The 144,135-nt window shown below is 42.9% G+C and overlaps 1 protein-coding gene, 1 non-coding gene and 1 pseudogene across 6 annotated transcripts; 1 reads left to right on the top strand and 2 right to left on the bottom strand.

Moving 5' to 3' along the window:
* Nucleotides 1-11,208: 11,208 nt before the first annotated feature.
* Nucleotides 11,209-11,881, bottom strand: LOC136125807 (transgelin-2 pseudogene; annotated as a pseudogene). The gene has a single exon (XR_010656042.1). The product of XR_010656042.1 is annotated as a transgelin-2 pseudogene (transcript).
* A 7,281-nt stretch (nt 11,882-19,162) lies between these two features.
* Nucleotides 19,163-93,363, top strand: SAP130 (Sin3A associated protein 130). 4 transcript variants are annotated; one of them, XM_065880575.1, is made up of 21 exons: nt 19,163-19,210; nt 20,157-20,274; nt 27,621-27,856; nt 28,571-28,729; nt 29,938-30,049; nt 31,067-31,191; nt 32,843-32,967; nt 38,558-38,705; nt 38,879-38,969; nt 39,176-39,280; nt 42,868-43,009; nt 44,972-45,093; nt 49,415-49,717; nt 50,541-50,715; nt 57,090-57,194; nt 68,417-68,775; nt 72,856-73,104; nt 73,286-73,411; nt 91,002-91,105; nt 92,869-92,982; nt 93,205-93,363. In XM_065880575.1, the coding sequence occupies exons 2-21, from the start codon at nt 20,163-20,165 to the stop codon at nt 93,361-93,363; spliced, it is 3,171 nt and encodes a 1,056-aa protein (XP_065736647.1). In that variant the 5' UTR covers nt 19,163-19,210; nt 20,157-20,162. The 4 variants fall into 4 exon arrangements, with proteins under 4 accessions (XP_065736647.1, XP_065736644.1, XP_065736645.1 ...); XM_065880572.1 differs by lacking the exon at nt 19,163-19,210 and adding an exon at nt 19,306-19,374 and having other exon boundaries at nt 50,538-50,715; XM_065880573.1 differs by lacking the exons at nt 19,163-19,210; nt 57,090-57,194 and adding an exon at nt 19,306-19,374 and having other exon boundaries at nt 50,538-50,715.
* A 37,473-nt stretch (nt 93,364-130,836) lies between these two features.
* Nucleotides 130,837-130,909, bottom strand: TRNAG-CCC (transfer RNA glycine (anticodon CCC)). Its single transcript has one exon. It is a non-coding gene; the product is annotated as a tRNA-Gly (tRNA).
* Nucleotides 130,910-144,135: the final 13,226 nt, after the last annotated feature.

The raw sequence follows: 144,135 nt of genomic DNA on the forward strand, positions 1-144,135 counted from the left end.
ATTTTGATAATCATACACTTATATGATCCTACAAGTTGTTAATACTAGGGGAAGTTGAGTGAGGAACATGTGAACTCTTTATACTATTTTCACAAATTTCTGAGTCTACATTTTTTCAAAACAAAAAACTTGGCATGCAAACATAATCTCCTACTCATATGTAAAATGCCAACAAATGACAATAATTCCATCATCCCGGTTCTGCCTAGCATCCTGATACTGGCCCTCACATCATCAAAAATGCTCTTGTGCTCTCCCCAAGAAGGTGAGACCCTGAGACCTAAAAGTCTCTCTCTAGTAGATGTTCATTCCTTTTCTAGATCAATTACAGTCCAGTTTTGATACATTGTAATCTGAAGTCTAAATTATAAGGTTAATATAAACAAATAAGGTCAGTACTAGCATATCATGCAGAACCATCTATAAACCAAGCCTGAGGGAAAAACTCATCTTTCTCATTGGATTGGTCATAGGGAACTCCCCACGAGGCCATGGTGTGAGAGAACAGGGTCAGTGCAGCAGGAAGGACTATCATGGGATCTAAGCCATTTGCTCACACAAATCACTTGTGTTTTCAGGACAAGTTCATGCACGATCTTATACGTACTGTTTCTGCCTGATGTAGAATTACTGGTATGCACGACCAACTTTATAGCTTCATAGATCCAATGACGAACACCTAGATCATGATAACCAACAGAGGTCAAATGATAACTTAGTTTCCCTTTGGTGTCTGCTAGCACTGAGGAGTAAATCAGGAGCTGTTTCTCAAAAAGGGAATATCTGTCTTCAGAAAATGGCATTACTTTGCTCCAAAATCCTAGAAGTCTGAGATTCTCTATTGGGGTTTTCCTGAAGTCCCATCATAGCCATCAAAATATTAGAGATGCTTTGGAACCATTGAATCTACTGCAGCACCTTCTCTTGCTCAGGCTTTCACTCAAAACTGAGACATTACGAACTACTCAGTAAGTGTGTCAAATGTATATGTTGCCTCCAGAATCCAAAGTGACCCACCAAACGCTATGCCTCTTTATTAGTGATAGGGGCACAAGCTGCAGTAACTCATTTCATTCGGGAGGGGGCATCTCAAAATACCCCAGACCAGAGAACCTCTAGGAGCATCAACTAAGCGACAAACTTTTGGATTTTTATGAGGTTTATCTCCCATTCTCAGTCATGCAAGTGTATTAAAAAGAAATCTAGGGTATTTGAAACATCTTCATTATCAGATCCAAACAGCATCAGTGTAATAGAGCAGGATGATGACCTGATGAAAGACTGTTTCCTGTAGACCGGATTATGACATAGAGCCAAAGATTCAACATCTTTGAGGAAAGATGATGAAGGTATACTACTGCTATTGTTGCCAGGGGAAAACAAATTCTGGTAGGTTTTTTTTTTTAATTGGTATTTAGAGGAAAAAAAATGTCCAGATCAATTACCAGTTGATCTGATTGCTGCAAACCAGTTACCAGGAAGGTCAATTTGCTCTAAAGAGACATGAAATCAGATGCAACTGAGATTAAATTTATGATAATCCTTTGTTCTCTGAAATCAGTCTTTTGCACAAAACTAATAGGCAGGATAAATGGGGAATCCCTACGTCTTTGTTTTCTTTACTGGTGATGTTGATCTCTGAAATTTCCCAGGGGATGTTTTATTTCCTTTGTGATGTGTGGGTTAATTCCTGGGCTTCCACTTGGCCCTTCCTACCATGATAGCAGCCTTCGTTCTATGAGTCGGAGAGCCACTGTGGGGTTTTACCAATTAGTGCGTATAGAGAAAAATATACAGAGTGAGTTCACTGACCACTAGACCTACTGTGAGACAGACTTGGATGAAAACTCCATGTACCACATGACTCCGTAAGTCACCCATTTGACTAGTAAAATGAAAAGTATTACAGTTTTAAGGGTCAAAATTTAAGGTGGGTCAGCAGGGCTGCATTCCTTCTGTGGGCTCTAAGGAAGAATCAGTTTCTCTGCCTTTCTTAGCCCCTAGAGGCCTCCGACTTTGCTTGGATCATGGCTCAGCACACTCTGACCTCCACTTTTCTCATCACATCTCCTCTCTCTCTGACCCTCCTGACTCTGTCTTATAAGGACCCTTAAGATGCCATTGGCCCCATCTGGATAATTCAGGATAATTTCCCATCTTCAGATCTTTAAGGACATCTGCGAAGTCACCTATTCACAGGTTCCATTCTGGGGCTTAGGAAGTGAACTTCTTCAGCCCATCCAGTAATCCTTGAAAATTCTGGGTATTTTCCTTCCCACAATACACAGTCACTCTGGTAAATGGCCGTAGATCCCATGTGGGAGATGAGGAAGAAGAATGGCCAAGTTGCAGGGTCTTTCCTAGGGAGTTTTCCCTCCCCTTCGATTTAAGGGGCCCTAGGGCTGTAAACTGGCTCAGGTGTGAGAATCAGGTGACGGACAATGACCCTACAATGTATAGCTCAGATCAGGTCTGTGGACGCCACAACTAGAACACTTTTACTTCTTAATATCGAGTAAAACTTTAGTGGAGTTCTCACATATTTTTTTCCTTCTTATCATGTTCCCTAAGCCATCAGCAAGGATATCTTGAGTGAAACCATTCTGATGGCTACTCCATTCATGCTTGCTTTGCATCGTGTAATTATGATTCCATTTCTAATGGTCTTTGGCCTGTACTTGGCCTCTGCCCCCTTGGAAACTAGCAGCACGGAGAACCACAGTTGCCATTAAAAAAGGTAATTTTAGGGAATTACTTGGCGATCCAGTGCTTGGGACTCCACGCTTCCAATGCGGCAAGCCGCGTAGCCGAAGAAAGAGAAAAAAGGTAATTTTGGTTTGTGAGCGCAGACAGTCGTGAGAAGAAGAGTAGTCACAAACCACGTGTCCCCGTCATCTTTCTGTGTGAGGGGTGAGCGTCGGAGCACTCCCGATATCTCTTTTTGCTCTTTCTGTTCAGCTCGGGATCCTGGGTGACACGCGGTTGAGCCCCAGCCAGTTTACAAAGGCTGACCCAGGCTTGGCTGAAGTTTTTCTCACTTGTGTTCTTCTCACTTCAACTGTAAAGCAGTGCATTCTAGACACAGCAGTGTAAGCTGCAGCACTTCCCATGCCCACCTGGTTCCTCTGAGAGTCCTCCGCAATGTCAGTGGTCTCAGCAAACTGCATGGGATGACGGACGCATGAGGCTGGAGGAACCCGGAATTGCCCCCTCAGTGCCTTTAGCCTGCTTACGTAGCAGTAATCATTGGGCCACTTTATCACCATAAAAGGAATTTCTGACATGCCTACTACAATGATAGACAGGCAGGCTTGGAGGAAATTACTGATTGACCAGGATATAAGCCAAGTGCCTGATGTGGCACTACATAGTCAGACGATCAATGGTGTTGCAAAATCTTAGAAATCAGACAGTCATAACTCTGTGAATATGTCCTGATGTCTTAATGCCTTTCTGGAGAGGGGAGGGAGTGATGCCTAAGATCTCCAAAAATGACAGAAGCACCACATCCCTCCACCTTTATCAACAGAGCATGAGAGCAGACCAACTGTGAGCTGCAGGGAAATCGGAAGAGTCGATTTCTTGTCACTTACAGAGGTGTCAATAAAGGCAGATGTGTATTATTCCAAAGACAGGAGACTAAAGCAGACTGTTCAGAAGGACTTATAGCTCGAGTGAGATCTTAGATTATCTGTGTAACATTTTCCACTGGCCATGCTGTGGTGAGGAAGGCCCATCAGTTTGTTCTGAGTGACAACAGCTTGGTATAAGTCCCACTTAACCCTGGGATGTCCCACCAATGTCCTCCCATCTGCATGTCCCCAACACCCTCACTCTTTCATTGACACCCCAGTACCTCACATGTATTGAGCTAACATGTTCCCTTTTTGGCAGCATCTGTGAAAGCTTCCTTGGATCCAAATCCAACCAATCAGATAACACCTCATACAAAATTTAACCCACCCTTAATTAATGCATAAATACTTTTGTTTCTGTAATCTGGTCACTTCTCCCATTACCCTGTCATCACCTACCCCCAGCTGATGAAGTCCCATCTACTTTGAGAGTCCCCACTGGTGTGAGCATTAATAAAGTTTTATCTTTTATGCTTGTTGCTGGTTGTCATTGGCACAGCATACAGGAAGCTCTTAGATGGCGGATCGCCCAGGGGAGCCCTTTGGGGAGGTCAACACACGTGAAACAGGAGAGGTGTGTTGGGAGAGACAGTTCTCCATGGGTCTCTCATTTCTTGCTGGGTATGCCAAGAGTGCAAGTCCCTGACCACCCTTTCCCCTGGCCATTTCTCAGGATTGTGTTTACAACAAGCAGCCTTGAGAGATGTGGTAATGTTTTTTCCTGGAGCAAAGGGCAGGCTTGCATACTGCTTGCCATAAAATAGGAGGTTCCCCAAGCTCAGTGTTTCCCAGCTGTGATGCAAACTCACTGTGCGCACAAAAACTATCAGGCCCACGTTGCGTCACCACCATGGGATTGTGGAGGCAGTGGTGAGAAAAAAATCATGCATGTGTAATGCTGATGCTGCTCTCTGTGCTTTGGGTAATAAAGTCCATGCGGTGAAATTTGATCCAGGAGTCTGGTAACTTCTGCCAGCACCCATGAAAGAGGAACAGGCCAACATACTAGCTTGGAGAGAGAATGAAATGAAAATCTCAGTCCCCGGAAGGTACAGGAAAAGGGCAACATAGAGCCACAGAAGAAAGCCCAGAAGAATGTGGTCAAGGACAAAGCTGTTGGTGCTTTTTTTTTTTTTTTTTTGCGGTACGCGGGCCTCTCACTGTTGTGGCCTCTCCCGTTGCGGAGCACAGGCTCCAGACGCGCAGGCTCAGCGGCCATGGCTCACGGGCCCAGCCGCTCCGCAACATGTGGGATCTTCCCGGACCGGGGCACGAACCCATGTCCCCTGCATCGGCAGACGGACTCTCAACCACTGTGCCACCAGGGAAGACCGTACAGCCTTTTTATAGATAAATACCTGCCAGAAGAGTCTTAGACTCTTTGAAAGGGACTTGAGACTCACTACTATATTTGCTTCATAAAAAGAATGAGCACCAACACCACACACTGAAGGCAAACCCTGAGAAATGAAAAAAATAAATAAAGAAGAGCAGGCAACCAAGATCACAAATTTAAAGAGGTATATCCAGTTCCCTGGAAGAAGTCTGCAGCAAACGTAGAGAAATTCAAGGACATTCTACTTTTTAATTTTTATTTATTTATTTGGCTGCATCGGGACTTAGTTGCAGCATGCAGTGTCTTTTGTTGTGACTCGCAGGCTCTTTGTTGTGGCAGGCAGGCTTCTCTAGTTGCGGCGCACAGGTTCTAGAGCGCACGGGCTCAGTAGTTGTGGCGCGGGCTTAGTTGCCCTGCAGAATGTGGGATCTTAGTTCCCCAACCAGGGATCGAACCCAAGTCCCCTGCACTGGAAGGCTGATTCTTAACCATTGGACCACAGCGAAGTCCCTCAAGGACATTCTAATAGCCAATGTTCCTGTCTTAGACTTTCCTTCTCCAGAACTTCCTCCTCCTATACCTCTCAGAAGATGGTTTAAATTTAACATAGAAGACTGTAATAGAGTAAGACAGTTAATACAGACAAAAATGGGAAAACACCAAGCCAGTGATGATACAGGGGAAGCAAACACCCATAATATTCTAAGTGAAGAGGCCTGCCTGAGGCTTGGGAGACGGTACCTGTGCTTTTGTTGCCTCTGTGTTTTAATGATTCGTTCTGATGGATTTGGACTAGGTAGACTCTAAGCTCTATGAGGTTCAATTTCTCTGGAAAAAACTAAATGGCTACTGGAAATAACTTTTTTCAAGCAACTTTTATTTTCTCAACTACAGGGTAGTAAAGTAAAACAGTATGTTACATGTAATAATCCATTATGTCACAAAATATAATGCAAAATAATATGGAAGTCTAAAGGCTACCTTGAATTTGAAACATTCCTTCCATCATGCAATGGAAATTGTGCACCTTGGTGTGAATACATCCTTCATGCATCTAAGTTAAGTCAGTTACACACTTTTAAAATAGCTTTATTGTGACACAATTCATATAACATACAATTCACTAAGTGTACAATTCATTGTTTTTTAGAATCATTGCAGAGTTGTGCAACCATCACCCACAATCAATTTTTGAACATTTTCATCATCCCCAAAACAACTCTGTACCCATGAGCAGTCACTTCCTATTTCCCACCAATCCCCCACCCCGCACCATCCCTCAGCTGCCACTAATCTACTTTCTGTCCCTATGGATTTGCCTCTTTTTGACGTTTCATATAAATGGAATCATACAACATGTGGCCTTCTGTGACTGGCTTCTTTCACTTACAATAATGTCTTTAAGGTTCATCCATTTGTAGTATGTATCAATACTTCTTTCCTTTTTATGACTGAATAAATATTCCGTTATATGGTTGTACCACATTGATGTATCCATTTATCAGTTGATGGACATTTAAGTTGTTGCTATTGTTTTGGCCACTATGAATAATACTGCTGTGAACATTCACGTACAAGTTTTTGTGTGGACATATGTGTTCATCCCTCTTGGTATATCTATGAGTAGAATTTCTGTCCATAGGATAACGCTGTTTCAGGAACTGACAGACTTTTCTTTTCACAAAGTGACTGCACCATTTTACATTCCCACCAGCAGTGCAGGAGGTTTCCAATTACACTAACTGCTCACCAGCGTTTGTTATTGTCCCTTTTACTGTAGCCATCCTACTGGGTGTGAATTGGTATCTCATTGTGCTTTTGATTTGCATTTCTCTAATAACAAATGAAACTGAGCATCTTTTCAAATGCCTATTGGTCATTTGTATATCTTCAGAGAAACATCTGTTCATATCCTTTGCCTATTTTTATTTTATTTTATTTTTTTAACATCTTTATTGGAGTATAATTGCTTTACAATAGTGTGTTAGTTTCTGCTTTATAACAAAGTGAATCAAATATACATATACATATATCCCCAAATCTCCTCCCTCTTGAGTCTCCCTCCCACCCTCCCTTATCCCACCACTCTAGGTGGTCACAAAGCACCAAGCTGATCTCCCTGTGCTATGTGGCTGCTTCCCACTAGCTATTTTAGGTTTGGTAGTGTATATATGTCCATGCCGCTCTCTTCATCTCAGCATACCCTTCCCCCTCCCCATGTCCTCAAGTCCATTCTCTATATCTGCGTCTTTATTCCTGTTCTTTCCCTAGTTCTTCAGCTTTTTCTTTTTTCTTTTTAAAGATTCTGTATGTGTTAGCATACAGTATTTGTTTTTCCCTTTCTGACTTACTTCACTCTGTATGACAGACTCTAGGTCCATCCACCTCACTACAAATGACTCAGCTTCGTTTCTCTCTATGTTCTTTGCCTATTTTTTGTCATTGAGTTTATAAGATACTTTGTATATTTTGGATAAAGTTGCTTAACAGCTACATGATTTGAAAATATTTTCTCCCTTTCTGTGGATTTGTCTTTTCACTTTTTTGATGGACACCTAAGAAGACTTTGCCTAATGCAATGTTATGAAGACCTACCCCTATGTTTCTTAGACTCCTTCTTCTAAAAGTTTTATAGTTTTAGCTCTATTTTTAGGTATATAATCCATTTGGAGTTAATTTTTGTGTATGATGTAAGCAAAGGGTTCAACTTTATTCTTTAGCATGAGGATATCCAGTGTTGTAGCACCATTCATTGAAAAGATTATTCTTTCCCCCATTGAATTATCTTGGCACCCTTTTTGAAAATCTGTTGATCATAAATGTGAGGGTTTATTTTTAGATTCTCAATTCTTTTTCATTGATCAATATGTATATTTTTATGCCAGTACCACACTATTTGATTACTGTAGCTTTGTAGCAAGTTTTGAAATCAGGAAGTGCAAGTCCTCCTACTTCTTTCTTTTTAAGATAGCTTTGGCTATTCTGAGTCCCTTTCATTTCCGTATAAATTTTAGTTTGTCAATTTCGGGGGGGCAGCTGAGATTTTGATACAGATTATGTTGAATCTGTAAGTGACACACATATCTGGATGGAAATAGATGCCATGCTCTGTACTGCTCTTTTTTTTTTTTTTTTAATTATTTTTGGCTGCTCTGGGTATTTGCTGCTGCACGCAGTCTTTCTCTAGCTGCGGTGAGCCAGGGCTACTCTTCCTTGCCGTGCGTGGGCTTCTCACTGCAGTGGCTTCTCTTGTGGTGGAGCACGGGCTCTAGGCACGTGGGCTTCAGTAGTTGTGGCACACAGGCTCAGTAGTTGTGGCTTATAGGCTCTAGAGCGCAGGCTCACTAGTTGTGACACATGGGCTTAGTTGCCCTGCGGCATGTAGGATCTTCCCGGACCAGGGCTCGAACCTGTGTTCCCTGCATTGGCAGGCAGATTCTTAACCACTGCACCACCAGGGAAGTCCCTATACTGCTCTTAACAGAAGGAAAATCTGAAGACTGCTGGGGAAGTAGTTAAATTTCCCTTTTACAAGTAAAGAAATCAAATGATTAGGTCTGCTTTTTCTCTTTTAAATGATCTCTTTACCTGATAAATCAGCATGTATTATAGTCATTGACTTTGAATCTCATTTTGCCATTTAGTCTTGGGAGGAATTTAACTTAATTTAATCTAGTACTGGACAGGCCATTGCAATTCTCCCTTGATTCACCTACACAGATCTGCAACTTCTACATTTAACATTCATTTGAGATGTTACCATACCTCCCCTTAACTATAAACTGCATAATTGTTTTCAAATGTAGGTTTAAATATTATTCAGGTATGGTGAGGCCAACAGATCAGAAAACAATTGCCATTGAAAAGACGGTTTCTCACAATTCCCAGAGGAGGGGGCATGCCTCACCATGCAGGGCCACATGGGAAGCAGAAGGGTTAGCTAGGAGGCAGAGAGAACAAGGGTATAATATGAGCAAGAGTTTTTATTGTGGTTCCCAGGGGGAGAAATGGGCGAGGCAGGGTCAGCAGGTTAAACACCTTTAGGATGGCAAGTGTGAATAATTTCAGCAGGCTCTGGGGTATAGGGGATGCCTATTACTTCTAATATCAGGAGGGGTACTTTTCAATATGATACACATTGTGCTGGGTAGAGACAGTGTCAATACTGTATTGTTAGGAATATGTTTGGTACTAGAAAGGATTGTCGTTCATATTAGACAGAATTGATGGTACTTGTCAGGAGTCTCCAGGGAAACCCCTTTGTACTGAGGCTCCATCATTTGCAGAGACGTGGATGGACCTAGAGACTGTCATACGGAGTGAAGTAAGTCAGGAAGAGAAAAACGAATAACATATATTAACGCTCATATGTGGAATCTAGAAAAATAGTACAGATGAACCTATTAGCAAAGCAGAAATAGTGACAGAGACATAGAGAACGAACATACGGACACCAAGGGGGAAAGAGGGGGGTGTGAAGAATTGGGAGAATGGGATCGACGTATACACACTACTATATAAAAAATATTTTTTCTCACCTGGGGTATTAAAGTTTTGTAGGAGAAAGTTCTTATTCTTAGGAAATTCATACTGAAGCATTTTAAGGTGCAGCATCTTGATGCCTGAACTTATTTCCCAATGGTCTAGGAGGAAAAAAGTGGGTGTTGACAAACACAATCACACGTGAGAGGATGGGTGAGAGCATAAAGAAAGCTGATGTTAAAAATTGTTGTGCAAAATGTTGCAAATTGTTAAATCTAGGTGGGTGGAATCTAGATGTTCATTATGCAATACTGTCAACCCTTCTATGTGTTTGAAATATTCCTAAATAAAAAAGTGAGAAAAAAAATAACATAGTGGTGAAGTGCTTCCAACAGTCAGCTTAAAGGGAAATACTAAAGCTAACCATGATGCAGAGCATTGTTTATTCCTAGACAGAAGCCTGGATGAGATTAGATATATACATTTGTCCCAGACCGGTTGCTTTCTAGATACACCCACTGCACCCCTTTGCTAAAATCCGGAGTCTCCTTTAAGGGAGTGCTTGGGTCCTGATGGTGAGGTCAGGCTAGCCTGAGCAGTCAAGAATCTATCCAAACACCATTGCGAGTGTACTTAATGCCACTGAATTGTATGCTTTAAAACAGTTAAAATGGTAAATTTTGTTATATATATTTTACCACAACAAAAAAATTTTAGAATCAGCTTGTTATAGTCACACACGCAGCGGGGATAAAAACCTGCTGGGATTTTGACCAGGATGGTAGTGAGTCTCTATCACTTTGGAGAGAATAAGAGGTTTTCACGTTGAGTCTTCCAGTCCATGGAGATGGCATGTACCTCCTTTAAGTCTTCCTTAATTTCTCTCAACGTCATATTATAATATTTGGAGTATAAATCTTGCCATCTAATCACATTTGATTTTAAAATGTTGTTGTAAAACATGATACCTTATTTTACTTTCTTCCTTTTTTATGATTTATTTATTTATTTTACACTAGGTCCTTGTTGGTTATCTATTTTTTTTTAATTTAATTTAATTTTTTTTTTAAAGACAGAGATTCTTTATTTAAATCAGCAAACTCAGATTCTTCAAGCCCCAGCCCATGGAGGGCAGCCTTCCCTCCCCAGTCCCCTCACCCCCACCCCTTAGCCACAGAGAGGGGAATGGAAAATGAGAAGCCTGAAGGCCTCTGCCAGGGCAGGCTGCCTCAGAAGCTTGGTGAGTGCAGTCCAGCTGGAGCTGGGGGAGCAGCCGCCACAGACCCCTCCCTATAAATTAAGTCCCTGCAGCCACAGCTGTGGGCCAGGCGTACTTGTGGGGAGAAGGCCATTAGGCAGCATCCCTGACTCCCAGTCAAGGAATGGATTAGGGCACAGGGCACAGGGCTCAGGGAAAGAGAGGCCAGAGAGAAAGAGAAGAGGTATGGTGGGGAGAAGGGGTGATGCCCCCCTAATTTTGGTCCTGGGGAAAAGAGGCCAGTTGGTCCAATTTTGGTGGATTTGGAGAAGGGAATGTATTAGTAAGCACGGTGGGGAGGCCACTGTCAGGCACCCTCAGAGGAGACAGGCCAGGCCCCAACTCTGGCAGAAGGGAGTGTGAGAGCTCCAGGGGCTCTCAGGGAATGTCACTGCTAAAATATATATATATACACACACACACACACACACACACACACACACATATATATATATATTAACCATTCATGGCAGGCAGGGGCAGGGCTGTGGGTGGGATCAGAGGATCTGGCATGGCATCCCATAGCCGGTCATGCCTGCCTGAGATGCCCCGCGGTTGGTCCCCATCTGTAACCCAATCACATTCTTGCCCTCCTGCAGCTGGTCGTCTGAGAAGTTCCGAGGGTTCTCCTTGGATTTCTTGGGAAACCAGTTGGGATCTCCAGAGAAGAGCCCATTGCTCTGGGTTACCGCCAGCCCAGCCAGGTTCAGCAGTGGCCGCTGCACACAGGCCATGTTCTTTCCTTCCCAGAGGTCCACAGTCTGGAAGATGTCAGTGGAGTTGATGCCGTAGCGCTCGGCTGCTTGCAGGAACTGGGAGATCTGCTCCATCTGCTTGGAAGCCATGGCGGAGGACTGGATCTTCCTCACTGGGGCCTGCCCCTCGGGGTACAGCCCATGAATGAGCTCACACGGCACCGTGCCATCCTTGAGCCAGTTCTGGAAGTTCTCGCGCCCAGGCTGGGGCCGGCCCACATCCTTACGGCACTGGGCGGTGGTCCATTGGATCAGGATCTGCTCCAGGTCTGCATCGTATTGTTTCTCAATCTTCTGCTGCACCTCCCGGCTCAGGCCATAGGCAGGTCCCCTGCTGGCCATTCCAAAGGGTGGTGGTGTCTGGGGGGAGCGTTCACGCGGGCCGGAGAGCTGCGCACTCAAGGCGGGGTCTGCAGCGCGAGTGAAGCGCCGGGCCGACCGCTATCTATTTTAAATATAGCAGTGTGTACATGTCAGTCCCAAACTCCCAATCTATCCCTCCCCCCACCCCTAGTAACCATAAGTTCATTCTCTAAGTCTGTAAGTCTGTTTCTGTTTTGGAAATAAGTTCATCTGTATCATTTTTTTAAGAGTCCACGTATAAGCAATATCATATGATATTTGTCTTTGTCTGACTTACTCAGTATGATAATCTCCAGGTCCATCCACCTTGCTGCAAGTGGCATTATTTCATTCTTTTTAATGGCTGAGTAATATTCCATTGTGTATATGTACGTCGTCTTTATCCATTCCTCTGTCGATGGACGTTTATGTTGCTTTCGTGCCTTCGCTATTGTAAATAGTGCTGCAATGAACACTGCGGTGCGTGTATCCTTTCAAACCATGTTTTTCTTGGAATATACGCCCAGGAGTGGGATTGCTGATTCATATGGTAGTTCTATTTTTAGTTTTTTAAGGAACCTCCATAGTGTTCTCCATAGTTGCTGTATCAATTTACATTCCCACTGACAGTGTAGGAGGGTTCCCTTTTCTCCACACCCTCTCCAGCATTTGTTGTTTGTAGATACCTTCCCACTTTAATGTCTAATTGTTTTCTGATTATAAATAAAAATGAAAGTGATTTAAAAAAAAAAGAATCATGACCCCCAAATAGATAAATGTTGGCAGTGGGCAGAGATGGGTGGGGAGCCAGAACAGACAAAGTAAATTAAGTAGGGCATTCCTGCCCAAAGGACACTAAAGGTCATCAGTGAACTTAGGATATGTGGCCCAGACATGAGCCCCATTCCCCAGGACAGCTGGTGATTCGAGGTTCCAGCCCCCCATTCCCTGAAGACTCACAGCTGCTCCTCTTCGTTATTCACGGGGCTCCCTCTAGAGGTCAGAGTGTGCTACTGACATGATGGCCAAGTAGGGCCCCGCAGCACAAGGTGGATGATCTCTCCCACAAAGGGGGTGGAGGGAAGGAGATTTAGTATGGTCCTTGTCCACCCCTGGAAGGTATCATTCTTTTCTTTGTGGGAGTGTGGAATTCCCCCCAGTGTTGGTCAGGTGGGTGAACCAAAATGGGAGTGCTGTGTGCTTGTGGAAGACAAAGGGAGTGAAGATCCCAATTATTGTGAATTGGCAGACTCCACGCTGTGGGGAATGGACGTTCTCCATATGGCCACTGATGGTGGGCAATGGAAATGTGGACCTCTTGGGTCTGGAGGGCCTTGTATGGGGCTACAAATTCAGGTCATGGGCTGGAAGTCTAAATAAGAAATGAAGCAGTGAGGGAAGTCACAAAAGTAAGTCAAACACCCTCAGGAGGCAGGAACAGGTCCACAGGGCCTGGGACTGAAGGTTTCCCATTCTGTGCTGCTGATGTTATTAGCTGGTTTTCTAATGGCCACAAGCTCCTTCGGTGGCCAAGACACCTTCTTCCCACTGGTCCTCAGCAGTCCAGAAGTTGTAACCCTGTGGGTCAGTTTCCTGGGCCGAGAGTCAGGGTAGGGCCACTATCCTTGGGCTGCACTGCAAGAGCACAGGTGTAAACACAGAGGCAGCTTTTGGGAAGATGTCAAGTCAAAGTTAGAACCAAAGAAGTCCTCAGTTAAAAGAAACTGGTCAGAAGGAGAGTCTTGGTCATAACCAAAACAGTGATAGTGGAAAGAAACGGAGAAGAAAGGACTCAGCTGAAATGTAACAGAGGCAGGACCTGGGTCTATAAAGATATACCTGTAGAGATTTTCTTAACCCGTTATCTGTCACAGACCCCCTTTGACAGTCTTGTGAAACCTCTGGACCCTTCTTAGAAAAATGCTCTTAAATGCATAAATACCTAGGGATCCTGGGGAAAGAAATTATATACAAACATGATTATCAAAATATATTTAAAAAAACAAATTTGCGCATCGTAATACATGTGCTCCTTTATTAATATATTAAATAACAAACTAATATACTTTCAATATAGGAATGGTTGCAATTTGTGTTTTGAGATAGAGTTTGTGTAATGTGATATGAAAATATACGTGATTTTAATTGGTGACAAAGTTACAAGTACTGTTAATATTACCAAAATCTGTTACTTCTATTTGCAGTGGAAGGAAATGGTAATTTTCAGGTAGACATTAGTGAAAATAAACATGTACCTTCTTCCTATCCAAGTTCACACCCCTGTAAATTCTGTCCACAGACTCCACTCCAGAACACTGTTCTAGAGTCATTTTCATAAGGAACCCATTTCTTCTCCTTAGCGCCCTACCCAGGAAAAGTGGAGCTACGGTTTCTCCAGGTTTGCCTAGTATAAGGTTTTAGTTCAATTGGCTATATCAGAACTGGGAGGCAAAATCCTTCATTTCTTCCAGCTCAATGTTTTTCAAACATTTTGACCTACAACCCATAATAAGAAATGCATCTTGCATTGAGACCCAGTGCACATATACACAACTGAAACTAAAATTTCACAAAACAATACTCTACTATATGTAGTATACGTACAGTACATAGTTTGCTAGGGCTGCCATAACAAAATATCACAGACTGTAGGGCTTAAGCAGTGGAAATTTATTTTCTCACGGTTCTGGAGAATGGAAGTCCAAGATCAAAATGTCGGCAGGTTAGCTTACCCTTCCCCCTCCCCATATCCTCAGGTCTATTCTCTAGTAGGTCTGCGTCTTTATTCCCATCTTGCCCCTAGGTTCTTCGTGACCATTTTGTTGTTGTTGTTTTTTAGATTCCATATATATGTGTTAGCATATGGTATTTGTTTTCCTCTTTCTGACTTACTTCACTCTGTATGACAGACTCTAGGTCAATCCACCTCACTACAAATGACTCAATTTCATTTCCTTTTATGGCTGAGTAATATTCCATTGTATATATGTGCCACACCTTCTTTATCCATTCATCTGTTGATGGACATTTAGGTTGTTTCCATGTCCTGGTTATCGTAAATAGTGCTGCAATGAACATTGTGGTACATGACTCGTTTTGAATTATGGTTTTCTCAGGGTATATGCCCAGTAGTGGGATTGCTGGGTCGTATGACAATCACTATCTTTTTAAACTTGCTGTAACAAGTTTAAAAAACTTGGCTCGTTAAATACCCTGAATGTGTCGAAATCATGTTTCTCTATTGTTTCAAATTTAGCTAAAAACTAAACATAACATAATACAGTCCAGGAAGTGACATCTCCTCACCTTTGCCATATTCTGCTGATTAGAAGAATGTCACAGATCCTGCCACATTCAAAGGAAAGAGATTACACAAGGTCATGAACCCCAAGAGGGGAACCATGAGGGGTCATCCTAGAGTCTGTCCACCATACACACTTTGGAGGAGACAGAGTCTGAGTTTGGCCTAGGTAATAAACCAGATGAAGGTAATAAAAACAATGAATGTGAGTGAGCTCAAAAGCTTCATGTCCTTTACGTGTGTAGCTTTTAACAACTACACAATAAGATTGAGATAAGTAACGGTACTTTCATTTTACAGATGAGTTACCTGGAGGGAACTATATTTCCCTGGCTGGGGAGTTGGGCCAAGGGGAGTATCTGAACCTCGAGGAACCAAAGAGTCAGTATCATTAGACGACCCAGGCTCAGGCTGAGAACCATCTGGGTTCAGTGGCAGAGACCAAACAGAGCTTCACCAACACTTGCAGACCATCCACTGACATTTGACTGACCACCACAGGACGCTTGCATTGAGAACTTACTCTCTTTGTTGGCAGAGGGCAGTAGTTATTTGTTCTCTTGGTAACCACCCAGCAGATGTTATGCCTGATGGTGTCTTTGTTCAATCCATCCAAACTCTCTTCTGTGCACACTATCTCCAAGAACCCAAGATACTAATAAGCCCCCGCAACTGGCAGGGGGGCTTGAAGACCTGAGAAGTGTGGAAGGTTCAGCCTGGTTGGGGTACAAGAAGGCTGTCTTCAGCATGCCAAGCTCAGGGGATGGGAATCCTAAATCCTAGCAACACAACCATAGGTGAAGCATCTATTTTCCTTCAAGTATCCACTACGTGAGGGACTAGAGACATAAGTGAATAAAGCAGAGACTGTCTCTAGTAACTAAGGAAAATTCGGATTTCATTCATGTACTACGGATGTGTTTGTGATTATACCCAGGAAACATTTATTGAATCCTTCCTGTTGATGGGAGATATAAAGATGAATAATTTCTCTCTCCGCCTAATCCAGGAAGAATACATCGTAGATAGATTAGTACTATAACAGAGGGACTGAAGAAGTGTCCACGGAAGTATCCTGTAGGGCGGGGGGGAAGGAGAGTAATTTCACGGAAGGCTTCTTGGAGAAGATAAATCATTTCCTTTGCAGTTAGGCATTGTAGAAATGGCAGCACTCTGCTACATAGCTGCTGAAGAGTGAGGCCTATATAAGGCAAGGCTTGAGCAAAACCCTGGAAGCCAAGCTGTGTGGAGAATTGGTGGAAACTATGGTTGAGAGAGTACTCAACCATACTTGAGAGGCAGGAGGGACTGAATTATTAAGGCCTTTGAACTGGGTTTACGGGTTTGGAATAGATTTTGAAGTCATTGGAACATCATGGATGGAAAGAACAGATTCAGAGGAATGCTTTAGAAAAAGAACTCTGCGGAGGACAGGTTGAGGGTAGGAAGAGATTTGAGTGAGGCAGTGTTAGTATAAGCCAGACAGGAATTAATGACAGGTTGAGCCGAGGCTACGGAAGCAACTGGAAAGGAGGTGCAGAGGTCCATAGGGTGACCCTGGGAGATGGAAGAGTGGAAACCAACAAGAATTAAACCAAAGGCAGAGAAGATGGTGATGCCATTAACCAAACCCAGAAACAAGGGGGAGGAGTACACAGGTGAGGCAAATCAATGAAGATGTACGATATGTTAAGTCTCAGGGGCTTGTAAGACATATTTGTGGGACTGTAGGTATACAGTTCAAGAGAGAGTTATCTTGAGTTATATTTATCACCACGCAGACAAAATATTGAGTCATTTTCGAGAACAGTATTTGAAACTGTGAGAGTGCATTAAACTAGTTAGAAAGATAGTAGAGCATTGAGAGAGGGCTGGAGAGTGCTGTATATGTGAGAAAGAAGTAGAAAGCAACTTAATAGGGACAGAAGTAGAATCAGGAGAGAGTGTGGTTCCGGTGACCAAGGGAAGAATTTTTTTTTCTGAGCATAGCCAATTTACGATGTTGTGTTAGTTTCAGGTGTACAGCAAATTGCTTCAGTTATATATATATATATATATATATATATATATATATATATATATATATATATATATATATATATATATATAGTTTTTCAGATTCTTTTCCCATAGGGAAGCACATTTTAAGGAAGAATTACTGTTGGTAAACTAGACAAGATGAGAACTAAGCCAGGACCATTGGGTGAGGTGAGTAGGTCACTGGCAACTTTGGGGAGCAGTCTGAGAAGAGTGGCAGAAGCAGAATGGAATGCCTAAGGAGAGAGGAGGCTAAGGTATATCACACCAGTTACTTTTAGGAGAAATTTGAGAAGGGAAGAGTGCGAGAAAGGAAAGTGCCTTGAGGAAGGAGAGCAGGTATTTGAGACATTCTTGTAGCCACGAGCTACTCTTTTCCTCGCAAGAACACAGCTGTGCACGACAGGAAGAAGGGATGTGAGCCCCATTTATTTCTTAACACAAAACTCCAGATCTAAATTACCATCTGGGAAGGGAGGAGGGGGCCATTAACTCTATTGTCAGATTCAGATTTTGCTCCGGCAGCTTTGGCTAAGTCTACTGCAGCTGTATAAACTCCATCCCTCCACCCCAAACAAAACAACAAAACACCACCGCCTCCCTCCGCTTCTTCGTAATCTGGAAAAACCGAGCAGGTGCACCGTGCCGGAGTCCTGCGCCAAAGGCCCCTCTCCGAGCCGGCTTTAACCCGAAGGTGCTCGGCTCCCGAGCGGGTCCGGCCTGGTGTGCAGCTCCCGACGCGGCGCGCCGGGCGCAAACCCGACAGAGTCGCTTCAGTTCCGCCCACCCGATCTTCCCACGATGCTCAGGCTTTGCGGGCCGTGGCCTCTGTGGGGACATCAAGAACAGTCAGGAAAGCCCTCGGCCCTGCCTGCAGCCCCTTCGGCCCGCTGCAGTCGGCCTCCATTACCTTTTCCCGCGCCGCACCGCCCTCGGGAAAATGAAACCTTGTGGCGTCAGCTGAGGCAAAAGGGTATGAGCTTTTTACTAGGCAAAGAGAAAATGCAGAACCGACTTTACACAGCAAAGGGGTGTGTTGCCCCAGCCCGGTCGCCCGGACGCCCCGCCCAGGCCCGCCCTCTCGGCACCTGGGACTACATTTCCCAGAGGCCTCAGCGGCCCCCGAGGGGCAGGCCCGTCCGCTCTCCGCTCACACTGAGCGGTGACTGGCTTCTCCGGAGGAGGGCGGGGCCTACCCCAGCCAATGGGTCAGAGGCTCGTTACGGCGGCGGAAGCAGCGGCGCTGGGCTGAGGGGTGGGGGGCAGAGTGCTAGCGCCTCGGCGGCAGCGGCGGGTCCGGGAGCCCGAGGACGCCGGCTCCACAGGCGGAGAGCGCACGAGAGCGAGCTCGAGGCGGCGCCGCGGCCACTCGGCGCAGCACTCAGGTAATGGCGGGACGGGCGCCTGGGAGCGGAGGGGAGGAGAGGGGAGGAGACGAGGGGGCGGGGCGGCCGAGCCGGGCTGCAGCGTCCTTCCCGCTGCGCGTCCCCGGGGAAGGGCAGCGGTCCCTCGTCTCCTGCGGCGCAAACCTGAGCTCTTTCGCGAGCTGAGCACGGCTTTTGGGCCGGCGGCAGAGGCCGGGTGTCCTGTGGCAAGGAAGGGAGAGGCGTCGGGAGGGCTGGGCTGATTCGGGCGTGGGGGCGTGGCGGGCGTGGGCCTTGGCGGGGAAGCTGAGAGGCCGGGGGAGCGCGGGCGGGCGGGCGGCCCAGGGAGTTTGGCTCCTGGAGCAGTTTAAAGTGACTCTCCACATCCGGGCCCTGCGCCCGCCGCTTTCAGACCCTGACCGAGGCGGGGCCTCCGAGCTCCCCGCCCCTTTCGCCTGCGGCGCTTGTCTGCCTCTGCCATTGGCTCAGCCTCGAGAGGTTTGGGCTGCCCCGGCGAGGCTCGCGCCTGATTGGCTGGCAGTCGGCGGGAGGGTGGGGCGGGATCTCAGCGCGCAGGCAGCGTTGGATTGGTGCGGGCCCCGGACTGACGCGCCGGGCGTGGGGCCAATGGGCGGGCGGGGGAGGTAGGGGCAGGTTCGGGGGAAGAGGACTGGAGCGTAGCGGCAGCCGGGCAGCGGGGGTGAGCGGGGCCGGCGGGGCTGGACAGCGGCGGGCCCGAGGCGGGCTGCGACACGAGTCGTCCCCGCGACCTCGGAGCCCAGCGCTGCCACCGAGATGGGTCCTCCGCGGCACCCCCAGCCCGGCGATGTGGAATCGGGAGGGGCGGGCGGCGGGCGGCGGCAGGTAAAGGGCACACTGGTCCCGGGGCTCCTCAGAACGCCTGCCCCCTCCCCAGGGATGGAGTCTCCGAGACCCGGAGTGTCTGGAGACCTGTGTTCTCCGATCTCAGCGGGGGACTTCAGGGTGGGGGCAGGATTGCGGGCGTATCGGGGATATCGGCTCCTGAAGGAGGAGGAGTGGGGGTCGATTTTAGGGAAAGTGGTGAAGGTCTCGGTTCCCTTTGGCTCAGTGGGGCTCTGTGAAAGGGGCGGGGGAGAAATCCGTCAATGGAGGCCTGTGCAGGAAAGCGTTTGGGAATTCCTTTCGGATCAGGTCTTGATGGAAGGTTTCTGATCCCTTCTTAGGATAGGGCATCTGCCTCCGATTCCTCCTGTGACACACTGATGACAGTTCTGTTCACCTTGGTGTGAGGCTTAAGTCTTTCAAAGGCACATGCCATTTGTCTTGAAACTTTACACAGAATATATGTATTGTGTTAAGATCTGTCACGTGGATGTTATACACAATGCAGTGCCGACTTTGTGGCAATCCACAGGTATTGGGGGGCGGTGTCATAATATCCCCCAGCACCACATAAACGATTTTACCATTAATTGAACCTATGTACATCAAAAGCTTAAACAGTTTACACCATTTCTGCACTGTATATTGAACACAAGTATCATTTTAGATAGATGATGCTACATTTGCTTTTCTAAGGGAAGATGTAGGTACTAAAAATGCTTTACTTTCTCATTGATTCTAATATCAGAATCCAGTAATAACCATATGCCTATGCACTGCAGGTGGAAATGAGTTCTCAACAGTTTCCTCGGTTAGGAACCCCCTCCACCGGGCTAAGCCAGGCTCCTTCACAGATAGCCAACAGTGGTTCTGCAGGATTGATAAACCCAGCTGCAACAGGTGAGATGTGTGATATTTTTCTTTATTGCTTCCTGCTTTAAAAATATTGCCAGTTTTCTAATTTAAAAATTAGCAAATTTTTTGTGGGATTTTAGTAAATACTAGGTTATCAAATTTGAAAAATGGATATATTACAGTTCTAATTTAAATAGGGCTTTCTTTCTTCCTGTTTTAACCACTTGATTCACATGTACAGAGTGTACATGAAACTTACAGTGAAGCACGCCTACAAGAACATTTTTTTTAATGTATTAATGTGTTCTTATTTAATTAAGGCCCAGAGGTGTAATAATAATGCCATGAGGGATGCAAAGGTGTGTAAGGCGTAGGTCTTGCCTTTCAGGAGCTTACTGTATAGGAAAAGAGATTTTAAAAAGATGTGTATACGCACATATATGCAACTTGGTTTTTAGTTGTGTACTCTTTGAATGCTGAAGATCAGTGGCCTCAGCTGGTGATGATTTTGCCCCCCAGGGAATATTAGGCGATGTCTCGGTACACTTTTAGGTGTCACAAGTAGGGGGTGCTGTTGGCATCGGATATTTAGAGGCCCGGGATGCTGTTAAATACACGACGTTAAGCAGGACAGCCCCCAACCCCACAGCAAAGTATCTAGTCCAGTCAGCAGTGCTGAAGTTGAGTTACTCCTTCAAATAATTCTGTATTCTGTGTATAAAGTGGAAAGGTGGCATTGCGAAGTGAAGTAAGGTACTCCTTTTTTTATTCCTCTTTCTTTACAGCCTGATTTCTATGTTCCTCATCATGGTAAATGGTACTTACCATCTACTTATTGCTCAAACCAGAAACTCAGGCATGGTGTTTAATTGTTCTGTCTTTGTCTCTCACCTGTGAGCTGTGGCCTCCTTCCTATTGCTTCGCCTCCTTCCTGCCAACTTAGTTTTTGTTACAAATTTATTTTAGTTCTCTTTAGACTTAAAGTAACTTTAAGCTACTTTATTCCTCCTGCTTAATAGTAGCTGCTCATATTTTCTGAACAGATGATAAGTTCTCAGCCTTCTTGACCTTGGGACTTTACACAGTCCAGTTTTGTTTTGTTTGTTTGCCACAATCTTTCTTCTTCCTTTGCACACTGATTTATCTGGCTAATTCTTTGTTCTTCCTTGAGGTTTCCTCTCAGATGTCACTTTCTCTGGGAAGTCTTTACTGACTCCATCATCCACAGCAACGCAAGGTCGGGCCTCCTCCTAGAATGAAGGCCAGGACCTATCTGTCCACGCTTCTTGTATATGCTATCCTTGCTACAGGGTAGAGGTTAACAAATTCTTAGAGCGCCACTTCAAGTTCCTGACCCCTTAACAAAGATTTTTGACAGTGTTTTATCTTTTGTATGAATTCACAGTGGATTTTTTTTTTTTTTTTTTGGCCAAGCTGCATGGCTTGCGGGATCTTAGTTCCCTGACCAGGGATTGAACCCAGGACACAGCAGTGAAAGCGCCAAGTCCTAACCACTGGAGTGCCAGGGAATCCCCACAACAGAATAATTTAAAGGAGCACAGCTAAAGATAATTTTTTTTAATAGAAATCCATTTTTAATTAATTTATTTTATTTATTTATTTTTGGCTGCGTTGGATCTTCGTTGCTGCACGCGGGCTTTATCTGGTTGTGTCGAGCGGGGGATACTCTTCATTGTGGTGCACGGGCTTCTCACTGCAGTGGCTTCTCTTGTTGCGGAGCATGGGCTCTAGGTGCATCAGCTTCAGTAGTTGTGGCTCGCAGGCTCAGTAGTTGCGGCTTGAGGGCTCTAGAGCGCAGGCTCAGTCATTGTGGCACACGGGCTTAGTTGCTCCGCGGCATGTGGGATCTTCCCAGACTGGGGCACGAACCCGCATTCCCTGCATTGACAGGCAGACTCCCAACCACTGCGCCACCAGGGAAACCCCAAAAGAGAAAATTTTTGAACATCTATTTGCAAGAATTATACTGCTCATTAAAAAGGGTATCAATTAGCAATAATTGCCCTCAGACTTTGTTGAGAAGGAAATCATTGACTTAGACCCAAATTGTCTATAATTTTACTTCTGAAATGTGTATGTTGTTTCCTTCAGTTGCTCTTAAAAAGAAAATAAAAGTTTTCCTTAAGTAGTTAGATGTTTTTCTATATTTCCTGATGCTCTTATTGGAAGAAGTAAGTTGGGATCCTACGCATGTCAGGATTTCAAGTACATGTTCACAGTACAGAAGTATAGATTACAACCGTTCTCTTAACTACTGCTTCAAGGTTCTTTTCTGATAAAAATAAACAACCTCAAATACCTAGAAGGAAACGATACATAGTTGCAAAAAGAGCTTAGTGGAGAATGGTCAGTGCATTATATCTTAAATGAAAGTGTCAAAAATCAAAGTCTTCCTGGACAGATAGGTTTGGAGGAAAGTTATGAAGTTGTCCATTTCCTTTAAAATTTTAATTAGGGGAAAATCTGGGCAGTGGGGAAGGTTAAAAATCAGTTGATAATGGAAAGACAGAAGTAAAAGTCTTTATTCACAAGCATCACATATACAGAAAATACTAAATGTTTTTTAAAAGCTGTTGGAACTAATAAGTGAAATTACTAAAGGTTGCAGGATAAAAGTTCAGTGTACAGAAATCAATTATATTTCTAAATACTAGTAATGAATAGTGAAATTTTAAAAATGTCATTTACAGTATCATTTTAAAAAAAACATAAAATACTTAGGAATAAGTTAACAAAATATGTGTATGACCTGGGGTCAGAAAATGATGTAAAACATTGCTGAGAGAAATTAAAGACCTAGATAAATGAAAAGATCTATCATGTTCATGGATTGGAAAACTCAGTATTTTCCTTTACCCAGAGGGATCTGTAGATTCAAATGAATCCTAATCAAATTCACATCAGGTACTTTTCTAAAAATTAAATCTAAAATTTGTGTGAAAACCAAAGGACCTAGAATAGCTAAAGCAATTTAGACAAAAAAGAAGAAAGTTGGGGGACTCCACTGCCTTACTTCAAGACTTGGTATAAAGCTGCACTACTCAAGACAATGTGATATTGCATAAATATCCAGCATAAATCACTGGATCATTGGTACAAACTAGAGGATCCAGAAATAGACCCACACATAATGGTCAATTGATTTTTGATAAAAGTACATAGATAATTCAATAGGGGAATGATAGTCTTTTTAACAAAATAGTGCCAGAACACCAGAATATCCATATGAAAAAAAATAAACCTTGACCTTTACTTCCACTGTGCACATAAATTAACTCGAAATGTATAATTATGGACCTAAGTATAAAACTTAAAATTTCTAAAAGAAAATATAGGAGAAACTGTTTGTTACCTTAGAGTAAGTAAAAATTGCTTAGGGCACGAAAAGCATTGGTTGTAAAGGAGGCAACTAATACACTGTACTTCATCAACATTAAAAATGACTGCTCTGCAAAAGACACTGTTAGTAAAATAAAAAGGCAAGCTACCAAATGAGAGAAGACATTTGTGATAAATGTGTCAGCAAAGGACTTACATCTGGAATATATAAAAAACTTGTAACTCAATAGCAAAAAAGGCAAACAGCTTGTGTTTTTTTGTTGTTAGTTTGTTTTTAAGGGATGAAATATGTGAATAGACACTTTACCAAAGATGCTATATAAAGGCCAGATAAACACAAAAGATATTCAACTGTATTAACTCCTCAGGGCAATGCAAATTAAAACCACAGTGAGAAACTACTATACACCCACTAGAATGACTAAAACAAAAAGACTGACAATACCGAGTTTTGACGTGTTTCTCGAGCAAGCAGAACCCATGCATTGGTGGGAATGCAAAGTAATCCAGCCACTTTGGTAAGCAGTTTGGCACAGTATGTTAAAAAATTTAACGTAAGCTTACCATACAACCCAGCAGTCTCATTCCTAGGTGTTTACCCAAGATAAATAAAAATATGTGTCACACATACAGTGACTTCTCCTTCAGTGTTCATAGAAGCATTATTCATAATAGCCAAACCCTGGAAAGAACCCAGATTTTATCAACTGGTGACTGGATAAGCAAAGTTTGGTTTAATCCATACAGTGGAATACTACTCAGTGGTAAAAAGAAGCAAACTAGCGTTATAAACAGTAACGTGGATGAACGTCAAAAGCATTTTACTGAAAGAAGCCAGACCCAAAGGACCATATACTGTGTGGTTCTATTTCTATGAAATTCCAGAAAAGACAAAGCAGTGGTGATAGAACCATCAATAGATCAGTGGTTTCTAAGGAGTAGGGGTGGGAGGGAGGGAATTGTCTGCAAAGGGGCATGAATGAACTTGTTAGAGTAAGGGAAATGTTCTATGTCATGATTGTGTTGTGATAACAGTACTGAATACATTTGTGAAAATTTAGTTTTATACAAAAAATTAGTAGATTTTATATGTAAATTGTACCTCAGTTAATAAACCTGATTGATTAAAAAATGGACAAGATATGAACATATACTTCACAAAGGAAGATGTATATGAATGGCCTATGGTCACATAAAAAGAAGTTCAACATTACCAGTCAGCATGGAAATGTTAATTAAAACCACAATGAGATACCCAGTACACACCCACTAGAATGTCGGTGTGTCAAGAATCCGTGAGGATGAGGAACAACTGGACCGCTAGTACACCGCCGGTGGGAACATGAGATAATACAACCACTTTGGAAAGTACTTAGGCAGTTTCATATGAAGTTTACCATTTGACCCAGCCATTCTGCTCCTAACTTGTTGGTGAGAATGTAAAAAAAAAAATCATTGAACTCTCTTTAGAATAGCCATTTTATTGTATGCAAGTTATACCTCAATAAAGCGGTTTTAAAAATCAAAATTTTAAAAAATCTGAATGACCTAGGAGAAGGGTCAATGTATAGCAGAATATAAAATATATTAATCTTTTCTCCCAGCACTTTTTTCCTCCAAGAGAAAATTTCTGATTTTTTTTCCTGAGATCATTGAACAAGGACTCAGAGTACATATGGATATTTATTCTAGAGTTGTTGACGATAGCAAAAATTTGAAAATAACCTAAAAGCTCATCGATGATATAATGGTTTAAAAAGGTATAGTACATCTATTCAATAGAATTTCATTTAGCACTTTTGAAATGATGCGGTGTATATTCTGTATTACTTAGCGATTCCACTCTAAGGTGGAATCCAATAGCAATGGTAATGTTCACCAAAAGTCATACACATGAATAATTACTAGCATTCCTATTCATAATAGTAAAAAAAAAAAACCCAAAAAACCTGAAAACTAACTGGGAGTAAAATGGGCAATTTGTGATTTATTCAAGCAATGGCATACTGTACTGAGAATGAAGGAGCTATGGCTACATGCAGTAATATGCACAAATCTTATACCTATAAGTGAGAGAGACAAGAACCAGGTACATTTGTTATGAGTATATTTATATAAGTTCAAAAATAGACAACAGTAACCTGTAGTTTTAGGAGTTAGCGTAGTGAGTATCATTGGGAGGTACAGTGACTGGCATCAGGCTGAACAGAGGGTCTATGGGGAAGCGGTAGCATTCTGCTTGTTGATCTCGGGGCTGGTAACTCGGGTGTATGCCGTTCGTAAAAGTTCATTGAGCTATACATTTGTCTTTATGAAGGTTACAGTTAAATAAAAAGTTACGTAAATAAAAACCCACCTAAGATTAAAGAGCTGAGAAGTGTCTGACGTTTTACCAAGATAGTAACTTGGTGCCTTTAGGGGATAGACTTTGGGAGCAGCTTTACTTTCTTTATAGTTTTCCAAGTAATTAAAATTTTTTATGTAAGTATAATCTTTATGTTCAGAAAAATAATGTCAGTGTTGTTTTGGGGAAATGATAGTGCAAATTAATATTTTCACAGACTCTCCTCTTTCATTCCATTAGTTCCTTGATTTTTAATAAATTTTTTAATCATTGTGTTCTGAATTCACAGCATTTTTAAATTTATTTTTAGTTTTATTTATTTTTGGCTGCGTTGGGTCTTTGTTGCTGCACGCGGGCTTTCTCTAGTTGTGGCGAGTGGGGGCTACTCTTCGTTGCAGTGTGCAGGCTTCTCATTGCGGTGGCTTCTCTTGTTGCGGAGCATGGGCCCTAGGCGCATGGGCTCTAGAGCGCAGGCTCAGTAGTTCTGGCGCACGGGCTTAGTTGCTCCGTGGCATGTGGGATCTTCCCGGACCAGGGATCAAACCCATGTTCCCAGCATTGGCAGGTGGATTCTTAACCACCGCGCCACCAGGGAAGTCCCAGTTCCTTGATTTTTTTAACTTAATTTTTAAATACGTTACGTGTTCTCATGGTCCAAAATTCCAAAAGAAGAAAGAATATACACTGAAAAATCTCTCTCCTTCCTGTCCCCCACTCATCCACTTTCTTTCCTTTCAGGCAACCAAGATGCTTTGGAGATACGTTATCCATATTCAAATACAAATGTATTTATATTTGTGTTTATTTTATTTACGTTTTCTCTGTTCTGTACTTTGGTATTTTCATATATCTTTTTCACAATATATATATATAATACATTTTCCCATAAGAGTACCTAAAAAGCTTTCTTGTTTTATTTTTATGGTTGCATGGTAGTGTGTTGTGTGAGTATACCATAATTTATATAACGAGTCCTCTATTGATGGACATGTAGGTTTTTCGGTTCCTTTGCTAGTATAAAAATACTGAAACAGATAACTTGTACCTGAGTCATTTTACACACATGCTGTGTATCTATAGGGTACAGTCATGCAAGTGGAATTGTTGAGTCTCAAAGGGTGCATGCATTGTAATGATGATAGAGCTTTACTTGTTCACTCTGTAGGGATTTGGACTGAGAAATTGGTTACCTTTTTTTTGGGGGGGGGGCGCACCACACAGCATGCAGGACCTTAGCTCCCCCCTACCAGGGGTCAGACCCGTGCCCCCTGCAGTGGAAGCATGGATTCTTAACCACTGGACCGCCTGGGAAGTCCCCAAGTCACCTTTTTAATATTAGGTTTTTATAACTTTTTAAATAAATATTTTAAATGAAATTGCCTTATATCTTATATTACAATTTCAAGTATTTGAGGTCATTCTAGATAGTTTTCAGGCCCTTTGTTCATAGGAGTAGGAAATTACAATCTTTAAAACAAGTCCCGTGTTCCATAGGTGTGACTTTCGAGTTTGCTCTCCATCAGGGGAATTTGATGCCCAAGTTTTCCTTGTTAAGAAAATCTCAGAAGGAAACGGTCAGTTTATCAACCCTGCAACTTAACTGCAAGCGCCACTCTCACATGTGCCGTTATGTTATTTGATATTGGAAGGGCATGACACGCTGTTTCACCTTTCATGTCTTCACTAGTCAACGATGAATCTAGTCGAGATGCTGAAGTCACTGCCAGGGAGCACGTGGGTTCCAGCAGCTCCCTACAGTCCCGTGAAGAGAAGCAAGAGCCTGTTGTGGTAAGGCCCTATCCACAGGTGCAGATGTTGTCTACACACCATGCTGTTGCATCGGGCACACCTGTCACAGTGACAGCCCCGCCAGCACATCTGACGCCAGCAGTGCCACTCTCATTTTCGGAGGGACTTATGAAGGTAATGGAGAGGTTTAAAATTTCACATTGAACGACAGCTAAAGACTGGCTAGTATTTCTGACAGTGCTCACAGAGTCTTAGGCTGTATCCTAGGATCGTAGCTTTTTCTTTTTGACCTATCAGTTCAGCTCCTCTCTGTAACTCAGAGTTGCGCTGTTCTGCAGTGCCTAGTCTCGTGCCGCTGGGCAGTTGGCATCACAGGATCTTTTCTCATACCCATTTTGACGTTGATTTTATTTCAAGTTATGGGCGTGCTAGTGTAGCTTTTATCTTGGAGTGGCACTCTTCTCCAAGGTTTTGTTTTGATAGCTTGCTAATTTGGGTGTATCAGAATATCGCCTTGTGTATTAACCATATGGATATGTGTCAGTTACTGGGAGTTTTGTTTACTTCCAGCCAAACTTGGGAGGCGGCACGGTATAGAAGAAAGAATGTGGGCTGTGAGCCATACAGATCTGGGCTTTATTCCCAGTTCTAGTTTTTACTGTCTGTGTGGCTTTAAGCAAGGGACTTAGCCTTGCTTTGTATGTTTCCACATCTGTAACATGGCAATGCTAGCACCTCAATGGAGAGGCTGTGATGCTAAGAGATAGAACATGTGAGGCTTCGGGCATCCTTCCTGGCGCTCTCCAGGTTTGATTTGTGCGCGTGTGTGGAATGAAGGGCATCGCTGGAAACGCTGTTGATCTGTGTCGTGTGGTTTTCTGTTCGCAGCCGCCCCCGAAGCCCACCGTGCCTAGCCGTCCCATTGCTCCTGCTCCACCTTCCACCTTGTCACTTCCCCCCAAGCTTCCAGGGCAGGTTACCGTTACCATGGAGAGTAGCATCCCTCAAGCTGCAGCCATTCCTGTGGCAACAATCAGTGGACAACAGGTTTTTTTCCTCTTAATTTGCTGATTTTCAAACTGAGATGCCAAACTGTTGATCATTATTTACTGAATGCCAGCAGTACATTAGGCACTGGACTAAATCAAAAAGTAACTGGTCACCGGTATCTGCAAGGGGACAAGAGGAGAGTGGACAGAGAAGGATGGCCTCGGGAGTGAGACCAGTATGCACAGTGGTCTTGTCATTCGGCCCGTACGTAGTGGGTATCTGCTGTGTACGAGGCACCCCCTGCAGTGTGAGAAGCAGATCTAGATAAGACAGCCCGTGACCTTGAGGAGCACAGGAGTCCGGCTGTGCTTGGTTACAGGCGCAGAACTCCAGTGGGCTGAGGACAGCCTCACAGCAGCAGTGCTTCTCTAAGGCTGTTCTCTGAGGACGGTGATGTGTGTCTCTTGGGCGACTGGCGGGTTCCCTCAGCAGCCTACCAGTTGTGAACCTTTATTTTAAAGTCTCATGTTTTAACTTAATTTTTTTTTTGAAATTGCAGTCCTCCTCCATAATATGTATTATTTAAATATTTTAAATTACTTACCAATGAAAACTGAATCTCACAACTCACTCCCTTCAAGTTTTCAGGAGAAAAATGGTATTCCAAAAAGGTGCACTGTGGTGTTTTTCATTTTGTCATATTGCTGAGTCCTCCCAGAAGTGCTGGAATGCCCACCTGAGAAGCACTGGCATCAGGATCGGGCAGGTGTGAGGAAGGGACAGGTAGGGGTGAGCTGCAGAACTGATGGGCGAGTGCCCGTTGGATGCTGACTGAATTTACTTAGAGATCCTGGCTAGCGTAAAGCATACGTGAGTGCAGTGGCGTGTAAAGGAAATAGTGATAATAAGAAAAAATAAGCTATAGGCCAAGACAAAGAAAACAAGGGTAAAAGCCTACTGTTGAAGATGAGAGTGTCTGAAAGTGGACAGTCAGATGTGTCATCAGTGATAGGAATCTAACAGCTAGCTAGATTCAAGGCAGTTGATGGGTCCTCCCTGCCCCTTACCACATGCCTGCTGGCACAGGGCATCGTGCAGTATGCTGTGAAAAGGAAACTAAATGTCCTTTCCCTTGGGGTGCTCACTATCTTAAGAGGAACAACATGACCCACATTTGGAGGCAGCTGACTTCCTAGAAGCAATGGCTAAGCACCCGTGGCTAAGACCAGACACTTGGAAATAACGTTGCATCCTGTTTCTTGCAGGGGCATCCCAGTAACCTGCATCACATCATGACCACAAACGTACAGATGTCTATCATCCGCAGCAACGCACCTGGGCCCCCTCTTCACATCGGAGCTTCTCATTTACCTCGAGGTAGGTAAAGGCTGCGTGTTTTCTTCAGACTCCTGAAATGCAGTGACAGGTGTACGTTTGGTAGAAGATACAGTACACAAAGCGTATCCAGAATGAGCTTTTTAGCGTTGCAGGACAGCAGAGATAAACGCAGATTCATGCACGTTTTTAGCGTGGCCTAAGAGGTGCTTGTTACAGTTGTACTGCAACACACGTGTGTGTGTGTAAACTCAGAGCAGTTCAAATTTTCTCTATGGTCTAAAAATTGGCCTTTATACTGAGGAGCTCCTGAAAGCTGTGGTCGTGTAAATATGGGCTTCATTTTCAATAAATGAGTCACAAATGTTAACACTGAGTATTTTTGAAGTTTAGTGAAAATGCTTAGTCAAATCTTTTTATTCACATGGCAATAAGATGAATTTCTTCTTACAATTAAGTGCTGATAGGTTGTAAGGTATTAAGCTTAATGGGTTTTTTCAGTTACTTGATCAGAAATTGTTCCCTTCTATTGGAGAGGATAAAGTTATTGTCGGCAGAGTCAGGCTAACAAATACTCTCTCTCGATGTAACTTAGTGGTTGTTCTCAGAGTGAGGGTCACAGACTGCAGGGGGACCTGTGTGAGGTCGAAACGAAGACGTGTGCCCTCTTGTCAGTGCTGATATTGGCACTGATGGTACAAAGGCAGTGGTGGTTCAAGTGAACTCTCACTGGTGGTTAAACTGCTGCAGCCTTGGCTTGAATCAGGGTAATAACAGCACCGTGCTGTGCTTCACTGCTACATACTTGCAGTTTAAAAAAAAAAAAAAATAGCCAGTTTCATTTAAGAACACCCTTGAAGAAACGATACAGATGATCGATCTTATGAAATCTCAGCCCTCGAGTGCACGTTCTCTTAATTTTCTGTATCATGAAATGGGAAGCGTACATAAAGCACTTAAGCTGAATACTGACATACTGAGCTCATAGGGAATATAATTGTAGCTATTTAAATCGTGAGCCCGGAAGCCATACTAATGAAAAAAATGCTGTTTTTCCAGGTGCAGCAGCTGCTGCTGTGATGTCCAGTTCTAAAGTAACCACGGTCCTGAGGCCGACTTCCCAGTTGCCAAATGCTGCTGCAGCTCAGCCGGCAGTACAGCACATCATTCACCAGCCAATCCAGGCACGCCAGGGTTGTGGGTAGTCAGCCAGCAAGCGTTAAGCGCCTACTCGGAGTTATTCGCTCTGCTTGGCACTGCGCGAGTCCTTGAACCTCAAGCGACTTTGGATCTAGCTGCCAAGATGTAGAGAAGGCTGAATTACATACAGTGTCATGTGATCCGCTGTAGGAGTTTAGGAGAGAGGTAGTAAGGGGAGGCTTTTGGTTGGGATGGGTGTGGCAGTGGGGATTCAGAGGCGTGAAGGGGGCAGCACTGTGAACAAGGCAAGGAAGATAGTGGTGGTTGTACACGATGTGGAGTAAAGCCTAGTTAGAACTGAGGGATTCTAATTTGGATAGGGGTGTGTGAACCCGTAAACATTTTATGCACATTTTTACGCACATATGTATGCTTTTTGAGGAAGACGGTCCATGCCTTGCAACTTTTTTCAAGGAAACCTGTGGCCTCAGTACTACTGAAGTATAACGTGTTACTGCGTGATACCGTGTCTGTCTCTAAATTCGGGGCTCTAAGATGAAGACTGTAAACTTGATATTGTACACAGCAGAGAGCTACTGCGTCTTTGGAATATACTGATATATGGTCAAAGAAATACCTTTGAAAGATTTATCTAGCTGAATCGCGTACAGAAGGTAGAAGTTCAGTGCCTTTGGGGCCAGACTGGTAGCGTGTATGAAATAGCTGGGTTTAAGATACTACAGAAGAGTGCTGACTGGGACGCTGGGTAAGATATGTCTAGCCTAGGGCTTTCACATTAAACAAAATAAAAGACCTTGCTGGTAATAAAACACATTTGGAGACTGATTAGGGCCCCAGGAGTATAATGGTAGGAAAGGTTGGAGAAAGAGGAGAACCAAGGTCAAGAGCTCAGTAGTGAGGAAGACAGCACAGCAGTCCTAGTGTGAGAGGACAGGCTGTGAGAGCAGCGCCATGGGGACGAGGTCTGCAGGTGCGAAACAGATCAAGAATGGGCAGAGTTTGCTGAGTTAACCTGCACGTGGCAGGAGCAGGAAAGAAGGACTACTCAGGAGAGCTCGGATGACTGGAGAATCTGACAGTGGGCAAGCGGGTGAAGCCCAGTGTGGAACTCGTTAGTCAGGTGAAGATTTTACACACAGATGTAGGGGTAAGGGAAGTATATCCGTATGGAAACATCTAGAAAGCTTCTGGGCACCCTGCACCTTCCGCTGGTAAAGAATGCTATTACCACGTGTTTGCCTTTTTTGCCCTCAGATGGCATGAGAGCCAGCATCCAGTTCTGAGTAGGCCCTCTGTGGAAAGCCCTAGGTTGTGTCGTCATGAAAAGTGTCTGCTCCAGGACCAGTGACAGCTCTGTGGGAACTAGAGCTGAAGGGCTAGATTCCAGTCTGTACTAATCGTAGGACAGAATTTTGAGTCCGGTCATATTGGAAAAGGAGGGGCTTGTGTACTCTCCAACCAGCATTGGATTTTTGGGGATAATTCTGGCTCTTGGCCTTCTAACAACCTATCTGAAAAGAGAACTCGGTAATCATAATGGTGAGAATTTATTTTCATTTGGACATAAACACCCTTATTTCGAGGCCCAGTTTTCAAATTATACTTGCCGTGTTTTGGGCATACTGTATTTTGCTTTTGCTTTCAATGAAATATGTTTTTCTCTTCTCTTGGTAGTCTCGTCCACCTGTGACCACCTCTAATACCATCCCTCCTGCTGTGGTAGCAACTGTGTCGGCCACCAGAGCTCAGTCTCCAGTCATTACTACAACAGCAGCCCATGCCACTGATTCTGCACTTAGGTATATTTGGGGGTTTGAAGATCAGCCATCCTGTCATCCTCCCTTCTTCTCTCCCCTTTTCTTTTCCTTTCTTCATTCAACTCAACAAATATTTATTGAGTGCTTTTTTCTTTTTTTTAATGAGCTATGTTGTGTTCTAGACACTGAGGATAAAGCAGTGAACAAATAAAAAGAAATTCTTGCCCTCAAAGAGTTTCTGTTTGTAGAAACTGTGGCTGGAGACATACCATAAAAAAATATATAGTGTTTTAGGTGGCAGAGAATGCTTTGGGGAAAAATCTGGGCGAATGGGATTTGGAGTGACAGGGTAGGCAGTACGGGGAGCTTACTTTGTCATGTAAGGTGATCAGGAAGGGCTTTGTTGATAGGAATGCAGTTGAACAGAAAATGGAAAGATGTGAAATGAGCCATATGGTTGTCTGGGATAAGAGTGTTCTAGGCAGTGGGAACAGTAAGTGCAAAGGCCCTGAGACAGGAGTATGTTTACCGCATAAAGGGGCAGCAAGAGGCTAATGGTAGGAGAGTGGCCAGAGATGATTTTGGGAGGTAGCAAGGTCCCCAGGTCATGCCGAGCCTTAGGAACCACTCTGAGGGTTTGGCCTGTGCTGGGGGGCAATGGGAAGCCTTAGCAGGGTTTGGAACAGAGCAGTGCCATGATCTGAAGTAGCTGCATCAGCCCGGTTGCTGGAGAGAGTTGGCTGTGGGGAGGCAAAGTTGGAAGCAGGATGTTTCGACGAGTATGGCAGGAATCCAGGAGAGATGGTCATTGGAGGTGGAAAGATGTGGTTAGATTCTGAATAGAACTTTGAAGGTAGCAGAGGGGATTTCTGAGGAAGCACGTACGGGGTTATTAGAGAATGAGAACAGTCAGGCTTATGCCAGCGCTGGTTGGCTGTGCAGCTGGGAGAGTGGAGTTGCCTAAACTTGAGATGGGGAAGAATGGGAGAAGTAGGTTTGGGGAGGAATTCCAGACTCTGGTTTGGGGCACTTTTAAGGTTGTGCTGACTTCTGAGCACCCAAGTGGAGATGTTGAGAAAGCTTCTGGAGTCCACAGAAGAGTTCGGGAGGAGATGATTTAGGAGGGCAATGTAGATGGGGAGGAGGTTTATGAGAGAAAATGGCTCCCAGTTGAGAGGGCTGTCGAGGGAAGCAGTGTTCTCAAGGGAGAACCAAGATTCGTTAGGGCAGGAAGATAGTGGATATATTCACGGAAGAGGTTGAGGGTCCAAGAGATTTTGCTAAAGATGGATTGTGAGTCCACAGGGTATAGTAGGAAGGTTGGGTGTTTGAGAAGTGAAGCCAGTACAATTAAGAGATTTATAGAGCCATACAGGGAGAGAATCTGGTCAATGAGGGATGGTCTCTGATGCTTCTTGTGAGTGACACAGTCAGGGATGAAGACATCAAAGTATTTGTCCTCACGACCCCCAAGCATATTGTGCTGGTGAAGCTATGAAAGTTGGGGAGGGCAGTGGCATGAGAGTTTTGCCAGGAGCCTGCAGTGTTCCAGTGGTCTTTCTTGATTCTTGCCATCGATTACGTGGGTGCCGGGGAAAGAGCCTTCGGCAATATGAACAAGAAGTGATTCACTGGACCGAAGAAGGGATAGGGCATGGAGAGCAGAGCTGTCGGGAACTAGACACCATCCGGAAGACTTGTCTACCAGCTGGAAGCAGTCTGAGATGCCTCCTTGGTTTCTTCCTTGCTTGACCAAGTAAATGAAAAGGAAACAAGGGAAAGAAAGCAGATTTATTTATTGATTTATTTATTTTGGGCTGCATTGGGTCTTCGTCGCTGTGCGTGGGCTTTTCTCTAGTTGCAGCGAGTGGGGGCTACTCTTGGTTGCAGTGCGCAGGCTTCTCGTTGCGGTGGCTTCTCTTGTTGCAGAGCACGGGCTCTAGGCACGTGGGTTCAGTAGTTGCGGCACACGGGCTCTAGAGCGCAGGCTCAGTAGTTGTGGCGCATGGGCGCAGTTGCTCCGTGGCATGTAGGATCTTCCCGGACCAAGGATCGAACCTGTGTCCCCTGCATTGGCAGGTGGATTCTTAACCGCTGCGCCACCAGGGAAGCCCCAAAAGCAGATTTCAAAGAGAAGGTTAAGTTCTGTGATACTGAGTGTATCTGTGGCAACAGGTAGTTGAAGAGATGTCTGTGCTTGAGAAGTCATTAATGTGAGCTACAGTTAATGCTCTAGGTATCTGAGTCTACCCAGCGGGAATAAATATAATGAGAAGAGGGCCCAGAACAGAGCTCTGAAGAAAATAACACTTACATGCAGAGTAGTGCCTAGGACGTAACTTTAACTACTAGCTCTGTCATTTACTATTTACTAGCTGTGTGTCATTAGGCAAGTGTTTTTAACTTCCCTGGTCCTTAGTCCCCTCTTCAATAAAATGAAGACACTTTACTTCTTGGTAATTGAATATATTGCCTGAGGTACAAAGAGACACAACAGCCCAACATAAAATAGACTGTGTTATTCGTGTTAACTTTATAGTACCTTCAAAAAATTAATATATTCAGATGGTATGATGAAATTCAAAAGGTATAAATGTGTATACAGTGAAAACTAGGGTTAGATTTTTTTTTAAACCATGTTGTTGAATTATCTATCTTTTCCAGTGTATTGTTTTTACTAAAAAATGGATATTGAATTTTGTCAGATATATTTTTAGCATATAACTATGTTTTCACTCCTGTAACAAATATTATTGTGTGCCTCGTCTGTGACAGTCACTGCTCTAGGCACTGGAAATACGCTAGGGAATTAAACAGACAAAAACCCTAATGATCAGATGGTTTTTCTACTTAAATTATCTATAACTGTGATAAATTCCTAATGTCTGACTTCCTAGCTAATGGATGTACCGATGGGCATTTTGGCATATGTTGCATGTTTGTGATGGTGTGCCTTCAAGGTGTATTCCTAGAAGTGGGAGTGCTAGGTGAAAGAGTAAATGTCTCAATTTCCTCACCTAGAAAATGGCGGTAATATTACCTTCCTTGATATGGAAGTTAATATATACATATTAATGTGTAAATATGTATATATTAATACTAATATATAAAGCACTTAATACATGCCTGACATGTAATGGTCATTAACACTTTTTATGTGTTAACACTTGTTATTTTTCATTAGAGTAAATGAAAATCAAAGACTAGTATAGTCTATGCTTTCAGAAACACTTCACATATCTAAATACTTAATAGAAATACTCTTTTGGGGGTATATTTTTGTATGAGCTGGACCTCTTAAAATATGAGCACGTTTAAGTTTGAATTTAGGAGATCCCTTCCGGGTGATTCTGTTGGCATTCTTCTTTGTTACAGGTATCTTCAGAATTGTTCCCATAGTTAGATTCCTCCATCCTAAAATTTGTGATTATTTTAGTTATGTGTACACTTATCTCTCTGAATGCATTTCATTGTAAATGCTGGGAGTGGGCAGCTTTCACTGTACTCTGGTGACCTAAGTCATCAACTATTAAAAATCTAGTCTTCAATAGTAGGCTTTCTCCTCAGTAAGTTCCACCAGGTGTCATAGTTGCACCTATGACCAGGCTTTCAGCTTTCCTTTGAACTTGAATAATATGCCATTTAGTTCTCTTTCTATAGGGAGAAAGCCATCCTTTATTCAGTTTGTAAGTTTTATGCACTAATATCCCACCAGCTCTGATCTTAAAGCATTTTGAGAGAGGATCCCTGTGATGAAACCATTGTTTGGATACGTGAGGTCCCAATCACATTTCACCCTTACGGCTCAACTTTTCGTGTTTTCTTCTTCCTAATTTATAATCACATGGTTCCAAAATACAAAAACATAAAAAGGTATTCAGTAGGGAGTATCACTCCTCTGTCACACGTCTACCAAGTTCCTATGTTCTTTTCCCTTTGCCTTCGTAAAGTAACGTGTTTATAGCTTTCAGGGTATCCTTCCAGTGTTTCTTAAATACAGTCGAATTCACATGTAATTCTTAACTTTTATCCTTTTTACCCCCCCAAATTGTTTAATTCATAGATTCCTAAGCTGCCCTCTTACTGCAGCCGGCAGTGTGTCAGTCTCAAGATTTATATGTTCCTCTGGGTTTTTTCATATGACAACGTATGTTGGAAGCTTTCCATTTCAGTACGTGGAGTTTCATTGTTCTTTTAGCAGCAGTATGATGACCCATCGTGTATGTGGATTTGAGGTTCTTTTCTTTACTTTACTATCATAAATAATATTGCAGTGAATAACTTTATACCCTTGTCGTTATGCCTGTGGGCAAGAATATCTATAGGATAAATTCCCAAAAGCGATCAGAGGGTATATATGATTGTAATTTTGATACCTATGTCTTACTGCCTTCCATAGGGTTTGTACCAGTTTATACTCCCTCCAGAATATTTAAAAGTGCCTGTTCCCTTACAGCTTGAACAACAGAGTACCCTGTCAATTTTTTGGATTTTTGCCAATCTGATAGGTGAACAATGATATATGTGTCTTTTAAATTACATTTCTCTTTCTCTGATTAAGACTTAGTCTTTTCCCTTTGTTAAGGGGCCATTTGTGTTTTCTTTTTAGCAAACTGACTATTCATATCCTTGGCCTGTTTTTCTCTTGGGCTGTTATTTTTCTCATGGATTTCTAGGAGTTCTTCATATATTAAGATTACACTTTCACCTGTGAGTCTTTTTACTTTGCTTGTAGTGTGTTTTACTGTGTTAGGAGGCTTGCTTATTGGTTTACAGAGTCAGATTTCTTGATTTTTTTTATAGCTTTTGGATTTTTAGAGCTTTTGATTGTTAGAAAGCTCTCCGCCACTCCAAGGCTGTTAAAGAATTCTATCTTTTCTTCATGTACTTTCTTATTTTCCATTAACCCTTTCATCATTTTCATATTTATCCTGGTGTACTGTGTGAAGTATGGATCTCATTTGATTTTTTCCAAATGGCTATGTAGTCTTCCTAGCATCATTTATTAAATAGCCCATTCTCTCCCCTCTGTTTGAGATGTCAACTTTGATATACTGTCAAGTTTTCTTACCATTTTTGCAATTTCAGTAGCATGCTTGCCAGTTAATTTGACATGCTGTCTATGTTGATATCCCATTCAGTTATGAGGCAGTCATAACTATAACTTTATCTTTTGGTAAGGGATGATATAAAATTGGGGGAAGGAAGTCAGTGCTTCAAGGTCACAGGTTAAGCTTCCGTTAATCAAGGTTTTCTGTAATGTTACCTCAACAGTTAGAACCTTAGTGTGTATCTTCAGATTTGTCCACAGAGTGAAACGTGTTCGTTATTGTAATGCTTACTCGAGATGGTCAGAGAGTGTTGATCAACTATATCGAGGATACTCAGTATGACTGAGGATTAATTTATTTGGTTCGTGGTACATGTTGATACCTTTTAGAATGAGGCTTATGGCAGTTTCAGGAGAGAAACTCGATAGGCAGTTAACTTCATTGGTTCACCTGTGGACTTCACAGACCTGTGAAAAATAAAACTCTGACTGTGATCCAGCACGAGACAGTAAGTGGCCTTGGCTGCCTGCATTGCGTCTGGAGACAAGTCATAGATCGTGATGTCTTTTCTGTCTTCCCAGTCGGCCAACTCTGTCTCTCCAGCATCCACCGTCTGCAGCAATTAGTATTCAGCGTCCTGCCCAGTCACGGGATGTGACAACAAGAATCACACTGCCATCTCACCCTGCGCTAGGGACGCCAAAACAGCAGCTCCATACCATGGCTCAGGTAAAACCAGAGATGAAGAGCCATCTGTATACTCTGTGGGTTAAAACCAGAATTGTGCAAAACTTGCTAAAAGCCTGGCAATATCGAAGGCAGTGATTGCGTTTAAACGGGATTGGGTGGGAGATGTTCCTGTTTCTAATCGTGTTGTGGGGTGTTCCCCCCCCCCCCCACAGAAAACGATCTTCAGTACTGGCACACCAGTGGCTGCAGCAACGGTAGCACCTATTTTGGCAACCAACACCATTCCTTCCGCAACCACGGCTGGTAAGTCGGCAGCCCTGCTCTTCCTGCCAGGGAGGAAGGAGGCATAAGGCGTGGGTTCATTCTTTATTTCTCAGCTTCAGGCAGAGAACAAGAATTAGGTTAGAAAAATTCTCTTTCTTTTTCCCAAGAGCTTTTCTTGGGTTTTTGAGAATCTGTAATGTGTGCAGAGGCCATTGTTGAAGAATTTCCCTTTTTCTCCTGTCCAGGATCGGTGTCACACACACAAGCTCCCACGAGTACAATTGTTACCATGACAATGCCCTCACATTCATCCCATGCTACGGCAGTGACCACCTCAAACATCCCGGTTGGTAAGTGGTGTGCAGCCTGCAGACGGAAGCTTACAAGGAATTTTCAGCCCCGCTGACCAGGTCTTCATATAGCTGGCTAGTGTTGATTTTTTTTTTTAATTGTTAATTTTCAAAGCAACACCGACTTTAACTTTGAGTATTATTTCATATACAGATTTGGCATTTTGATGGTAGGGGGAGAAAAAAGAAGATAACCGTCTCTGAGAGCTCAAAGTAAACTACTTTAACTCCACTTTTGACTTATTCATCAACCTTTACCTTTTCTATGTTTACCTTTTTAAAAAGTAAGTTAACTTTACTGATAAAAGTTTGACAAGAACAACAGGAAAAGCAAGAAAGAAGCAAAGATCTGGAGTGAAGAGACCTTGTACACTGACAGATTGTTCAGGAAAAACAATCTCTGGGTGATGCAACAGTGGGAAGAATGCTAACCCTCAAGTCACTTCCCCGAGGTTCTTATCTGGGTGCCACCCAAGGTACTTCATGACCATCCTAAAATTCCTTCCAGGCTTTGCTTATTCCCCTTTTAAATATGTGTACATTTACAGTATTAAAACATCTTTGAAAAATTTCTGGCAGCCAAACTTTAGTGATCAACAGCAGGGATTGGCAAGCTTTTTCCGTAGAGCCGGATCGTAAATGCTTTAGGTTCTGCAGGCCTCATGGGTGTGTGCAACTACCTAGCTATGGACAATATGTAAACAAATGGGTGTGGCTGTGTTTCAGTTAGATTTTTTTATGGACACAGAAATTTGAATTTCATGTCATTTTCAGGTGTCACAAAATAGTCTTCTTTCGATTTTTCCCTCCCCCTGCCGTTTAAAAGTGTGAACCCATTGTTAGCTCATGGGCCAAAACAGGCATCAGCAAGGTTTGGCCGGCAAGTTGTCGATGCCTGTCGTCAGAGTTGATAGCTTACTGTCACAGCTTCCAAAGCAGAGGCTGTGGCCTATGAGGCAGAACACTCCTTTAACCCACAAGTGACAGGTTTTAGTTTCTAGTGTTACCTGTGCCTTGGTTCTGTAACAGTGAGTGTGCCATCTTACTCTCCTTCACTCCCAGAGATGTGGGACAGCTGCCATATTTTTAATCTGCTGTACTTTTAGAAGTAAGGCTGCCTTTTGTGAGAGGACGCACTGACATACTCGACGGTCAGAAATCTGGTGACCAGACACAGAAGTGTCTCCCCTACCTGCTGTGTCCCAGCACTGGAGTGGTCCCTCCCTCCCTGCTTCCTTCCTTTGCATGTGTGACAGGCTGCAGCTTCCACAGCCCTCCTAGCAAACTTTGAAGGCACTTTTCCAGAGTAACAGTAGGACCCAGGAAACCCTTGCTCCTCTTTTAAATAACTGAGCCATACCAGCCCTTAAATTGGTACTCAGCCCCACAGACGGCTTTTAGCAGAGAAAATAACTGCGGTCTTTCTCACGTTACTGCTCACTCCAGCTTGGCATTGGGGAAACCAAACTTCTGTCACACCCTCTGAATTTAATCTCACTTCTGTGAAGTCTGGCAGTGGGGTTAGAGGTTCAGCATTACAGCACTTTCGTTGAAAAAGATCGTTGATTGTTCCATGTTGTCATTTCAGGCTGTTTTCTGGCTATACCTAACAGTGTCATCAGTTATCTGCAGCACTGTCAAGTCAGAGCCAAGCCCCTTCTTTTCATTTTTATAGTCGAGAGTCTCACTAGGGAATGTGTAGCTATGAAGAAAATCAGACCAGTAAAGAGGGGCAGCGTACCCTAGGGGGCTGTCTGGTTGTGTCTTGAACCCTCTCTGTGGAGAATTATTTAGAGATCAGTTCTTGTCAATGTCACTGTGGCTTCCTAAGAGTAAACACTGTGCAAGTAAACTCACTGAAAGTAGCAGGAGACAAATAATGTTCATTCATTTGGCTAAAACTACCGCCTTCTTACCTGTCCTAAGGTACTGTATTGCTGTGTTCTCTAACTCCCCAGCTCACTTATCTTTGAACTTTTACCATTTACTAAATTCTAGGTCTGAAAATCATTTGACAGAAGTGTCCAAACAGATTTAAACATCTGCTACTTAGTGTGATCGCTTTTGTCGAAGTTCCGTCAGGTTTATGCTCTAGTTTTGTTTTCTTCTTGTGTAGTAACTCAGATACTTGTTACATCATGATGGGATCCCTGTACAGAAGGGCCTCAGTTGAGAAGGGAAAACTGATATTAACCCTAGAGCATTGATTTTCAAGTTGAGGGCATAAGAGCTATATTAAAATCACCTAAGTGGCTTTTTCTAAGTGTCACTTGCTTTCTCCAGGTGAGATTAGATATTGAATTCAGCCATTGTTATTAATAGGAATGTGTTGGATCAGGGGAAAAGCCTGATAACCCCAAGCATAGGTTTTCACCTGCAGTGAATGCCCATTTCCAATAGAATGCCACCCTTATTTTCTCCACACACGACAGTGGTCTCAGAACTATAAAAAGAATCAGATGATGCCAGCCTACAGAAAACAGGGATTATCTTTGAAAATAGCCCCAACTTACGATTTCTGCATTATGTTTTCCCTGAAGTTTTTTTTTTTTCTAAATAATTGAGGATGTATGGCCCTTTTAATTAGGAAAAAGTAAAGGTATGATTCATGTGTGTGTGTGTGGTTACCATCTGATGTTAGCTACTGTGCCAAACACAGCTGCTTTTTTATTGGAAGCATAATTTTCTCCTACCTTTTATGGGCACAGTGAAAACACAGGCTTACTCACTTTTCCCTCAGCACCCTCTCGACTGACTACTGATGGAAAATACATCATGCCAGCTTCTCTCTGCGTTAGCCAGCAGAGGCCATCCTCGCTGGTCAAACCGGGCATCTCACCCATCATCCTGCGGAAACTTCTCCAGCTGCCTCCCTCAGAAAATATCTGGGCCCGGGGGGTGGCTGCTTACCTTTGGTGTTCAGTGTACTGCACCTTGGGTAACGTGATGGCATCATCCCAGTCTCTAGTGTTTGCGTGCCTGCCGTTGGTATGACTTGGGTCTTTACAGATAGAATTAAATTTGAAAACTGTATGATCGTTTTGATTTTGCCATAAAATATTATGCAAACTCACAGGAAACTCAAAAGACTTCAGAAATTAAGTGATTTTCTAGAGAAGGCCTCCTCATAGATGAGGAACCTAAGACTTAGAAATTAAAATGACCTTCTCATTACTTATTAGCTACATTATTACTAATTAGTTATGGGCCCCTGAAAAGAATCTAAGGTGTTTGCCATTTCTGTATTCAAATTTTTGTTGATTTTTTTTTTTTTTTTCTAAGTTTTCTCCTTTTAAAGAAAAGGTCTCCAAGAAGCCAGGTCAGGGGAAAAGGATGTAGTTGCCGAAAGTATTAATGTTGAACCCTACTTTGACAGATAGCAGTGTAAATATATCAGTGGATTATTGGATTGAAATAATTCAGTTGGACCATAGGTACTCATCTTTTCATTTTTTATTTTGATTAAAACTAAAAATCCAGGCTTCTTATTACTGTTTGCATTCTTAAGATTGTTGCTGGCCAAGAATGTTTTGGCATGCCAGTGGAAGCATATGAGCAGTAATGTAATTGGATTATACTTTTTGTAGCTAAGGTGGTGCCTCAGCAAATCACACATACTTCTCCTCGGATCCAACCCGATTACCCTGCAGAGAGGAGTAGCCTGATTCCCATTTCAGGACATCGAGCCTCTCCAAATCCTGTGGCTATGGAAACCCGAAGTGACAATAGGTAGGAGGGAATGTGCCCCATCGTGTCACGAATCGTTTTGATTTTTCAGTGAAACCAGTTGTCCCACGAATATGGCATGTATTTCTTTATTTTCAGTTTTTCCCCCTGAAAATCTAATACATTGTGTAATTTCTTTAATTTTATGAAACTGTGCTGTATTTATTCGTTCTCCTTTTGATGAATGTTCTAGTATCTTTTTTTGACTTGGTTACTTCTCTTTTTAATTTATTTTGAGCCATTTTGAGTGTAAGGGTGGCAGCATCATGACCTCTTATCCCCTAAGTATTTCCATTTTCATCTCTAGAGAACAAAGCTGTTCTTACTTAACCACAGTATGGGGAACTGAAACGATCCTTTAGCTTTCCATTCTCTTTCATACATTGAACTTTTTGAAGAGTATAGATAGGCCATTGTTCTTGCAGAATATTCTTCAATTTGGGCTTGTCGGATTGTTCCTCAGAGTTAGATTCAGGCTGTGCATTTTTGAAGTGAATACCATTAGGTGATATGTTCTTCTCACTGTTATTACATCAGAGAGCTCATGCTCTCCCTTTGTCCCATTAATAGTTATCTCAACATTAATTACTTAAGGAAGGTGATGCCAGATTTTTCTGCTGTAAAGGTGTACTTTTCTTTTTTGTAAATAACTAATTTGTGTGGAAATACCTTGAGACTGTAAGTGTCCTTGTAAGCTTTCACTCGGTAGTTTTGCTTCTATTGATGATTCCTGGCTGAATCAGTTGATGGTTGCAATATGATGGTTGCAAGATAGTGACTTGTTCGATCATTTCGTTGATATTTATCAGTTGACATTCTGATGTAAAGAAAGTTCATCTATCCCCATTTATTTATTTTTCTGTGTATTTTATTTTTGAACATCTGCATGGGCTCGTGGATTTGGTTTTATTTATTCATAATTATAATCCATTACTGTCATCTATTTCGAGGCTCAAATTGTCTCCAGGTTCGTCCTTGGGAGCCCCTTCAGACTAGTTCCTGGGTTTTGCTATGTCCTGGTCATTCTAGCCCTTCCTTACTTCTCACCACATTACGATACTTGAAACTCTTTGTGAACTTGGTCCCTCTGAACCCTGGAATCTGCCATTTCTCCAAGGAGCCCTGGTTCCTTTGCATCATTTAGAAACTAAGATCTAGCCATTAGCTCTGTTTGTTGTTACTGGATTGTCACTACTTCTAGGCCCTTTCAGCAGGCAGAGAGGTAGGAAGTATATAACATTTTAAAAACTAAGTACATTCTGGTAGCTCTGGTCTAGCTCCATTACCTCCCCCGTTCCGTATTTGTATCTCCCTTCTCCCACCCCACAGTGAGAACCTGGTGGAGTGCACATGAAGTAATTTCAGAATTGGATCATTTTTAAATATTCTTGTTTGATTATTGTGGTTTATAGAAATGCTTATTAGTTTTTTTCTTTTCTTTTCTTTTTTTACCGAAGTACAGTTGATCTGCAATGTTGTTGTTAGTTTCTGGTATACATCAAAGTGATTCAGTTTTATATATATATATGCGGTACAGTAGGATCTTGTTGTTTATCTATTCTATGTGTAGTAGTTTGTGTCTGCTAATCGCAGACTCCTAATTTATCCCTTCCTGCCCCTTTCCCCTTTGGTAACCACAAGTTTGTTTTCTATGTCTGTGAGTCTGTTTCTGTTCTGTAAATAAGTTCATTTGTGTCATATTTTCAATTCCACCTGTAAGTGACATCATATGGTATTTGTCTTTCTCTCTCTGACTTACTTCACTTAGTATGATCATCTCTAGGTCCATCCGTGTTAAAATATTACTCTCTCTAGGTCTGTATCCTTTGATATAATTGTTTGGGATGCAATTTAGGAAACGTTAGTATGGCAGTTAAAAGTAAAAAGAGTTTGTAGGGGATAGGATCATTTGAAGGGAAAGAAGAAAAACCATTTTGGTTCATATTATCTGTGTTCCATCTATAGACCATCTGTTCCTGTTCAGTTCCAGTACTTTCTGCCAACGTACCCACCTTCTGCATACCCACTGGCTGCTCACACCTACACCCCGATCACCAGCTCTGTGTCCACCATTCGACAGTATCCAGGTATGAGCCCCACTGTTAAGATGACTTTTAACATTTTAATTTTTGCATGCAATGAGATAGAAATTGATCAGTGAATATTTCTAGTATGGATTTAATTACTCTAGCTTTTATTTACAGATTCAGATAAGGCTGAAATCTGAAGCTTTAAGGTTGTAAATCACCATCCCTGAAATCTAAAAAGTTGTTACTTATTAGTGATAGTAGCATGATTTTATCCCACCCTGAGGATAATTATGTTAACAGTTTTTGTTATCCCTTAAAATGGAAGTGCAGTTAAAAACGAATAAAGCTGTACTCTTACGGGGCTTCTATTGTTTTGTGGGATATTTGTTGTGTTTTTAATGTTCGTCCAGTTGTGCTCAAAATTCACTATCCAGTCCGGTAAATAGTGTTCTTTTTGCCAATCCAGAATAAACAATGCTACTTAAACCTCAGGGTTTGTATAGTCTTTTCCTGTGAGACCCTCAGCTCACTTCAGGCATAAGAAAGCCAGGTTGTCAGATTGTGGCCATTGCCTGTCTGCTGTGCCGTCCAGGACTGCAGCTGCGCCCACATGTGGCCATTGAGCATTTGAAGGGGATCCAGCACAAATGAAGAACTGAATTTTTTGTTTTACTTAATTAAAATGAGAGAAATTTCAAATATGTTTGGTGCAACTTAGTGATATGCAACTACTTTTTTCAAAATTGTAGATTTTATGGAATCAAAATACAAATCGAATATTTCTGAAATTTAGTCTCTGAATTGAGATGTGTTTTAAGAGTAAAATGTACCCTGAATTTTGAAGACATAATATGGAAAAGAGAATGTAAAGTATGTTATTAATAACTTTTATAGTGATTATATTTTGAAATGATAATTTTTGGATATATTGAGTTAAACAAGATATGTCATTAAAATTAATTCGGCCTGCGTTTTTGTGTGTGTGTGTGTGGTACGCGGTTCTCTCACTGTTGTGGCCTCTCCCGTTGTGGAGCACAGGCTCCGGACGCGCAGGCTCAGTGGCCATGGCTCACGGGCCCAGCCGCTCCGCGGCCTGTGGGATCTTCCCGGACCAGGGCACGAACCTGCGTCCCCTGCGTCGTCACTGCGCCACCAGGGAAGCCCTGGCCTGCGTTTTAGTTTATTAATGTGGCTACTGGAAAATCTAAAATTGCATGTATGACTTATATTTTCATTAGGACAGTGCTAGTCTAAAACTTTCAAACACTGAGGGTTTTTTAAATTATATATATTTATTTATTTATTTATTTTTGGCTGTGTTGGGTCTTCGTTGCTGTGTGCAGGCTTTCTCTAGCTGTGGTGAGAGGGGCTACTCTTCATTGAGCTGTGCAGGCTTTTCCTTGCAGCAGCTTCTCGTTGTGGAGCACAGGCTCTAGGTGCTCGGGCTTCAGTAGTTGTGGCTCTTGGGCTCTAGAGCGCAAACTCAGTAGTTGTGGCGCACGGGCCTAGTTGCTCCGCGGCATGTCGGATCTTCCCGGAACAGGGCTTGAACACATGTCCCCTGCATTGGCAGATTCTTAACCACTGCGCCACCAGGCAAGTCCCAATACTGAGGTTTAAATAGCTTTGAAAATAGGTTCCTCCATCTCTACATTGTTCTATGTGTGTGTTTTGATTTTTTTTTTTTTTTTGCAGGATGGGGGGTGTTTGTTTTTCAAAACTTTCTTTTTAAAGGAACTTCATAACAGTGTTTTTTTATTAACAATCTTATAAAGTAGAATAATGTTTAATTGATTGTTGCCAAAAGTAGGATGCAGAAAGTATCACAGAAGCATGTTGACAATTAGGAAGTAAATTTCACGTGTGTGTGTGTTACACTAACTGCTGAAAATTCTTAAGTCTCTTTATCAGTAACAGCACTTACCTTCAGGTTCTCTCCTTCATCTACTACCTTGAATTCTATAACAGTGAAGTTCTATAACAGAACTCTATAACAGAATTCTATAACACGATTCTATAACAGAACTTCTATAACAGTGCAGTCATTTTGCTTTTATGGAGAGGGTCATTCATGACCACTGTGTATTTCTCTGAATGCTAGCCAGCTGAAAAGGGCATGCAGAGTCTCTCTTGACCTAGAATCAACTATGCAGACACTATCATTCTATATAAACCTTTATTGTAAAAATCCATCGTAAGAGCACTGTCTGAAGTGTTGGGGATTCTGCCAGTCATCTGTTTCTCTACATTATTCCTCTTTCATCACTGCTGTAGCCCTGATAGATACTAACACAGAAAAATGAATAGTACGTTCAATACTTTATTTCTTCCAGGATCAAACTGTCATTGTTGGTGCAGATGAGAGGTAATATATTATTTCTCAGACATGTGGATCTAAACATGGATGGACACAAATGAAAAAATGACTTAGTAACCAGCTTACAGTATCCTATTGAATATTTATTGAAACCCTACTTTTTTGTAAGGTCCTGTGTAAGGCTCCTATGCTAGGCTCTATTTTTAAAGTTGACTTTTAAACAGCTTTCAACAAGCTTAGAGTCTAGTAGGAAGATTAGACATGAAGAGATATTATAATATGCTGAATCTTAAAAGAGGGGCTTGAGCAAAGCCATGCTGCTTCTGAGGTAAGAGGTTATGTCTACTTGAGAAGGTAGGGTTGGAGGTCAGGAGTGATTTCCTGAAGGAAGTGACATTTGGAAAGCATCTTTCAGAAAGTATAGGGCAGAGCCGTAGTGGGTTTGGAGAACAGCACATTTCTGTCTGTGAATAAAGTATTAGCTAGAGTATGTGGTCAGAAGAGAATGGTTTGGTTTGGGCAGGAACATAGTGTGAGTGAGAACACAAAGTGTGAAATAAGATTGGATCTTAAAAAGGCTTGGAGTGGTGACTAGACTGCAGGTTCAACAGCAGGCAAATGGCCAAAAACTGTTATTTAACAGAAATAGCACAGATGCACTTCTCAGGAAGAAGCTATAATGCTCTGGAAATTGTGTATGCATATATTTTACAAAGGAAGAATTACAGTATAGCCATGACTATAAATTTACACGTAGTAACTTTTCACTATATTTTTCTTATGCATAATAATAATTTAAACCTTTATCTCTATGGTTCATAAAACATTTTCAGTTAGATTATTTTTTTTAAATGGAGGTGTAATTGACATATATTAGTTTCACATGTACAGCCTAATGATTCAATGTTTATATCACCACAAGTCTAGTTAACATCTGTCACCGTCCAGTTAAAGATTGTTTTTCTTGTGATGAGAACTTTTAAGATCTACTCTCTTAGCAACTTCCAAATATACAATACAGTATTGCTAACTATAGTCGTCATGCTGTACATTACATCCCCATGACTTATTTATCTTATAACTGGAAGTTTGTACCTTTTGGCTACCTTTACCCATTTCGCCCACTCTCCACCCCTGCCTATGGCACCCACCAGTCTTCTTTGTATCCAAGAGCTTGGTTTATTTTTGTTTTCTGCATTTTTGATTCCATATATAAGTGAGATCATATGGTATTTGTCATTCTCTTTGTGACTTATTTCACTAAGCATAATACCCTTTAGGTCCATCCATGTTGTCACAAATGGCAGTATTTCGGGTCTTTCTTTTTTAATGGCTGAGTAATATTCCATTATGTGTGTATGGATATATATACCATAAATTTTTTATCCATTCATCCACTAATGGACACAGATTGTTTCCATATCTTGGCTATTCTAAATAATGCTGCAGTATATCTTTTTCCAGATTGTTTTGATGACCGAGAAGAAAAGTCTTTTGTTTGTTTGTTTTCTTTCCACAAACAGTGAGAAATTGCTTCTTTTTTTTGTCACTTCCTGGGAATGTTTTTGTTTTCAGTTTTGTTTGTTTGTTTGTTTTTAATATACACAGATGATATGTTTGCCTGATAGATAAAAGGACAAGTTACTTCTCTCTTCAGTGCATATTTTGGAATTTAAAATTCGCAACTACTGTATTTCAGAAGTGCCTGTGATAGTGGTTCTATCAATTAAAGCAAAGATTCTTGACCTGGAGGCATGGATGTATCTCAGAAGTTTTATATTAATTACTTACATAGTTGCGTGGCTCACATTTGGCTTTTAATAAATGATTGCTTTTTTCTCATTTTAATGCTATTTGTAACAATCTGCAGAGATCGTATCAAATTGGTGCAAGTGGTGGGGGGGAAGCCTCAACGTATAGAGTTTACGTAGCACTTTTTTTTTTAACTGAGAGTTTAGATCTTGAACAGTGGAAAAATTGTTTTGATTTGAGTGTTTTTCTCCTTATGTGGACTGTGCCAATCAAAGCTAACATTTTTGTCACTTTTTGCATCATTTTTAGTTTCAGCTCAGGCTCCAAACTCTGCCATCACAGCTCAGACTGGAGTCGGGGTGGCGTCCACAGTCCACCTGAACCCCATGCAGTTGATGACAGTGGATGCATCCCACGCTCGACATATCCAAGGGATCCAGCCAGCCCCCATCAGTACACAGGGCATCCAGCCAGCTCCCATTGGGACACCAGGGATCCAGCCAGCCCCCATAGGCACACAGGGCATTCACTCAGCAACCCCAATCAGCACCCAAGGACTTCAGCCTGCACCAATAGGGACCCAGCAGCCTCAGCCTGAAGGAAAGACTTCAGGTAATTTTAATTTTTTACATGGAAGTTGGTGTGGAGGGAAAAGGTACACAGGGTTTGAATCATGGTTCTGCCACTTGCTGGCTTTGTGGTCTCAAGTAAGCTCGCTAGGCCTTGATTTTCTCTTTGTAACATGAGTTGCTTAGAACTTAACCTGTCAGGGTCTTTGTAAGCATTAGAAACTACGTACATAAACAGCCTAACGTGTGCTTGCACATGGGGAGAAGCGTTCTAAAAGAGCTCTTAGTTGAGGGAGTACATTCACCTTATAAGACTAGTGTTCTCATTCCATTTCAAGATTTTCTTTTTCTTTTTTACCTTTTGGTCGTGCTGCGTGGCTTGCGGGATCTTAGTTCCCCGACCAGGGATTGAACCTGGGCCCTGGCAGTGGAAGTGCGGAGTCCTAAGCACTGGACCCCCAGGAAATTCCCTAAGATTTTTTTTGGAGTTGTTTATAAAGCTGCAAAGATAGACTGGAATGTTGGTACCATTATTAGGAATTGAGAGGTGGTGGTATTTCACCAAAAAACTGTAGCAGAACATTTCTTGCAGTATACTATATACTTTATGTATCTTATCTCACTTATTAGTAATTATGATTGTAGAGCAAAGAAAAGACGTTCTTAATCGTGCATCAGTAGACTTTGTAACCGCCCCAGTTTGCCATCTGCTTTTGTCCGTATCCCTCATCTTCTTGAAATTGGACGGTCCTAACATGGATACTCTTGATTGTGGTGGTCTGATCGTTGTTTCTTGTCTTACGTGACATTTTAGTGATGTTACTTCCGTTTCCTTCTCCTCATTGCTGTTTCCTGTCCTCCAGCAGTGGTGTTGGCAGATGGAGCCACAATTGTAGCCAACCCTCTTAGCAACCCATTCAGTGCTGCTCCAGCAGCAACAACTGTGGTGCAGACTCACAGCCAGAGTGCGAGCACCAACGCTCCAGCCCAGGGCTCGTCCCCACGGCCGAGTATACTCCGGAAGAAACCTGCCACAGATGGGTGAGTAGATCCAGAAGTGCCAAAGGACACTGCCAATTCTGGAAGTAATTGGTGTAAACAGTAGGCAGTAATCCAGTGCTGATAGCAAACTCAATTTCCTCCAAAATAACTTGACCGCCGGGTTATTCAGTAGAGCCTTGCCAAGCTCAGACCGCAGAATGGTAAGAATCCAGGAGTCAGTTGGGTGTCAATTTGTAAGCATGTGTTGCATATTACGTACTTTTAGGAGTTCTCTCTGGTTCTGAGAGTTTAACCCTAGAACCCCTAAAGTAGCTTGAAGTGAACTCTTCAGGCTTGTCTAGCTAGGCACAGTAATGTGTGCTGTGTATTTTTTCCTCATTGTCCTAAATGAATTGTTGCTCAGGGCAAGCAGTCTCCCAAGTGTATTAAGGGTCATATTTAGTAGCAAGTAGTGTTCTGTGTTGTCATATAAGCTTCTGAGTTGGTGGGTCATAGGTGGGAAGGTATGTGCTCTGCCATAACAGAGACCAGAGTCTCTGTCTTAATACTAAGTCAGTCCATGACACAGTAACCATATTAATGAAAACACAAGGCAGAGCTTGTAGTTAAGATGGCAGATTGAATATGCACTTCTAAATTTCTCTTCCTCTCAAAACCCTACAGAGCTTATAGTAAAGAGGCTTTTTAAAAAGACTGTAGGGAATTTCCTGGTGGTCCAGTGGTTAGGACGCCACGCTTTCACTGCCAAGGGCGCACGTTCCATCCCTGGTTGGGGAACTAAGATCCCACAAGCCACACAGTATGGCCAAAAATAAGTAAGTGGGTAAGTAAATAAATATTTTTTTAAAAAAAGATTATAAATACACAGAGATGGGGAGAATAGGAGAAGACACAACAGCAACAAGTCTTTGAAGCTGGAAAGCAAATAGGCAAGTGCTCACTCGCTCCCTTAGCCGTGAAAAAGGTGAACGTTAAGTCTGCAGAGAAGGGCGCTGAGAACCATCCTTGTTTAAACTGTGAATCTTCAAAAGGACCAGGAGCGGGAAGAACTGGGGGTATCCACCTGGATTAGCCAGCACAGTGAAGGGCATGGTGCTGTACCAAAAACGGATTAGGGGACCAAGCCTGTGTGGAGTGCTGAGACTTCTCCCTCGTGGCTGACACGACCCTGGCAGCTGAATTTAACTCTGTTGACCGAAAGTGAGAAGACGACTGTACTCTGCTTCTAGGGTCCGTTCCAGCCCGAGGGGAAAGAGCTAAGGATACCAACAGTAGGGGTTTAAGGACACTAAGGACAGGGCTCCGATTGCCCTTAAAGTAAACAAGCCCCGCCACAAGCTCAGAGCTTGCAACCGGCTTTTTAGTCCCCCCACTTCTCCTCATGAGCATGCAGCCAAGCATATCAGGTATCTGAGGGTTCTTCTAACAACGCAAGATAGAAGCCACAGCGAACACACTGAGAAAAGCAGCTCGGAAGATGCAGAGGCTAGGCAAGGAGAATAAAACTAAAAACAAAACATAAGAACACATGAACAGAGACAGACACTGTCAGTACCGTCTTCAAAGGACAAATGAAAACTGCATCCAGGACACGGGAAGGCCATGCTCCACAAAAGGAACATTCCGAGAACAAGAATGTGTCCAGAAATCAAAAACTCAGTAGAAAACTTGAAAAGTAAAATTGAGGAAATCTCTCAAAAGTAGAGCAAAAAGACAAAGAGATAGAGAATAGGAGAGAAAAGACCCAAAATTTAAAGAGCCAGTTCAGGAGATCCTGCCTCCAAGTGATGGGGTTTCAGCAAGACAGATCAGAGAAGAGAAGAGGACGACTTAAAAATGATTCATAGAAAATCACCAAAACCGAAGGGTAGGAGTTTTCTATTTTAACGAACCATGAAATGCTTGGTACAGTAGATGGCAATGGATACAAACTGGCACCAAGGTGAAATATTTTGAAATTTCACAGCACTGGACAAAATGAGATCTGCCCCTTCTCCCATGCTTCGTCACCTCCAAAGTCCCTTCTACTGTGCCCTCTGAGATGTCCGTCATCATCTCAGTCCCCTGTGGCCTGACCTCTTCTCTGAGCATGGCTTCTTGCTTTAATTGGAACCTGGCTCTTCTTCGGGGTCTCGACTTCCTCGACTCTCCCCAGGGTGGTGGCTGTCTCTCCCTCCCCATTCCATCCTGTCACTGGGCCTGGAGGTGGGGTGGCTGTCCTCTTTGGGCCTCACTGCCACTTTCAGGCCCATCCTTCTCAACAGTGGACATGCTTCCTGGTCTGTATTTAGATTTCATAAAATTTGCAATTGAAAAAGTAGTTTCACATAGCCAGGTTAATCCAGATACACTGAAAACTTTTCCAGTAACTGAACCAAGCGCCAGTTTTTAAATTCAAATTAGTTTAAATGAAATATTGTTAAAAATCATGCTCATCAGTTGCACTTGTCACCTTTCAAGTGCTTAGTAGCCCCATGTGGCTGGTGGCCACCTTGTGGGACAGATTCAGGTTTGATTTGGGGTCTGTGTTTGTCCTTCCGAAGGTACATAGTGTCTGGCTGTGTCATACCGTCTTCAACTTTAATGTAAACAGAAATGATTTCCCAGCTCTCTGGCCTCAGTTGCTTGAATGCATCCTCTGCACCTGCCCTCCCTCAGCAGGGCACACCCATGAGCGCTGGCACTCCACGGCACAAAAGTTCAGCAGCCTTTTCTGTACCCTAGGGTCCCACAGCCCGCCTCTCTTTCCACGTCCCTGGCAGCGACTCCCACCAAGACCCAGCTGGGAGCCTTCAGTCTATTGGTCCTTACCACCCTTTCACTTTCCTCACTGCCTTTCCTGGCCTCTTTGTCTGCCCTCCCTGGTTCACAGTCTGTGGTGCGTTGCAGTCATTTCCTTGAGTGCAGCCTCAGCTTCCCTGTCGTCCTCTTCACTTTGGCAAAGTCAGAGTTAAAATCCAGCGTTCTGCTTGATTTGTGTTGTGCCGCTTGCCTGTGTACAGCAGAGTGTTGCCTCGTCCGCCTTAACCTCACACACCTCCCCAGGGATCTCCCAGCGGACCAGCACAGTCTGCTTTCCTTGGCCATTCCTCCAGACACCCGTGTACCTCTGCTCCTTTCCAGACTTCCACGCCTCCTCTCCCGCGTTCACTTGTAGCTAATGAATGTGCCCACCTACTTTTTTTTTCTGCTACGTTCTTGAGAAAATGGAAACACACAGAAGAGAAGTTCACAAGCTAGCTGTCACATGCTTGCCTGCCTGCCTCTGTCTCCGTCTCCAGCTCCGCCTCCGTCTCTCAGTGGTGGGCTCATCACTCAGAGCTGAGCTCTCAGGTCGTCTCTCCAGAGCGCCTGACTGCCGCCCGTCTCATCTCCGTGAGAACTGCTCCAGCTCTTCTGCCTCTCTCCTCCGTCAGTTTTTTCTTGGTAGTGGATCCTTCACATAAACAAGTATAAACTTGTTATCATTTCTTCCACTTTGCTCCACTCTCTGCCCCATTTTTTTGCTCCTGTTTGCAATGAAAATGAAGGCATTGTCTCTGTTTGCTAGCCCCACTTCTTCCAGTCTCTCTTTCTTTCAGCACTTTCACTGAAGTATAGAAAACTGCACAGATAATGTGTGTACAGTGTAATGAGTCAGCACAAACGTATAACTGCTGTATCGGTTAAGAAACAGGACATTACCAGCACTTTCTCCCAAAGATCACTAACCAGTTTTTCTTTTTTTTTTTTCAGTTTTTCTTTTTACCCTAAGGATTTGTTTTGCCTCTTTTTGAGCTCCCATAGAATCATACACATTTTTTGTGTGAGTCCATCTTCTTTCGCTTGATTTTGGGAGATTGATCCATGTTGCTGCATATAATTGTAACTTTTTTTATGGTTATATAAAATGCCCTTGTCTGAGAATACCATAGTTTAACCATGGATATTTGGGTTATTTCCAGTTTAGGGCCATAATGTTACCCCGAACATCTTTGTGCATCACCTTTGATGCATCCATAAATGCAGTGCTGTTATGTACCTCGGAGGGGATTTGCTGGGCTGTGGGCTGTGCTCATTTTCAGCTCCAGCAGGTAACGCCAGCAGTTTGTCCAGGTGTTTGTACCCATTTACACTCTCACCAGCAGTGGGGTCCTTGCCTTCATCATCATCGACGCTTGTTATTTGGCACTCTTTTTTAAGTTTGGTCATTCTGTGGGTTTATAGTAGTGTATCTCTTTAGGGGTTTGGAGGGCTTGTTTGTACTGAGGAATGGGGGATTGAGTGGTCTTGCTTTTTTGTTTATTTCTTACTTTTTATTGTGGAAGGTTTAAACATAATACAAATTTGAACATCTGAATTTATACCCATCATTCAACTTCAGTTATTAACTTATCAGTTCATGTTTTATCTGTATGCCTTTCCACCACTTTCCACCATATTATTTTGAAGCAAATCATAGGGAACACATCATTTTGTTTGTATATATTTGTATATATTTCAGCATGTGTTTATTGAAATACATACTTTAAAAAAATGTTATAACCCCATAGTGTTATCAAATATTTAGTCATTGTTCAAACTTCCAGTGATCTCAAATGTCACAAATTTTGTTTTGTTATATTATTTATTTGAGTCTGTATTCTGATAAGGTACACACATTACGATTGGTCGATATGTCTATTAAGACTCTTCTAGTATATGTTACCTCCATTTCTTTTTTCCTTGCAGTTTGTCTGTTGAAGAAACTTGGTCTTTTGTCCTGTAGAGTTTTCCTCTCCCCTCCCAACTCTTCCTGAATTTGTCGATTGCATCCGCATTCTGTTAGTTCCCTAGGGCTGCCATAACAAATTACCACAAGTTTGATGGCTTAAAACAACAAAAGTTTATTCTCACAGTTCTGATGACTAGAAGTCTGAAATCAACACGTCGGCAGGGTTGGTTCCTTCTGAACACTCTCAGGGAGGATCCACGCTGTGCCCTTCTTCCAGCTTCTGGTGGCTCTTGGCGGTCCTTTGTGTTGCTTGGCCTGTGGATGCACCACTCCAGTCTCTACTTCCATATCCACATGGCCTTCCCTCTGTGTCTTTGTGTCTCAAATCTCCCTCTCCTTTCTGTTGAAAGGATACCGATCATTGGATTTAGGACCTGCCCTAAGTCTAGAATGATCTTATCTACTTAATTACGTTGGCAAAGACCCTATTTTTTTACATTCACAAGTAGCAGGGGTTAGGACTCGGATGGGTCATATTAGGGAACACAATCCAACCCCCTGCCCCCATTGTCTGGTTTCACTTGTTATTCTCTCCTCCACATTTTCTCTCAGTTGTTACTTGAATCTAAAGGCTTGGTGAACTTCACTTTTTCTCCCCTTTTGGCAAGACTCCTTCCTAAGTTGGTGGTTTAGTCTTTTTATCAGGAGAAGTATGCTGTGTGGAAGTCAGCCTTTTTGAGATGTTAGCAGTCTTACGATCAGTGTCTGGATCCATTCACAGTTAGGCATTGCAAAGTGGTATGCTCTAGCCGTTTCGTCTCAGACGGACTCTTCTAGCATTTGCTTGCACCACTCCGCCAGAACTAAATGTGTCAAGATCACTTATGACTTCCACGTTGCTAAGCTCCAGTAGTTAGTTCAGTCAGAGCCACGTGTGGCCTCTGTGCTGCGTGACACAGTTGATCACTAGCTACCTTGATCAACTGTCTTCGCTCAGTTCCTCAGGTCAATATAAATACATAGGTACAATAATGATTGTAACTGCTAAACAGATTTAAATGTTATTTTATTTTTAAATTTTTTTATCATTTATTTATGTTTTATATATTTATTTATTTATTTTTGGCTGCGTTGGGTCTTCATTGCTGCGTGTGGACTTTCTCTGGTGGTGAGGGGGGGCTACTCTTCATTGCGGTGCGTGGCCCTCTCATCGCGGTGACTTCTCGTTGCGGAGCACGGGCTCTAGGTGCGAGGGCGTCAGTGGTTGTGGCGTGTGGGCTCAGTAGTTGTGGCTTGTGGGCTCTAGAGCAGACTAAGTACTTGTGGCACGTGGGCTTAGTTGCTCTGCGGCATCGGGGATTGAACCCGTGTCCCCTGCATTGGCAGGCGGATTCTTAACCACCACACCACCGGGGAAGTCCCTAAATTTTAATATTAAGTACAAAGGAGATATGTAGGTAGAAAGTAGAAGAAGCAGGTAAAAGAATCGCAATGGTTGCTTCCTAAAGAGAGACAGGCAGGAAGTGGGGAGGCAGGGGGAAGGGATCTGCTGTATGTTATTAAAAGCGTTCTAGTACTATTTGGTTTTTTAAATAATCTGCCTTCATTACTTTGGTAAAATTTGAAAATCCATTAAAAAATACCTAGCCATAGGTACACTTAGCAAATGCGTAGTTCTTATCCTTTAATGCCGTCTGGGTTTGTTTCTTTACTCTTTCAGACTGGCAGTTCGGAAAACCCTCATTCCTCCTCAGCCTCCTGAAGTGGCTAGCCCTCGAGTGGAGAGCTCTATGCGGAGTACGTCTGGGTCGCCTAGGCCTGCAGGGTGAGCACATCATTGAGGACAGAAAAGTCTAATACATGTCGCAGACTTCACATCATTTGCCTCTAAAAAGAACCCCTAGTGTGTGCATCTGAAAGAACCATTTTCTAGCTATGAGATCTGGACACGTTTCTCAACCTCTCTGACCGTTATTTACCTCATTTATGAAGTGGCCATACTTACAGCACCTGCCTCATAGGCTCCTTGTGTATTGAAACCACTTAGAACAGAGCCTGCCTCACCGTAAACACCCAGTTATTGTTGCTGTCGAAAATGGCATCATGACAATAGTTAATGCATTCTGTTTTCTTTACTCTTTATCTCCTTGATTCTAAAAGTAATATTTTGGAAAAGAAAATGAGACAATATAAAAATATTTAAGGTATAAAGAGAAAATCGTCCTATTCTCCACCCCCCGTCCAGTCGCACTCCCCCAGGGTAATATTGATTGGCTAAAGTTTTAAGCATCTTTCCACATCTTTTTCTACATACACGTGTAGGTAGATTGATAGATTCTTAAAAACAGGATTTTGTTGACTGTTCTATATACTGCATCTTATACTTATATCTGTAATAGCTCACCATGTTAATATATTTATATCTACTTCTTCATAAAACTTCAAAAAAAAATTTATGAATGCCATGTGTGTGCCAAGTATCATTTTAGAATCTGGGGATGTAAGAGTGACTGAAAGTGTCCCTTCTCCTTAAGCTTACTATCTAGTGAGTGTAGAGAAATAATAAATATGTGAAGAAAAAGAAAACCGTGTAAATGGAATATAAGTGATGGGAGGAAGGGGTGATGACTTACAGAAAGGCCTCTCTGAGCAGAGGCTTTAAGAGCATGGAGGAGTAAGCCACATGCTCCCTGATGTCAGACTGTCAGGCAGAGGAAAGAGCAGGGACTAAGACTTTGAGGTGGGAGTATTTGCAGTCACCACTTTGTCCATTAGTGCAGGAATGTGCAAATAACCATGTAAACGGAAACTGTGCATGGCTATTTATAATTGTTCTGTGACCTTAAAAACATTTGTGAACATATCAGAAACTCTCTTAACTGTCAGTTAAAATATATAGGGAAATGAAAAACATAGTAAAACTAAAATTTATTTAGTACACTGTAATTTGAACATCAGAAACGCTGAGAATTAAAGTGTTTTATTTCCTTCTAAAAGCTAATCAAGTGGGAATTCCCTGGCAGTCCAGGGGTTAGGGCTCCACGCTTTCACTGCTGAGGGCCCAGGTTCAAACCCTGGTCGGGAACAAAGATCCCACAAGCTGCACAGCATAGCCAAAAAAGAATAAATAAATAAAAGCCAGTCAAGAGTACAGTTGGCCCTCTGTATCTAAGGGTTCCACATCTCGAGCATCCACAGGTATCCATGGATTTTGGTATCTGCAGGGGTGGGTACTGAGGGACGACCGTAGTTGGAACAGTGTTTCCCTTATTCACATTGAATAACTTATGATACAGAGCAAGAGTCCTTCTATGCTTCGGTGAATTGTCATACTCCTTTCTAAGTTTGGGTCTGCCCTGACATTTTATCCTATCTTTTTTTTCTTTTGGCTGCATTGGGTCTTCATTACTGTGAGTGCGGGCTTCAGTAGTTGTGGCACGTGGGCTTAGTTGCTCCACGACGTGTGGGGTCTTCCCAGACCAGAGATCAAACCCGTGTCCCCTGCGTTGGCAGGCGGATTTTTTTTTTAAGAATTTATTTGTTTATTTATTATTTTTTGGCTGTGTTGGGTCTTCGTTGCTGTGCGCAGTCTTTCTCTACTTGCGGCGAGTGGGGGCTACTCTTCGTTGTGGTGCGCGGGTTTCTCATTGCGGTGGCTTCTCTCGTTGCGGAGCGCGGGCTCTAGGTGCGTGGGCTTCAGTAGCTGTAACACACGGGACTCAGTAGTTGTGGCGCGTGGGCTTAGTTGCTCCACGGCCTGTGAGGTCTTGCCGGACCAGGGCTCAAACCCTTGTCCCCTGCATTGGCAGGTGGATTCTTAACCACTACTCCATCAGGGAAGTCCGGCAGGCAGATTCTTAACCACTGTGCCACCAGGGAAGTCCCTATCCTTTGTCTTTTCAGTGTTGTAAATTATTTCCAGAAGTTCCTTTAATGTGAGGTTGTTGCCAGCATCACTTCCAGGGACATCTTTATCCTTTTATCAAACCATCTTCCTTAACTAATCCTTGGAATCTGGGTGCACATTCCACAGCAGCATCTTTATCTGTGCTAGCAGTTTCACCAGATAGCTTACATTCATCAAATTAATGCTGACTATTGAAAAAATGAATCCAGCCTTTATTGGCTGTAAAAGGCTTTGGATTTTTGGTTTTTTTTAATCCTCCCTGTAATTTCCATCTTCTTTCTTTCTTTTTTTTTTTCGGTACTTGGGCCTCTCACTGTTGTGGCCTCTCCCATTGCGGAGCACAGGCTCCGGACACGCAGGCTCAGCGGCCATGGCTCACGGGCCCAGCCACTCCGTGTCACGTGGGATCCTCCCGGACCGGGGCACGAACCTGTGTCCCCTGCATCGGCAGGTGGATTCTCAACCACTGCGCCACCAGGGAAGCCCTCCATCTTCTTTCAATGTGGCAGTTAATTCAACACTTTGGTCTGAGTGATTGGGTTGTTGTGGGGTTTTTTTACAGTCTTCAATCCAGAATGGAAGTAAATACTCCGTTTCACTGTAGTGGCTTACAGTAAAATGACTTTACCACCTTTTTTATGTTCATTGGACTTTCTCAGTGTGGTCCAAGCCATAGCTTCGTACAAGCCTAGGTCCACTCCTAAATTATCTTTGCTGTTGCCATTTTCAGATCTTCTAATCACATCCCATTTTACTTCTAGATTTATCACATTTGTTTCTGCATTTTCATCGCTGTTGGCCAGTTCTCTTTCAGTCATTCATTTTTGTAAAATTTCACCTGGGTTTATCACTAGGAAACTAGACAGCACAACTACACACTTCACTGTCTGCATGAACTGAGAAGTAGATGTGCAGTGATCAACCAGTCAACGACATACTTCGAAAGAAGTGATGTGCGATGCGCATGTCTGTAAGTTACAGGGTGGTTTGTGGACCGAAGAGCTAGCAGCAAAGTTTGCACTTTATGAAGTTACTCACAGTTAATAATTATACTGTAGTAACTGAAATTCGAACAGTGTTGGTGGGGGACTGGGGGAATGCAGTTACACGTATGTATGTGAAAGTCACACATATCAGTGTTGTGCGAAGTAAGCACTGTCTGTATATTAGGAATAAACAAGGAGCAGCAAGGGAGAGCAGCCTAGAATGAGGGGCAGGGTTGTACAAAATGGTTCAGAGATAACAATGAGAGCCAGATTACGTATACAGGGCTTTGTGGGCCATTCAAAATCCTTTGGATTTTATTTTGAGTGAGACAGGAGTGCCATCCGAGGGCTAAGGCATAGGAGTGACATGATTTGACTTACTTCTAAAAGCATTGCTCTGGCTGCTGTGCTGAGAATCAACGAAAGAAGACAAGAGTGGAAGCAGTGAGACCAAGTAGGAGATGATAAAACCTTAGACTCTCTTAATGGCTTGGACCAGCATGGAGGTAGTAAAAGTCTTCAGAAGAGTTCAGATTCTCAATATGTATTGAAGGTACAGCTGTCAGAATTTTCTGAGTGGAGAGAAAGGGAAGGAGGCAATGCTAGCTACCAATTTTTGCCTGAGCAACTACAGATAAGGAATTACCCTTTCTGAAGTGAGAAATAGCAAGGGGGAAATCAGGAGTTTACTTTTAGATATTTTATTTTGAGATATCCAAGTGATTAAACACACCCAAGTGGAGATGTCACGTGCATAGCTGGGTATATATTTCTGAAGTATATACAATTCTGGAATTGAAGATGGAGGTCCATGCTGCTGATTAAGATTTGGGAATTAAAGCAGGTACTGGCATACCTTGTTTTATGGCGCTTCACAGATACTGCCTTTTTTTTATAAATTGCAGGTTTATGGCAGCCCTACATCAAGCAACTCTATCAGTGCCATTTTTTTTTTTTTTTCAGCATTTGCCCACTTTGTGTCTCTATGTCACATTTTGGTAATTTTCACTGTATTTCAAACTTTTTCATTATTGTTATATCCGCTATAGTGATCTGTAATCAGTGATTTCTGATGTCACTGCTGTGATTCCCTGAAGGCTCAGATGATGGTTAGCTTTTTATAGCAAAAAAGTATTTTTTACAATTAAAGCATGTATATTGTGTTTTTTCAGGCATAATGCTGTTGCACACTTAATAGACTACAGTATAGTGTAAACATAACTTTTACATGCACTGAGCAACCAAAAAAGTTGTGTGACTCGCTTTATTGCGATATTCATTTTATTGCAGTGGTCTGGAGCCAAGCCTGCATCTCTAAGGTATGTTGTATGTATGCTTTAACACCATGAGAGTGGAAAAGCTCCCACTGACAGTGAGTATAAATAGAGAAGTGGTACAAGGACCACACCTTAGGACATAACCATCTTTAGAGGTCAGGAAAGTACAAAACCAGAAAAGGAGACTGTATTCCTGTACTGTGTTATGTTCCCAGACAGGCTGGTGCCATAATTAAGTCCTCAATTAATGAACATTTAAGTTATTTCCATTTATCACTGCAATAAACATTGCTGCGGTGAATCTCACTATCTATCATTGAGCCTCATTGCAGACATTTCTCAGGGGTAGATTTCTGGAAGCAGCATTGACGGGTCAAAGTAAACATGCAGTTTAAATTCTGATTTCCAATCGCTCCTCCTCTTTACATGCTTACAAGATACGTGTTCCCATCTCCTGCACGTTCTGGCCAACACCAGGTATTAAATTTGCAAACGTAATACACTTATTTTCAGTGTTTAAGATTTTTTTTTAAAACAAAGTAGCGTATGGAGTTATTTTTAAAGCGGTAGGAAAAAAGTAGTTCATGAAGGTGAAGAGCACACTGTGATGTATCAATACAAAAGTTTATCCCTTGTGAGAAAAACGTGCAGAAACTTGGGTGAGGGGGGGCTGTTGTAGACTCTTTCCTGGGCTTAGTATGGTTCAGAGAAGCTGTGGGGTGGGCCCCATACAGGCACCCAGGCTGGCCTCTTTTTGCAGTTGGCAGTCTGTTTCTGTGGCACCTGAAAGAAGAGAGTATTTGGATTGTGAAAAGCAACCAGCTGAAAGAGCAGTTTTCCTACCCTCCCACGCCCAAGGAGTCTCACATAAATGGCTGTTTCTTGGAATAGCCCAACTCATTTACCGACGAGTAATAACAGAAGGATTGATGGGAAAATAAGTTTAAAAAGTAGGAAAAAAGCAACAAAATATACTAGTTTGTTCACTGAGAACACTCACCAGAAAAACATTTACAGGGAACAGATGAAATTTATAACAGAATATTTGACTGTGAATAGAAATTACTTAACGAAATAGCCACCACTTTTATGAAACAGAACACAAGGATGAAATACAAAGACTCCCAAGAATAAATGAGAAAACATAAGGAGATGATACGTGAGTGGACAGAATTCAGTAAAGATCTAGAAGAAACCATCACAGAATGAAGTACAGTTAAAACAAAAAACAGTGTAGGCATAGAGGGTGGAAATGAAAAAAGTGAACAAAAATTTTAAAAGAAACAAAACAAAAACCATACAGAACATACTGTGATACAAGTAAGATCAAACATATACATGTCAACATCTCTGAAATCAATATATAACTTTAAATTGACTGCATGTTAATATCCTATTTTTTTTAAATATCCTATTTTTAATTATGTATTTTTAAGTTCACAAAATATTGGTGTATTGTATAATGTTGGCAACTTAGATTCACTGAAATACTGAAATAGACTGGTGTTGTGTAGAGATGCTAGTGGGTAGGTTAGAGGAAGGAGACTTCTCAATACATCTTTCGAAACGTGAGTACCAATATTTTTCAAAACAAAACGTTAAGAAAAGTTGAAATCTTAGAAAACAGTAGATTTAGAAAGTAAATCCAGACGCTAACAAAATAGATATAAAAATTGAATTTTAAAAGAAGTCACATAATACAATACTACAAGGCTACTATTCATGTTTGCTTAGGTTTTCCCTGCCAGCCACTAGTTCATCTTCAAACTCTCCACCAAACCTATAGAAAAGCTCTGAATAAAGGTGGACCTATAGATCTCTGTGTCATTTGTTCTTGGTAACATCCCTCCAGTCCGCATTGGTTGCTCTCTAGGCAACCAATATCATGTGGCAACTCCGAACATCAGACTCCCACCCCTCCCCGGGTTTGTTGCTGTTCCTTGTAGTTGTATAGTGACTTTTCTGAACTAATTCTTTAAAATCTATATCTTTGTCTAATGCAGCCACTGAAATCTACTAGGTTAACTTTGTAGTCAGCTAATGAAAGAACAGATTTTCTTCAATGCCTGGAACCAATAAGTCTCCATGTGTTTGCCAGAGAGCTCTGTGTGTGTCTTGGGTACCCTGTCAACACTTAGGCAGGCAGTTGACAGCTCTGCCTAAGCCCTCTCTTTCTGCTTGCACAGAGCCTCACAGTCAGCCAGAGGTGAGACTTAGGGCCTTCTCAGTTCTTCCCTGGGCGTGTGCTTAGCCCTGGGTATGCACACAGCCCTACATGTGCGTGTTGCTTCCTAGACTGCCAGAAATATGTCAGAGCTGTTCAAATCTCCTATGGATATTTCATTCTCCAGTTTTTCCTTTCACGTTTTTTGGGTAGCTTATTGTTTGCTTCAACTGTTATCATCCTCTCAGTCAGCTGGGAAACTGATCAATTGCCTCTAATATTTTCCAAAAACACACCTTGGGAAAAGGTCGTTTGCACTGACAAGCTCCAAGTCAAGTCAAATAAGACAGCCTTGCAAATGGGATCAAGCAGACAGGTCATATAATGGTAATTCTTTGGTGAAGAGGGTTTGTAGTGGCTCTGACCCCTCTGGTAGCTGCGAGGCTGCTGGTTTTCACTGTCAGTGTGGGCTGTTGGCTGATAAGTCTACTGTGGGGCTGGAAATGGAAGAATGGAAACAGTGCAAGTTAAAATGCCACAAAGTTTACTGTTCTTACCAAGATTCAGCCTCTTTTCTTGAATAGTTTTGCCAGATTGTTGAAAGCCTTTGGTTAATTTCTAGTTCTGAAAAAGTTGTTTCTGACTTCCTTTTTTTTTTTTTTTGCCAGTTTTTTGTTGCTTTTTTTTTTTTTTTTTGCGTTACGCGGGCCTCTCAATGCTGTGGCCTCTCCCGCCGCGGAGCACAGGCTCCGGACGCGCAGGCCCAGCGGCCATGGCTCACGGGCCCAGCCGCTCCGCGGCATGCGGGATCCCCCCGGACCGGGGCACGAACCCGCGTCCCCTGCATCGGCAGGCGGACTCCCAACCACTGCGCCACCAGGGAAGCCCTGTTGCTTTTATGAAAGGGAATTTTCAGAGATCCTAAGTCTCATATATTTTTGCTGATGTCTCTGGTTATTTTATCTCTTTTTTTTTTTTTTTTTGGTCGTGTTGGGTCTTTGTTGCTGTGCATGGGCTTTCTCTAGTTGCAGCGAATGAGGGCTACTCTTTGTTGCAGTGTACAGGCTTCTCATTGTGGTGGCTTCTCTTGTTGCGGATCACTGGCTCTCGGCACATGGGCTTCAGTAGTTGGGGCTCACGGGCTCTAGAGCGCAGGCTCAATAGTTGTGGTACACAGGCTTAGTTGCTCTGCAACATGTGGGATCTTCCAGACCAGGGCTCGAACCCATGTCCCCTGCATTGGCAGGCGGATTCTTACTGTGCCGCCAGGGAAGCCCTATTTTATCTTTTAATTGTCTTTAATTCCAGAATAATCCTTACCTCAACACCACCCTTATTTTTTAAAATGCTTATCTTGAAATAATTTAAGACACAAGAAGTTGGAAAAGTAGTACAGAAATTTCCCATGTACCCTTTTTCCAGCTTCCCCAAATCATTACATCTTACATGACTCTAGTACATTTTTAAAATGAAAAGACTGGCATTGATACAATACTGTTGACTTAACTACAGACCTCATTAGAATATCACCAGTTTTTATAATGTCCTCTTTTATTCCTTTGGTATATACTACTTTGAAATTTTATCACATGAATAGATTTGTATAACCACTGTTATAATCAGAATATGGAATTGTTTCATTACAACAAAGACGTTCCCTCATTTACAGTCACACCCTTCCCCCAACCCTAACTCCTTGCCATTCAGCTGTTCTTCATCACTATAATTTTGTCATTTTGAGAGTTTTATGTAAATGGAATCGCATAATTATATATATAATTATATAGCTTATTTTCACTTGGCATAGTACATTTGAGAGTCTATGCCAAGTTGTAGCATTGCAGTACTGTTTTGGTTGAGCACTGTTTTATCATATGGATGTAGCACAATCTGTTTATCTGTTCACTCATTGAAGTACATTGGGGTTGTTTCTAGTTTGGGGCTATTACAAATAAAGCTGCTGTAAACATTCATGTACAGTGCTCTGGGTAGACCACATTTTCCACCCATTTTCATTTCTGTAGGATAAAAATCCCAAGAGTGCAGTTGCTGAGTTGCATTGTACGTGTATATTTTTAGTTTTATAAGAAACCTCCAAACTGTTTTCCAGGATAACTGGACCATTTAAAATTCATACCTGCAACATAGGAGATCCTTTTATTATACAACCCTGCTAAACTCCTTTATTAGTGTTAGAAGGTCCTTGTTTGTTTTTTAATTTTATTTATTTTTGGCTGTGTTGGGTCTTCGTTGCTGCACGCAGGCTTTCTCTAGCTGCGGCGAGCGGGGGCAGCTCTTCATTGCGGTGTGCGGGCTTTTCATTGCGGTGGCTTCTCTTGTTGTGGAGCCAGGCTCTAGGCACGCGGGCTTCAGTAGTTGTGGCATGTGGGCTCAGTCGCTGTGGTTTGCAGGCTCTAGAGCGCAGGCTCAGTAGTTGTGGTGCACGGGCTTAGTTACTCTATGGCATGTGGGATCTTCCCAGCCCAGGGCTCGAGCCCGTGTCCCCTGCACTGGCAGGCGGATTCTCACCCACTGCGCCACCAGGGAAGCCCTAGAAGGTTTTTTGTAGAAATAGTTGCTCCACATTCTTTCCTGCAGTTGGTATCATAGGGTATTATATTTTCACCATTCTGATATGTGTGTGGTCGTGTATCATCGAAGCTTTCTTTGCATATCTCTAATGGCTAATAGTGTTGAACATTTTCTTGTGTGCTTATTAGCCTTCTGAATATTTCCTTTAGCAAATTGTTCATTATTCATGTGTTGTGCCCATTTTTAATGGGATTATTTGTTTTCTTAGTGTTGAGTTTACAGACTTCTTTGTATTTTCTACATATAACTCCTTTATTAGATACGTGTTTTGTTTTCGTTTTTTTAACCATCTTAAGTGTATATTTCAGCAGTATTAAGCATATTCCCAGTGCTGTGCAACCATTCTCCAGATATTTTTCATCTTGCAAAACTGCAGCTGTATACCCGTTTTACAGCAACTCCCCATTGTCTCTCATTTCAACCCCTGGAAACCACCATTCTGCTTTCTTTTTCAGTGAATTTGACTACTCTAGGTAGCACATATAAATGGAGTCCTACAGTATGGTCACCCCTCGGTACTCTCTTGGGGCATTGGTTCCATGACCTGCACCCCTGCATATATCAAAATCCATGGAAGTTCAAGTCCCTTATGTAAAATGGCATAGTATTTTCATGTAACCTGCACATCTCCAGATTACTTATAATACCTAATACAATGTAAATGCTGTGTAAATAGTAGCCAGCATGCACCAAGTTAAAGTTTTGCTTTTTCGAACTTTCTGGAATTTTTTGTTCCTAAATATTTTCCATTCACTGCTTGTTGAATCTGCAGATGTGGAGCCTGTGGGTATAGAGGGCCGACTGTATTTTTGTGATTGGCTTATTTTACTTAGCATAGTATTCTCAGATATATGCAGTATGTGCTTTGCAGATATATTTTTCAGTCTCTGCCTTGTCTTTTCAATCTCCCAAAATGGTCTTTAGCAAAGCAAAAGTTTTTATTTTATTTTATTTATTTATTTATTTTTTTGCGGTACGCGGGCCTCTCACTGTTGTGGTCTCTCCCGTTGCGGAGCACAGGCTCCGGACGCGCAGGCTCAGCGGCCATGGCTCACGGGCCCAGCCGCTCCGCGGCATGTGGGATCCTCCCAGACCGGGGCACGAACCCATGTCCCCTGCATCGGCAGGCGGACTCTCAACCACTGTGCCACCAGGGAAGCCCAAAAGTTTTTAATTTTGATGAAGCCCGATTTATCAGTTTTTTGTGCTTTTGGTATCATGTCTAAGAACTCCAGTCATAAAAGTTTTATAGTTTTACATTTTTACGTTTAGATTTATGATCCTTGTTTAGTTCATTTTTGTATATGGTGTGAGGTTTTGGTCAATATTGAATTTTTTTGCCTATATAAGTCCTGTTGCTTGGGGCCTTGAACTTGAGGGGTATTGTCTTGTGTTGCTTTTGATATTCTGAATTTTCAGCAGTAGTATATAAATTTTCAGCAGCAGTAATATAAATCAGTAAAGCTTTACAGCTATCAAATGAAATATTTTACTTAAAAAAATGTTTGAGAAGAATTTGTAATGACATCGATGACTTCTTATAAAACTGAAAAAGAATATACATTTTTGAAGACTGTATTTGTAGTTACTTTAGATGTCTGAAGTATTTCTGGTAAAACATACCGGAATGTTGTGGTGACCCTGGGTAGAGGGCTGGGTGTTCGAAGTGGAGGGAAGTTATTCTCCATTTGTATTCTTTTCGATCTTTTCCATGTGCATGAGTTTCCTGTTTTATAAGAAGTAGGTTTACAAATGACATATGAAGTGTGAGTATAGTTGTTATTAAAAAAAAAAACCTCCTAAGGCAACATATGCAATAATGAATTCTTGGAGGGAAAAATACACTAATGTAATGAAAATTGGTTGTCTTTCAGTGATGTGACTTTGATTTCTTTAAAGTGTTCTTCGTTTTCTAAATTAATTTTATTACTGCCTATAAAAACGATGGGGATGGTTCTGAAACTTGAATTCCCTTTAAAAGTTACCCTAAAGTTCAACTTTTAAAATCAAGGAATAGAGTTTTAGTTGTACTGTGTGTTGTACAAAAAGAATTGGACAGATATTCACCTTCTGAGATGATGCAGGTTAAGGCAACTTTCTGTGTTTGCTTTTGTGTTTCAGTGCCAAACCCAAGTCAGAGATCCACGTATCGATGGCCACTCCAGTCACTGTGTCTATGGAGACCATGTCCAATCAAAATAATGATCAGCCCACCGTTGCAGTCCCACCCACCACTCAGCAGCCTCCACCAGCCATTCCAACTATGATTGCAGCAGCTAGCCCCCCGTCACAACCAGCGGTTGCCCTTCCGACCATTCCTGGAGCAGTTCCCGTCACTCCACCCATCACCACCATTGCCACTGCCCCTCCACCGCCAGTGGCTGTGGGCAGCAGTCTCTCCTCCGTTTTGGGCCCTCCTGTACCTGAGATGAAAGTTAAAGAGGAAGTGGAACCAGTGGACATCATGAGGCCAGTTTCTGGTAAGTTCATTCACAGTATGCTCTTTGCTGGCAGTTGCTTCTTCCCCTTGTCCTAACTCTCCTCAGAGTCCAAACTCTTGTGTGACCCTCAGCCAGGAAGCCTGACGCCTTGATGCCCATTTGAAACTTGTATTTCATTGGTTTTTAATAAATAGGAGAAAGCATTACGCTCCTTTTGAAAACTAAAACCATACTGCTACCCTTTTATAGTTAATTTTCTCACCAAAATCTTGAAAAAGATTATTATTTCCCCAAGAATATCTTTGAACATAGCTTCTTGTATTCATTAAGAAAATATTGCCACGTAAAAGGGGTTCACAATACAATGATAGCTAAGTGCTGATTAGTTTACAGTGTGTTCCCTGCCAATTTTTGTTGCCTTGTGTATGCAATGAAGTAAGATTTGTGTCGTAGAAAGTAGTCTCTTGATAAGTTTATTTGTGATTAGTAAAATCTCAAAACTACCATTACCCCCTCCCTCTTCTCAGCTCTAAACTTCTAGTTTGTAAAAGGCAGGTCACTTTAAAGGTTTTCTTTTTGTTTGGTTGGTTTTCTGTTATTTTAATAACTTACGTGTAATCTTATTTTTCCTGACTACAAAAGTAACATTCAGTGTATGAAATTTATAAAATACAGAGAAAGCCAAAGTGGAAAACAAGTCAGTTTGTCCCATAGTTACCCAGTATTACCCTCTTAACCATTCGGCATGAAGGCCCCCATCTCCCCTGCCGTCTGTTCAGTTATGAGGTGTGGTCATGCTGTGTCTACAGTTTTTAAACCTGCTGTGTATTTATTTGCTTATTTATTTTCATTTTATTATGCCAGGAAATATCCTTCTATGGCACCCATATTTAGCCTCAGCACTTCCATTGAAAGGTACTGTGGATAACCCTGGAGGGGAAAGGAAATGGTCTCACTTTTGCGGTTCATCTGCTCTTTCAACGTTCTGGGTACTTCCTCTTAACCTCTCGGTACTAGGAAGTTGGCAGTAGTCCTTCCTCAAACTGTAGGGCTCTGCACCGGCCTTTGTCCTGTAGGGCTCCGCACCAGGCACTAATGATACAACCTTGTACAAAACAAGCACAACTCCATCCTCTTGGAGCTTACCTCCTCGCAAGGGCAACAGACGGTAAAATGAAGTAGAGACAAAATATAAGGGAAAGTTAGGGCTGGAGCTGTGATTTTTAAGAATGTTTTAAAGGAAAGGCCTTACTGAGGAAATGATCTTTGAGCGAAACGTTAAAGAGATGAAATGCTGGCCATGAGGATATCTGGAAGAAGGTCATTTCAGACCGGGAGAGCAGTAAATGTAAAAGCCTGGCGTGCTCAAAGAATAGCAGAGGCAACAGCAGATGGAGCTCAGTAAATGAGGGGAGCGGGATGGACAAGGTCAGAGAAACAGGGTCAAGACTGTGAGAGCCTGTGGGCCACTGTAAGGCCTTCGGCTTTGCTGAGGGAGGTGGGAGCTATTAGAGGGTTCCGAGCAGAAGAGAGACTTGAGCTCACTTCCGTTTTTAACAGACCACTCTGGCTGCTCTGTGGGAAAAAGACTGGGAACAAGGGTGGAATTAGGGAGATGTGTTTAGAGCCTGCTGCATTAATTGCAGGGACCAGTGAAGGTTTCAGCCAGGGTAGTAGCAGTACCAGTAGTATGAAGTGGTGAGAGTCTAGATATATTATTGAAGTAGAACTGAGAGGATTTCTTTATTAAGATGGAATGTTGTGTGTGAGGAACGGCATCAGAGGCAACTATAAAGTTTTTGGCCTTAGTGTATGGAAGCATAGAGTTGCTGGCAGTTGAGGTAGGGGAGGGTGCGGCGGCGGGGGCGGGGGGCTCCATTGTGTAGGGAGAGATCAGGAGTTAGTTTTTAATCTTATCCATTAAGTTAGATCTTAATGGATAAGATCATCTGAGGAATGAGCGCACGATAAAAAACAGAAGCAGTTGTGAACTGAGCCTGGGGCACTGCACCATTTTGAGGAGGGAGAGGAGGCCGAAGCTAGCAAAGGAGACTTAAGTGGAGGGGCCAGAGTGATAGGGAGAAAGCGTAGAGTGTGATGTCCTAGAAAGCCAGGACAAGGGTCATGACTGATGAGAGATCAAGTAAGGTAAGAACTGAGCAGGACCATTGGATTTAGCAGTATGAAGGTCACGCAGATCTCGAGAAGAGCAGTTTCCACGTAATGATATTGGCCACAGCATCATGGGAAGTGGATTCAAGAGAAAGCTGGGAAACAACTTAGAGACAGGGAGTATAAACAGCACTTGAGGAGTTGGTTATAAAGCGCTAGAAAAAGGAAGGGCAATATCTGAAGGGAAATGATGCCAAGAGGAAGTTATTTTTAAGACAGGACAAATGAGTTTTGTATGTTAATGGGACTGATCCAGTAGAGGGGAAAGAAGTGATGATGCAGGAAAAAGAGATGAATTCCTGGAGCGATGTCTGAGGAGGTGAGAGTGGGTGGGACGTATTGTGTATGTGAAGGAATCTGTGTCTGCTGAAATCACAGAGAGAAAGGAAGTGCCTGGTCACAATGCATGTAAGTAGGTATAGCTGGTGGGAATTTATGGACATTTCCTTCTGATTATTTCTATATTTTCCAGTAAGCTAGAGAGCAGGGTCATAGCTGAGGGTAGGGGTGATATAGGAGGTGTTGAGGGTGAACGGACTTGGCAGATGCGGGAGGATCGTCCAGGAGCAAGGGCCTGCTCGAGGTCAGCAAGCATGCTAACAGGACACCTGTGCCCGTTGCTGTGTGTTTTTCTCTGGCCACACTCAGCTGCAGAGGTGCAAACTAGTTGGAGAGTTGGATTTAACCTGTTGTGCTTTTTGCTCAGTGAGTACAGTGAAGCAAAAGAAAGGACAATAAACGAATAAAGTGAATAAAATTAATGGGAGAATTAAAACCCAGTGATAGGAGAGAGTGGACATTTGAGGGATGAGTGACAGCAAATAAGTGGTATGATTAATGGATAATAGTTCCTAATGGGGTCTAGGAATTGTTGGAGGCAAGTTACTAAGAGAAGTGACCTAGAAAGATAGTTGGGCTATCTTTGGGCTGGAAAGTCAGATGCTAGAAATTGAGATGTGATGACAGAGTGAAGGGTATGACTGTTGGGAGTGGGTGGCTGAGGAAGGGTGGAGGGAAAGGATAGGCCAAGGATATATGGTATAGAAGAGTTGAGATGAAGTTTTCTCATGATTTGTGTGTCCCCAGACATGTGATCCATACAAGCCCAAACAAATGATGTTAACGTTGTACTGAGAATGCTGCTTATCTGGGGGCAGTGGACTGTGGTAGTTAAATAGTCCAGGCTCCGAAGCCAGACTGCCTCCGTCAGCTCCCAGCTGTCCCACTTCCTACTTGTGTGATTTGTGCCACGTTTTCTCATCTTTAAATTGGGGCATAATATAATGCCTACTTGCTCAGATTACTTTTAAGATTATATCAGTTAATGGGTTATCTCCTAGAAATCAATGCTCAAAGGCTTGAAAAACAGTGGCTTGAACATGTACGGTTTTATTGTCTCCCTTGGAGCGAATCCTGAGGCAGACAGTCCAGGCATGGTATGTGGACTCCATAAAATCATTAGGGATCCAGGCTCCTGTCACCCCTAGCATTTGACCCTCATGCTCTTGATTCAAGATAGCTGCTGGAACTCCAGCTATCCCATCTGAGTTCCAGGGTCACAGGAGGAAGACGAGGAGTGGGTCGTGCCTTCTTTCTTTTAAGGAAACTTCTTAAAAGTGCTACAGAGCACTTGTATTTTCATTTCAAAAGGCCACAATGAACTGTAAGGGAGACTAGTAAATACGGTCTTCCAGCCAAGTGACAGTGTGCCCATTTCAAAGTGAGTGGTGCTCGTGCTAAGGGAGGTGAAGATGTGAGGTATTAGAAAGCAGTTGGCAGCCTCTGCCACAGTTGGAGTGCTTAGCATAGCGCTGGGCATGTCGGAAGACTCCATAAATGTTAGCTCTTTTTCCTGTCTTCCTCATCTTTCTCATTGATGGAAATCAAGTGACACTTTCCACTGTGTTTGGGCTCTCATGCATGTGTGCACCCTTTTTCCTATGACAGCAGTTCCCCCCCTGGCTACCAACAGTGTGTCTCCGTCTCTTGCATTGCTGGCTAACAACCTGTCCATGCCTACAAGTGACCTACCACCCGGTGCTTCGCCAAGGAAAAAGCCTCGGAAGCAGCAGCACGTGATTTCAACAGAAGAAGGGGATATGATGGAGACAAACAGCACTGATGATGAGAAGTCCACTGCCAAGAGTCTTCTGGTGAAGGCAGAGAAGCGCAAGTCTCCTCCCAAGGAGTATATCGGTAATGCTCACTTGAGCTAAATTTTGTCACGAGAAGCTTCCCACTTAAGTCAGGGGTCCATCCCCGAGGCTGTTTACATAGCCAGATTGCACTTACGGCTTACCTGCAGGAATTATACCAGGAAGATTGTTGCAAATAGATAGTAAGCTATTTAATGTCTTCTTTTTCTTCTCTTGAATAGATGAAGAAGGTGTGAGGTATGTCCCAGTGCGTCCAAGACCTCCCATTACCTTGCTCCGTCACTATCGGAACCCCTGGAAAGCTGCATACCACCACTTTCAGCGGTACAGTGACGTCCGGGTCAAAGGTCAGTTTCCCCAGAAATGTTCGGTGTTAACACTTGCAATGGGTCTTTCACTCAGCTATATTGAAATCACAGTAGAATAGAAAAACAGAATCACAGTTTCCCAGTTTCAAAAAGAACCATAAGTTTTTGTTATAAAATCTCAAGACTTTATTGTTTAACTTAGATAGAATACACAGTTGAGCATAAAATTTGGAAAATTATCCTTTGCCTCAGAAAGCTTTGTGTACTTTACTGGAAACACAGTCTAATGAATAAATGACAACATGTGTTGCCAGCTCCCCAGGTGGTCACAGATGACCTCTTTAGCCCTCAAAGTGGTTGAGGAAGAGCTATACTAGACTGTTACTGGACATGGTCCACAGTAGTTCCAGGATGCTCAGATATACATGTGTGATAAGCCCCAGGAAGTATATTTTCCAAAAGACCTTTTGTTCAACATATGTGAAGCTCTTGGAATGGTCCAGTGCAAGCACTCAGTGAATGTCTTTGTGGTTTTGAACTTGAGAATAACATTCTCATTCATTAACCCACTTATAATAAAAATGGCTGATAGTACTTTGCGAATATCTGCAAATATTTCTATGGATAGACTTTGTGTCATTAATCTCAAATATAATCATTGCACAGAGAAGTGTAAGTTTTCAGAGAATTGGTCATATTTCCCATTCCCTCAAATAAACTTTACTTGGAAGCTTCCTTGAAGCCTCAAGATGAGTCTGATTTGGATGGTACTGACTAATGCCTATCAGCAGGAGTGAAGGTCCTGACAGTTCACTATCTGAATGGAAGTACAGAGGTGGCTGCTCTGCCCAGCTTTTCTTCCTCACAAGTACACCCTGAGGATTGAAAAGAGGGTGAGATTTCGAAAGAGAAATCAGAGAATGTTGGCCTTTGGTGGAAGCAGGATATGAGCCACCAGACATTTCTTCACACCACAGGAATTCCATATCGTAGCAGGAAAATATTTACAGTTTTCCCTGGCAACATTTTAAGCCATAAAAGATTCTTATTGCTTATTGGAACTCACTCTTCAAAAGCTATCTCAGGGAAGGTGATTTGACAGCTGAAAATACTGATGATTCCTAAATCTTCTGTTTGGATATGTACATATTAATCACCTTGTGCCAAGTCTCTTGACTATTAAACTTTAATTGAACTGTTTTGCCTAAGCTTTAAAGTCATATTCATACAAAGAAATAAAGGTGGAGTACTGAAAACAGGTAACTCACAGGGAGGAAAGAAAAGAGAAGAGAAATAGGGGAATAAGAAGCACAGAAAACAAATAATAACATGGCAGGCTTAGCCTTACATATCAGTAATTACCTTAAATGTAAATAGTCTGGAAGTACCAATTAAAACACAGATGGGCAGAGAGGATAAAAAAAAAGATCCAACTATATTATGTCTGTAAGAAACTTCAGATACAGTGGGTCAGTAGAGTGACAGTAAAAGGGTGGAAAAATATGTACAATGCAAAAACTAATCAAAAAACAAGAGTAGTTATAGTAATATCAAATAAAAGTAGACTTCAGAGGAAAGAAAATTACTAAAAATGAAAAAAGGTATTACATACTGATTAAAACTATATAGGCAACAAAAATCATGAGCTTCAGAATATATGAAGCAAAAACAGCTGAAAGGAGTATAGGCAAATGTGCAGTCATAGTTAGACCTTCGACACCCTCTTCTCGGCAGTTGATAGAAGTACTTGACAGAAAATCAGAAGGATATACAAGAAGTGAACACCACGAACCAACATCTAGTAGACATTATAGGACACTAGAACTGCAGCAGAATACATATTCTCTCAAGTGCACACAGAACATGTAAAGACAGACCATATTTAGGATCATAAACCTCAACAAATTAGGGAGAATTGAAATCATATAGAAAAATATAAAGTATCTTCATTGACCATAATGGAATCAAACTAGAAACCAGTGACAGATAAAACCTCCAAGCCATGGATTAAGCAACACACTTCTAAATAATGGGTCAAAGAGGAATTCTAAAGGGGAGTTTTTAAAAATACTTAAAACTGAATGAAGATAAAAGAACAACATACCAAAATATGTGGAAGGCAACTAAAGCAGTGCCAACAGGAAAATCTATAGCACTAAATGTTTATATCAAAACAGAGGAGGAGGGCTTCCCTGGTGGCGCAGTGGTTGAGAGTCCGCCTGCCAGTGCAGGGGACATGGGTTCGTGCCCCGGTCCGGGAAGATCCCACATGCCGCGGAGCGGTTGGGCCCGTGAGCCACGGCCGCAGAGCCTGTGCTCCGCAACAGGAGAGGGCACAACAGTGAGAGGCCCGGATACCACAAAAAAATTTAAAAAAAGAGGAAATATCTCAGTCACAGCTTCTACATCAAAAAACGAGAAAAAAAAGAACAACATAAACTCAAAGCAGGTACAAGGAAGAAAATAGTGAAAAAAGCAGAAATCAGTGAAATTGAAAACAGAAAATAATAAAATGAAAAAGCTAATTCTTTAAAAGAAAAATCAATAAAATAAATAAATCTCTAGCAAGACTGAAGAAGGTACAAGAGAGAGGACATAAATCATGAATATGAAGAAGGAAACAGGAGAGGCAGCACTGCAAACATCTGCAGACAACAGCCGTACACTTACTGCATATGCAAGCATGGCAACAAACAGTGCTTGACACATGATATTCTGTGTCAGAGATTAGCTCAAGATGGCAGAGTAGAAGGATGTGAGCTCAGCCCTTCTTAAAAAAACACCAAAACCACAACTAACTGCTGAACAAACATCAACAAAAAAAAGCGCACTAGAACCTACTGAAAAAGACAGCCTACATCCAAAGATGAAGAAGCCACAGTGAGATGGTTGGAGGGGCGCAGTCGCTATAAAATCAAATCCCATACCCGCCAGGTGGGCAACTCACAAACTGGAAAACAGTTATACCACAGATGTTCTCCCACAGGAGTGAAAGTTCTGAGCCCCACATCAGGCTTCCCAGCCTGGCAGTCTGACAAGAGAAGGAGGAGCCCCCAGAGAATCTGGCTTTGAAGGCCAGCAGGGTTTGATTGCAGAAATTCCACAGGACTGGGAGGAAAAGAAACTCCAGTCTTGGGGGGCGCACACAAGGTCCCATGCACACCAGGACCCAGGGGTAAGAAGCAGTGACCCCATAAGAGACAGGCAGACCTACCTGCTAGTATTGGATGGTCTCCTGCCGAGGTGGGGGATGGCCGTGGCTCACTACAGGGGCAATAACACCAGGAGCAGCAGTTCTGGGGAGTACTTGTTGGAGTGAGCCCTCCCAGAGGCCACCATTAGCCCCACCCAACAGCCTGTAGGCTCCATGCTGTAACACCTCAGGCCAAATGACCAACAGGGCAGAACACAGCCCCACCCCTCAGCAGACACACAGCTTAAAGTCTTCCTGAGCATGGCCCTGCCCACCAGAGGAACAAGACCCAGCTCCACCCACCACTGGGCAGGAACCAGTCCCTCACATCAGGAAGCCTGCACAAGACTAATCTAGCCTCATTCACCTGAGGGCAGACAGCAGAAGCAAGAACTACAATCCTGTAGCCTGCGGAATGGAAACCACAATCACAGAAAGTTAGACAAAATGAAACAGCAGAGGAATACGTCCCAGATGAAAGAACAAGGTAAAAACCCCAGAAGAACAACTAAGTGAAGTAGAGATAGGCAACCTACCATAAAAAGAATTCACAATAATGATAGCGGAGGTGATCCAAGACCTCAGAAAAAGAATGGAGGCAGAGATCGAGAAGATGCAAGAAATGTTTAACAAAGACCCAGAAGAGCTAAAGAACAAACAAACAGAGGTGAACAACACTATAACTAAAATGAAAATTACACTAGAAGGAATCGATAGCACAATAACTGAGGCAGAAAAATGGATAAGTGACCTACAAGACAGAATGGTATAAATCACTGCCACGGAACAGAATAAAGAAAAAAGAATGAAAAGAAATGAAGACAGTCTGAGAGACCTCTGGGACAACATTAAATGCACCAACATTCGCATTATAGGGGTCCCAGAAGGAGGAGAGAGAAAGAACCTGAGAAAATATGTGAAGAGATAATAGCTGACGACTTCTCTAACATGGGAAAGGAAACAGTCAACCAAGTCCAGGAAGCGCAGAGCGTCCCAGGCAGAATAATTCCAAGGAGGAACATGCTGAGACAAATAGTAATCAAACTGACAAAAATTAAAGACAGAAAAAAATGTTAAAAGCAACAACGGAAAAGCAACAAATAACATACAAAGGAACTCCCATGAAGTTATCGGCTGATTTCTTAGCAGAAACTTTTCAGGCCAGAAGGGAGTGGTGAGATATATTTACAGTGAGGAAAGGGAAGAACCTACAACCAAGATTACTCTACCCAGCAAGGCTCTCATTCAGATTCGACAGAGAAATCAAAAGCTTTACAGACAAGCAGAAGCTAGGAAAATTCAGCACCACCAGACCAGCTTTGCAACAAATTCTAAAGGAACTTCTCTAAGTGAAAAAGAAGAGACCAAAACTACTATAGAAACAAGAAAATTACAATTGGAAAAGCTCACCAGTAAAAGGCAAACATACAGTAAAGGTAGGAAATCATCTGCACACAATATGATATCAAAACCAGCAAAATTGTGAGAAGAGGAGAGCACAAATGCAGGATGTTGGAAATGGATTTGAAATTAAAAGACCAGCAACTTAAAACAATCTTATTTATATATAGACTGCTATATCAAAACCTCATGGTAACCGCAAACTGAAAATCTACAATAGATACACAAAAAAGGAATCCAAACACAGCATCAAATCACAAGGGAAGAGAACAAAGAGGAAGGGAAGAAAAACCACCTGCAATAACAAATCCAAAATAGTTAACAAAATGGCAATAAGAACACACATATCGATAATTACCTTAAATGTAAACAGATTAAACACTCTAACCGAAAGACATAGACTGGTTGAATGGATACAAAAACAAGACCTGTATATATGCTGTCTACAAGAGACCCACTTCAGATCTAGAGACACATACAGAATGAAAGTGAAGAGATGGGAAAAGGTATTCCATGCAAATGGAGATCAGAAGAAAGCTGGAGTAGCAATACTCATAAAAGACAAAATAGACTTTAAAATAAAGACTATTACAAGAGACAAAGAAGAACACTACATAATGATCAAGGGATCAATCTAAGAAGATATAATAGTTGTAAATAGATATTCACTGAACATAGGAGCACCTCAATATAGAAGGCAAATATTAACAGCTATAAAGGGAGAAATTGACAGTAACACAGTAATACTGGAGGACTTTAACACCCTGCTTTCAAAAATGAACAGATCATCCAGTCAGAAAATCAGTAAGGAAACACAGGCCTTAAATGACACATTAGACCAGATGGACTTAATTGATATTTTTAGAGCATTCCATACAAAAGCAGCAGAATACATATTCTTCTCAACTGCACATGGAACATTCTCCAGGATAGATTACATCTTGGGTCACAAATCAATCCTCAGTAAATTTAAGAAACTGAAATCATATCAAGCATCTTTTCCAACCACAACGCTATGAGATGAGAAATCAACTACAAGAAAAAACTGCAAAAACCGCAGGCACGTGGAGGCTAAACAATATGCTACTAAACAACCAATGGGTCACTGAAGAAATCAAAGAGGCAATCAGAAAATACCTAGAGACAAATGAAAATGAAAACACAATGATCCAAAACCTATGGGATGCAGCAAAAAAAAGTTCTAAGAGGGAAGTTTGTAGCAATACAGTCTTAGCTCAGGAAACAAGAAAAATCTCAAATAAACAATCTAACCTTATACCTAAAGCAACTAGAGAAAGAAGAACAAACAAAACCCAAAGTTAGAAGAAATCATAAAGATCAGAGCAGAAATAAATGAAATTGAGATGAAGAAAACAATAGCAAAGATGAATAAAACTAAAAGCTGGTTCTTTGAAAAGAAACAAAATTGATAAACCTTTAGCCAGGCTCATCAAGAAAAAAAAGAGGACTCAAATCAGTAAGATTAGAAATGAAAAAGGAGAAGTTACAACTGACACCACAGAAATACAAAGGATCGTAAGAGACTACTACATGCAGCTGTATGCCAGTAAAATGGACAACCTGGAAGAAAGACAAATCCTTAGAAAGGTACAATCTTCCAAGAGTGAACCAGGAAAAAATAGAAAATATGAACAGACCAATCACAAGTACTGAAATTGAAACTGTGATTAAAAAACTCCCAACAACAAAAGCCCAGGACCAGATGGCTTCACAGTTGAATTCTATCAAACATTTAGAGAAGCACTAACACCTATCCTTCTGAAACTGTTTCAAAAAATTGCAGAGGAAGGAATACTCCCAAGCTCATTCTATGAGACCACCATCACCCTGATACCAAAACTAGACAAAGATACCACAAAAAAAGAAAGTTACAGGCCAATATCACTGATGAACGTAGACGCAAAAATCCTCAACAAAATACTAGCAAACCGAATCCAATAACACATTAAAAGGGTCATACACCATGATCAAGTGGGATTTATCCCAGGGTGCAAGGATTTTTCAGTATCTGCAAATCAATCCATGTGATACACCATATTAACAAATAATTGAAGAATAAAACCTATATGATCATCTCAATAGGTGCAGAAAAAGCTTTTGACAAAATTCAATACCCATTTATGATAAAAACTCTCCAGAAAGTGGACATAGAGGGAACATACCTCAACATAATAAAGACCATATATGACAAACCTACAGCTAACATCATACTCAATGGTGAAAAACTGAAAGCATTTCCTGGAAGGTCAGGAGCAAGACAAGGATGGCCACTCTCGCTACTTTTATTCAACATAGTTTTGGAAGTCCTAACCACAGCAATTGGAGAAGGAAAAAAAAAAAAGTCATCCAAATTGGAAAAGAAGTAAAACTCACTTTTTGCAGATGACATGTCATTATACATAGAAAATCCTGAAGATGCTACTAGAGCTCATCAGTGAATTGAGTAAAGTTACAGCATATAAAATTAATACACAGAAATCTGTTGCATTTCTATACACTAACAACAAAAGATCAGAAAGAGAAATTAAAGAAACAATCCCATTTACCACCACATCATAAAGAATAAAATACCTAGGAATGAACCTACCTAAGGAGGCAATAGACCTGTACTCCAAAAACTCTAAGATGCTGATGAAAGAAATCAAAAATGACCCAACCACATGGAAAGATATACTGTGTTCTTAGATTGGAAGAATCAGTATTCTCAAAATGACTACACCACCCAAGGCAATCTACAGTCTCAAAATTTGTATGGAGACGCGAAAGACCCCATATTAGCCAAAGCAATCTTGAAAGAGAAAAATGGAGCTGGAGGGATCACGCTCCCTGACTTCAGACTATACTACAAAGCTATGGTCATCACAACAGTATGTTACTGGCACAAAAACAGAAATACACATCAATGGAACAGGATACGGAGCCCAGAAGTAAACCCATGCACCTGTGGTCAATTAATCTATGACAGAGGAGGCAATGGAGGAAAGATAGTACAATACAGTGGAGGGGGGACAGTCTCTTCAATAAATGGTGCTGGAAAACTGGACAGCTACATGTCAGAAAATGAAGTTAGAACATTCTTTAACACCATACACAAAAATAAACTCAAAATGGATTAAAGACCTAAATGTAAGACGAGACATTATAAAACTCTTAGAGGAAAACAGGCAGAACACTCTCTGACATAAATTGCAGCAGTATATTTTTTGATCCGTCTCCCAGAGTAATGGAAATAAAAACAAAAATAAACAAATGGGACCTGATTAAACTAAAAAGCTTTGTACAGCAAAGGAGACCATAAACAAAACAAGAAGACAACCCACAGAATGGAAGAAAATATTTGCAAGTGATGCAGCTCACAAGGGATTCGTCTCCAAAATTTACCAACAGCTCATGCAGCTCAGTGTCGTCAAAACAAACAACTCAATCAAAAAATGGGCAGACCTAAATAGACATTTCTCCAAAGAAGACATACAGATGGTCAAGAGGCACATGAAAAGATGTTCAACCTCACTAATTATTAGAGAAATGCATATCAAAACTACAATGAGATACCACCTCACACCAGTCAGAATGACTATTGTCAAAAAATCTACAAACAATAAATGCTGGAAAGGGTGTGGAGAAAAGGGAATCTTCCTACACTGTTAATGGGAATGTAAATTAGTACAGCCACTATGGAGAACAGCATGGAGGTTCCTTAAACAACTGAAAATAGAAGTACCATATGATCCAGCAGTCCCACTCCTGGGCATATATTGGAGAAAAACATGGTTCGAAAGGATACATGCACCCTGATGTTCATTGTAGCAGTATTTACAATAGCCAAGACATGGAAGCAACCATAGTGCCCATCAACAGAGGAATGGATTAAGAAGGTGTGGTACATATATACAATAGAATATTACCCAGAATGAAATAATGCCATTTGCAGCAACATGGATGGAGATTATCATACTAAGTGAAGTATATCATACAGAAAAAGACAAATATCATATGATTTCGCTTATATGTGGAGGAGAAAAAAAATACGAATGAACTTCTTTACAAAACAGAAACAGACTCAAAGACTTAGAGAACGAACTTATTGTTACCAGGAGGGAAGAGTCGGGGGGAGGGATAGATTGGGAGTTTGGAATTGACATGTACAGGCTGCTATTTTTAAAATAGATAACCAACAAGTACCTACTGTGTAGCACAGGCAAGTCTGCTCAGTATGCTGTAATAACCTAAATGGGAAAAGAATTTGAAAAAGAATAGATACATGTATATGTATAACTGAATCACATTCCTGTACTCCTGAAACCAACACAACATTGTTGGTCAACTGTACTCCAATATGAAATAAAAAATTTTTAAAAAGAAGGAAACAGGATATTACTAAGACTGTGCAGCCATTAAAAGCATAAGGAAATACTACAAACAACTTTATGCTCATAAAGTCAGCTGCTTAGATGAAGTAGACCAATTCCTTAAAAGCCACATACTAGCAAAACTCAATCAGAAACAGGCAATCTGAGTAGTCTTATAACCATTAAATAAGTTGAATCCATAATTTAAAAGCTTCCAAACAGGAATCTATAGGCTCAGATACTTTTACTGGGAAATTCTACCAAACGTTTTTTTTGTTTGTTTGTTTTGCGGTACGCTGGCCTCTCACTGTTGTGGCCTCTCCTGTTGCGGAGCACAGGCTCCGGACGCGCAGGCTCATCGGCCATGGCTCACGGGCCCAGCCACTCCGCAGCATGTGGGATCTTCCCGGACCGGGGCACGAACCTGTGTCCCCTGCATCGGCAGGCGGACTCTCAACCATTGCGCCACCAGGGAAGCCCTACCAAACGTTTAAAGAGGAATCAACACCAATTTCCCACAATCTCTTTCAAATATAGGAGGGAACACTTCATTTTATGAAGCCAATATTTTCCTGATACAGAAACAAGACAGAGTACAAATATAGAAAGCTACATATCAATATTCCTTAATGAATATAGTTGTAAAAATTCTTAACAAAACGTTAGCAAATTTAATCCAGCAATATCTAAGTAGAATTTTACACCTTGATCAAGTAGGATTTGTTACAGCTCTGCAAGGTTAGTTCAGCACTTGAAAATCAGTGTAATTCACTGTTTTTAACAGGTTATATTAGTTTCCTAGGGCTGCCATAACAAAGTACTACAAGGTGGATAGCCTAAAATAACAAATATATTCTCTCATAGTTCTGGAGGCCAGAAGTCCAAAATCAAGGTATCAGCCGGATCATGCCCTCTCTGAAGGCTGTAGAAAAGAATCCTTCCTTGCCTCTTTTTAGCTTCTGGTGGTTGCCAGCAACCCTAGTTATTCTTCGGCCTGCTACTGCGTTACTCCAGTTTCTGCCCCCATCTCCAACAGAGCATTCCTTCCTGTGTTTCTTGACTCTTTGGATTTAGGACCACCCTAATTCAGTATGACTTCTTAACTTGATTACATCTGCAAAGACCCTCTTCCAAATAAGATCACGTTCACAAGTACCAAGGGTTAGAACTTAAACATCTTTTGGAGGGACACAATTCAACCCACAACAGAAGCTAAAGAAAAATCACATGATCATATCAATTAATGCGGAAAATTTGTTTGACAAAATTCAAAACGTTTTCATGATAAAAACTCAAAAATAGAGAAGGAGGAAGACTTCCTCAACTTGATAAAAAGTCTACAAAAAAACTAGAGCTAACATTATACTTAATGGTGAAGACTGAATGCTTTCTACCTGTGATTAGCAAAAGGATAAGACTGTCTTCTGTCACCACTCTTAACTTAGGATAGAACTGGAAGTTCTAGCCACATCGTAAAGTAAGGAAAAAAGAGATAGAAGGCTATACAGGTTGGAAAGGAATAAATAAAACTATTTGCAAATGACATCATTGTCTACATAGAAAATCTCAAGGATTCTACTAAAAATCCCTGAAACTAGTAAATAAGTTCAGCAAGGTCACAGGCTACAATATCAATATGAAAAAAATCAATTATAATTTTAGATACCTGGAATGTTGTGGAAACATATTGAAAGCATAATGCCATTTACAATTATTCCCCCCAAAGTGATATACTCAGGTACAAATCTAGCAAAACATGTACAGGACGTGTTTGCTGAAAACTGAAAAATGCTGATGAAAGAAATGAAAGAAGATCTAAATAAATGAAGAGGCATACAGCACTCATGATTAGAAAAACTCAAAGATGTCGGTTCTCCCTAGGTTGACCGATACATTTACTGCAATTTCTACCAAAATCACAGAGGTTTTTGTAAACTTAGTAAAGCTTGTTCTAAACATTATGTGGAGAGACACAGGGACTAGAATAGGTAAAATAATCTTGAAAAACAACAGAAATCTTCTTACCAAATCTTCTTTAGCTTCAGTACTCAAAACAGCATGGTGTTTGCAGAGGGATAGATGTGTTGATGACAGGAATGGAATAAAAAATGCAGAAATAGACTCACACAAATATGCCCAACTGATTTTTGACCAAAGTGCAAAAGGAATTCAATGGAGGAAGGAGAGTCTCTTTAACAAATAATGCTGGACATCCATATGTTTGGTGGGGGCAGGGGGGACCTCAACCTAATCCTCACACTTCATGCAAAAATTAACTCAAAATAGATAATAGATTTAAATGTAAAACTGTAAAACTTTTAGGAAAAAAACCTAGGAGAAGGTCTTCAAAACCTAGGGCATGGTGAACAATTCTTAGACATAACACCAAAAACACCATCTCTAAAAGAAAATCAGTCAATAAATTGGACTTCATAAAATCTTTTTTTATCTGTGAAAGACCCTATTAGGAGGATGAAAAGACAAGCTATAGACTGGGAGGGAATATTAGCAAACTACATCTCTAATAAAGGACTCATGTCTAGGATATATATTAGGAACTCTCAGTACTTAACAGTAAATAAAAACAATAATCCAGTTAGAAAATGGACAAAGGCATAAAGAGACATTTCACCAAAGAAGATGCATGGATGGCAAGCACCTGAGAAGATGTCCAAGGGAATATAAATCCTAGTCCTTAAGTGTGGGCTATGTAGAGACTTTGTTCCAAAGTGTGCAGTGTGGAAGAGGGTGTCTCTCTCTCTTTACAGTGGAGACATGTGACAAACATCACCTCAGCCAGGTGATCAAAGTCAATTTCAATAGTAATGAATCATGTAATAATACGTACCCTTCTCAGGCAGTGATGACAATGGTACTTCTCTATGTCTCCTCTCAAAAATCTATAACCACTATCTAATCCTAACAAAAACATCAGACAAATCTAACGAGAAGGTCATCCTACAAAATAGTTAACCAGTACTCTTTAAAACTGTCAAGGTCATCAGAAGCAAGGGAAGTCTGAGAAGCCATCAGGCCAAAAGGAGTCTCAGGAGACATGACAAGTAAATGTACTGTGGTATCTTGACTGGATTCTGGAACAGAAAGCAGTAAAATTTAATTTTTAAAAAGCGTTTATCCCTAGCCATTAGAGGAACTTAAATTGAGATGCCTACCAAAATAACTGAAATTAGGGAATTCCCTGGCAGTCCAGTGGTTAGGGCTTGGCACTTTCACTGCCGGGGACCAGAGTTCAATCCCTGGTCAGGGAACTAAGATCCCACAAGCCACGCAGCACAGCCAAAATAACTGAAATTAAAAATACTGATAATGCCAAATGGGGGTGTAGAGAAACTAGATCTCTCATACGTTCCTTTGAGCATTTTGAATGTTATCCCACTGCTTTCTAGCCTCCATTGTTTCTCTAGAGAAGTCAGCTGCTGATTTTATTGGGGTTATCTTGTAAATGATGCATCATGTTTTGTCTTGCTCCTTTGAAGATTTTCTCAACTTTGACTTTCAACATTTTTATAATACTATAATATGTCTATTTGTATCTTTGCATTTATCATACTTAGGGTTCCTTGAGCTTCCTGGATATATAGTTTATTGGTTTTCAGTAAATGTGAGAAGTCTTCAGCCATTTTTTCTTTGAATATTTCTCCTCCTTTCTCTCTTTTCCTTTCGGAACTCCTTTATACATGTTTTGGTGCTCTTAGTGATGTTTCATGTTTCTTTGAGGCCCTGTTCATTCTTCTTCATTTCTTTCTCCCTTCATTTCTTCAGTGCTGTTGGTCTATCTTCAACTTTACTAATTCTCTTGTACCAGTTCAGGTCTACTGTTGAGCCCCTCTAGTAGATTTTTAACATTTTGTTTACTGTACTTTTTAACTCCAGAATTTCCATTTGGTTCTTTTCTTAAAAAGTAATTTCTGTCTCTCTACTGATTTTCTCTATTTAATGTGACGTGATCATCATACCTTCTTTTACTTCTTCACTCATGCTTTTCATTCTGTGAATTTATTCATAACGGCTACTTTGAAATCTTTTTCTGATAAATCTGACATCTGGTCACTCTCTCAAGCAGTTTCTGGTGCCTGTTTCTCTTTCCCTGTGTATGGGTCATACTTTCCTGTTTCTTTGCATGCCTCATAATTTTTCTTAGAAACTGGACATTTTAGATACTATATTGTAGCAACTCCTGGTACTGATCTCCCCATCTCCTCCAAGACCCACTATAGTTATTTGCTATTTGCTTGTTTATCTGTTTAGCGACTGGCTGGATTCTTTTAGTGAAGTCTAATCACCTACACCCCGCCAACGCCACCAAGTGTTAATAAGCCTCTGACGTTACTCCTTGGGGAGGCACAGCTTTGGGTGCCCACAGTCACCTGGGAAGACAGTGGCATTAGTACGGTTCTCCCCCACTGTTTCCCTGACTACATCCAGCTGATAAACCCCACTACTTGCTTGCCATTTGATTTCCTAGAACACAGTACTGGAATTTGACCTTAAACACAAATTCCTCTGCAAACTAATCCAGTCGTATTGTAGCTCCTTGCCAGAATGGTTTCTGAGGTCAGCGTTTGATGTTTGTTCTGCCCCCAGGAGAGCTCCTGCCAGCTGTCTTTCTCTTTGTTCTCTCCTGAAAACTGGTCAGCCCACAGTCTAGGCCGCGCCTTTCACTGGGTCTGTACGTTTCCTCCTACTTTGACTGCACTCTCCACTGCTTTGGGGAGCATATGAACGTGCGTACTCTGTTGAAAATGGAGCCATTTCCTTTGGGAAGAGATTAGAAGCTTCCTGTGCTATGGCCTCTTTCTCCCTCCAGGCAGAATCTCTGAGCCTAGGGCTCTGGAGGTGGGAGTGGGACAGTGACAGCCTTTTCTCCGAGTAACACCTTGCTGTAGGAGGTGAGCACTCAGGGTAGGGGAAGAGGAGTGAGTAGCCTGGGGTATGTCCACTTGGTTTGCCTCTCCTAATGTGACGCCACCATTTAACAAGCCAGGAGAAGGGCTCCTGGGGCCCCAGTGTTCTCAGCACGCCCTGCCTAAGGTACAGTCTCCATCCCACAAGTGGGGTTGAGCAAAAGAAGGGAGCCCCCATGTCAGTTAGACTCGCCCAGGACTTGGCCTCAGCAGCAGGGAGCACGGAGCAGGATGAGAAATGTCTCGCTTCTCCTTGGAGGAGAGCCATCTCCCTAGCGGCTGGCGGAGAGGGGGCTCTGTGGGCTGGGATGCAGCAATCTGGGATGGAGTCACCGCCTCTCAACTGGAGAGAGGAGAGAGGGAGCGGTCTTGGTTTAAATACCACAGACTCCCTGTTCTTTCCACATTTTCGTAGATTTGCTTGAGTAGATGTTTCTGCTTTGCTCTTTGCCCTTAGGACCTTTCCCAGAGGTTTAAAGTGTTATTTAAAAATTTTCCCCAGTTTCACTGGGGAAGCAGCTTAGAAGAACACTGTCATATCACAAGTCAGTTGTCTCTTATACATTGCTGAGCTACTCTGGAAAAAAAAAAGTTTAGCAGTTTTATAAAAACCAAACATACACTTACCATATGACCCAACAGTTGCACTCCTGGGCGTTTATCCCGGAAAAATGAAAACCTGTGTTCACACAAAAATCCGTACACAGGTGTTCATAGCAACTTTTTGGTAATAGCCAAAATCTGGAAACAACACAAATGACATCAAACGGTTAAACAAACTATAGTGCCATTGAGTACTACTCAGGAATGGAAAGGAAAGAACTGTTGATCCTGTAATAGCTTAGATGGAGCTCAGGGGCATTGTGCTTATGCTTGGTGGAAACAGCTAATCTTAGGAGGACACATACCAAAAGGAAAAAAAGAAGACATATCGTGTGATTCTATCTATATAGCAACAAAATTATAGAGGTAGAGAACAAATCAGTGGATTTGGGGGTTAATCATGGGGCAGGGGTGGTGTGACCATAAAGGTCCGGCACAGGAGAGATGTCTGTGGTGATGCAATAGTTCTGAATCTCGATTGCGGTGGCAGTCACATCAGTCTAAAATGATGTAATGGCATATACTCACTTTATATCAGTGGCGGTTTCCTGGGTGCGATACTGTACTACAGTTATTAAGATGTAGACAGTGGTGAAGGAGAAATACCTGACCTCTCTTTACTGTCTTTTTTCCCCAGTAATAGTTTTATTGCACTATAATTCATGTAGCATACAATTCATCTATTAACATGCACAATTCAGTGATTTTTAGTATGTTCACAGTTGCACGTCCATCACTACGGTGAGTTTTAAAACATTTTCATTACCCCAATAAGAGACTCCACGACCCTTAGCCATCCTCCCCAATCCTGCCGTCTTCACTCCTCCCTATACCCCCAGCCCTCGGCAACCTCTGATCTGCTTTCCGTCTCTGTAGATTTCCAGTGCTGGACATTTCCTGTGAACGGAATCATATATTATACAGTCTTCTGTGACAGGCTTATTTCAAGGTTCATCCATGTAGCATGTATGAGTACTTCATTCCATTTTCCTGCCGAATAATATTCTATTTTATGGATATATACCACATTTTATTTATCCATTCATCACTTGATGGGCATTTGGGTTGTTTCCACTTTTTGATTATTATGAATAATGGTGCTGTGATCATTTGTGTCTGCATTGTTTTTATAAATTTATTTTATTTATTTTTGGCTGCGTGGGGTCTTCATTGCTGCGTGTGGGCTTCCTCTAGTTGCAGCGAGCGGGGGCTACTCTTTGTTGTGATGTGCGGGCTTCTCATTGTGGTGGCTCCTCTTGTTGTGGAGCACGGGCTCTAGGCGTGCAGGCTTCAGTAGTTGTGGCTCGTGGGCTCTAGAGCGCAGCAGGCTCAGTAGTTGTGGCACACAGGCTTAGTTGCTTCGCAGCATGTGGGATCTTCCCGGACCAGGGCTCGAACCCGTGTACCCTGCATTGGCAGGTGGATTCTTAACCACTGCACCACCATGTGTCTACATGTGTCTACATTTTTGTGGGAACATCTGTTTTCATTTCCCTTGGACATATACCTAGGAATAGAATTTCTGGGTTATTTGGTAGCTATAGTTAACATTCTAGCAACTCCCAGACCGTTTTCCAAAGTAAATACATTTTTCCCACCGGCAGTGCATGAGGATACTTCGGATTTCTCCATATCCTCACAGCAGCACTTACTCTTTTTTTTATTACAGCATCCTAATGGGTCGGAAGTGGTACTTCACTGTGGTTTTGACTTACATTTCCCTAATGCCTAATGATGTTGAATGTCTTCATGTGATGTTGGCCATTTGTATATGTTTTTTGGAAGAAATGTCTTTTTGGATCCTTTGCCCTTTTTAATTGGTTTGTCTTTTTATCATTGAGTGGTAAGAATTCTTCCTATGTTTTAGATACAGGTCCCTTACCAGATATATCTCTAGACTATCTTTGCAACTTCTGTGAAACTAAAAAGTTTTTTTTAATGCTCGTAATGAAATATACACATCCATCTAAAACTGGTGAAATCTGAATAGGGTCAGTGGACTCTGTCAGTGTCATGGTTGTGATATTGACTGTAGTTTTGCAAGATCTTACCACTGGGAGAAAGTAGATAAAGAGTACACAGGATCCACAACATTGTAAAGCAATTATAATCCAATAAAGATGTGAAAAAAAAAAGTACATGGGATCTCCCTGTATTATTCCTTACAATTGTATGTGAATCTACAGTTCTCTCAAAAAGGTTAAAATTCTTTCATCCCATTCATGCTAATATTTGTCTAGTAGACAGAGGTTTTTTTTTTAATTGCTCTGAGAAGTAAAGTTTCTCAGTTTTAGGTTCACAACCATATCAAAAGAGATATTCCATGTCCCACCCCCACCCCCTCCCGAACATGCACAGCCTCCCCTACCGTCACCACCACCACAAAGTGGTGCATTTGCTGCATCTGCTGAACCTAAACTGACATACAAGTATCACCCAAAGTTCATCATGTACGGTCCAGTTTGGTCTTGGCATTGTATACTGTATCAGTTTTGACAAACATATAGGTAGGGTTTTTTCAAGATTAATTTTTAAAATAATAAAATAAGGTTTTTAATTTAAAAAATGTTTTTTAATTATCCATGTACTATGTAATTACATTTTAAGTCCTAGTTAAACAGTAATATTAAAACTTCACAGATACAGCTAAACTCACCTTTGACGGGTACCCCTCAATCCTAGTTTCTTTCCCCAGTCCAAATGATGCAATTCATATTTATTTTACTACAGTGCTGGTTACTGGACTTTTCTACCTACATTTAAATGTGACCCAAGTTGGAGCCCTGTGACTCCTCCAAGATCTAGATAACACCACGGAGCTTCTAAGCTTCATGCCCAAACTCTCCACACGCTGGCAAGCTTCACACATGAGCAAGGCTCCAACCCACTAAAGACCATTTCCTTCATTTAAGAGTTTAGAGTACTGACTTACTCTCTTTTGAACTCACTAGATTAGCACAGTAGGTCTTTAAAGAATTCTTCTGGTGTGGACACAAAGAGCTTTTATTCATGTTGTGACTTGTATTTTCAGTGACTTAAAGATATTTAAGTAAAGTTCTTAATAAAGTAGTGGCTTGAACACAAATGACTTTAGCTCTATAAAAATTGAAATATACTTTTTTTTTTTATGGTTCCAGAGGAGAAGAAAGCTATGCTGCAGGAAATAGCTAATCAGAAAGGAGTATCCTGTCGTGCCCAAGGCTGGAAGGTTCACCTCTGTGCTGCCCAGTTGCTGCAGCTGGTAGGTGGCGCTCTAGCAGTTGTTACGTCCTGCTGAAAAGAAGGATGGATGCTGGAGACGTCTGAGTTCATAGAACATTTTCTTTAGAGTGATTCCGAAGTGTTCCCAGTTAATGTGGGTCGTGGTAGAATTTTTATGTGTGCTGTGTGATATTATAATTACTGTTACCTATTCTGTGGATGGATGTAATTGTAATCTAAATATATCTTAGCTTTGGTCCCCATAAGTGAAATATACTGAACAACTTAAGTTTGTAAGATGTACAGTTAAGGTTCAGTGTTACCTGTTGCCGTGACATCTGAAAAAGAGGGGGCGTCAGATGATCCAGCTGTGTAAGCTCCTCCCCCTCACGCTGCTCCTTGTCGTGGGGACCAGGCACAGTTCCCACTTCTTCCTGAATAGTGGGCTTCAGTTCTCTGCCAGCTTGCGATACTCAGATAAGCCGGTGACATCCTCCCGGGAGCACCAGGGGGCACTGCTCCCTCTTGATACTTCAGTGCCTGCCTCCTACAGCCCCTACTCCTTCACTCCGTTCCCTGCTTGTCATGGAGTGCAGCCCCCATGTGGCCGTGCGTGGTGTGCGGTGTCCTCTTCCCCTGGGCTGAGAGTATACTGACTAGTAAACTGCTGTTGATCTCTTCTGTCCAATGTGTTAGGTGTTCAGCCCTTTCCATAACCCTAGGCGGGAATCCTTCCTTCAACAAGGTAAAGCGGAGGTGATCAAAATAATAACCTCGGGCTTCCCTGGTGGCGCAGTGGTTGAGAATCCGCCTGCCAATGCAGGGGACACGGGTTCGTGCCCCGGTCCGGGAAGATCCCACATGCCGTGGAGTGGCTGGGCCCGTGAGCCATGGCCACTGAGCCTGCACGTGTGCTCCGCAATGGGAGAGGCCACAACAGTGAGAGGCCCACGTACCGCAAAAATATAAAAATAAAAAAAATAACCTCACAAAGTCTTTCCATCTTTGGAGTAGCAATGATCTGAAGAACATTGTCTTTTATGAGTATTGTTTTTAAAGTAGTGCCATGGCTAGTTTTTTTTATGTAGCATAAAAGCATATTTCTCTGAAACTTATAGACTTGTTTTTCAGAGGGATTGTGAATTCCTGGCAGAATTTAAAAGTTATCCTTGGACTTCCCAGTGGTTAAGACTCTGCACTTCCACTGCAGGGGGCACGGGTTTGATCCCTGGTCGAGGAGCTAAGATCCTACATGCCATGTGGTGCGACCAAACAAACAAACAAATAAATAAGTTATCCTGGGGGCTCCCCTGGTGGCACAGTGGTTGGGAATCCACCTGCCAATGCAGGGGACACGGGTTCGAGCCCCGGTCCGGGGAGATCCCACATGCCGCGGAGCAGCTAAGCCTGTGCGCCACAACTCCTGAGCCTGCGCTCTAGAGCCAGTGAGCCACAACTACTGAAGCCTGAGTGCCTAGAGCCCACACACCCAGCAAAGAGTAGCACCCACTCACTGCAACTAGAGAAAGCCCGTGTGCAGCAACGAAGACCCAATGCAGCCAAAAATAAATAAACTAATTTTAAAACAAAAGTTATCCTGGAAGATGGACTCTGAATTACGGCAAATTGTAATGTAAATTGTTGATCAATTTTCTTTACTGCATCTTAGTCATTGGGAGAAATGATTTTATCACCCAAACAGATCCGATACCAGTTTACACAGGTGATTCAGGGTGGGTTGTTTGCCTGAGTTTGACAAAAGTATCTCCGAGGTCATGACGCCCTCCCTCTTGTTTGTTGCAGACAAATCTAGAACACGATGTTTATGAAAGACTCACCAACCTACAAGAAGGGATCATCCCAAAGAAAAAAGCAGCAACTGATGATGATTTACACCGAATAAACGAACTAATACAGGTTTGAAGGAGTCCTTTCCCTCTCCTTACTTCTCCCTTTCCCTCTCTCGTCCACTAATGTCTTTAGTAAAAACCTGTTACTTCAGCCTGCATTATCAAGAAACACTAAAACATTTTTTCTGTGTGAAAGCCTCAAAATGGCTCAATCCAAAGGTGAGAAGTTCTTTAAAAGCCACATTGTTTCGAAGATTACTTACTGACGATGTGATGTCTTTTGTTTCAGGGGAATATGCAGAGGTGTAAACTTGTGATGGATCAAATCAGTGAGGCCAGAGACTCCATGCTTAAGGTTTTAGATCACAAAGATCGTGTCCTGAAGCTTCTAAATAAGAATGGGACTGTCAAGAAGGTGTCAAAATTGAAGCGAAAGGAAAAAGTCTAGACCCCGAATCAGGACTTTGGAAACAGAATTTATGAAGAATGGTGTTGGGGGTGGGGGAGGGCTTTGGTTATTTTCAAAGCAGAACATTGAAATTAAGAAGGCGTTCCTTAACTCACGCTCGAAAGCAGACGGGCCCATAGCATCCAGTGACACGGAAGGATCAGAGCTGATCTGACACAGTGGGCTCCAGTCTTTCTTTCAGGCGTCTCCCTCTTAGACTTACCATGTCGTACATGATTCCTGATGCATCAGTGTCTCCCAGTTGGAATCAGTGACACAAGTGACTGGCTGGCGTTTTTCGGCCTTCCAGTTGATAAACTGTATTTATCTGCTGGATTCCTGCAGGACCCATACTGAGCCTGGACTGAAAGTATCCACTCAGACCATCTGTTCTCTCTCTACGCTGAAAATCGAACCTCTTCCCTTCACCCCAGTCGGTCCTTACTCTGACCTTCAGATGCCCACGCTGGCCTTCTAAAGCAGTGCCATGGCACCGAGAGACCTGCCACATCTCACTTTAAAGGGTTTGAACTATCGATTCTTGTCATTTTTTTAAAGAACCATTTCAAAGTGAAATTGTTATATTGTCTGTCCTGCGTGTGTCAGAGTTGGGTTTTTGTGGAGGTTCGGAGCAGGCAACACCATAAGTTGCTCTGAGATCTTTGTTCTGAAGTACATTCTTGGTTACCTGTACTTCTGTAGCTGGTGTGATGCTGTTAATTGTATGTACCACACATCTCCAAACGTTAATAAAGGACTCAAAGAGGTTTTTGTACAGAAGCAGTTTACATCTTTTTGTAAGTTAATCAGTGCTGTACTGCACGTCGCTCGCGTGTTTACCCTACTGTAGTTTCTCTCACGTTGTTGAGTCTACTCTGTTAAAGTTTTGTTGTTCCACATAGAGTTCCACTTACCCTCGTATCTTGAAGATGTCACAGATGGTGAAGCCTGTTGGCTTTTGGTTATCTTAAATACGAGACTACATTGTATCCCACTGCAGATAGAAATTGGTCATGTTATAGGACAGTTAGGGGTAGAGCTTCCAGGAGAGTGGAGTTTCTTTACAAGGTTGCTTCCTGTGAACTAGCTCAAGTGAGAAGCCCAGCCTCGCTTTTTGCCTTGACCTGCATAGATCTGAGACAGGAGTCTATGCCAAGTGATCCAGTCTTTGGCACCAGAGATGGCCCTCCTGGGACAGCCTTCCTCGAACTGGAATGGTAAACTCTCATCTGTTGTAGGATTGGGGAAGAGAGAAGCAAAGCAGGCTTTCAGCCTTCCCCCGGTTAGGCCACATGGCCTGCATAGCATAAGCTAAAGAGGTCCTCGGAACAGGCAAGGCTGCTTCACTAGAGTGTTTCAACCTGAAGATATTACTGACTGTGTACTAGACGATGCCGGTTTAGTGTTGTGTGCAGTATGGTGCCTGTGCTAGCACAGGGCTCCTTGCCTCCATTTCTCATCTGTGCATATTGCCCAGGTATATGTGATGTGCTGGCTCTGAAGGACAGGACCCAGGTACTTTGGATCCTGCTTTATAGACCTATTCTGTCTCAAAGAATTGTTACCTCTGTTTAAACAAAACTTTGATAACCCTGGTCAAAGGAAGATTGTCAGTACAAACTTTGCTGTCAGTGCAGGTTAGAACGGTGGTGTTTTCTGTTTTCCCTCGCCTTATGAGGACAGTATGATCAGAAGATAGGAGAGGGTGGAGGGGGAGATGAATTATATGTGTCTACAGCATTATTTAAAAACAAAGCACCTTAAAGTATACAGTCTGATAAGATCTTACATACATACATGCCCATGAAACCATCACCACGATGAAGAGAGTGAAGATATCAGACCCCAGATTTTCCTTGTGCCTCTTTGTGATTTCTTGCCTCTCACCCCTCCCTGCCTCACCACCCCCCATCTCCAGGCAAGATTAATCTGCTTTCTGTCACTCTAGATTGCATTTTCTGGAATTTCATTTGAACGAAATCACACAGTATATTCTTTTTTGAGGGAGGGAGTCTGGCTTCTTTTACTCAGCATAATGGAAATTGATGCTGAGATTTGCTCATGTGGCTTGTTTCAATAGTTCATTGCTTTTTACTGCTGAGTAGCAAGCATTCCATTGTATGGATATGGATACTCCTTCCACAAGTTGTTTCTGCATTCACCTGTAGAAAGACATTCAGGTTATTAGATTTTGGTTATTACAGACACAGCTACTTTGTACGTTTCTGTTCTTTGTATGGATAAACGTCAGTACACACCTTAATTGGTGATTTTATGTTGGTTGTACTTTCCAGGGATTTATGACCAGGAGATAGTGCTGAGAAGTCCAGACACCCAGTGGCTCTTGGTCCAGAAAACTATCAATCACATACTTAAAGATGAGAAAGAATTAGAAATATATTTGAGGTAGGACGTCGATATGGTTTCTGTTCTTTACAGTAGAAAATTAAACATAAATCTGGGGGGAAAAGTTTTTGTTTTGTTTTGTTTTTTAATATTTATTTATTTATTTGGCTGAGTCATGTCTTAGTTGCGGCGTGCAAACTCTTAGTTGCGGCGTGGGGATCTAGTTCCCTGACCAGGGATTGAACCCAGGCCACCTGCCTTGGGAGCGGGGAGTCTTAGCCACTGGACCACCAGGGAAGTCCCTGGGGAAAAAGTTTTAATCCATCTGCTTGGTCTAGAAAATCTTTCATATTATTTTCTTAAACCTGGGTATTTCAAAAGATCATTAAATAGAAAATGCTTTAGAATATTTTCATTGATTTTTTATCATAGTAATAATATAGAATCACACAGTTTTAGAGTTTAGAAGTTATTTAGAGGTTATATAGTCCAGCCCAACCTGTGATGAAATGGACACCTTTGAAAGGATGTTAAGTTTTTGTACTTTTTTATAGTAAAATACAGCACAGGTAAAGAAAAGTACATGAAACAAATGTATAGCTTTATAAGTTCTTAAAAGAAGAACAACTTTTAAATGGTCCCCCAGAGTAAGAAATAGAACTTTGCTAGTCACAGAATGCTCTATCCCAATCACAGCGCTCTACCTCTCCCTAAAATAACCACTATCTTGACTTTTCCCTCCCAAATAATCAGTTTTATTGTGATGTAATTACAGAGAGTAAAATACCCAAATCTTAAATTTACAGATTTGTGCATCTTGACACACATATACAACCGTGGCTAACATCCAGATAAAGATACATGACATTACTGTAACCTCAGAAGGAGCTCCTTTGTAGTCAAGTACACCTGTGTCCTCCCACCCACACCCATTAGTTTTGTCTGTTCTTGAATTTCGTGTGAATAGAATCACACAGTATGTACTTATTTGTGTCTGGCTCTTTTGCTCAACATAATTTGAGGTTCTTCCATGTGTTAAATGTATCCTAAGTTGTTTCTTTTTACCGCCGTGTGACTATGCCACAGTCTGTTTACCCATTTCCCCACTGAAGGACATCTTGGTGCTTCCAGCTCTTGACTATTACGAGTAAAGCTGCTGTGAACATTTGAATGCAGCTTCTCGTGTGGAATCTCAGGTTTAAATCAGTCGAGTAAAAACCTAGGAGTGTGATTGCTGAGTCATAAGGTAAAACCATGTTTAGTTTTGTAAGAAACTTCCAAACTATATTCCAAAGCAGCTGTACCATTTTACAGTCCCACCAGCAATGAGTGAGGGTTCCTGTTGCTTCACATCCTCGTCAATATTTAGTGTTGTCAGTGTTTAGATTTTAGCCATTCGAACAGGTGTGTAGTGGTTTCTCATTATTTTCATTTGCAGTTCCCTAACGATACGGTGTTGAGCTTTTTTTCAAATGCTCATTTGCCATCTTCATATCATTTTTGATGAAGTATTTGTTCAGATCTTTGCCCATATTTTCATTAGCTTGTTTGTTTTCTGATTGAGTTTTAAGAGTTCCTTATATATTTTTGATACCAGTCCTCTTTCAGATGTGTGTTTTGCAAATATTTTCTCCCTGTCTGTAGCTTATGTTGCCATTTACTTAATAAATGGTACCTTTTGAAGAGCAGTTTTTAATTTTAATAAAGTACAACATCAGTTTTTTCTTTCATGAATTGTGCTTTTGGATAATAGCTAAAGACTCATCACCAAACCCAAGGTCACCTAGGTTTTCTCCTATGTTTTGTCATAGTGGTTTTATAGTTTTGTGTTTTACATTTAGGCTATAATTATCAATTTTGAGATAATTATTTTGAAAGTCGTAAGGTCTGTGTAAAGTCTTTTGGGTTTTGGTTTTCGGGGTTTTTTTTGAACATGGATGTCCAATTGTTCCATAATCATTTGTTGAAAAGACTATTCTTAATTAAATTGCCTTTGCTCCTTTGCCAGAGATCAGTTGACTGTATTTGTGGAAGTCTATTTCTGAGCTCTGTATTCTGTCCCATTGATCTACTTGTCTATTCTTTTGCCAGTACCACGCTGGTTTTTTTTTTTGGGGGGGGGGGTTTACCACTCTGTTTTGATTACTGTAGCTTTACAGTAAGTTTTTAAGTTGAGAGTATGAGTTCCCCGACTTTGTTCTTCAGTATTGTGTTGGCTATTCTAGGTCTTTTGTCTTTTCATATAAATCTTAGAATCTGTTAATATCTATAAAACAGCTTGCTGGAATTTTGACTAGGATTACATAAATCTAAGATCAAGTTGGGAAGGAATTGACATCTTAATAATGTTGAGTGTTCTAGTCTGTGAACATGGACTGTCTCCTCATTTATTTAGATATTTGATTTCTTTCATCAGTCTTGTAGTTTTCCTCATGTAGAGCCTGTACATCATTAGATTTATACCTAATTATTTCATTTTTGTGTGTATGCTATTGTAAATGGTACTTTTTTTTTTTTTTTTTCCACACCGCATTGCTTGCGGCACGTTAGTTTCCCAACCCCAGGGATTGAACCTGGGCCCTCAGCAGTAAAAGCATGGAGTCCTAACCACTGGACCACCAGGGAATTCTCTATTTCAAATTCTGATTGTTTTCTGTTGTTATATGGGAAAGCAGTCCACATTTATATATTGTTAACCTTGTGTGCTGTGATGTTGTTGTATTCACAGAAGTTTTTTTGTTGATTCTTCAGGACTTTCTATGTAAACAGTAATTCCATCTGTGAACAAATACAGTTTTATTTCTTCTTTCTCAATCTGTTTAGGTTTTATTTCCTTTTCCTATCTATTGCACTAGGTAGGCCTTCCAGTAAGGTGTTGAGTAGGAGTGGTAAGAGGGAATATCCTTGCCTTGTTCCCAGTCATAAGGGTAAAGTGTTCAGTTTCTCATCATTAAGTATGACATTAGCGGCAGGGTTTTTTTGTAGATGTTCGTTATCAAGTTGAAGTTCTCCCCTCTTCCTAGTTTGCTGAGAGTTTTCAGTCATAGAATGAATGGTGGATTTTGTCATATGCTCTTCTGCATCACTAATATGATCATATGAGTTTTCTTCTTTAGCATGTTGGTATGATAGATTACATTAATTTTTTACTATTGAACCAGCCAGTCAAACCAGCACACTTGAAATAAATCCCACTTCATTATGGTGTATAATTCCTTTTACACATAGTTAGATTCAGTTTGCCAACACTTAGCTGCATCTGTGTTCATGAGAGATACTGCTCTGTGCTTTCTTTTTCGTACATGCCTTAAGTCTGGTTTCAGTGTCTTGGTAATAGAATGAGTTAGGGAATGTTCTCTCTGTTCTCTTTTCGGGAGGGGATTGTAGAGAATTGGTACAATTTCTTCCTCAAATGTTTGGTCAAATTCAGCAGTAAAAACATCTGGACCTGGTACTTTTCTTTTTTGGGAAATGATTAATTATTGATCCAATTCTTTAAATAGCCATAGGCCTATTCAGATTGTCTCTCTCCTTGTGTCAGTGTTGGTAGTTTCTGTCTTTCAAGGAATTGGAACATTTTGTCTAAGTTATTTGTGGGCATGGAGCTGTTCCTAGTGTTCCTTTATTATTCTTTCCATGTCTGTAGGTACAGTAGTGATAATCTTTCATCTCATTTTTTAAAATATTTATTGAGATACAACTCACATAACATACGATTCACCTACTTTATGTGTGAAATGCCATGACTTTTACTATATTCACAGAGTTGTGCATCCATCACCACAGTCAATTTTAGAGTATTTTCATTGCCCCCAAAACAAGCCCTGCGCCCTATAGCCATTACTCCTGTTTAGGAGTTTAATCTGTTTTGAGTTAATTTTTGCATCTGATGTGATGTAGGGAGTCCAACTTCATTCTTTTTTTTTTTTATTGACGTATAGTTGATTTACAATGTTATGTTAATTTCTACTGTAGAGCAAAGAGATTCAATTATACATTCATATATTCTTTTTCAGATTTTTTTCCATTATGGTTTACCATAGGATATAGAATATCGTTCCCTGTGCTCTACAGTAGGACCTTGTTGTTTATCCATTCTATATATAATAGTTTGCATCTGCGAATCCCAAACTCCCAATCCATCCCTCCCCCTTCACAACAACCACAAGTGTGTTCTCTTTGTCTGAGTCTGTTTCTCTTTTGTAGATAAGTTCATTTGTGTCATATTTTAGATTCCACATAAAAGTGATACCATATGGTATTTGTCTTTCTCTGTCTGACTTCACTTAGTATGAAAATCTCTAGGTCCATCCATGTTGCTGCAAATGGCATTATTTCATTCATTTTTAATGGCTGAGTAATATTCCATTGTGGAATTATGGTATATACCACATTTTCTTTATCCATTCATCTGCTGATGGACATTTAGGTTGTTTCCATGTCTTGGCTATTGTAAATAGTGCTGCTGTAAACATTGTGATGCATGTATCTTTTTGAATTATAGTTTTCTCCAGGTGTATACCCAGCAGTGGGATTGCAGGATCATATGGCAATTCTATTTTTAGTTTTTTGAGGAACTTCCATACAGTTTTCCATAGCGGCTGCACTAATTTACATTCCCACCAACAGTGTACACACCCACATCCTCCACACTCTGTTCAGCATTTGTTATTTGTAGACTTTTTAACGATGACCATTCCTACCAGTGTGAGTTGGTACCTCATTGTAGTTTTGATATGCATTTATCTAATAATTAGCAATGTTGAGCATCTTTTCATGTGCCTGTTGGCCATATATGTCTTCTTTGGAGAAATGCCTATTTAGGTCTTCTGCCCATTTTTTGATGGAGTAATTTGTTTTTTTGTTATTGAATTGTATTAGCTGTTTGTATGTTTTGGAAATTAAGCCCTTGTCGGTCACATTGTTTGCAAATATTTTGTCCTAGTCCATAGGTTGTCTTTTTGTTTTGTTTATAGTTATGGTTATGTTATGGTTTTTTTGGTTTGTTTATGGTTTTGTTTATGCTGTACAAAGGCTTGTAAGTTTGATTTGTAAGGTCTCATTTGTTTATTTTTACTTTTATTTCTATTGCCTTGGGAGACTGACCTAAGAAAACATTGCTATGACTCATGTCAGAGAATGTTTTGCCTGTGTTCTCTTCTAGGACTTTTATCCAACTTCATTCTTTTGCACATGCCTAGCCAGTGTTCCCACCACCATTTGTTGAAAAGACTATTCTTTCACTATTGAATTGTCCTGGCAATCTGTCAAAGATAAGTGAGTTGTATTTGTGAAGGCTTATTTCTGGATTCTCAATTCTATTCCTTGGTCTAGACTTAGGCCACTACCACACTGTTTTGTTTACTAAAACTTTGCCATAAGTTTTGAAATTGTGAGTTCTACATTTTGGAACTCTTTTTCCATATTGTTCTGGCTGTCCTGGGCCCCTTGCATTTCCAGGTGAGTTTATGAACAGCCTGTCAATTTCTGCAAAGAAGTCATCTGGGATTTTTATAGGTATTGTGTTGAATCTATAGATAAATTTGGAAAAATTTGCCCCCCTTAATATGAAGTCTTCTGATCTGTGTACCTGGACTGATTTTAGAATTTATTTACTTCTAACTTAAATTCTTTCAATTGTTCTATAATATTCAGAGTAAAAGTTTTTCATTTGTCAAACTCACTCCTAACTTTTATTATTTTTATGCTACTGTAAATGGAATAGCTTTATTTTTTTAATATTAACTATTGTTAATTTATTATACAACTCACTTAACACATTCAAGCAGAAATACAGTCAGGCCCAGAGGAAGACAGTTTTTTTCTGTGCCCCTTGGTTATTACAGATTTTAATAAGACATAATCCTTATTGTAGTAGATTCTTCATGTCATTACAGCTTCCTGCCATTGACACATAATTACTGGCATTAGTAAGTGTAGGAAAAATGTTGCGGTCTGGTCTATGTAGCAAAAATATTTGTGGCAGGCCCCTTTGATTAGCTTTATTTTTTTATTTTATAATTTTTTATTGAGGTATAATTGATTTACAGTATTCACGTGTACAGCATAATGGTTTACAATTTTTAAAGGCTATCTTCATACACTTATAAAATATTGGCTATATTCCCTGTGTTGTACAATATATCCTTGTAGCTTATTTATTTTATACATAATAGTTTCTAGCTCTTAACCCCCTACCCCTATCTTGCCCCCCTCTTCCCTCTCCCCACTGGTAACCGTTAGTTTGTTCTCTGTGTCTGTGAGTCTATTTTCGTCTTTTTGCTATATTCACTAGTTCGTTTTATTTTTTAGATTTCACACGTAAGTGATATCATACAGTATTTGTCTTTGTCTGGCTTATTTCACTAAGCATAATACTTTCCAAGTCCATCCATGTTGTTGCAAATGGCAAAATTTTATTCTTTTTTATGGCTGAGTAGTTGGAACAGCTTTCTTGGTTTCATTTTTTGTTTGCTTATTGCTACTATAGAGATGCAATTGATTTTTAAAATATTGTACTTATTATTTATTTATTTTGAAACAGCTTGACAAATATTCATATACCATACAGCTCACCCATTTAAAGTATATAATTCATTGGTTTTTGATATATTACATTATTAATTTTTTAATTGTAGTAAATACATAACATAAAATTTGCCATTTTAACTATACAGTTCAGTGGCATTAATTACATTCACAATATTATGCAAACTTTACCACGACTATTTCCAAAATGTTTTCATTACCCCTTTGTAACCATTAAGCAGTAACTCCTCATTCCCCCTTCCCCAGCCACTGGTATTCTCAAAACTATTTTCTGTCTCTGTGGATTTGCCTATTTTCAGGTACCTCGTGTAAATGGAATCATACAATATTTGTCCTTTTGTGTCTGCATTATTTTGCTCAACATGAGCTTTTCAAGTTTCATCCAGGTTGTAGCAGGCATCAGAACTTCTTTCCTTTTTACGTCTGAATAATATTCTGTTATATGTACATAGCACATTTTATTCTATCCATTTATCTACTGGTGAACACATGGATTGTTTATAAATTTTGCCTATTATAAATAATGCTATAACGAAAATTGGCATATAAGTCTCTGTTCAAGTGCCTGGTTTCAGTTCCTCTGGATATGTATCTAGGAGTGCAATTTCTGAATCATATGATAATTCTGTGTTTAGCTTTCTGGGGAACCACCAAACTGCTTTCCATAGTGGCTGCATCATTTTACATTGCGAAGTACGTTATTCTTTTTGATGCTATTGTAAATTGAATTGCTTTTACAATTTGCTTTTGTCTTGTTCATTGCAAGTATATAGAAATACAACTGATTTGTGTGTTGATTTTGTATGTATCCTTCAGGTTTGCTGAATTTATTAGCTCTAACAGTTTTTTGTGGAATCATTAGGTTTTTTTACATGTCAAACCATAACATATGCATACAGAGAGAACTTTACTTCTTCCTTTCCAATTTGGATGCCTTTTATCTGTTTTTCTTTCCTAATTGCTCTGGTTTGAAATTCCAGAACTATGTTGAATGGAAGTGGTGAAAGGTGGCACTGTTGCCTGGTTCCTGATCTTAGAGGAAAAGCTCTCAGTCTTTCACAATTGAATATGATGTTAGCTGTGGGGTTTCCCCATATGACTTTTATTGTGTTCAGGAATTTCCCTGCTATATACCTGGTTTATTGAGTGTTTTTATATTGAGTTTTATTAAATGCTTTTCCTGCAACAATTGGAATGATCATGTGGTTTTATTCCTTCTTTCTAATAATGTGATTTACTACATTGGTTAATTTTAATATGTCAAACCATACTTGCGTTCCAGGAATAAATCCCACTTGGTCATGGGATGGTCCTTTTCATATGCTGCTGAATTTGGCTTGCTAGTATTCTGTTGGGTGTTTGCATCTATCTTCATAAAGATTTTCATCTGTTGTTTCTTTTCTTGTAGTGCCTTTGTATAGTTTTGGTATCAAAGTAATTCTGACTTCATAGAGTGAGTTAGAAAGTGTTTTCCTCTTCTTCAGTTTGTTGGAAGAATTTGTGAATAATTGGTATTGATTCTTTTTTAAACGTTTGGTATAATTCACCAGTGAAGCCATCTGGTTCTGGGATTTTCTCTGTTGTGAGGTTTTTCATTACTAATTCAATCTCCTTACCACTTACATGTTATCCTAATTCAGGCTGCTGTAACAGAATACCATAGACTGGGTGGCTTAAACAACAGACTTATTTCTCACAGTTCTGGAGGCTGGGAAGTCCAAGATCAGGGTGCCGGCATGCCTGATGACTGGTGAGACCACTCTTCCTGATTTGCAGTGAGTGTCTTCTTGTTGTATCGTCACATGGGGGAGAGCAGAGAGGAAGCAAGCTCTCTCGTGTCTCATCTTATAAGGACACTAATCCTATTCATGAGGATTCCACCTCATGACCTAACTACCTCCCAAAAGCCCCACCTCCTAATACATCAGAGGTTAGGATTTCAACAGATGAACTTTGGGAGGACACAAATGTCCAGTCCAAAGCACTTACATTTAATGTGATTACTGATAAAGAAGGGTTTACTTATGTCATTTAGCTATTTGTTTTCTGTGTATCTTCCATGTTTTTTATTCCTCATTTCCTCCATTACTGCCATTTTTGTAGTAAGTTAGTTTTGCAGTGTACCATTTTGATTCCCTTCTTTCTTTTTCTGTATATTTTAAAAGTTATTTTCTTGGGAGTTATCACGGGGATTACAATTAACATCATAAAATTATGATAATATGCTTTGAATAATAGTTCTAATAGTATACAAACGCTTTGCTCCTGTATATCTCCTCCTTTCCCTCTTTATGTTATTATTGTCACAGATTACATCTTTATACATTATATACCCATTACCATAGATTTATAATTATTTTATGCATGTTTCTTTTAAATCATATATGAAAAGGGAGACATTGGGACTTCCCTGGTGGTGCAGTGGTTAAGAATCTGCCTGCCAGTGCAAGGGACACAGGTTCGATCCCTGGTCCAGGAAGATCCCACATGCCGAGGAACAGCTGAGCCTGTGAACCCCAACTACTGAGCCCTCTTGCCACAACTACTGAAGCCTGTGCACCGCAATAAGAGGAGCCACCTCAGGGAGAAGCCCACACACCACAGTGAAGAGTAGCCCCTGCTCACCGCAACTAGAGAAAGTCTGCGCGCAGCAACGAAGACCCAACACAGCCACACACACACACACACACACACACACACACACACACATACACTCACATATATATATATATGTATGTATGTAAAAGAAAAGGGAGGTATTATAAATATAAACTAAACCCGAAGTACAGTAATACTGGCTTTTTACTTACCTATGAAGTTACCTTCACTACTGTTTTTTAATATTTTCTTATGTCTTTGAGTTACTGTCTAGTGTTCTTTCATTTCAGTCTGAATAACTCATTTTAGGATTTCTTTTTTTTTTTTTAATATTTATTTGGCTGCACTGGGTCTTTTCATTGCAGCATGTGGGATCTAGTTCCCTCACCAAGGATCAAACCCGGGCCCCCTGCATTGGGATAGTGGAGTCTTAACCACTGGACCACCAGGGAAGTCCCCATTTTAGGATTTCTTGTAAGGCATATATACTGGTAAAGAGCATCCTCAGCTTTTGTTTATCTGGAAATGTCTTAATTTCTTCTTCATTCTTGAAAGATAGTTTTGCCAGATACAGAATTTTTAGGTGACAGTTTTTTTATTTCAGTATTTTAAGAATGTCATCCCATTGCCTTTTGATCTTCATGGCTTCAGACGAGAAATCTGCTGTTAACCCTGCTGAAGATCCTTTGTACATGAGGAGTCACTTCTGTCTTGCTGCTTTGAAGATTCTCTCTTTGAGTTTTAGCAGTTTGACTATAATGTATTCCTTAAAAAGATGTGGATCTCTTTAAGTTTACCGTTTGGGGTTTGTTGAGCTTCTTGGAGGTGTGTATTCATATATTTCATCAGATTTGGGAAGTTTTAGCCATTATTTCTTCAAGTATTTCTTCTGCCCCTTTCTGTCTTCTCTTTCTGGGATTCCTATAATGTATATGTTGTTCTTCTTGATGGTATCCCACAGGTCCCTTAGACTCCGTTCACTTTTCTTCATTATTTTTTCCTCATTATTTTTATCCTCAGATTGGTTAATTTCTTAATATCTAATCTTCAAATTCATTGATTCTTTCTTCTACTTGTTCTGATCTACTTTTGAATCCCTCTGTGTTTCATTTCAGTTATTGTACTTTTCAGCTCCAGAATTTCTTTTTCATTGCCCTTTATAGTTTCCATCCCTTTATTGATATTCTCATTTTGTTCAGATGTCACCTTACTAATTTCCTTTAGTTCTTTGTTTATGGTTTCCTTTAGCTGATTCACGTTTAAAATAGTCGCTGTAACACCTTTGACTAATAATTCTAATATCTGGCCTTCCCCAGGGATAGTTTCCTTAGACTCTTTACTTCCTGTGACTGGACCGTACTTCTCTATTTCTTTTTATGTTTTGTATTTTTTGTTGAGAAGTGGATACTCTGAGTATCATGTTGTGGTAACTCTCTGGAAATCTAATACTTCCACTCATCAGGGATTGCTGAGTTTTCTTTGTTGATGGCTGGAGCCATCCTTCTGTAGCTTTTCCATACTATTTTTTGCAAAGTATGTATTCTTTGTTGTGTATGTTCACTGAAGTTTCTCTTCTGTTGTCTCTACAGTCAGCCAGTGTACTGACAGAGATTTCCTTAAATGGCTCTCAAAAGAGAGAAAAAAACCTATCTCTTTAAACTCATGTCTAGGAAGCCCATCAGCCCATGGGTTGAAACAATGGCCCACCTCCATGGCTGCTGCTCATTTATCAAATCAGAACCCACAACCCCATCTTTTGAAGGACAGAGTCCTTATGACCCACTCTGGGTCCAGCACGCCACACCAGGAATGTGTGTAGGCTGCTGTTTCCATAGCTGCCAGCTCCAGGGCTTAAGACTGAGGAATAGATAGCAGCCACCATCTCACTGAAGCCGAAATAGACAAAAGTTTACCAGCCTCTTCATCCAGCTGTCTCTTGGATGGTGCAAATATTTGTCTGCTCTACTGGCTATACCATGTAGTTGCTTCAGACAGTTCCTGGCAATCTGATGGTTGGGTCAGTGGAGGGATAGATTCCTGGAGCTTTCCACTCTGCCATCTTTCCTGATGTCACTACAATACAGTTTGAAGTTATGTATATACAGTTTGGATTTTGTGTGTTCCCACAAACTTGCTAAATTTGTTTATTTCTTCTGACAGTTTTTTCCTGTATTCCTTAGAATTTTATATGTACAAGGTCAAGATCCTGTCATATGCAAAGGGAGATAGTTTTCCTTCTTTCTTTCCAGTCTGTACGTGTTTTATTCCTTCCTTCCACACCTTTTATTCATTCCTCCTTCCTTCCCTTCCTTCCTTCCTTCCTTCCTTCCTTCCTTCCTTCCTTCTTTCCTTCCTCCCTCCCTTCCTCCCTCCCTCCCTCCCTCCCTTCCTTCCCTCTTTCAGTAAATATTGAACATATGTGGTGAGAGAAAACATCCTTGTCTTGTTCCTGATCTTAGGGGAAAAGCATTTAGTCTTTCACCATTAAGTATGGTGTTAAATATGAGTTTTTCATAGATGCCCTTTACGAGATTAAGTTCCCTTCTATTCCTACTTAGTTGAGTGTTTTTTAATCATGAAACGGTGTTGCATTTTGTCAAATTCTTTTTCCACATCTATTGAGATGATCATGTGGTTTTTGTCCTTTATCCTATTGATGTGTAGTGTATTACATTAATTGATTTTCAGATATTAAATCAACTTCGTGTTTCTTTGGATATATCCCATTTGGTCATGATGTATAATCCTTTTTATTAATGGACTTGATTTGCTAATTTTTTAAAGGTTTTTAGTATATATTCATTAAAGATATTCTGTGCATTTCTTTTTGTGTGTGATGTCTTTGTCTATTTTTTATTAGAGTTATATAGCCCTCAGAATGAGATGGGGAATGTTCCCTGCTGTCCTTTCTTTTGGAAGAATTTGTGAAGGGTTTGTATTAACTCTTCCTTAACGTTTTTTAGAATTCACCAGTGAAGTCACTTGGTCCTGGGATTTTCTTTGTGGGAAGTGTTTTGATTGCTAATTCGTTTATTTCTTATAGATCTATTTGGATTTTCTGTTTCTTCATGAGTCAGTTTTCGTAGTTTGTGTCTTTCTAAGAATTTGTTCATTTCATCTGAGTTATCTAATTGGTTGGCATACAGTTGTTTCTAGTATTCCCCTATGCTTCTTTTTATTCCTGTAATGTCAATAGTAAAGTTCCCTCTTCAATGTCTGATAGTAGTAATTTGTGTCTTCTGTTTTTCCTTGGTTAGTCTAGCTAGAGTTTTGTCAATATTTGTAAAGAACCAACTTTTGGTTTTTGTTGATTTTGTCTGTTGATTTCCTGTTTTCAATTTCATTGATTTCTGTTGTGATTTTTATAACTTCTATGCTTGTTTTAGGTTTAAATAGCCATTCCTTCTCTGGTTCCCTAAAGTGGAAGCTTAGATTTTTTATTTATTTATTTTTTGCGGTACGCGGGCCTCTCACTGTTGTGGCCTCTCCCGTTGCGGAGCACAGGCTCTGGACGCGCAGGCTCAGCGGCCATGGTTCACGGGCCCAGCCGATCCACGGCATGTGGGATCCTCCCGGACCGGGGCACGAACCCGTGTCCCCTGCATCGGCAGGCGGACTCTCAACCACTGCGCCACCAGGGAAGCCCGAAGCTTAGATTATTGATCTTCAATCTTTCTTCATTTTTTAATTTATGTATTTAGAGCCAGAAACTTCTAAACACTGTTTTCTTAGTTGCAGCATTCAGACTCCCAGTTGCAGCATGTGGGATCTAGTTCCCCAACCAATGAAGATCCTGTGTGCCGCAGCTAAGACCTGGCGCAGCCAAAAAAATATAAATATTATATATATTTTTTTAATGGTCCACATCAAAACAAACAAAAAAAAACACTGCTTTCACTTCACCCTACAAATTTTGAAAATTTGTATTTTCAATTTCATTTAGTTCAAAAAATATTTAATTTCTCTTGAAACTCCTTTGACCCATGTGTTATTTAGAAGTATGTTATTTAATTTCCAAATAGTTTTGAATTTTCCAGTTATCTTCCTCTTACTGGTTTCTAGTTTAATTTCACTGTGGTCTGAAAACATTCATTGTATGATTTCTATTCTATTAAATTTTCTAACACATGTTTTATGGCCCAAAATGTGATTTATCTTAGTAAATCAACTCTGGCATTAATGGACTCCTCTATCTTGACATTTATTGCAATCGTAGTTTTGCATTTCTCTATGATTTTAATAACCAGTTATGTCTGTCTAAACATTACAGTTCATCTTGCCTGTTTTCTGATTGTCTTTGCTATGCCTTTTATTTATTTTTAACACCTTTATTGGAGTATAATTGCTTTACAGTGGTGCGTTAGTCTCTGCTGTATAACAAAGTGAATCAGCTATGTGTACACATATATCCCCATATCCCCTCCCTCCTGTGTCTCCCTCCCACCCTCCCTATCCCACCCCTCTAGGTGGTCACAGAGTACCGAGCTGCTCTCCCCATGCGATACAGCTGCTTCCCACTAGCTAGCTATTTTACATTTGGGAGTGTATATATGTCCATGCTACTCTCTCACTTCGTCCCAGCTTACCCTTCCCCCTCCCCCTGTCCTCAAGTCCATTCTCTACATCTGCATCTTTATTCCTGCCCTGCCCCTAGGTTATCAGAACCTTTTTTTTGTTTTGTTTTAGATTCCTTATATATGTTTTAGCATATGGTATTTATTTTCTCTTTCTGACTTACTTCACTCCATGACAGACTCTAGGTCCATCCACCTCACTACAAATAACTCCATATCTTTTTATGGCTGAGTAATATTCCATTGTTGAGATGCCTTTTAAATCTTTAATCAGAGGTGGCCTTCCTGTTCTTTTTCTCTTAGGATTTGTTTGTTAAGGAAGTCAATCCTTTCCCCACAGTCTGACTTTTGCCGATTGTACTTAATAGTAGAGTTAAACGTGATTCTCTGTCCTCTGGATCCAGAGTCTTGATCTGTTCATTTTTGATTTTTTATTTTGGTAGGACTGTGTGTGATGTTGTATTCTTCCAACAGGAGTTGCTTACTGCCTAATTGTCTCTTTATAATGTTAGCAGCCAGTAGGAGCATCTCCAGGTTGACTCCTGATTCTTTTTGTTTCGATCTTGCTCTCTGGTGTGGCAAGATGTTCTAAACACCTCTTGTATGTTTCCTGCTTCACAAATTGGTCATTTCTCTAAGAATCTCTGGTTTCAGTTACTAGGAAGTGGTGTTTAAACATCACAGTCTAGGCAGTGGGGCGTGATTATTGCTATTGGGTATGTAATTCTTTCTAGGACTTTTTAATAGATATACAAATGCATATTTAAGTGTAGTGATTAATTGTAAAGTTACCCCCCACCTCCTTTCCGTAAACTACTCTTTGGAAGCAAGTCACTAAGTATAGCCCACGTTCGAGTGATGAAAAATTAAGCTCCACCTCCTTGAAGGCTCTCCCCTCATTATTTTCTTTTCTTTTATTTATTTATTTATTTTTGGCTGCATTGAGTCTTCATTGCTGAGTGCGGGGCTTCTCTAGTTGTGGCGAGAGGGGGCTACTCTTCATTGCGGTGCGCAGGCTTCTCACTGCCGTGGCTTCTCCTGTTGTGGAGCACGGGCTCGAGGCACGCAGGCTTCAGAAGGTGTGGCATGCGGGCTTCAGTAGTTGTGGCTCACGGGCTCGAGAGCACAGGCTCAAGGGCTGTGGCACACGGGCTTAGTTGCTCTGCGGTGTGGGGGATCTTCCTGGGCCAGGGCTCCAACCCGTGTCCCCTGCATTGGCAGGTGGATTCTTAACCACTGCGCCAGCAGGGAAGCCCTCCCCTTATTTTTTTTTTTTTTTTCTTTTTTTGCGGTACGCAGGCCTCTCACTGTTGCAGCCTCTCCCGTTGCGGAGCACAGGCTCTGGACACACAGGCTCAGCGGCCATGGCTCACGGGCCCAGCCGCTCCGCGGCGTGTGGGATCTTCCCGGACCGGGGCACGAACCCGTGTCCCCTGCAACAGCAGGCGGACTCTCAACCACTGCACCCCCAGGGAAGCCCTATTTTTTATTTAAAAAAAATTTTTTTTTGGCCATGTGGCATGTGGGATCTTAGTTCCCCAACCAGGGATCAAACCCGCACCCCCTGCGTTGGAAGTGCAGAGTCTTAACCACTGGACCATCAGGGAAGTCCCTCCCTCATTTTTTAAATAGTTATACTATACCTGCAGTATCAGAGCACATCGACATCGACAGTAGGGAGCATACTACCCTCCCTTGTAATCTTCAATTAGTATTAGTTCTAGAAATAACTATATATTTAGTGCTTACCACCAGTCCTTATGTCAAAGTCTCCATTTTGTTGTTTGAAACTTGTTCTCCAGTGAGTTCCTCAAGAAGGCCTCAGAGGTACAATATTCCTTCAGTTCTGGTGTATCAGTAATTGTTTGTCAACACCTTTTATAATTGAATGTCAGTTTGACTGACTTTAATAAAATTCTCTTAATAAAATTCTTGATTCACATATAGTTTGCCTTTTTGTTTTACAAAGAGGAAGTGGAAACTTTACAAAGAAAGTGTGTGTAATCTTTTCATTCAAACTAGCATACCAGTGTTTTAAAATGCTCACTTATGGGCTTCCCTGGTGGCACAGTGGTTGAGAGTCCGCCTGCCAATGCAGGGGACACGGGTTCGTGCCCCGGTCCGGGAAGATCCCACATGCCACGGAGCGGCTGGGCGCGTGAGCCGTGGCCGCTGAGCCTGCGTGTCCGGAGCCTGTGCTCCGCAACGGGAGAGGCCACAACAGTGAGAGGCCCACGTACCGCAAAAAAAAAAATAAAATAAAATGCTCAGTTATAAGTTAACTTCTACCGTTTTAATAGCATGTGATTGGTATTTTTATTTTATTTTACTTTATTTACTTTTTTTTTGGCCTTGAAGCTTGTGGGATCTTAGTTCCCCGACCAGGGTCTGAACCTGCATGCTCAGCAGTGAAAGTGCAGAGTCCTAACCACTGCACCGCCAGAGAATACCCATGATTGGTCTGTTTAAAGCACTCTCAGGGATTTGTGGCTATCAGGTTGCTACAATTATTGCATTCAGGGTGTGAATCATCCCTGCTTTTTCTTCTCATTACATTTATCCATATTCTCATAGTTTTCCATGCTGTGTAATAAGTTACCACAAATACAAAACAACAATATTTATTATTTCAGTGTCCATGCTTCAGGAACCCAGCAAAGCATAGCTGCAGCCCTGGGCAGGGTTTCACAAGGCTGCAATCATGGTATCCCTCAGGGCTGGGATATCATCTGAGTCCTCTTCCAGTCTCACGTGGTTTTTCAGCATAATTTCCTATTGAACACATGATGGCTTGCCTCTTCAAGGCCCAAAGGAGTGTTTTTCTGGCTTCATGGCACCAGAGGCCAGGCAGGCATAGTTACCGCAGTGGACAGCAGAGTCAAAGCAGCAATCTGAATATTTTGACTCGCCATAGGACTCAGACCTATGGTGTTGGCTAGTTAATCATGGGGTTACTAGACATGAAATAGATAGGAAGCCTACTAGATTCTTCATCTGTATAAGCAGAAAAGTTCTAGGTCAAGTGAACAAAAGTCTAGCTCAAATTATAAAACTAGAGAGTCACACCCCCTCAATTCCCAAACTTGAGCTGGTTGACAGATCCAGAACCTTTTGAATGAAGGGGAGTCTGGGTCCCCTTGAGGAAGGACCCCAGTACATGACCAAAACTGTATACTGTTAATCTTTCTCCCAGCCTTCCCCAAAGGGACCTACAGCCTTTTACCACTTTTACCAGAACATCTATGCACTGGGGAACAGGGAATAACCAGACCTTTCAGGGACACTGGCTGTGACTAGGCATTGATTTCAAGAGACCCAAAAATGTCAGGTGCCCTCCAGTCAGAGTAGGAGCTTATGGGGTTCTGGTCATCAATGGAGTTTTAGCTCAGGTCCATCTCACAGTGGGCCCAGTAGGTCCCCAAGCCCATCCTGTGGTTATTTCCCCAGTTCCAGAATGCAGGATTGGAATAGACATACTTAGCAGCTGGCAGAATCCCCACATTGGTTCCCTGACCTTCAGAGTGAGGGCTATTGTAGTGGGAAAGGCCAATGGAAGTCATTAAAACTGCCTCTTCCTAGGAAAATATTAAGTCAAAGCAATACCCCATTCCTGCAGGGATTGCAGAGATTAGCAGCACTACCAAGGACTTGAAAGTTGAAGGGGTTGTGATTCCCATCACGTCCCCATTCAACTCTCCTATGTGGCCTGTGCAGAAGACTGATGGATCTTGGAGAATGAGAATGGATTAACATGAACAACGAAGTGGTGACTCCAACTGAAGCTGCTGTAGTGGATATGGTTGCATGGCTTGAGCAAATTTACACATCCCCTGGTCCCTGGTATGCAGCTATTGACTTGGCCTTTTCCTCCTCACCTGTCCATAAAGCTCCCCAGAGCAGCTTGCTTTCAGCCTTCACTGCCCTACTGGAGGGGTATATCAACTCTCCACGCTATGTTACAGTTTAGTCCACAGCGATCTTGATCACCCTTCCCTTTCACAGGATGTCACGTTGGTCCACCACGTTGGTGACACTATGCTGATTAGACCTTGTAAGCAGGAAGTGGGCACTACTTTAGACTTATCGGTAAGACACGTGTCAGAGGATGAGAAGGAAAGCCGAGTAAACTCCAGGGGCCTCCTACCTCAGTGACATTGCACACAGTTGTGTGTAACATGTCAAGATAGGCCTTCTGTGTTGAAGGATAAGGCCTCTCCTATAACCGAGAAAGAGGCAATGCCCAGTGAGCCTCTGTATATCGGAGGCAAAGTAGTCCTCACTTGAGTGAGTTACTTCAGCCCATTTGCGGCGTGACCCCAAAGCTGCTGGTTTCGATTGGGGCCCAGAACAAGAGGAGGTCCTACACCAGGTCCAGCTGCTGTGCAAGCTGCTCTGCCACTTGGGCCCTATGATCCATCACATCCAGTGGTGCTCGACCGTCAGTGGTGGATAAGGATGCTGTCTGGAGCCTTTGGCAGGCTCCTGTGTGTGAATCGTGTCACAGGCCTTTAGGATTTTGGAGCGAGACCCTGCCATCTTCCATGGATAACTACCCTCCCTTTGAGAAACAGCTCTTGGCCTGCTACTGGGCTTTAGTAGAGACTGCGTGCTTGACCGTGGGCCACCAAATTACCGTACGACCTGAGCTACGCATCGTGAACTGAGTGTCATCTGACCCACCGAGCCATAAAGTTGACGGCAATGCTCCATCGTCACACGATGGTTGAATATATATGTGATCGGGTCTGGGCAGGCCCTGAGGGCACAGGTAAGTTACATGAAGAAGTGGCCCAAATGCCAATGGTCCCCATTCCTCTTACATTGCCTTCTCTCTCCCAGCCTGTACTCTTGGACTCATGAGGAGTTCCCTACAATCAGTTGACAGAGGAAAAAAGACTCAGGTCTGGCTTACAAATGGTTCTACGTGATATGCAGGCACCACCCAAAAGTGGACAGCTGCACACGAGTCCCTTTCTGGGACATCCCTGAAGGACAGTGGTGATGGTCAATCTTCCCAGCGAGCAGAACTTCAGACAGCGCACCTGGCTGTTCACTTTCTTGGCAGGAGAAATGGCCAGATGTGATCATATACCCATTCATGGCTGTGGCCAATGATTTGGTTGGATGGTGAGGGACTTGGAAGGCATATGAATTTCTTTGGCGACAAAGAAACTTGGGGCAGATGTATGTGAGTAGACCTCTCTGGATAAGACTATATTTGTGTCCTATGTGAATGTTCACCAAAAGATGACCTCAGCAGAGGAGGATTTTAATAATCAAGGGGATAGGATAACCTGTCCTATGGATACCAGTCAGCCTCTCTCCCCAGCCACCTCTGTCATCTCCCGGCGAGCTCATGAACAAAGCGGCCATGGTGGCAGGGATGGAGCTTACGCATGGGCTTCCACTCATCGAGGCCAGCCTCGCTCTGCTACCAGCAGCAGGGATCAACACTGAGCCCCCATGTGACACCATCCCCTGGGGTGATCTGCCAGCCACCTGGTGACAGGTTGATTACATTGGACTGCTTCCATCATGGGAGGGGCAACATTTTGTTCTTACTGTAATAGACACTCTGGCTATGGATTTGCCTTCCCTACATGTAATGCTTCTGCCAAAACTACCATCCGCGGACTTACAGAGTGCCTTATCCGCTGTTATCGTATTCTACACAGCATTGCTTCAGACCGAGGAATGCACTTCACGGCAAAATAAGTGTGACAATGGGCCCATGCTCACAGAAGTCACTGGTCTTACCATATCTTCCACTAGCCTGAAGCAGCGGACTTGATAGAATGGTGGAATGGCCTTTTTTTCTTTTATTATTATTTTTTTTAATTGAAGTATAGTTGATTTATAATGTTGTGTTAATTACTGCTGTACAGCAAAATGATTCAGTTATACATATATATACATCTGTTTTTTAATATTCTTTTCCCTTATGGTTTATCATAGGATATTGAATATAGTTCCCTGTGCTATACAATAGGACCCTGTTTTTTATCCATTCTATATATAGAAGTTTACACCTGCTAACCCCAACCTCCCACTTTATTCCTCCCCCAAACCCCTCCACCTTGGCAACCACAAATCTGTTCTCTATGTGTGTGATTCTGTTTCTGTTTCATAGATAGGTTCATTTGTGTCATATTTTAGATTCCACATATAAGTGATATCATGTGGTATTTGTCTTTCTCTTTCTGACATTTCGCTTAGTATGACGATCTCTACTTGTATCTGGAATGACCTTTTGAAGACTCAGTTACAGCACCAGCTAGGTGGCAATACCTTTCAGGGCTGGGTCAAGGTTCTCCAGAAGACTATATATTCTCTGAATCAGTGTCCAATATATGGTGCTGTTTCTCTGATAGCCAGGCCTCACAGGTCTAGGAATCAAGGGGTAGAAATGGTAGTGGTACCACTCACTGTTACCCTTAGTGACCCCCTAACAAAATTTTTGCTTCCAGTTCCTGTGACTTTGTTCTGCTGGCTTAGAGGTCTTGCTTCCAACAGGAGGAATGCTTCCACCAGGAGACACAACAATGATTCCACTGAACTGAAAGTGAAGACTGCCACCAGGCCACTTTGCATTCCTCATGCCTCTGAATCAACAGGCAAGGGAGGGAGTTTCTCTGGTGATTGATCTAGATGACCATGGGGAGATTGGACTCCACGATGGAGGTAAAGAAGAGTGTATCTGGAATACAGAAGGTACCTTAGGGCATCTCTTAGCATTTCCACGCCCTGTGATTAAGCAGCTCAAGCCAGGCAGGACTACTTATGGCCCAGACCCTTCAAGAATGAAGGTGTGAGTCACCCTACCAGGTAGAGAACCATGACCGGCTGAGGTGCTTGCTGAAGGCAAAGTGAACGCAGAATGGATAGTAGAAGAAGGCAGGTATAAATACCATCTACAACCACACAACCCCTTAGAGAAATGAGGACTCTTAATTGCCATGAGTATATCCTCCTTATTATACCAACCTGAATTATACCACCAACTTTCTTGTTTCTCCAGTTTGCACACAGGAGATTGTGGGAAACAGCCTCCATAACCACGTGAGCAAATTGCTGTAATAAATTTCCTCTTATATATATATCTATACATCCTATTGGTTCTGTTTCTCTGGAGAACCCTGATACGTACGGTTTCCATGGTTCGGGAGCTCAGGACGCATAATCAGGAGCCTGGTCAGGGTCTGAAAGGCAACAATTACGGTATCATCCAGGGCTGGGATCTCATCTGAGTCCTCTTCCAGACTCACATGCTTTTTGGCAGAATTCATTCCTGCGGAACTCCTGGTGGCTTGCTTCTTCAAGGCCCAAAGGAGTGTCTTAAGCCTCTCTTAAAGGGCTCCCTGATTAGGTCAGGGCACCCAGGATGATCTCCCTTTTAATTAACCTAAAGTTGACTGATTAGAGACCTTAATCACATCGGCAAAATCCCTTCCGTTTTGCCATATGATGAAATCAAATTATGAACGTAAGATCCCGTCATATACACAAGTCCCACTCACACTCAAGGCAAGAAGAAGGTCGTGCGCACCAAGGGGAAGGGAACTTGGGGGCCATCCAAGACTTCTACCTGACACAAGTTGATTTTTTTTTTTAATTTTTTTAAGTGTGTAACAATTGCATTTTGGAAAGCATGCTGCTCTCTTTTGTCTTGAGTTTCTAATGTGGACAAGGTCTAGGGTTAAGTCTGAGGACAGATAGAGCAAAGCATGTTTGTACTTTCTGGCTGTTTTATTGCAGACTGTTTACATCAAAAAGAAAAGCAGGGCTTCCTTGGTGGCGCAGCGGTTGAGAGTCCGCCTGCCGATGCAGGGGACACGGGTTCGTGCCCCGGTCTGGGAAGATCTCACATGCTGCGGAGCGGCTGGGCCCGTGGGCCATGGCCGCTGAGCCTGCGCATCCGGAGCCTGTGCTCCGCAACGGGAGAGGCCACAGCAGTGAGAGACCTGTGTACCGCAAAAAAAAAAAAAAAAAAAAAAAAAAAAGAAAAGCAGCAATAGCAGCATATGCTAAGCGGTAAATCAGGTACACGAAATAAAAGTGCTTTCAGGGTTTAGAGAAGGAAATCATCACAGGTTAGGAGTGACAGAATGAGGTTAGCGATTGAACTAGATCTTGAAATTGAATTGAACAAATATTTATTAAGCCCTGAGTGACTCTATTGGGGCAGAAAGATGAATCAGACAGTCTCTGCCTTCCAGGAACGTATAGTCTGGAGGGAGAGACAACATTGAACCAAATGAATGTGGGCAGGTTAAAAAGTTGGTAGATTAGACATAGAATACGTAGGGAAGAAATCCCATAAATCATAAAGGGTAAACAGTCTTCAGAAAAAGGAAAAAGCAACAAATGGCAAAGCGGAAGGGCAGGATGCAAGGGGAAGTAATAACGAGAGAGAAAACCACAAATGTGCCAGAGCCCATGGCTCAGGGTGTTGTATGCCCCGCTACATAATTTTCACTTACCCGTAAGAGTCATGGGAATTCTGGATTTCCCTGGTGGCGCAGTGGTTAAGAATCCGCCTGGCAATGCGCGGGACACGGGTTTGATCCCCGGTCCGGGAAGATCCCACGTGCCACAGAGCAACTAAGCCCATGTGCCACAACTACTGAGCCTGCGCTGTAGAGCCCACGAGCCACAATAACTGAGCCCGTGAGCCACAACTACTGAAGCCCATGCACCTAGAGCCCGTGCTGCGCAACAAGAGAAGCCACCGCAATGAGAAGCCCGTGCACCGCAACAAAGAGTAGCCCCCGCTCGCCACAACTAGAGAAAGCCCGCACATAGCAACAAAGACCCAACACAGCCAAAAATAAATAAATAATTAATTATTTTTAAAAAGAGTCACGGGAATTCTTCAAGGGGCTTGGAGAGGGAAGTGGGGGGCAATAAAGGCACCAAGTAGGATTTTTTTTCCTGCATTTCTTCAATTACCCCTGGGAAAGCTAATTAACATCTCTAAGCCTCAATTGTCACATCAGTTAAACTGAGATAATAATAATTTCTATTTCCGAGGTGTTGACGAGACCATGAAATGGAATATTCTGTGCAGAGCCTTTAAGATAGTTCCGAAGGGCCAATATTCAGACAGTGATGAATATTTAGCTACTTTGGTCAGAGTTGAAGAATCTCTAGGTAAGAAATTAGTAAAGTGATGGGGGAGGGGGAATTGGGTGAAGGGGGTTAAAAGGTACAAACTTCCAATTATAAGATAAATAAGTCATGGGGATGTAATGTACAGCATGGCGACTATAGTTAACAATACTCTTTAGTGTATCTGAAAGTTGCTAAGAGAGTAGATTCTTAAAATTCTCATCACAAGGAAAAAACATGTAACTATGTATGGTGATGCGAGTTAACTAGGCTTGTTGCGGTGACCGCCTTGCACTATATACAATATATCAAGTAACTATATTGTACACCTGAAACTAATACAATGTTATGTGTCAACTATATTTCAACAGAACTGGAGAAAATAAAAGAAATTAGTGAAGTGTAACATTGCAGTGATGTTGTTGCAAGACAGGGGACCCCTTCCAGGGCCCGAGATGGGCTCTTGTCTAACACTCAGAAATGAACTGTCTGAGGAGACACACGTGCTGACAGAGCAAGAGACTTTATTGGAAAGGGGCCCCGGGCGGAGAGCAGCAGGGTAAGGGGACCCGGGAGAGCTGCTCTGCCACGTGGCTCGAAGTCTCAGGTTTTATGGTGATGGGGTTAGTTTCCGGGTGGTCTCTGGCCAGTCGTCTTGCTTGGCCCACATTTGGTCTGACTCAGCGTCCTTCCTGGTGGCATGTGCATCTCTCAGCTGAGATGGATTCCAGCGAGAAGGGCTCTGGAGGCTGGTGTCTCCCCCCTCTCGCGGCCCCTCCCGGATTCTCCCGGTTAGTTTTCCGCGGCAGCACCGTGTTCATTATCGGTACCACCTGCTGTGAGACAGCTCAGGCAAGTGGGCCTGGCCAAGGCGGGTGGTTTCAGTCAACTGTTCCCTTCCAATATGAAGGAATGAAATCACTTTGAAATGTGCTTAAAGGTATTTGAAAAACTGAAGGTGGTGACTTTTTAAAGTAATGATGACTTTAATATAAGATTATATATCCCTGTTATTTAAAAAATATTAATCTACTCAGAGAGGTACAAAGAAGAAATTAGTGAAACTCCTGAAGTTCTACCACTTAGACAAAAAAGCAGCGTTAACGTATGGTGATCATAGCTTTGGACGTTACTCTGTGATGAGGGGTAGATAATTGAGATGAAGGGCAGAAATCATTTTATTGAATGTACTGTACCACACCACTGTTTTTAAAATATAAATAACGTTCAATTTTATTCATTTAAAGACCAAAAATCTGACTGAATTTTAGTATGAGATGTTAATTCCTTTTTAAAACTTCCCTCTCCCAGTATACAATATAGTTTTCCCTGAAATGAACCTACATCTATTGCATATCAAAGAAACAGTCGTGGGCTTCCCTGGTGGCGCAGTGGTTGAGAGTCCGCCTGCCGATGCACGGGACATGGGTTCGTGCCCCGGTCCGGGAGGATCCCACGTGCTGCAGAGTGGCTGGGCCCGTGAGCCATGGCCGCTGAGCCTGCGCATCCGGAGCCTGTGCACCGCAACGGCAGAGGCCAAAACAGTGAGAGGCCCGCGTACCACAAAAAAACGACTGCGAGCCATGTGGCAGAGCAGCTCTCCTGGGTTCCCTTAGCCTGCTGCTCTCCACCTGGGCCCTCCTTCCAAGTAAAGTCTCTTGCTTTGTCAGCACGTGTGTCTCCTCGGACAGTTCATTTCCGAGTCTTAGACAAGAGCCCACTCTCAGGCCCTGGAGGGGTCCCCCTTCCTGCAACACACTGAGTTAGGCAATAACTTCTTAGAAACAATACCCAATGCGCAAGTGATAAATGAAAAAAAAAATATTTGAACTTTATCAAAATTTAAAACTTTTGTGCTTCAACTAACACCATCAAGAAAGTGAAAAGGAAATCCTCAGAATGGGAGAATATGTTTGTAAATCTTGTCTCTGCTACGCGACTTGTATCTAGAGTATTTAAAGAACTCTTACAACTCAATAATAAGATAAATAGTGCAAAATTTTAAATGGGCAAAGGATTTAAATAAACATTTGTTCAAAGAAGATACATAAATGGCCAGTAAGCACATGAGAAAAATACCTAACATCATTAGTTTTGCAAATCAACACCAGATTAAGATACAAATGCACCCCCTTTAGGATTACTATCATAAATAAGATGACAATCACAAGTTTTGTCCACAATGGGGAGAAATTGGAACCCTCATATATTGCCGGTTGGAATGTAAAATGGTGCAGCCACTATGGGAAATGTTCTGGCGACTTATCAAAATGTTAAACATAGTATTATCATGTGATCCAGCAATTCCACTTCTAGGTACACACTCAAAAGAATTGAAACATATGTCCACACAAAAACTTGTATGTGAATGTTCATAACACCAGTATTCATAATAGCGAGTGAGGTGGGGGGGGGTCCAGGGGTCGGTGGGAGGGGTAGCTTAGGTGGTTTGCCCACCCCTTTGGTGGTGCTGTGTGCAGAGGGCATTTGCAGTGCCCTGCTTTTGCTCCCGACCCCCTGCTTTTGCTCCCGGATCCTCAGAAGTGGTAGTTGGGATTTCTGGTCTGTTTGTATCTTGTCCAGAATTTGCCCAACTGCACTTGAATGCACGCACTTACTTTTAGTCCCTTATAGTTCCTTTGTATTTTGTTGCTCCAGGAGACCTTCTGTTCAGGTGCAAGCACTGCAGCAAAGGGTCGCAGGTCCAAGCCTGTCTCATAAATATTATAAACAAAGGAGGATCATTGACTCCTGTCTTTTAGAGATGAGGAGAAAAATGTGAAACTTCCTTCTTGTTCCCTTCCTGCTGCCTTTTGACTTTGTTGTTTGTATGTATTTTTCAGGTGGTGAGCAGAGGTTAGACTGCTTTTTGTCCCCCAGGAACAAACAGCTGTGTCATCTCAGTGGCTCAGCGGTGCCGGTGTTCTGTGTCTACGTTCCACACCCAACGCTGGCTGTCCGGGGCTCCACTCCACGCTGTCACCTGGAGACCCGGATCAACATAGGGTCACTGTCCTATAGCTGCAAGGCTGGGAACACCTGGCCCTCACTGTCAACAGCCCAGGGAATAACCAGCTGAGCGGGGTTCACACAGGCAATAAAATGCTTTAGCCCAGAAGTTGGGAACTCCCTGGCGGTCCAGTGATTAGGATGCTTCGCTTCCACTGCACGGGGTGCGGGTTCAGTCCCTGGTCAGGGAGCTAAGATCCCCCATGCCATGCTGCACGGCCAAAAAAGAGAAAAGAAAAACACAAACATGGCTTCTCTGGTGGCGCAGTGGTTGAGAGTCCACCTGCCGATGCAGGGGACATGGGTTCGTGCCCCAGTCCGGGAAGATCCCACATGCCGCGGAGCGGCTGGGCCCGTGAGCCATGGCTGCTGAGCCTGCGCGTCCGGAGCCTGTGCTCTGTCACGGGAGAGGCCACAGCAGTGAGAGGCCCGCGTAACGCAAAAAAAAAAAAAAGAAAAATAAAACAAAAACAGAAGTGACACCTGTCACTTTGACTCCCAGCCCATTGCCCTGTCTTAACTGCAAGGGAATAGGAGAGCATAACTTCAGCTGTCCCTGGCAGAGAGGGAAAGACTGGATACGGGCAAGCTCTAGAAGTGTCATCCGTGGCCTGGAATACATCACTAAGATACAGAGGGTCAGGAGTAGCAGGGACTCCTCACCTCTAGTGGTTTTGAAAGTCCTCCCCTTTCCTGGGGCGCCAGTGCCCACAGCCCTGTCCCTGGGTGGGCTTTGGGATCTCGTACCGGTCAGCGGCAGCCTTACTGTCCTTGCAGGTCCTGTGGGAAGATAGTCTTGACTGTGGTTCTCCTTGCACGGCCTTGGAACCCAGTTGATTCTTTCCAAAGATGTCCATGTCTTTCCACAAATTCTTCGCCTTCTCAAAGCAGCCTGGGTGGATTTTTGTCATTTGAGATAGAGAACCCTTACTGGCAGGGTACTGTTATGTATATGGCAGTTAGATGGCTGGGAAAATGTCCATTTCTCATTAACTTGTTCTGGGCCGAATGAATAAGTCTCATGATAGAAAAGCCAAATTTGTGGGCTGGGCATAAAAGATTTTACCCCCAGTCCCCAAACGGTGCTCCTACCAGGATTACCCTTGATAGTTTCACTTTTCCGAGACCTGTATTTCCTTCAAGGACAAGAAGAAAAGAAATAATGTATTCTTTCAAATATGCAAGGGCGCTTCCACACATGCCCCATTTCTTTCTCAAAACTGAGGACTTTAGGCGTTTCTTCCATCAGTAATTGAACACTACCTGTAGCTCTGCCAGCACTTCAGGCTGAGAGGAATAATTTCTCAAGTACTAAACTGCAGCTAACTGCCAAATGATTTTGTGAAGGAAAGTGAGGTGCCATGCCGTTTCCAGCGACAAAAAGAGCATCTACAACCCACAGACTGGGAGAGAATATTTGCAAATCACTTATCTGACTTGTATCCAGAATATATAAAGAATACTTACAACTCAATAAAAAGACAACCCAATTAAAACACGGGCAAAGGATTTGTACAGATATTTCTCCAAAAAAAAGATCTGCAAATCAAAAATATATACATTAAAAGATATTAGGGGAATGCAAATCAAAACCACAATGAGATACCACTTCATGCCCTGTAGGATGGCTCTCATTTAAAAAGATGGACAAGGGCTTCCCTGGTAGTGCAGTGGTTAAGAATCTGCCTGCCAGTGCAGGGAACACGGGTTCGAGCCCTGGTCCGGGAAGACCCCACGTGCCATGGAGCAACTAAGCCCGTGCACCACAGCTACTGAATCCACGCACTGCAACTACTAAAGCCCGTGCGCCTAGAGCCCATGCTCCGCAACAAGAGAAGCCACTGCAGTGGGAAGCCCGCACACCTTAACAAAGAGTAGCCCCCGCTCGCCGCAACTACAGAAAGCCTGCGCACAGCAACAAAGACCCAACACAGACAAAAAATTTTTTAATTAAAAAAAATCTGTTTAGGGGCTTCCCTGGTGGCGCAGTGGTTGAGAGTCTGCCTGCCGATGCAGGGGACACGGGTTCGTGCCCCGGTCCGGGGAGATCCCACATGCCGCGGAGCGGCTGGGCCTGTGAGCCATGGCCGCTCAGCCTGCGCGTCCGGAGCCTGTGCTCCGCAATAGGAGGGGCCACAGCAGTGAGAGGCCCGCGAACCGTAAGAAAAAAAAAAAAAAAATCTGTTTAAAAAATAAATAAAAAGACGGACAGTAACAAGTATTGTTGAGGATATGGAGTAATTGAGGGCTCATACCTTGTTGGTGAGAATGTAAAATGATGCAGCCATTCTGGAAAACAGTCTAACAGTTCCTCAAAATGCTAAACCTAGAGTTACCATATGAAACAGCAATTCCACTCTAGGTGAAGTGGGATGAAAACACATGCCCACAAAGATACATGTACACAAATGTTCACAGCAGCATTATTCATAATAGCCCAAAAGGGGAAATTAGGGCTTCCCTGGTGGTGCAATGGTTAAGAATCCACCTGCCAATGCAGGGGACACGGGTTCGAGCCCTGGTCTGGGAAGATCCCACATGCCGCGGAGCAACAAAGCCCGTGCACCACAACTACTGAGCCTGTGCTCTAAAGCCCAAGAGCCACAACTACTGAGCCCGTGAGCCACAACTACTGAAGCCCGTGCACCTAGAGCCCATGCTCCGCAACAAGAGAAGCCACCGCAATGAGAAGCCTGCGCACCGCAAGGAAGAGTAGCCCCCGCTCGCCGCAACTAGAGAAAGCCCACGCGCATCAACGAAGACCCAATGCAGCCAAAAATAAATATAATTAATTTTTTTTAATCTCTACCTTTAAAAAAAGGGGGGGGGAGTGGAAATTATTCAAATGTCCATCAACTCATGAGTGGATAAACAGAATGCAGTATATCCATATAATGGATTATTATTCAACCATAGAAGGAGTGAAGTACTGACACATGGAGAGACCTTGAAAACATTAGGTGAAGTGAAAGAAGACCACAGATTGTATAATTCCATTCATTTGAATGGTCCTGTCCAGAAGAGGCAAATCCATAGAGAAAGAAAGGCACTCAGTGGTTACCAGGGCCTGGGGAGAGGAAGGATGGGAAGTGGCTGTAAAGGGTGTGGGGTTTCATTCAGGTGATGAAAATATCCTAAAGTAAATTGTGATGGTTGTACAATTCTGAATATACTAATAAGCACAGAATTGTACCCTGTAAAAAAGTCAGTTTTGTGGTCTATGAATTAGATCTCTTTAAAACTGTCATTTTTTAAAAGTACACATAAAACAGCTATTTTGCTCAGATATTTTTTAAGGTTCAAACAAGTTTGTTATTCTCATTTTCAGCTTTTGAAAGTGATTGTGTAGGAAGAAAAGAGATCAGCCTCTTGCCATTAAGAGGTGGTTAAATTTTGCCTTGGGGAATAACAGATTAGGACCTAAATCCTATTAAATTTATTCAGTGCTTCACTCCCGTCCCCCTAGGTCTCTCCTCCTCACAGAAGAATTTTCCAAAGGCCTAAGCATGTTGGCCTCTGATCGTGTCCAGGGTTTGGGGAGAGGAATGACCTCAAACGCCCTGTCCGCTGGCGCCAGGGACCTAAAGGTTCCGGACACGGTGGGAGGGACGCACGCCCTCCAGGGCTCCTTCCTCCCCACCCTCCGGGCCTCTTGCTGGAGGGTCTAATCTCAACATGCAGCAAGGCCCCTGCAATGTAACAAATCACAGAAAGATGCTACTCATCCCTTGGAATAGCGCTGGCCTGGTGGTTTGGAGACTTTGACGGTGCTCTGATGGGGCTGGCAGCTCAGTTGTGGAAGGGGCATGTCACTCTACCCTTTGGGGCCTCAATTTCCTTATCTGTAAAATGACATACTTGGACTCGATCATTTCTAACCCTTGGGTTACATTTCCTTTCTATAACAGATACAGCTATGTGTGGTTACAGCTAACAAGACCGATATTCCAACTTTGCATTTCCTTCTCTCCTTTTAGAAATATTTCTATTTCCTTATTTTAATAAAAATTAACATCAATTCCAGACATTTTATTAAACTTTGACGTGTTAATTTATAGTAGTAATACTTCATCCTTGTTAAGGGGGTAAAAACTTTCAATGCAGCATTGGCTAGCAGGTCTGGTGAGAGTGGGCCCCCCCACCGCTCCCGCCACAGATGTGAGAAATCCACATTGGTTCGTTTGTCCCCTCTGCTTACGGGCAGAGTCACAGAAAGGAAAGAAAACAAGAGCCCGTTCACTTCTCCCCCTGCCCTTCCACATCTGCCTTTCCTCTCCAGGGGAACCACTGTTAACAGTTGTGTCTATACCTCCTGTCTTTTTTTCTATAGAGTCACATGCAGATAGATAAACATGTACAGAGACACATCACAGCGATTTGACAGTGATGAAATGGGACCAGGTAGGTCGCTGGCTTTTTCCCTTCACAGTTTCTTAGAGAGTAACCTTTGCTGGTGTGGAGTTCCACCAGGCTCTTTTTCCCAGCCACGTGGTTTTCCATGTGAATGCACCATAGTGCACTCTGGACTCAGTTTCTCTGGTGATGAAATCAGGTGGTAAAAAATTCTTTTTTTGCGTCGTAAACAATGCTGCACCACCTTGTATTCACGTTTTCGTGCACATGTGCGTGACACCTAGAAATGGAGTGGTGACAAAACGTAGTTCTCCAGAGGAAACTGCTAACAGTTGCCATACATCCTTCTAGTCTTTTTTTTTCCAATCTGTGGCATGCAAATATATATGCATACAGAGAAATACATGTATGTATAGAAATATATCACAGTGTCTATAGCCTAATGGAAACAGGACTAAGGTTGGATTTTGGTAGGTGCTGCTGAGGTAGGAGATCGATGGGCCCCAGGCTGAGCGGCTGCAACCAGTCTCCTGCTGACACTTCAAGATAAGATACTAGCAGGAACACTGGGCCCTGAATGAGTGGAAGACAAAGCAACCACATTTTCCTCGTTCTCGTGGTCAAGGGGATTTCCCAGCCCAACACATGCACAGAGGATGTCCTCAAGTCTAGGGAGGGGCCAAAGGAGGGAGGAGCCACCAGCCCATAATATGTCCTGCCAACCCCTAGAAACCATGCTGGAATCCATCGTGGCTGAGAGATGCGTGCACCTGCCAGGAAGGACCCTGAGTCAGGCCAAATATGGGCACGTGCAAGATGATTGGCCAGAGACAACCAGGAAAACTGCCCCCACGTAAGAGATCTAAGCACCCCTACTGGGTGCAACTCGCTCTTCCACACGTACTCAGATTATGATCTGTTTCACAATCTCTGTCTCTCGGCTGAATTCTTTCCTCAAAGAAGACAAGGACCGAGGCTTCCTCCCACCCACTCCACCCTCTCGCCGAGATCACCGCCAAGTCACTTTCCCACGGGGCTACATCACCACTCCCCACTTGTCGACACTCCCTTACACTGGCAAGTGTCAGTAGTATTACATTGTACCAGTCGACGGTGGGAAAATATTCGAATTTACATTTTCCTAACTGCCTGGAGGATCAATCATTTTTACTTATGTTTATTAGCCATTTGCATTGTTTATGTTATTCATTGCCTATTCATATTATGGCCAATTTTGGGGGGGAGGGTTGTGTGTGTGTATATATTTTTCTTATTAATTTGTGATTAGTCTATAATTGTGCCTCGATGTTGCCATCTCATTTCAAGAAAAAACAAAACAAACAAAAGCTAAGCTCCTCATTTGCCCTCTTTTTTTTTTTTATTTTATTTTTTTGCGGTACGCGGGCCTCTCACTGTTGTGGCCTCTCCCGTTGCGGAGCACAGGCTCCGGACGCGCAGGCTCAGCGGCCATGGCTCACGGGCCCAGCCGCTCCGTGGGATCTTCCCGGACCGGGGCATGAACCCATGTCCCCCGCATCGACAGGCGGACTCTCAACCACTGCGCCACCAAGGAAGCCCTGCCCTCTTTTTTTACACTAAGTTCTCTTATGCCTGGGTATGAAACATTCATACAAGTTAACATGGGTCTTGAAGTTAACCAAACAAGTCCTTTCCCCCAGAACATTCAGGAACATTTTTTCTGAATTTCCCATTTGCACAGCAGCAAGATGACACGCCTTCTGAGAACCTTTCTTTCCCTCTTTCTGCTCAGGTCACCAGTCCACAGGCCCCACTCCTTTGAAAGAGCAGGTCTGCAAAGACAGAATGCAGGCGCCAATGGGCAGCACTCAGATGACACTCCCTCCACAGCACAATTGTCTGGCTCTTGGCCTTAGACACATCTACTCATTCTTTTTTTTTTTTTTTAATAGATTAAAAAAAATTTTTTGGCTACGTTGAGTCTTTGTTGCTGTGCGTGGGCCTTCTCTAGTCATGGTGACTGGGGCCTACTCATTGCGGTGGCTTCTCTTGTTGCGAGCACGGGCTCTAGACACACGGGCTTCAGTAGTTACAGTACACGGGAGCTAGAGTGCGTGGGCTTCAGTAGTTGTGGTTCTTGGGCTCTAGCGTACAGGGTCAGTAGTTGTGGTGCATGGGCTTAGTTGCTCCTTAGTTTCTGGGATCTTCCTGGGCCAGGGATCAAACCCATGTCCCCTGCACTGGCAGGTGGATTCTTAACCACTGTGCCACCAGGGAAGCCCCATCTACTCATTCTTTTTTTTTTTTTTTTAATAAATTTATTTATTTACTTACTTACTTATGGCTGCATTGGGTCTTCGTTCCTGCACGTGGGCTTTCTCTAGTTGTGGCGAGCCGGGGCTACTCTTCGTTGAGGTGCACAGGCTTCTTATTGCACTGGCTTCTCTTGTTGCAGAGCACGGGCTCTAGGCACACGGGCTTCAGTAGTTGCAGCACATGGGCTCAGTAGTCGTGGCTCGTGAGCTCTAGAGCACAATGTTCAGTAGTTGTGGCTCACGGGCCCAGCCGCTCCGCGGCATGTGGGATCTTCCCGGACCGGGGCTCGAACCCGTGTCCCCTGCCTTGGCAGGTGGATTCTCAACCACTGCGCCACCAGAGGAGCCCATCCCATCTACTCTTTCTTGATCTTTGATGTACAGATACTATGAGAGTATAATGTGGACCTCGTATACCTAGACCACGATGATGTATGGCCTTTTAGTCATTGTAGGGCCAAAGTGACATGGGAGAGCATAGGGGCTGTAGGAGATGGACTACTCCTCACCTTGGTGGTTAAGTAAATCCTGGAAATTGCTGTTACGGGAGTGATGTGTGGACGTGTCTACCATCACGTGTCGCATAGCGGGGCCTGAGTGAGTGGCAATTAACACTGTGCATGTTTTTCTTTTTTCCAAATGTTTGTTTACTTTTTGGCCGCAGCCTGTGGCATGTGGGATCTTAGTTCCCTGACCAGGGATTGAACCCGCGCCCCTGCAGTGGAAGCACGGAGTCCTAACCACTGGACCACCAGGGAAGTCCTTGTGCGTGTTAATACATATCATAGTTCCACAGGCTTTAGTTGGATGACTTTACTCCTAAGTTTCACAGCATATCCAAGAGCCATTTTAATCTGCCCTGATGTAATTTCCTGCTGAGTTTCCTAAAATGTCCAGGCTGAGATGCAGGCCAGAGAGGCCAGGATTGGCTCTTGTTGGCAGTGAATAGACAGGAAAAGCTGCCATAAAACATAAAACTGCCATTAGCTTACATTTTCTAAGGTCACTGTGTCTGGCACGATGGTCTTCTCACAGCCATTACCAGCCATGAGCTTAATGCGTGGACAGAACAGCTGCACCTGCAGATGAGTTCCTTGAAGGTAGATTGTGAACAGTGTTTCCTGGAAAGCTTCGCTGTCTAGAGCAACGTTGAAAGCTTCAGCCAATAAAGGCTTAGGGGTTCATGGCCACTGGAGAATCTGTATCTCAAGCTGCCTGCACATCCATGGTGCAGACTGCAGTAGTGTGAGGGCTTTGCATGCAAGGTTTCCCAGTCATCATGTAATAGGGAAGAATCGGGGGCTTCCCTGGAGGCACAGTGGTTAAAAATCCGCCTGCCAGTGCAGGGGACATGAGTCCAAGCCCTGGTCCGGGAAGATCCCACATGCCGCGGAGCAACTAAGCCCTTGCACCACAACTAGTGAGCCTGCGCTCTAGAGCCCGCGAGCTGCAACTACTGAGCCTGCGTGCCACAACTACTGAAGCCCACACGCCTAGAGTCCGTGTTCCGCAACAAGAGAAGCCACAGCAAGAAGCACGTGCACCGCAACAAAGAGTAACCCCCGCTCGCTGCAACTAGAGAAAGCCCACGTGCAGAAACAAAGACCCAACACAGCCAAATATTAAATAAATAAATTAATTTATTATTTTTTTTAAAAAAAGAATCATTGTATTCTATCACAATTTAATCACTAAAGGGGTGTGGCCTATAAGCTTAAATTACACATAATGGCCCATCTCTGGGAAACTTGCCTCCCAGGTAATGAGTGTTCATCTAAAATATCTTTATTTAGCTCACAGGAAACATCCCAACCAGGTCCACCTGTGAATGACTGCAGGAAAGAAGAAACACATCCCCTCTGGAGACTGACCAGAACCAGGAAATGTTTGACTTTACTCCCTCCCCTCTTAGTATAAAACAAGTCTGAATTCTAACTTAGTCAAGATGGTTCTTTGGGACACGAGTCCATCATCTTCTTGGTCTGCTGGCTTTCCAAATAAATTCACCATTCCTTGCCCCAATGACTTGAATCTTGATTTATTTTCCTGTTGTAGGGCAAGCAGTATGAGCTTGGACTTGACAACAATCACCATCATGCTTACTGCTTACTGAGCACAACTGTGTGTGTACAGGTAGAGTGCCATGACAGGGCCTTTATGTATGTCATTTAACCGTGGCAACTCACCTGTTGGGCAGTTATTAATCAGATGAGAAAGCTAAGGCTCAGAGAGGTAAAGTGACCTGCTTGGTAGGTGGAGGAACTAAATGCAAACCACAAATCTGTGCACTTTGCTCTGTGAACATCTTACTCTTTGTCATGGACTGGTGATCCATTCCTTACCCACTTTGGTCATTTGCATATTCACCTGGCCTTTCATCTAATGAGCAGAGCTGGCACATAAACTCTAACGAGTATGTCCTGTGTGCTAAAAACTGTCAGGTGCCTTACATATGTGATCTCTTAACCCTCACAGTTCTGAGAGGATTTGAACTTTTTATTTGAATAGTGTCAATTTTTAAAATTTATTTATTTTGGCTGCACCAGGTCTTAGTTGTGGCACGTGGGACCTTTGTTGCAGCATGGGGGATCTTTAGTTGGGGCATGTGGACTTCTTAGTTGTGGCATGCGTGCAGGATTTAGTTCCCCGACCAGGGCTCGAACCTGGGCCCCCTGCATTGGGAGTGCAGAGTCTTACCCACTGGACCACCAGGGAAGACCCTGTCATTTGTTTTTAAAGTGTATTTTTAAAATAAATTTATTTATTTTATTTATTTATTTTTGGCTGCATTGGGTCTTCATTGCTGCCCGTGGTCTCTCTCTAGTTGCGGCGAGAGGGGACTACTCTTCGTTGCAGTGCGTGGGCTTCTCATTGCGGTGGCTTCTCGTGTTGTGGAGCATGGGCTGTAGGCGCGTGGGCTTCAGTAGTTGCGGCACGCGGGCTCTAGAGCGCAGGCTCAGTAGTTGTGGCGCACCGGCCTAGTTGCTCCGCGGCTTGTGGGATCTTCCCGGACCAGGGCTTGAACCCTTGTCCCCTGCCTGGGCAGGCGGATTCTTAACCACTGTGCCACCAGTGAAGTCCCTCATTTATTTTTTAAGTAACAAGTCCATACAGAAAAGTACATAAATCCTAAGTAAACAGCCCAGTGGACTTTCACAAAATGAACACACCTGTGTGATCACAGCTGATCAAGAAACAAAACAGTGTGTCTTCCCTTCCTCCCTCCTGCCCATCCACCCTCTCTCTGGTTAACACATGTATCTTTATGCAGCTCACATGAGGATTTTTTTAAATAAATTTATTTATTTATTCATTTTTCACTGCATTGGATCTTCGTTGCTGCACGTGGGTTTCCTCTAGTTGTGGCGAGCGGGGGCTACTCTTCGTGTGCTGTACGGGCTTCTCATTGTGGTGGTTTCTCTTGTTGCGGAGTGCGGACTCTAGGCGTGCGGGCCCCAGCAGCTGTGGCACGCAGGCTCGGTAGTTGTGGCTCGTGGGCTCTAGAGCGCAGGCTCAGTAGTTGTGACACGTGGGCTTAGTTGCTTCACGGTATGTGGGTTCTTCCCAGACCGGGGCTCGAACCCGTGTCCCCTGCATTGGCAGGTGGATTCTTAACCACTGCGCCACCAGGGAAACCTGATGACTTTTTGTCTTCTCTGGCCGCGCTGTGCGGCTTGCGGGATCTTAGTTCCCAACCAGGGACTGAACCCAGGCGCCCAGCAGTGGAAGCTCAGAGCCCTAACCACTGGACCTCCAGGGAATCCCCTCACATGAAGACTTTTGTGTCTGATTTGGAGAAGGTTGCAAATAATTAATGAAAAAGCATTTTTTTAAAATACAGGTTTTATATTCTATAAACTCAGAATGAAATTGGTAAGCCAGGCCTCGCCTGTCACATGGGACTAAGTTCAAAGTGAAAGGCACAGATCATAATTTCAAATCAGAACCTTTGGTAAATTTCCTACACCTTTTTTTAAATAAATTAATTAACATATTTGGCTGCGTGGGGTCTTAGTTGAGGCACACAGGATCTTTCGTTGTGACACGTGGGCTCCCTAGTTGTGGCGCATGGACTCTGGAGTGCGCAGGCTCAGTAGTTGTGGTGCTCAGGCCCAGTTGTCCTGCGGCACGTGGGATCCCAGTTCCCTGACCAGGGACCAAACCCGCATCTCCCGCATTGGCAGGCAGATTCTCAACCACTGGACCACCAGGGAAGTCCCCTGCAACTTTTACTAGAATACCCCGAATGTTCCACATTGCAAGGCATTTCAGCAATACTTATTTTAAATCAACATTTCTTCTACAGGTACCAAGCAACTGATATGCACTAGATACACGAGTAGGCCTGCCCGCCCAGGCTCCTTCCCCACAGGTGTCTCCTTTTGGAGCCAGAGAAAAGGCCACGTGTACCTGTGGCTCTGAAACCAACCGTCAGACACTCTCTGACACCAACTAGATGTCCAACAATTCAAGTCAATCCAGTTCTGACCCTAACTACCCAGGTGAGCGGCAGACCCCACTGGTTTAAGAAGTCAGTTCCACAAGACCTAACCCAGCCCCCGCTTCAGACGCCAACTGCAGGTCCTGGGGAGCCACCCCTACTTCTGACAGACCAGCTACAGATCAGGGGTTCCCCCAGCCCCTCCTCAGTTTCAATACTCACTAGAATGACTCACAGAACTCAGGAAAACACTTTTCTCATGGTTACTGGCTTATTAAAAAGGATACATCTCAGGAACAGCCAAATGGAAGAGTTGCAGAGGGCAAGGCGTGGGAGAAGGGATGCGGAGCTTCCACGAACAGATTTTGGAGGGACGCAAACATTCAGTCTATGGCACCTCTTCTATTGTAATTTATTTTTAAACATCACTTCCTTCACAATTATTTGAAAAGGTGTTTAGTTCAGATATCTTGAGGCAGTTCCTGCTTCCTGCCAAGGTTCCTGAAATATCTCACAAAAAGTGTCACTTTGTGATGAGAATTTGGGAGTAATTTTCTGCCCAAATTGTTGAAGTCTCTGGGTCCTAATGATAAAGTTGGCTAATACGGGTTGTTATAATACCGTAGTGTGAAATTTGGGACCGGTAGGAAGTTTCCTGTGAGGCAGGTGGATTGATTTTGAGATCAGAGGATTGGTGGGTTACTTGTGCCTTACCTGGGCCCCATCTCCTCAATGTCTCACTCTTCTTGCTAAAAATCAGGATCAGCTCAGGAATTCCCTGGCGGTCCAGAGGTTAGGACCCTGCGTTTTCACTGCCGAGGGCGCGGGTTTGATCCCTGGTCTGGGAATTAACATCCCGCAAGCCTCGCAGCGCATCCAAAAAATAAACAAATAAAATTGAAAATTTAAAAAAAAAATCAGGGGCTTCCCTGGTGGCGCAGTGGTTGGGAGTCCGCCTGCCGATGCGGGAGACGCGGGTTCGTGCCCCGGTCCGGGAGGATCCCGTACGCTGCAGAGCGGCTGGGCCCGTGAGCCATGGCCGCTGAGCCTGCGCGTCCCGAGCCTGTGCTCCGCAACGGGAGAGGCCGCGGCGGTGAGAGTCCCGCGTACCGAAAAAAAAAAAATCAGGGGGACGTTGCACCCTCCCGTGGACCTGTCCCAGGGAGGGTGCAATGGCCAGACCCTCGGATAGACAGGAATGATAACCAGGCCCCTGGAGCCTGCCGTTTCCTCGGCACCAGCTGAGAGAAGTGAAGGCTAACAAAGAAGGACCAGTTTCCGTGAAGCTGCTAAAACCACATTCATGTCGCTTCTCCGGTGAAGCCTGGAGTGTGAGAAACTGTGGCCTCTCCTGGGTCAGCAGCACCTCACATACACACCCCAGTCCTGGCTCTTGGGGACGGAGGAGGCATTACACCTTGCCTATTTGTTACCTGTCTTTTGAGTCTTTACTCTTTAGAGCCAATCCTGGCTCCACTGATGGAACTGGAAATTTATTCCTTAATGAGACTGATACAAAACAGGGTCAGAAAACTGGGTGACAGCTCCTGCAAAAATCTTCTGATTTCTTTAGGATCTTCCGTTTTTGTGAGGATGGAAGATGGAGCTCAGGGGATACACAATAATTCTTCCCTAACGTACTCCTCTTTCCTGTAGACTACTCTGTAGTAGCTACTCCCGTAGCTACTCCTGTAGCTACTCTCGCATTCAGGCAGAGGCATTTTTGCTGTCTCATGCCATGTGACCTGTTCCAGGGTCACTTTATGTTTTGCCTATTCTTTTAACAGAAGACATCATTTATTGGTGCACATAAGTGACGAGCCTGGGGGCAGCTTTACCTCCAGGCATGGACTGATTCCGAGGCTCAGATGGTACGATCAGCCTGGTTTCTTCCCAGCTCCTCCAGGTCATAAGCGACAAGGCGGCAAGACCCCAGCCGGCAGTGCCAGGAGAAAGGCAAGCCGCCAATCTTGCTCGGCAACTGTCTTTGGCCTGAATTAGATCATGGGGTCAGGCCTGACCACTCCCTGGGACAAGGAGGATGAGATGCCAGGCCTGGTTGCATCCTGACCTTGCCGTGAAGCTGAAAGCTGAGCCGACCTGAAGGCTGGGCTGAAGCATGGTAAAGGTGTGCTCCTTGAGGTCTCAGAGCCCACGGCCCCCAGGTCCTGAGCCTCAAGCTCCCTCTGGGCAGGGCTGGTCAGCCAGAGTTTGTTCATTTTTACGACTGAGCAGTATTCGAGATTTAGGCTAGTACAAATAAAGCTGCTATGACAATAGAATAAGGGTTTTTGTGAGGACATAACTTTTTTTTTTTTTTTTTTCAATACACGGGCCTCTCACTGTTGTGGCCTCTCCCGTTGCGGAGCACAGGCTCCGGACGCGCAGGCTCAGTGGCCACGGCTCACGGGTCCAGCCGCTCCGCGGCATGTGGGATCTTCCCAGACCGGGGCACGAACCCGCGTCCCCTGCATCGGCGGGCGGACTCTCCACCACTGCGCCACCAGGGAAGCCCAGGACATAACTTTTTACATCTCTAGGATAAACGTCTACTGCTGCAATTGTCGGATCACATGGTAAGTATATGTTCAGCTTTTATAAAGAAACTGCTGAACTATTTCCAAAGTGGTCGTAACACTGTGTGAGGAACTGAGTGTCTCTGCATCCTCACCGGCATTTCGTATAAGCACTACTTTTTATTTCAGCTCTTCTGATAGGTGTGTAAGAACATCCCAGTGTGGGGACTTTGCTGGCGGTCCAGTGGTTAAGATGCTTCCACCGCAAGGGGCAAGGGTGAGATCCCTGTCTGGGGACTGAGATCCCACATGCCGTGGCCAGTGTGATCTTAATTTGCCCAGTGGCCAGTGATACTGAACATCTTTTCACGTGCTTATTTTCCTTCCGTATATCCTCTTCAGTGAAAAGTTTATTCATACATTTTGCCCATTTCCTAATTGGAGTGTATGTTTTTTACTGTGAAGTTTTGGGAATTCTTTATATATTCTAGGTATGAGTCCTTTATTGGATATGTGATCTGCAAACATTTTCTCCCATTCTGTAGCTTGTCTTTTTATCCTCTTAGAGGGGGTTTTTCATGGAGACAATGTTTCTATGAAACCAACTTATCATTTTTTTTCTTTTACGGATGATGTTTCTGGATTTCATGTCTGAGAACTGTTCACCAAGCCTTAGATCTTGAAGATTTTCTGCTGTGTGCTTCTTCTAAGAGTTTTAGCGTTTTACACTTTAAAGCCTTTGATTCATTTTGAGTTAATATCAGGTACAAGTTGTGACGTTAAGCCAAGATTCTTTTTTCTTTTTCTTTTCGTATTTTTTTGTTTTGTTTTGTTTGCCTAAGGATATCTAATTACTCCGGCATCATTTGTTGAAAAGACTCTGTTTTCCTCCACTGAACTGCTTTCTCACTTTTTTGTCAGAAGCCAGTTGGCCATACTGGGTAGCCAGTAGCCTATCTCTGTCTTCTCTGTTCTGTAATCTATGTGTTGGTCCCTCAGCCAATACCACAGTCTCTCTCTTTTTTTTTTCTTCTAGTTTTATTGACAAATAATGGACATACATCTCTGTATTCGTTTAAGGTGTACTGCATGATGGTTGGATTTACATATATTGTGAAATGACTACCACGATAGGTTCAGCTAACATTCATCATCTCATATAGATACAATAAAAGAAAAGAAAAAAGAAAGGAAATTCCCTTTGTGATGAGAACTCTTAGGACTTACTCTTAATGATGTTCCTTTATATCATACATACATATAGCGTTAACTATAGTCACCATGTTGTATATTACATCCCCAATACTATGTATCTTATAGCTGGAAGTTTGTGGGGTTTTTTTTTTTTTTTTTTTTTTGCGGTATGCAGGCCTCTCACTGCTGTGGCCTCTCCCATTGCGGAGCACAGGCTCCGGACGCGCAGGCTCAGCGGCCATGGCTCACGGGCCCAGCCGCTCCACGGCATGTGAGATCCTCCTGGATCGGGGCACGAACCCGTGTCCCCTGCATCGGCAGGTGGACTCTCAACCACTGCGCCACCAGGGAAGCCCAGTTTGTGCTTTTTGACCACATTCCTCCAATTCTCCCTCCTCCCACACTCCTGCCTCTGGTAATCACAAGTCTGATCTTTTTCTATGAGCTTTTTTGTTTGTGTTTAGAGTCCACACGTAGGGGAAAATTCAGTTCTGATGGGGGGTTTTGAAGCCCTCTCTCTGAGTAGGCAAGAGATAGGAATATGTAGAGGAGATTTTGTATCTAAATCGGGTTGCTGGCAGAAGCTGCGCTATTGTTATGCTGTCAAGGTCTGGAGTCAAAAATACGTCTGTGTTTAGAGGTTAGAAATACCATATTCAATCCCAACCAACACAGGGAGTAGGTGGGTCCGGGGTGTGCCCACTTGTGGACACATCTGTCCCTGAGCTCACTTGTGCACACATCTCCCTGAGCAGAGATGCTCCGTTCCCTCCCCATCCTTGGCCTCCTTTGCTGTTCTCCCTGCATCCTTCTCCCTACAGCTTTGTGTAATTTGGAAGAAAAATAATCACTCATTGAGATGTCTGGGCTCTCTCTTTCTCTGAAGAAACGTGTGCCAGGGTCCTGAGGCTCTAAAGCTTAGGAACTGTTTCCTCATCAGTTAAGATCCGTGCCCTGAGAAGTAAGAAAATATTTATGACCTTTGAAATTCACTCACGTATCCACTCTTTTGGACGGACACATTTGTGCCCAGTGCTGTAGCGATGTGGTACTTCATGCTTTGACGTGTTCAACACACCAGCTGCATGAATTCTGCTGGGCAGCGAGGGACAAGGGTAAGTGAGCTAGGATTCGTGATGCTTTCAGGCATACTGAGCTGCTTTTACTCTGCCGTGGTGTGCACCCTCAGTGACTGAATATTTTCTATCCCCCTGTGTCTGTTCAGTGATTTCCGTTCAACGTGGTTACTTCTGTTTTCCCTGAGCAAACCCCAAGCTAATTGCAATCTTCCTGAGCACGAATCAGTCTCTGGGCTTGTGGCTTCTCACCAGCTCCTTCCTTCTGGGTCCCCGTCTCCTACCTTTACTTTTGTATTGGTTAGATGTTAACTGTTTGTTCAGTCTCATTTTCCCCCATCACGTCTGCACGTAAAGATCTCCCAACAGAACAGTGAAGGAAAAAAAGGTGGTAGTCTTCAATTGCTCTCACTTGTTTCCGTCTCTGAGAAACACAAAGTAATTATATTAAGAGACTCCTTGTAACATTTGTAAGGCATTGACTTTTGGAATGTGTCCCACTGACCTCAGGGAGCAGAAGGGAAAGTATATCTGACCTCTGGCCCTTTCCTTCCCCTCCTGTGTACCTAAGCACTGCAGCTTTAGGAACTAGAAGTTCAGGAAAGTCAGCAAGCCCTAAGGTGCTAGACAGTTCAGGACGGTGCCAGCTTTCAGCATTATTGGGATAAGGCCCCAAACGTCTAAGGTTTCAACACAAACCTGAAGGAACTGCTACTGGCATATTCTCAGAAAAACCAGAGGGCAGTCTTATTTTGGCGAAAATTTGAAGCGATGGCTGTACCATTATTTACCTGTTATTGCTCAGGCCAAGCCTGCCTTTCTCTATTCTGTTCTGCGATAATAGGACTGGAGTCTATAGACTACACTTCCCAGACGCCCTTGCCGTCTGATTTCTTTTCAGGTTCTGCCAATGGGAGGCGCTGGTGGGAGACCGGAAGGTGGCCGGGGAGATGAGCGTCCCTTCTCATCTTAAGCTACTGTCAAAGGCCCGAGCACCAGCTGCAACAGTCTCTCAATCCAGCACCAGCTGGTGGTGGCCCATCCCTTTGGTTTGAAACGCCTATAGCATTTCAAAGGGAAGTTTCTAGTTCCTGGATCTTAATTGATAGGATACTGATTACCGGGATTAGGGGTTACTTCCTACCTCCTGGAGCACATGTGAGTTTCTAATGCATCTGAGGTACTTGCCACTTCCTGCTCCCCAGTCTGTACAGCAACATGTCATGAATGTAATGGATCTGTGTGATGTTCTGTGGAATGTCAGGAAGATTAAATTCTCTGCTGGCATGATGACGACAGTGAGGAGAGGTGACGTAACCCCGAGGCTGGACAAGTGAAGATGTATTGCTGACTTAACCTCCTTCCCGACTGGGTCCTGACGGACACAGTAGCCATTTTTAGGATTTGCCATTTGAGGATGAACTACGCTGAGGTTGCCAAAAAAAAAATAGGCCAGGAGATTTTGTAAAAAATCTTAAATCGCTAGACTTGGAGAAGGGGACAAGATTGGCTTAAAATAATGCTGGAGAGGCAAATTGTGGTATATTCATTCAATATGTATTGAATGGTATAGTAGTCTATGCAGCAAATAGTGAAGTATAGCTGAGAACCAAAGGGGTGAATTCCTAGCCCATAATGTTGAGCAGAAGAAACTAGACACAAAAGAATCCATTCTGTACGAGGCCATTTCTCTGACATTCATGAGCAAGCAAAACTATTCCATGATGGTAGCAGTCAGAATAATGGTTATCTTTTGAAGAGCGATTAATACCTGGGCGGAGGCTCATGGAAGCATTCTGGGCTGCTGGCAATTTCTTCGTCTTAAGTTTATGGCGGTTACACACATGTACACTAATGGAAGAATTCGCCGAGCTGTACACTTAAGAGTCGCGCATTCTACATGCGTATCTCTCAATAAAAACCAGTACAAAATTCTCAGTACAGACTAGACATTAAAAGTATTTTTCAGATAAATGGATGTGTGACTTGAGCATTCCAACTTGGTTTCATTTATTCCACCAATAATGCTAGTAGAAGCTTAGAAACTTTTGGATGAATTGTGTACCCAAGTGACATACAAAGTCTAAAAACACATCTTCTCAGAGTAATATGGTTTAACTCTACCACAAACAAGATACTGCGAGTCTAATCAGTTTATTGAAACGACACATTTCTGAAATACTCACGTAGACATCTGTATATACGGATAAAGATTTATTTTAATCAGCTAAGTATTCATCATCTCTTTTAAGTGTCCAAACGGATTTATCCTGTGGAGGATACACAGGAGACAGGCACTTTTGTGGAGGCCAGGGCACAGAGGCAGACTTTGTATCTCCTACCAAGACCAGACTCATGTCAGTCTGGAAAACGGGACAAATGAAATCTATAACACCTATCAGCATATCCTGTGAAATCTTATTTCCTTGCCACAGGCTGGTAAATGCCTTTGGTGCACGAATGCATTGCCAATCCAAGGTGCACATCCAAGAGGATGTATATGTTTGGTGGGCAGGTTAATTTCATGCTTATTCAACACCCTACTAACGAGGCTCACAGTTACGCAGCATTTTTTGACGTGATAACCTTATCATGGCTTTATATGTATAAACTTATTTAAATCTCATAACAACTCTGAGTTAGGGACTGCTACAATCCCCATTTTACTGACATACGAACTTGCCCTCGGGTCACAGGTATTCATGGCAGGCTGGAATTTGAAGCCATGCAGTCTGATTCCATTTTCGCTCGTTTTTTAAAAGTAAGTTTGTTTATGTATGGCTGCATTGGGTCTTCGTTGTTGGGTCTTCGTTGCTGCACGTGGGCTTTCTGTAGTTGCGACGAGCGGGGGTTACTCTTCGTTGTGGTGCAGTGGCTTCTCTTGTTGCAGAGCTCGGACTCTAGGCACGCAGGCTTCAGTAGTTTTGGCACGCAGGCTCAGTAGTTGTGGCGCACGGGCTTAGTTGCTCCGCGGCATGTGGGCTCTTCCTGGTCCAGGGCTCGAACCCTTGTCCCCTGCATTGGCAAGCAGATTCTTAACCACTGTGCCACCAGGGAAGCCCTTCCACTACCATATATTCTTAAGCATTCAAGGTAAGAAATGATGGAAAGCTATGCTTCAGGGAGGCAGATGATTTGTTTTGGGGTATCCTGATAGAGTGGTACAGCTATATCACAGCGGATTGGGGTGACATTTCAGGACCATGCAGAGCGCTTGAGCCACTTAGCTCTCCTGCAGTTCCCCTTTCCCAATTGTATTATTTTCCCACTGCTTGCTGTCTTTCTTCTTCACTTAATCATTCAGGCTACACATAATTATTGTATGTCTACTATGTACCAGGCTTCTGTATTATGCACAGAAAATGAGAAAACAAGACCCAGCCCCTTCCATATTTATGACATAAATTGCCTTCATTTCTTTCTCTTGTTCCTAAGTTCACTCTGTTTTTTGTTTTTGTTTTGTTTAGTTTTGTTTTTTGCGATATGCGGGCCTCTCACTGCTGTGGCCTCTCCCGTTGCGGAGCACAGGCTCTGGACATGCAGGCTCAGCGGCCATGGCTCACGGGCCCAGCCGCTCCGCGGCACGTGGGATCCTCCCGGACCGGGTCACGAACCCGTGTCCCCTGCATCGGCAGGCGGACTCTCAACCACTGCGCCACCAGGGAAGCCCCCACTCTGTTTATTTTTTGCACCAGTTCACTGTTGCCTGCTGATGGGAGGTGACCCCAAAATGACTTTTTAAAGTCCTGACCCTTTGCCTTTTGGCGTCAGTAAACAACACCAGCAGTGTCTGGGTCCTACTTCTCAGTAAAATGCCATTGACAGCTCAAGGCAAGGTTTGTTTTTGTTTTGAGAGTGTTTCAAATCCTACTTGGTTCCATCATTTACCTCCTGGCAGCCTGATAACCAGGGAGCAGTAACTCCCTTATCTGTGGGCTGTTTAATGACAACACAGTACCACCCTGGGAGCAATAGCCTAAGGCCCTTTTCCAGATGCCATGTTTTAAGACTGAGCTGGAAAGACTTTCACTACGTGAAATTTATTCTGATTATTTAAAGTCAGGATTTGGTCTTCTAATTCAGAAACAAACAAATGCACTCTGGCTCGCTGCCTCCTGCATTTCTGGCTCTAGGCCATGTGGTCATCTAATTTGTAGTTTTTCAGGCCGACAGAGGCTAGAAACTGGCCAATGTGGGCCTCAACAGCAGATAAGCTCATCAAGACTGTGACAGGAATTATGAAGACTGCTATAGATGGCTTTAAAAAAAATCGACCTCCCGTTCTGCAAAAGGCATCATTGTCTCTTTCTTCCACTTCTGTGCTTTGCCAGGTTCTCTGTGAGTCCCAGGTCCAAGAGGCACCAATCACTCTCGGTGTTTGCTGCCTACAGGTAATTATGCTAAAAGTCTTGTAGTAGTAGATCTTATTATGCTTTAGTACATTATGCATTCCAGAGCAGAAGGTTTTTGCTGGAAAGCTTCACTGTTAGATATGATTTGCATTTTTTACTAGGTACTTTTCTTTGCTCCTTGAAGACAAACACGTTAAGGATTCCTTTGTGCATAAACAGAACTGTGGGGTTGAGTGTGTGTTCTTAACAAGACTGGCAATACTTTAAAATAGGGCATGCCTTTACTGCAGGGCCTAAACGGTTTGTTTGGAGTGGTTAGGGTGAGGGAGAAGGGCAGAAATAAAAGATTTTTAGGGCAAATCCATCTGTAATTAAAATAAAAACGTTAAGTCGTCAAATCAAATAGCAAGGATTTGAAAGTAAAATGATTTACTCCTAATTTTTAAAAACTGAGTTTTTTTGTAGTGCTCTGTTTGAGGCTCTTGCCCTGCTATAGCGCTGAGGGATGTGTTTAGTCGACCTATTGAATTAAGCCTGTACTGTGGGTAATTCCACCTGAGTCGTCTCCAGGCTGGGGACGCACAGGGTCAAGTCAGAGAGGTGGGCTCCTGGGGCCACCCGAGTGTAGTTTGCCCCTTCCCGTCCACGAGGAGGCTGGCCTGGAGGCCGAGCCTGGAACACCTCCCCGCAGGCCTGGCCGGAGCCAGTGGGTCAGCTGCATTTAAAGCTGGTCTGAGCTGCGCCTTCCTGGCTGCTTTCGAAGGCTGCGGCCCGGTCGGGGGAAGCGGCGCGAGCGTGAGCGCTCGGGAAGAAAAGCCGTGGGCAGGTGAGTGTTGGGTCCTAACGCGGGAGAGGGCGGAGCAGCAAGGCCGGGACACCCCGGCTGGCGTCCTGAGCCGGCACCTGGGCCGCGTCGCGGACAATGCCGCCCTGCCGGCCACACTACAATTCCCGGCGCGCTCTGCGCTCGCTCGCAGAAGCCAAGGCGGCCCGGCGTGCACTGCGCCGGCCGGCCTGACAGCCGGGCGCTCCGCTCGGCCCGCTCAGTGACCTGGGTCGGGGGAGAAACCAGCTGGCCAGCCTCCTCTCGGTGCCTCACTGCCTGGCATTCTTTATTCCAACTGCCGGGGACTCGGCCCGCAGACTGGGAAGCAGCCTCCTAAATACAATCCCGTAGAGTCGGCGCCAGCCAATAAAGTGCGCGGAGTCAGGCCACGTGACAATAGCGGGGCGGTGCTCCGGTGGCTCCCTAATCTCTATGGTTTTGGCGACTCGCTAGAGGGCGTGTGGACCACTGGAGGACTCCCTACATTCTTCCTCCATTACCTCACTGCCTCCGGTGGCTGCTGGGATACCGGAAGACTCGGGTCCCGGCTCGGCTCAGTCCTCCAGCTGCCCCGGGGAATACCTTTAGCAATTCTTTCTTACCGCTACCGCCGCCCCGCCGCTTCCTCCTCCGCCCGCCCCCCGCCGGCCTTCTTGGCCCCGCCCCGTCCGCGCCGCGCGTCTGGCCCGCCCGCGGCCCGCTTCTCTCGGGAGCCCCCACCCAGGTGCATGGCTCCATGAAGCAGGAGGAGGAGGCAGAGCGCGAGAGGTTCCGTCTGCCCCGGCTGCGTCTGGGCCAGGAGGAAAGGTGGGAAACTCGGTCCGCGCCGCTCCCTCCTCCCCCGTGCCCGCCGGGCCGGCCTCCCTCCAGCTGCCGCCGTGCGCGCCGGGCCTCTTCACCCCGGGGCGACCGGAGGGGCCGGGGAGCGGGTCCCCCCGGGTTCGGGAAGAGGGTCCCGGGACAGCGTTGGGGGGAGCTCCCGGGCGGCGGTGAAAGGAGGCGGCAGGCGGGGCCTGCGGGCCGCGTGTGTCCGCCGGGAGCAGGGGGGTCAGGAGGCGTGCTGGGGAGGGGGGGGTGGGCGGACGCCCCTGCCCCCGGGCCGCGAGGCGAGGCCGGGCGAGGCTCCAGCTCCTTTCTGCACTCCCTCCAGGAAGCAGTCTCGGGTCGTGTAAAGTTTGGTGGTCTCCGGCGCCGCCTGGCGGCCCTCGCCCCCAGTCCCACCGCCCCCTCCCCCGCCCGACGTCTGGATTCCACCCCCGCGGCTCGGCCCTCGCTGCCCTACCAGTCGCTGGGTCGTCCCACCACTACTCCCGGCGCCGCACGCTCTCCTTCCACCCCCTTTTCCTTACCATTCACCTTTCTTTCTGCCTGTTTGGTCCCTCCCCACTCTGGCCTCTCCTCTCCCCACTGTATCTCGCCCTTTCCTTGCTGAACTCTCTTTCACACGCACGCTTTCGCCTCTTCTTCTTTTCTTTCTTCCCAACTCCACCCTCGTTCTGTCCTTCCTTATCCATCCAGAGTCCCCGTTTCCATCAT

This window comes from Phocoena phocoena, chromosome 7 (assembly GCF_963924675.1).
Source record: "Phocoena phocoena chromosome 7, mPhoPho1.1, whole genome shotgun sequence".
Lineage (NCBI taxonomy): Eukaryota > Metazoa > Chordata > Mammalia > Artiodactyla > Phocoenidae > Phocoena > Phocoena phocoena.

Excerpts from the sequence above, each read along its gene's own strand:
- SAP130 (XM_065880572.1), top strand. The coding sequence starts at position 19,306 with ATGGGTCCTCCGCGGCACCCCCAGCCCGGCGATGTGGAATCGGGAGGG. Across the intron at positions 45,094-49,414 it reads CACCATTCGACAGTATCCAG|TTTCAGCTCAGGCTCCAAAC; the intron begins GTATGAGCCCCA and ends CATCATTTTTAG. Across the intron at positions 50,716-57,089 it reads AAGAAACCTGCCACAGATGG|ACTGGCAGTTCGGAAAACCC; the intron begins GTGAGTAGATCC and ends TTACTCTTTCAG.